Source organism: Hetaerina americana, unplaced genomic scaffold (genome assembly GCF_022747635.1).
Source record: "Hetaerina americana unplaced genomic scaffold, ioHetAmer1.1.p SCAF_11, whole genome shotgun sequence".
NCBI classification, from domain to species: Eukaryota; Metazoa; Arthropoda; class Insecta; order Odonata; family Calopterygidae; genus Hetaerina; species Hetaerina americana.
The window spans coordinates 3,470,790-3,614,968 of NW_027286181.1; the positions used below are offsets into that span (position 1 = coordinate 3,470,790).

At 41.5% G+C, this 144,179-nt stretch overlaps 4 protein-coding genes across 9 annotated transcripts; 2 read left to right on the top strand and 2 right to left on the bottom strand.

Moving 5' to 3' along the window:
- The first annotated feature begins 2,825 nt into the window (after window positions 1-2,825).
- On the top strand, window positions 2,826-23,109 carry LOC139700882 (circadian clock-controlled protein daywake-like). The gene is made up of 6 exons (XM_071599318.1): window positions 2,826-3,122; window positions 6,079-6,171; window positions 15,096-15,243; window positions 17,699-17,832; window positions 22,481-22,633; window positions 22,784-23,109. The coding sequence occupies exons 1-6, from the start codon at window positions 3,053-3,055 to the stop codon at window positions 22,933-22,935; spliced, it is 750 nt and encodes a 249-aa protein (XP_071455419.1). The 5' UTR covers window positions 2,826-3,052; the 3' UTR covers window positions 22,936-23,109.
- Window positions 23,110-36,426: 13,317 nt separating this feature from the next.
- Prp38 (pre-mRNA processing factor 38) lies at window positions 36,427-39,952 on the bottom strand. Its single transcript, XM_071599193.1, has 7 exons — window positions 39,655-39,952; window positions 38,939-39,098; window positions 38,550-38,671; window positions 38,373-38,458; window positions 37,597-38,033; window positions 37,337-37,446; window positions 36,427-37,130 (listed from the first exon to the last, which is right to left on the bottom strand). Exons 1-7 carry the CDS (start codon window positions 39,782-39,784, stop codon window positions 36,880-36,882), a joined length of 1,296 nt encoding a protein of 431 aa, XP_071455294.1. The 5' UTR covers window positions 39,785-39,952; the 3' UTR covers window positions 36,427-36,879.
- Window positions 39,953-41,930: 1,978 nt separating this feature from the next.
- LOC139700884 (transmembrane protein 256 homolog) lies at window positions 41,931-43,479 on the top strand. 2 transcript variants are annotated; one of them, XM_071599326.1, is made up of 4 exons: window positions 41,931-42,077; window positions 42,256-42,394; window positions 43,000-43,118; window positions 43,220-43,479. In XM_071599326.1, exons 2-4 carry the CDS (start codon window positions 42,268-42,270, stop codon window positions 43,361-43,363), a joined length of 390 nt encoding a protein of 129 aa, XP_071455427.1. In that variant the 5' UTR covers window positions 41,931-42,077; window positions 42,256-42,267; the 3' UTR covers window positions 43,364-43,479. The 2 variants fall into 2 exon arrangements, with proteins under 2 accessions (XP_071455427.1, XP_071455426.1); XM_071599325.1 differs by having other exon boundaries at window positions 41,932-42,176.
- Window positions 43,473-108,178, bottom strand: ttk (zinc finger and BTB domain-containing protein ttk). Of its 5 annotated transcripts, none has more exons than XM_071599321.1 (5): window positions 107,529-108,178; window positions 66,118-67,143; window positions 59,814-59,865; window positions 59,316-59,375; window positions 43,473-45,680 (listed from the first exon to the last, which is right to left on the bottom strand). In XM_071599321.1, exons 2-5 carry the CDS (start codon window positions 67,120-67,122, stop codon window positions 44,755-44,757), a joined length of 2,043 nt encoding a protein of 680 aa, XP_071455422.1. In that variant the 5' UTR covers window positions 67,123-67,143; window positions 107,529-108,178; the 3' UTR covers window positions 43,473-44,754. The 5 variants fall into 5 exon arrangements, with proteins under 5 accessions (XP_071455422.1, XP_071455420.1, XP_071455421.1 ...); XM_071599319.1 differs by lacking the exon at window positions 107,529-108,178 and adding an exon at window positions 70,135-70,220; XM_071599320.1 differs by lacking the exon at window positions 107,529-108,178 and adding an exon at window positions 69,668-69,744.
- Between the last annotated feature and the right edge of the window lie 36,001 nt (window positions 108,179-144,179).

Here is a 144,179-nt window from a genome sequence, read left to right on the forward strand (position 1 = left end):
AAACCCCCGCCACACGCCCTTGCGGAATATTGTGTAGAGGCATTCAAAATAGTTTGCAGATCGGGTTATTTAAATGTGCTTTTGGAGCAGCGCCACTGATTTCTCAAAAAAAATACCATAAGGTCCACGCTTCAAGTTGATGGATTTTGGTCTGAATCTAAATAGAGCACCTAAGCCTAACGAAGGTCTTTGAATTCCGTGCTCCTCACGCCAATATTTTTTGAGCTATCGCGCCTCCATAAAGCCTTTCACATGCGAGTACACATAGAACATAGGTCATTTCAAAAATTGAGTTAAGAGGATTTCAAAGCATGCCTTCTTTCCTTCACGGCAATTAACCCGAAGGTCGGAGGGATAGGTGAGGGTAAAGCTCACCAAGCACTAAGCCCAAAGGCGTGTGAAATTTAGACATCCGGGGTAGAGGGGTTACTTCCTTTCCTTGTCACTCCTATGGTTTCACAAAGAAGACCTCGTACCCAAACAATCAGACAACTTGGGTTAAGTCCAAATGTATACTTCCGTTTTCATCCCGAATTCGGTTTTTTCAAGAAAACAGTACTTTCCCCATATACGAAGTGCATTCAAAAAGTAATGGAATTTTTTTAATTTCACATAGTACGCGGTATAGTACACCATGAGTTCTTGAAATAATATCAAATGATCGATAAAGAGTAGTAATTACAAGTTCAACGCTGTTTGCGTTGAGCAAAACGAAAAAAGCGCCTGTATTTATGGCGAAACTACTCATGGCTTTTGCACCACCACGATAATGCACATGAACAGACTGCTCACTGTTTGTTTTTTTGAATTTTTCGCCAAAAACAGCACTGTAATGATGTCCAAGCCTCCATATTCGCCAGACATAGCCCCGTGTGATTTTTTTCTGTTCCCGAAAATAAAAACAGCCATAGAAGGCCGTTGTTTTACAATCGTAGGTGAGATTAAAAATGCATCGCTGAGAGAGCTAAAGCTATACCAAAGACCAAATTCCAGGAGTGTTTAAAAGATTTGAAAAAGTGCTGGAATACGTGTATAATAATAAAATGGGGACTACTTCAAAGGGGATAACAATGATTTAGACGGATGAATATTATTCTATCCAAATAACTCAAATTCCTTTTATTCATTGAACACACCTCGTATGGAGGAATTGAATGTTAAAAATGTTATACCTTATTTGCTTATCCTGTTCCAAACCTTCGTAAACCTGGAAGAACTCCTGCATCGATACATTGCACATCTGACTGTAATCGAAATTTTATTCGTGTAGAGATGTAATAACTTCAATCATGCACGTGTGCATACATGGCTGGTGACCTAAAACCCCCAACCACACACCCTAGCGGGGTAGTATGTAGATAAATGTAGATGTGGTAAAAAATGGATAATTTCTATACTTCGGGTGTTCTTTCATCATGGACCTACAAAACAAAGCAAAAATCTTCAAACCAAAGGTCGCTTAGATATAGTATGCGGCACAACCCCTTCTAGAGCCTGAAATTCACATACTCAGGGTAGGGGAGTAAGTTCCTCCCGTTGTGTCGTCTGTAGGTTCCCACGAAACCTTGACACCCAGAGAAACACATAATCTTGGGTTAGTTTGAAGCATCCGAAGGTGTCGTCCAGATTTGAATCCGGGACTCTACGGTTGGAAGCCGAGCACACCCCAATGGATTACAACGCTATCCATCAGGTACAATCGCCCGAGTACTGTCAAGTATCTTTGAATCGCTAGGAAATGTAGACAGATACTGAATATTTGTCACTTCAAGTTACGGAAGTATTCTCAGGACAATGTTCGATCGCATTGCTGACTGTATAATGGATTAACATACGGAGGAACACAGACATGAAGGAAATATTTTTAAAATAATAACACTGGATATTACTGTGTCTATTAAGCGACATTTACTGTTTATAAATACTACCGTTAAAAATGTCTAATATTTTCAGTGTTTTTAGCGACAAAAATTTTAAAAGTAAAAATCAAGTTCCTTTTTAAAGTCAAGGTAATTTTAATGTCCACTGTTCAACGGATAAGGGTTGGTATCCACATATGTCAAGAAAACTAATTATCACTACCTCGTACCAGTTCTTAGGATAAAACCCAAGGTTCTAATACCACGTTACCCGTAGACAATATATCAAAGGCATCTGTACCTAGGGCTAGGTAATTAATTCATCTATCACTGTTTATCGGCATCTGGGTTTCGGTACTACAGGACTCGTATCCAGGGGAAAACTAAAAGGTATTTCTTAGTATCCGTACCAATCCCTGATCCAAGGGTATATTTTTATTTAATTTCTATGGCTTTAACAAACCGTCGTGCAGGTCATCAATTAGCCAATTTTCATTTGCACACGCACTTATTAAACTTAAGTATGATTAAATACAATCGATTTCGCTCCGTCATTTTAATTAAAAAATAAATAATACATTTTTTTAGCATCGTAGGGGATGCGGATCAGTGAATTACACGTCTCTAAATCGAGGTCGTGATAACGTATGCAGGCCGTCCACTACCTGCTTCACAACACGCACGGGCAACAGACAACAAGACGGAAAAAAACCGCTTTGCAGAGACGGATATCTTGCACGGGGAGAACAGATATGCAAGTCGGAGGGGTTGCTTCCCCTGGAGGATGAATTGCGCGGCGGAGAGGACAGAGGGGGAGAGTGCTGCTGGTTCGCCCTGAGGAGTTCCTGCGCCTGACAGGGAAGGAACCCGCGACGGCGGCCTCCCCACCCTCCGGACCCCGCGCCGCCAAGACTCCGCGTATAAATACGGAGAGTGAGAGTTTCGGCCTCGTCAAACCACCGCGAGGATTCGTAGCGAGAGACCGCGCCCCGGGAGCACCAAGCGCGCACCTCATCCGTCCGCACGAGGGATTCGTATCACCCGACGCCCGTCGTCGTCACTGATCACCTCGAGGCCATCCGGGAAAAACCCTCCCGCCCAGCACCACCGCCGCAAGGCAGCCCCAAGTAAACCGATCCTCGCGTCACACGGCGTGGAAGTGATTTCAACGTGAGAATACCACGGCACCCACCATGAAGGCATGCTCGGCGTTGGTGCTCCTGGCGTTGGTGTCGCTATCAAGCGGTGCCACTAAGAAACTCCGTGAGTATCTCGAGATCTTCATGTCAAACAGGTGTGAGAAGAAAACATCACTTTTTCAGGAGAACTATGAAGTTTTCTCTTTGTCGTTTTTCGCACAAATAGTTAATGTGCTGAAAAGTCTTCAGTCCGTCAAACTATTATATATTTGAGGAGTTTTTTAGATTTCCCGATTAAACAGCTTTTCAGGGCATCGAAAGAACTGCTACGCCGGTGAATGGAATGAAACCCTCGATATCCTTTCTTTCGGGCAACATGCTATAACAATTATTCTGCACACGAGAGATGCCTCAGTCCCAAGAGAATTCCTGGTTAGAGCTAATACCGCATAACATATTCCTCAGTTTTCCCTGTCCATATATTAAGCTTTCGATTGGTAATATATTTCTAACACTTTTTTTTAGTAATTATCATTTATAAATCAGTAATTGCAATTTTTTAATATTCCGTTCAACCTTACCTCTTTGTTATTCATATAAAAAAACAATGAACACAGCTATCAAACCGAAGGTCGGTTTGGTAAGTGATGGTAAAGTTCGCCCAGGACTATGCCCAACGCCGCGTGAACTTTACTCATCAGGGTGGAGAGGCCAGATGTTTTCCCTGTGCCGCCTATGGTTTCCGAGGAAGTTATGGCAACCGAAAAATCTGGGAAAAACCTGGGATATCTCTGATCTGTGGCGGGACAACTTTATTGAGATCTTCAGCGTATCAACACTAAGTAATTCCTAATCGAAAATTCTGATTAAAACATGTAATATAAATGTATTAATATCCTTATAGACGTAGAACTGGAAAAGAACAGGGCACAAAGCGTGCAGAACTATAGAAACGTGTCGTTGCGAGTGTCATCTTCTGCCTCTTCGACGACATTGAGTTGACAACTATAGATACTAATTGAATGAATACATTTCAATTAATCGATTTGCACTCACTGATCCAATATTATCGAAAAAAACGTATGATACAGAGGAGATATACATATAACTTCTCTTTTTCCAAAATGAAGTTTGACTGACTGCCGAATTAGAATACGTGCAGAGTAGAGGAGTTAGATTTGTAAAACGTTGTTGAGAAAAAATGAGCAGCGTATCAAAATTATTAGAGGTCGAACTGAGTAGCTTCAGGCGTGATATGGTGGAAGGATCACCTCATGATGATGTAATACCTGTACATGGAAACCCGGTCGTAAAATATAAAAAAAAATGTATCGAGTGGAAAAGTGCTACGATCAGTTATTCATTATTCGAGGAGCTAGGTTGGGAATGGAGCAAAGATCAAATTACAAATTAAATCTCTAGCACGAATTGGAAGGATGTCATTTTAGGGATTTTGTCGAAAGTATTAATTAATTAGTATGGCAATAGAGTAGGAGAGATCATGCCAATAAAATCTGAGAGATTAAGTGTAGAACAGATAGTCATTAAGATGTCATTTTTCCCACTAACGATAGGGGTTCAAAATAACGTCCGACCGCGCTAGGGAGGGGGGGAAGTATTTAGGATGAAAAGTAGTCCGATCTGTAATCACCCTGGCCACGCACCCTAGTGGTGGCATTGCAAGCTTCTTTGTGATAACAGTATTAAAGCTGAAAAATTTGTGCCCAATTAAACTCTACCATTAACGTAAATTCTGGTGTTTTCTCTCGATTCCCACGATGAATTAGCTGAACATGACGCCCACTTAAGGAGATAACAGCGTGAACAAATATTGCATCTTTCACCATTATACTTTTACACGGCGGGCTTGAGTGAACTTTGACCGACGAATGACCAACTACTTTGTTCTGAAACCTCCCAGTTCTCCAACTGGTTGTTTACACGGGAAGGGATTGCAGCGGGTGAGGACTTCTTTCCTCTTATTTCTACTGCATCGGCTTTCTCCGAAACCATTGCCACAGCGAAACAGTGGTGCGTTTTTTTCATTCCGCTCACTTTCTGTGGTGCTGGTACAAAAATTACCCGCACGCCGTCTCAGGCAACGAAAAGAGCTGCCTCGGACCGACTCAGGGGCGCGAGAAAGCTGTGCTCTCGACTGGACGGCGTTTAATGACCCCCGAGGTTTTGCCCCAGCAATGCTTTCCCGCCTCCCCACACCCCAACACCCGATTGCATTCACGAGATACGTATGCACTAACCTTTTCTGTAGGGAAAAAAACGTGAAAATTACCATTTGAAGCACCATTCATCCATTGCAGTCAGATATACTGTATAAGCATACAAAATTCGTCCGAAAATAGGAACACCCTTGTATGTTCGGACGGAGGTAGAAAAATCTCTGACACTTCATGACAACTTTTCGGCGTTGAAATTTGACGTCAAATTAATTATACAAGAGGCTCCAACTTACTAGGTAGATCAGGACCGCGGAAAGCGAAAGTCGCTTCACGGCGATTGAAGAACAGCCTCCTCCAAGGTGGACGACTCAACACGACTGGTGCCTGCCGCATTATTGTGTCACATTAAATGAAAATGAATACATTTGTATTTCTCATTGCCGTATTCCATCAAAATACTATAATTTGTAAACTATTCTGTGATGTATTTCATATTTAAACAAAATATTGATTTTATTTCTATCTAAGAACCGGATTTGTGTTAAAATTAACATCGAAATCTCCCATGGCTTAAATTAAAAACTACTTCCAAGATTCATAATTGCACGTAGTGAATTCAAAAAAGGAAACGGCGAATCTTTGCCTAAGCCCCAAGTTTTCACTAACTACATTTTATTGGGGCTTACGGCATGAAGGTATTTTTCCTGCAGCACTGGGCTGCAGTTAAATTGTCGATTAAGTCTCAGTAAATTCTTTGTTAAAATATAAATACTATTAATTGTACAAGAAGATCCAAGGTTATTGAAAGTTATCGCTATTTGAATTAATTTATGATTATTTAAATTGCCATGAACATATCTTTAAAAAGTAAAATACTGTATCCATATATTTCTTCATTCACAGCGTCGTACCTGCAATTCTGCAAGCGGAGCGACCCGAACTTCGACTCTTGCTCCATGAGGTTAATCGAATCCATCCGGCCACAGCTAGCTAAAGGTAAGTGAAAAGTCACCCATTTCGAGCTAACTCAACATTATTCATTTGCATAACCGTGATTGTTATCACTTCAGCAAGAATCACTATTTTAATTTTTTTTACGTATAACAGCAAAACTAATGACGAGCATTTAACGACTCCTGGCTCAGACCACGTTTATATAAGCTGTTTTAAAAAAATAAACCTCATTTCCATTCGTTGAGAATAAGATTTATGCCTATAAGCAAAAGAGGGTCAATCTAGGTTGGGTCGAAAGGTAACGTATTGGGGGACAACCTTACCTGTCGCGGTTGGTTGGGCGCATCGGCTGGGTAATTTAACAAGGACCACGAACGAGGAAAACCCCGGGAGGGCAGCCGAGACCGAGAGAGAAAGGTCAACTCGTGACCTACATTGGAAGGGCGAATGGGCCGACCCAACCCTCCCGCCCCACCCGACAGATTTCTCACGTGATGTCAACAAATTTCCCGCGGCAACAATTGAGGGTTGAAGATCTCCTCCCTCGGAAGCAATCATCGCGAGAAACGAGCCTCGACGCTCTAGTGAGAAACGTGTGAACTAACTCTTCCGCGTCGCTGCCTCACTTTCGCTGAACGATCACCCCGGAAGGCCGACCCCGCCGCTGCCCCCCCCCCCCGGGGTGCAACCCTCGAGGAGTCGTACACCCGCTTCTGCGAGAAAGTACTGCCGCACAAATCATAAAGTAACGACACTGTTTTGATTAACTTCAAGCGTTCACTGCCTGGCAATGGTGGTACTATCCAGGGAAGCATCAGTGCTTTAAAAAGAATGTACGAGGGTCATTCAATAAGTAAAGAGACAAATACTCTCATTTTAAAACTATTCCATGAATCTTTACCATTTTTTCAGGGGCACTAGTTGGCTACCTCAGGATGAGCTTTGATTTACATTTTTGATTATTTTTTGCCAACATAACCTCAAAATCTTCAATTCACTTTGTCAAGTCCACTAGAATATTGCACCTATGAAGAGCAGCGCTCTGTCATTAGATTTTTAGTCGAAGAAGGTGTAAAACCAATTGAAATAATTTCTAAGATATTGATACAATACGGGAAAAGTTATATGAATCGAGAGAATGTTGACAAGTTGGTTTATTGGTTCAAAAGTGGCCGAGCAAGTGTGCGTGATGAATACCGAAGTGGACGTCCAGTCGAAGTTTCTGGTCTCCCGTTGGAATCGAGTGTTGATGGATTTATTCAAGATAACAGAAGAATTGATGTTAAAACGTTGTTCATGATAATGATAATTGTTGATGATAAATGTTCATAATATCATTAATTACCATTTAAAGTACATTGAAACGTGTGAGAGATGAGTTTCCAGCCAGCTTACAGATGCTCCTAAAGAATAGTGACTTTCCATTGGTCAAGACTGAAAGCCACGGACAACACATAGTGATCGAAACGCGAATTTTGAAATATTAAAAAAAAATCTCCTAGATTTTAACAAAGAATGGCTTCATATCAATGTTCCGGTCCTCCACATCGAGGACCCGTGTTCAATAGCTTTTTATTTTCTATGGCATTTTTTGCGTGCATTTCCTGTTCATGGTGTCGTCATCAAGCGAAGCATCTAATATGAGGGCAGGTCATTAAATAAGTCGCAAACGTCAGCAAGATGAATTCGGAAGATGTTACGAACACTTCATTGGGAAGGTTTAGAACCCCCAGAGATTTTCACCGGTTCAGGCCCCTAAAAAGTCATTTGGGTGGCCGACGTTGTGGAAAAGATGATGCCATAGTAGGCCCTTAAGGTTACTCGTTAACTGCGACAGCAATCAAAAGACTTCTTCGCTGCAGGAAATCGAGGACTTGTATTGAGATGGGGTGAGTGTCTGAATGTACAGGGTGAACATCTAGAAAAGCGATATAAATATCAGGACTCTACTTTGATTATTATTGCCTCTGTTCCGTTTTGCGAGTTATTTATTGACTTACCCTCGTATACTATATTCCGTGACATTGGGTTATGTGAGCCTCCACCGATTGCAACATTAAGCGATTACCGAGGTACTTCTCACTCCCTCTTTATCCCTCCTACTCCCCACGCCGCGCCATGATCACCCTTACCTTGAGATCGCCGTAAAAGCCTCAGAAAGCCTCCAACAAGATACGCAGGCGATTATAGTAAACACCCATTAAAACCTTCCCCGCAATTTGTCACTCCGTATTGTTGCTTAAGCAACAGGAAAAATAAGGTAAACCAAATAATGTCCAAATTTACCCTAGGTGATATTATGAAATATTCTGCAAATAATATCAGTAATCAAACCTATGTTATTAAATATTTATGCCATAAAGCATAGAAACAATTTATTACATATATAAGATTCATTTCAATCATACGGGGTAAACTTTACTCTTATTTTGGATATTTTTACCCTTTGGATAATGTTGGTATCATCGAAAAGTAAAAAAATGCGAATTAAGGAGAACTTCTGATTGATCTTCATATTCTCATAAATGAGTTTTTTGGGGATTGATATGAAAAGTTTGCTTAAATCGTGTAGGGCCTTTGTGACGCACGCACACACACAAACACACACACACACACACACACACACATACATATATATATATATATATATATATATATATATATATATATATATATATATATATATATATATACATACATATATAACATGGTTTTTATATACTATACATATATATAATACAAACCAATCCTCAAAAAACTTGTTTCTCAGAATGTAAGAAACGACGTGACCCACCCTCCGCGACTGCATCTTTTTGCTATAGTTTACGTGCTTAAGTGGTGCAACGGTTTATTTATTATTTAACCGCGAATTAAACTCTAGCTAATGCATACCTTGAGAATTGAATCATTTTCTTTCCATCTAAAAGTAAAAATTATTAGTTTATATTGAGAAATCTTTATTTCAGTAGGGGAATCAGGTTGGTGGCGGTGGCTAATTTACTGCCTTCCCACCCCGAGGGACTAAGTTCGAATCTCAGTATGGTGGCAGGATATTTCAGTGATATCCTGATCCCTACTTGGGCTGCTTTGTGAAGAGCACTTTACAAGTGGAGAACGCTGCCCGCCGGGTGGGAAGTTGAACTGTGGGACCCATTGGAGCCTGTCGTAAAGCGTCGACATGCCGACGCCAGGTTTCTCTCCACATTTACTCCAACAAATCCCTGAAAATCTAACCACTACCAAATTATTTAACAAACGCTAGTGGTGCAAATGACCTCAGCAGTCGGTCGCCTCCCCTAAATCACTGCTACTGCTAGTGCAGTAGACTACCGGCTTAAATATTATAATATTTACAATATTATCAGTATTTTCATATAATAAAAATAATTTGCTGCTTGACAGCATCAAAAAAGTAATTATAAAGCGTGATCAGACAACATCAATGCAATAATATATGCTAAGGTCTATGCTAGATAGTTTCTCAAATTTCCTTCCTTCCTTCTCCCTTCACTGTCTTGGGGCTATGATTGGTTGAGGTGCCCACTCGCGCGCATTTTCGACACACGATCGAGAAGAAATGTTTGGTCCTTGACATAGAAATAAGGAACTGATTTCATGACAAAAGGTGCTTGGTTTCGGGAAAAGGCATGCAATTGAAAGAAACGAGAAAAAAACGAAATGCTGATTTTAAATACCGAAAGTAACTCTCGAACTTTCAATTTATTTTTTCATTTTGTAGGAATATAACTTCACTTTTGCTCATTTTAAACCGTAAACTTTTCGTTCGCCATTGTAAAAAAAATCTAAGGACTTAATGTATACACTGATTCAACAGACATCTAGACATCGTATTTGGAAGCGGGATGTTTGGAAATAGGGTCTTCTCAATTAAAAACATATATTTCTAACACTCCGTTAAACTGATATTTTTTTAATTCATCAACAGAGCATAATTAAAGTAGTTATTTTTAAAATTATAAAATAATTCCCACAAAAATCAATTTCAAATTTCCTGTTTCGGAAAAGCAAAATAAAATTTTTCCAAAGATCACCAAACATATTTAAATGTCGTACTGCTTTCCACACGAAAGCCGTAATCCATTTTATACATATATTTCGAGCGAAACATAAGTTTACCAATGAAACATGAGTTTCTTCGAGCATTTGGTTTAATTCAGATCCTTATCAGGGTCTCGAATTCCCAGTAAATGTTCAAGACGAGAGGTAACTAGCGTGAAACCGCACCGCCACTTTAACTTTTTCATGCGAATATTTCCCGAACGTACGTTCCATGAAGACAAGTTTCATGAATGCAGTTCGGCACATTTCGAATGTGACTTCGCCATTTTGCGGCCCCAATGTTTCTTCCATGCGACTCCCTAGTATTGCACTAAGGTGCTATGCATGCATCTCCCTCCCTCAGCCTATAAGTGAATCCCAACCCTGCGAAAATATAACCTCGGTTGACGCAGCAAATTTTATCATTTTTTAACTGCTAATCCAATAAATGCCAATTCGGCCAGCATACTTGCTTAGTACTTTTAAGCAATAAATGACAAGGTGTACAATGACAAAAAGCCAAACCCTAAGCGTAAGAAAATCCACCCAGGCGGGAATAGCACCCGGTAACTTTGGATCAGCAAACGAGGACGTCACTTTCACACTAGCACTTTCACATAAAAATCCTAGATTACGTGGGAATATAATGCCAATCAACAACTCTTAACACGTCAAAATTCTAACGTTCTCCTATCATACTCCTCTATTATATCTCTGTTCATCTAAATCCCTCAAAGGGGATATTTCGAGACAAAATAACCGTTTGGGACAACACACGGAATAGTCATGTCATCCCTGAAAAGCTGTTGGTTGCCACTGGATAGGACGTTCTAAGGAAAGATATTCAGATTGGTAATTCGCATGCCGTAAACTCCAACACCTTTGTCTTGTCATAGTGAACGATTTTCTGTTGTATACTAGACCATTAAGAGCGGGAAGTTATTAAGAATAAAATCTTAAAATCTTCCCCACGTATGTTACGACATACGTGGGAAACGACATACGAAAACGACGGGTTTGAATACCAGATTAAGTTTCTAACGAATAAGCCAACAATGCGTCAAAAATATTGGGAAAAAAACAAATTCTCAACCCGTGAAACACTCTAGGCAAGGTTATGCACATTATAAAAGAAAGCATAACGGTAAATATTTCTCACACATAACGATTCGCTTACGCATTTTCGAGTCAATTTTAGCAGAGAACTGACAGAATAGAGAGAGAATTCAACGGTGGAAGGCAAAGAATGCACCCAGCAATTGGTAGCATGTAGATATGACATTTCAAATTAATAAATGGAGCAAGGAAGAAATGGCGACCTGCATTAAATATGCAAATAAGAACAAAAACATCAAAAGGAGAAACTGTTGTGACTGTTTCTCAATGACTGCCTTCCAAAAAGTGAAACCAAAAAGAACCTGCTATATCGCCCCGAGATTTGACCCCGAATCATTGTTTTGACCCAATTTTTATTTTTTTCACTGGCTGGCAATTTGTCAATATTTTTTTCCATTTTGAATTGCACAAAATTTAAAAAGCCGTGAGAAAAAGAACAAATTGACCTTTAAAAAGAAAGATCCAAGTCTCCCTTGCATATCAACTCTGAGAAATGTCGAAGGATCAGTTATGAAATAAGTAATACAGGTATTACATATATAAAGACAACGATACATTTGAAACAACCTAAAAAACGATTCTTCCACTCTCTTATGTAGAAATAGCAAAAAAAGAAGACAGGATAGGATCTCAAATGTTAACAATAGCACCTGGAATGTTAGAATGAAGCTGAGGGGAAGTTTGAAAAGATTTGTAACTTCGCTAGTGCTGTTCGAAGAGAGATGGTAATATATGGGGGATTAATACAGCGATGGCTGAAGAGTAAAACAGAGGGGCAAAGAAGAAGGCTAGCGAGGGATGATATCAGTATTAATCAACAAAAATGTACTAGGAAGTCAAGTGGAAACAAACAAAGGAAGAAGGGTGGTGCGTATACATAAAACGACGAATATGATTCTTAGTTAGGTTTAGATATAGGCAATTATATGGAGGTTGGAGTAGACAGTGTATAAGATGAGTAACAGTTTATGATTTCGGATACGACTGAAAGGAAACACTTGATCGTAGTAATAGGGAACTGGTGTGTAGTGACGGGGGAATAAGGGATTGAGCGAGGCAGGAGAGTATCGTTTATCAACAAGGAATGACCGCGGGAGAAAAAAATTAATATTTTTGATAAAGGAATGACTTAATCAAGACTCACCCATGGATTAAAAATCACAATATCAGGAGGAATATGCGAAAAATCCCCGAAGATTAAAGAAAATATCAGCTAGATCATATTTTTGTTAGGGATATTTTGGGTATCATTAACCCAAACAATTTCCAGAGAATGGCTAGGAGTTGAAACCATAGTTTAGTGCACATAAAGTGTAAAGTCAACGAAAATATGTTTTAAATGGAAGAATAGGAAGGAAATTAAATTTAAAAGATTGAGACGGGGCGAAAACGAAAGAGTGCTAGGAAGCAGTCGACAATAAAAATTCTGAGCGAAGTTAGAGGAATGGGCAAAGTACACGACAGGTGGGAATATCTCAAAGATGGACCACGATAGCCGCAAATGAAACAATGCGAACAGTAAATAGAAAAATGATTAAGAAACCACGGATTGCAGAAGAGATGATTAGGAAGATGGGTGAGAGAGGAAGATTGAAGATCGTAAACAGAGAAGAAGAAAAAAAGAGTTGGTATATAAATAATAAATAAGGATAAAAGTTATTGTGGCGAAAGAAAAGTCAACAGAAAGGCAGTGTGAGGATACATGGAGGGGATGAAATGTATGCTCCACCATTAGGTGAAGAAACTGCCAAGATATAGGGAGGGAAATCCGTGTACACTCTCAGATACGCAACAAGAGTCTTATTGATCGAACCAGAAAAAAATCAAGCTAGATGGAAATCATACAAAGAAGTACTGTATGGTGAATATATTAGACTAACAGATTTTGAAATAGAGATTATGACGTCCATGAGGATAGCCTAGGTCTGAAATTACTCTGTTGCGAGATATAAAAGGTGTTAAAGGATGAAATTGAACAAGGATGTGGGCACATATAACATCCCTGCAGAACTAGTATTTAGATAAACGCAGGAATAAGAGTTGTATATGAGAACCACATCACTAACAGCTGTACAAGAGAACATCATCAACAGCCCTTTTTAAGTCTAGGGTCCAACTTTCTCCCTCCCCGTCGCAAACCTTAGTCGAAAAAAATTCTCCAGTTATTCTGAATTATATATTTACTTAAATGAAGAACAACTTATTCGCCACCTCGTAAATTTCTTCAGTTCACGGGCTTAACTAAGGTTCCCCATTGTATATTAATTATATTAACATCATTGATTTTTAATTATTCAAAATTCACATCGACCACAATCTAAACCACCGAGCTTCTGGTTCTTTTCGAACTTAGATATGTCCACATACTCGTATTTACAATTTTCGCTTGCTATTCTCACTCCTGCAGGATTAATCTGGGCCCCGATGGTAAAAGTAGCGTTTGTCCAATGGCGAAGTCATTACCCCATACTATTCTGAGTATTGGGGCGCCAACCTAAAGGCCATTGAGTCAAATGTCAGTTTCAGGCGTACGCATGAGAACTATTTTCAGCTCAGTTCAACAAAATTACTTTCTCAGTCATTGTCAATAGAATTGCGTGACAATTCGTATGAATCGCGTAAATAAAAGACGATCAGACAACACGGGAGAGGAAGGAATGCAATTCGTACTTAAAATTACCAGCGGAGTAAAACAAATGAAAATGGAAGGAATCGTCTAATACTTGTACATATATCGAAAATGGATTAAGCTCTTTCGCGTTTCCAGCCGGGTAGAGTTGATACGTATTCAAACCAGACACTCGAAGCTCTAAGGATGATGGCAGAGTTAGCCGTCGAAAAAATCGTAGGTCGCTAATTACCTGACCTGGTTGGAAACCCGAGAGAACTTGAACCATACCATTTGTCGGGAAACACAATATCCTTTATATCGATAATGTTATAGCAACGATGTTTTCGTTTAATTACAAATTATAAATTATAAAGATGAAGCGATATGACAGGTTTTTTAATGTCTCACTGGTGTTTGCGGTTATCGATTCATTTTTATGTTTTCCATGGATATCAAATGGAACCCGTCATAATTAATTTTTATTTTTCATTCTAGACGTTTAGAGTATCCATAAAGAGTGAAGCGTAAAAAACCAAGGTCTCTTTCATTTCGTTCACTAAGGGCAAAGTACACATAAATATCTTCCAAGTGCATGCATATTTATATCGAGGCTAAATTCAAACGTATCTTTTCCTAAGTTATATGTGTCGCTTACATGAATATTTCAACATATTGATTCTTTGAAGTTATGAAGATTGCCTAATACTATTCTTTATTTGATAACTTACGTACTTTGGAATAAGATCCAAAATACTAAATTTCTTTGAAGGCGTAGCTTCAAGGGACAGATGGCGATGAAACTCTAAATCTTCATCAAAAGAGCTTATTCGCTTCTCAAGGATTTTGAGTGTCTCTCAACAAATTTCACTCCAAAGTGAGTCTCTCCTTATCACTAAGACGTAGAATAAGGACTCATTGTATTATTCTCCTCGGCTCTCGTGCCATCGTTGTCTTTCCTAAGACCTGAATTTTGACCGCCCTCCTTGCCGGTCGAATGTTCTACGGCCTTCGGGCCAAACGCCGTATGGCCCAAAGTTAAGTCAAACACACTCTGACTCGCTGGGGACCAAGTAGGTCCAATTACTCCTAACCATATGAGTTTCGGAGCGGTCCTGATGGACTCTCCGCATTAATTGTCTCCAACATCTCACCTCTTCTTCTTCCCTCCTCCACCCGACAGGCATCCCACAGATCCACGCGCCGCCCCTGGAACCTTTCTCGATCCCCGCCCTGCAGATCGACCGTGACACGGATAACTTGCAAATCTCGGCAACCCTGAAGAACCTCAAAGTGAACGGGCCGTCACAGTTCCAACTCACCAAGTTCAGGTAAGGTCACCCCACCCATCTGCCACCCACCCGCTTGACCTGCACCGCAGGCGTGGGGCTTCAAAGTGTTTACCAACACGAGAGCAAAATAGTAAACATAATGTTGGACATGGAACTGATCTGTAACGTTGAAAGAAAACTGTTTCCACTTGCGTCAACAGAAAACCAAACATATTATCCCGAGTTAATTGATCGAATCAGGAAACAATACACAGTGTGATCGTTTTTTTGTCTCGTTTGTAATTATCAAGTCTTAAAGTTATTCATTTCAACAGCAACGGCTCATAAAACTCAATTTCATTAGCACTTTAGCGTAAGTCCACAATGTTGACAGATTTTACCACCAGTATGCTAGATTTTCTTCGTCCGACCATCAAAATAAGTAAATAACATTGTCTCATTTCGAGCATGAACTCATTGACGCCTGGAAGTCTTATTTTCTCTGTGCTCATCCATTAATGCCTAACAACAAAAGACCTTTTACGTGATTCTTGATGCGTTATTTTGCAAAATTTCTTGGTGAAATGAAATTAAAATATACATCGTCGAGCAACTGAGAGTGGCACTTTGTGAAAATAGTTAATGTTCATCTTGCAATAATAAAACACATTGATTAATTTTCACACAATTTTATTCTGCATGATCCGTGGTTTCAATTCACTATGTCATTTTCAAGGTGACTACTACACAGTGTACCGATTCCTATACGCCCAAAGTATGTTCTCCATTCCCTCTTACAATATTCTCCCCACTCCCTCTTCATTTCCATTCCTTAACGTATGCATTAGATCTGACACGTGGGGCAATACTCAACTTGGAAAATACAATGTGCCGAAACCGTGGTCGGTATAATAAATTTGTGCATAAATTTAAATAAGCGAAGAGGTGTTTCATTTATTACTAAATTAAATTATTTAACTAATTTCACAATTTGGTTTGCCTACGATTTTTTTGTTATTTTATTGGCTCGTAAAATCATGCAGTAATTCTAAAATCTAAAGTATTCCGTCGTGCGCCTTTGGTAACTTGTAGTTTGATTTTTTCTCCCAAGATATGAGATTTGACAAGAAGGCACTTGTTAATTATAATATAACGCCGCGCTTATCTCCCCACCCACTCGCCACCAAATGTGTATTTTCCAACGGGAACGGACAAGGCTTCACTTCCACCCGCGACACGCCGATTGCGAAGGCTTCATTACGTGCGTTTCTCGGGCACATGGCGATCGGTGCTGGCGACAGCCTCGCCAGCATTCCGGCAAGCTTTTTCAGTTCGAAATGTCGATGCGTTGATCGATGTCGGTCGTCCTTATAGAGGCAGCTTGATAGCGATCAACAGGGAGCAGCATCGCCATAAAGCAGCCTATACGTAAAAGGACGGCCAGCATCAATCTGAAAAGGCTAGCTGGAACGCCGGTGAAATTGTTGTCAGCACAGAAACTACGGACGCTGAGAAAATCGAGATAATAGTGCAGACTTTGCAATAGGCTTATAGGTTTCTCAGTAGGTTCCAATGGCGCCATATTGGAGAAAGTCCCTGTGTGGTGAGTAACAACCCTCTTCGCCCTTCTTGGGTCTTACCCCACTTTCCAATAGTTCACATAGCTATGACTCCGACAGGTGTTCATTATATGTATTATTACATGTTATGCATAAAATACAAGTTGGCGCAACGTTACTACGGCCGTGAAATCAACGATAGGGATGATTTCCCTATCGTTGGGAAGATGGGGATGGGGGCTAAACAGGATCCCTTTTTCCCTTCATCACACTCCTGCACCCCCCACCCTAAAGATTACGGCCGGGGATAATCATTCCAATTGCCTAGTTACTACATTTTTATGTTAAAAATATCACTATGGATTAAAATACAATTCCTCCCAACCTTACGTGTATGCAGTCCACTTGCATACTCTTCTTGCCTTAGCATTGCAATCTCGGATATGTCTTTCGTAGTAGTAGTAGTTTTGAGGGGAGGCGACCGACAGCTGAGGTCATTTGCGCCATAGGGGATGGATAGGAAAGGATGAAGGGTGGAGAGAAACCCGGCGTCGGCATAAGCCTACTCTACGAAAGGCGCCACGGGGTCCGCAGCTTAACGTCCCATCCGACGGACGACGTACTCACTCAAAGTGCCCTCCACCAAGCACCTCAAGTAAGGATCGAGATACCTCTGAAAAATATTCAACACCGCCAGGATTCGAACCCGGGCCCTCTGTGTGGGAAGCCAGTACGTTAGCTCCCGCACCATCTCGATTCCCGTATGTCTTTCGTATGACAGACGTGGTAAGAGAGGAAGATACGCGGTATGCAATAATAGATTTGCAGATCATACTTCCTGCAATAATCATCGAAGAAGTGTCCAATGAAATATAGATTATCGGCAAAGTGAGTGGACCCTTTTCACTTGAATATCTACGCTGTTTGTCTAAAGTGATTTTTCCCTTAAATTTTAGGACTGACCTGAAGAACAACCTCATCGAATTGGGCGTTCTGCTGCCGCATTTGCAGGTCACCACGAATTACGACATCAAGGGTCGACTCCTAGTCGTTCCATTGAATGGAAAGGGCCTTTTCAAGGGCAACATCAGTAAGTATGAAACGAAAGAGAAAACCCAAACCAGAAAACCATTTGTACCTAACCAACGAGTGTACGATACTAATTTTCCAACATGACCCACAATGTAAAGAGCTACCTGGGAAGGGACGCATTGTCGACGTAGCGATAATTACCGATCTGGTGCATCGAGCAATAACAACTGATGTTAACTGTTTTAACCCTTAAATTAAGTAATATCGCTGAGAGTCAAACTGGAGTCGTGTTGTTGATACCATTACTAGACATTAGGTTCTAAAAGTTAAGTTTTATGTGGCTGCAATAATTCCAATTAGTACCTCAATTGGGCCATTATTACAAGGTAATCTACCGGTTAAGGTAGGTTTTTGGATGGACACAGCTACTAAATAAATAAATAAATATTTTGTGACTCCTAAAAAAACACAAAATCCAGCATCCTACTCTACATCAGGTCCCTCTTCAGCTCTGAGCACTTCCTTCCTCCCGTCCAACATTCCTATCCTGTTCCTTCCCTTTCCTCGTTTGCCAAACATTCTCCCCTCAATTACAGTCTTCAACATTCCACTGTCGGTCAACACCCCCTTCATCCACTTTTCCTGCCTCCATAGGATTTCACCCAACAAACCCCTCTCTTCGCCCACCATACCAAATACATCCTCATTTTTTTTAAATTGGGCTATATAAAATATAAAATCTACTCGAAAAAATATTCCTATAAAATAATACGATGGCATGAAATACAGATAACAATATGTATCTCCACACGGTCGCGTGATGAAAAAGAAAATAAGAACCATAAAATGAGTAGCCTACTTACTCTTGGTAATAGTAGAGTACACACGCTAACAGTGGGATAAGAAAATGTTATTTTCTCATGTTAGCCATTTTCCCAAGGGAAAATTGCTCGGGAAAGACTACAATATAAGGTACTTCAATTATGAGAGCAAATTTTACTTATGTCATATAAAGGTAGGTTGACATTGAAAATTAAGTTTTTTGAGTTGTTTTATTAGCCATGTCACTTTTAAATCAGATAGGTTTGCGGATGATCAAGCTTTAATTTGTCAGTCAGGCAATGGATTGCGAACTCTGCTGAGTGTATTGGAAGCCAGTAAGATAGGTATGGGATGAGAATAAATGTAAAATACAAAACAAAGGTTATGCTGTTTTTGAGAAAGAGAAAGCCTATGTTAAACGTTAAAATACGAGGTTAAAGACGCGAGCAGGTGAACGTATCTCCAAAGCGTTTTGGACCAAAACGACCAGAGTAGAAGGGACATAAAGAGAAGAATTGCGTTAGGCAAAGAAGATTTCTGAAGGCGGACGAAATTGGTGACTAAAACGTTGATTAAGTATGTTAAGAAAGAGCTCGTCGAAATGTTGATGTGAAGCGTAGTTTTGTGCGGCGCGGAAACATGGTCATTAAAGCAGGATGATAAGCGTAGATTGCAGGCTTTTGAAATGTGGATGTGGAGAAGGTTGGATAAGTGGACAGAGAGGAAAACAGATGAGGAAGTGCTAGGCTAGGGTGAGGAAGTAGAGGGGAAGTCTTTTGACTCAAAACCTGGGCCAAATAAACGCAGATAACGTATTCGAATTTCAAGGCATAAAATTTCCACGCTACAGTCAAGTCCGAGGCTAATTGATTTGAAAAAGAAAATTTCAAAGGTTGACAAACTTTTACCGCCTATCTCGGTTTCCTTGATCAAACGCTCGAGGTAGAAATTATTGGCTATCACTCGAGTGACCGACGGGCAATCACAAGATACCGCATTTCCAAATTCAGAAGATTTACGTATTGGGCACAGAGTGTCCGATTGCCGGCCCTCTCACTTCATTATGGATCTAGAGCGGCGCGCGCCCAAGGGGAAACGGTCCACTGCCGTCCGACCATTTATTCTTTGAAAATTTAAGGAGCGGAGTAAAAAAGCGAAAGTTTTCGAACAGTCGACAAGTTGGCGGGGAGAATCGATGGGAAATAAAATGTTTCGCCCTCTACAGGGTGAAATAGGACACTACCTCAAGACAGTACCGTCCCGTCTAAGAGAAAATAAAAAACCTAGCATACAAAAAATACGGCGTCAAACAATAGCTTGTGTCCGGCGCTATTTTTCCCCGACTTTCAAAACAAGTCTCGAAGGAAAAGCTAAGTGATACAAATGGAAAGGAATGCCTTGTGTTTCAGTTTCCATCATCCAAATCGGTCCGAAAAAATTCAGAATCAATGCGGTGCACACCAAGTCTTCAAGGTAGTAATGATGAACATTAACGCTCGAGTGCCTGGCAAAACAATCAAGAATTTTTATGAAATCTGGGTCGATTCACGAGAAAGCTAATGGGATGACGAGATAAAACGCATCTCATCTTCTGCGTACCAGCCCTCCTTATGCCCAACTCACCCTCCACAGAAGGTTATTGCATTCTAAGCTATGGTGTAGAATTTCATGGTTCTAGACTGCAATAAATGAGTATCATCAATGAGTGACATGAATTAGCTACATGAGCGGTACATGAGATATGAATGGAGTATGGGAAGGGGTCTCCTCCATTTCCACACCCATAACAATCCCCCATCCAACTCATTAAGTAACTCATTAAGTAGCTACTTCCACTAGATAATTGCAGTCTAACAATGTTTATAGGTCATGTATGGTCATTCCTTCTTAATAATTATCATATTGCAAGTTTTCATCGTTCAAAAAGGAAAAAAAATTGTTGAAATGTATCAAAAAAAATTTTTATATCTCTTGAAAAAATCCCAGACTTCCTACAAAAGTTCTTCAATTTGCACGAAATTCCCTGAATTTTCCTAGTATTCTTTGGGTCACTGGCAAACAATAAAGTAAAGGCATTTCCTCAAATAGCCTTGGGGTAAATCCAGAATGTCAGCTCATACTAACCACTTGATAAAATCAATCACACCAGACTTTCAGGAAATTGATACCATATATGCTATGTTTTCAGGCTTAACTGTGTAGAAATCCATTATCACTGAAGTATAACACACAATTTATCTTTCCACCAATTTTATTAGGCACGACTAGTTGAAACTAGGTGTACCTAATAAACTTGGTTGGAAGATAAATGATGTCTTTTAACTCAGTGAACTGATACTATGTATGTAAACATCACGTCCCACATCCAGGCATCTCAAAACTCCTATTAGATAAAACTGCAAATGATGAAAATTATAATGGTAAATTGTTCAATAGGCGGTTAATAATTACTTTGTGATCTAAATTAAAGCTAATTGTGAGCAATGTGTTTACTTGTCCTACAAAAATAATTCCTTTTACAATATTATTAAAGTTGATAAATGATAATAATCTGATAAATTCCTTGAAATTTCCTATTTAATGCATAAACAATAGGCACATTTATCATGTGCTTCAAAGCAGGCTTATTATAACATTTTAAAGGTTATTTTAATGGCAAATCTCAGTAGGCACTATACTATGAGCAAAATTGAAAATTATGAGAGCACTTTCTTCAGATTTGAAAAAAATATGGAAACTGGTTGACAATTCTCCCATATTCATGGCGAAAAAAAAAAATTATGACTACCCTAGGATCAATAGATAAATTGAATTTTAACAGTTGTAAATTAATGCAAAAAATTACTGTAATCTAATTTTTATAACATGCAAAGGCTGCCTTGCTTTCTTTTTTCAATGCTATACCCATTAAAAGCATTTTAATTAAATTCAATGCATAGAACAATGGGTCAATAAAAATCATCTTCAAGAAAATGAATACGAAAACCAAAAAAAAGCTTTTCGAGACCATTGTGTTCTTATAATGGCATTGAAAAAATTGATAAAAAGTAAATGAGGTTTCCTTAGCAACATAGTTGACCTCCGATGTGCCAATGCAATTTAAAATGGCATGAATATGGATTCTTCATGGGTATGTGTGAATGTCTATAAATAAAGTATGTAAGGCATTAAATGAAGTATATAAGGTACTAAGATGAGGAAACTGATTTTAAATAAAGACATGTTGCAATGGCATATTAGACAAGATTGGTGTTGTGGGTTATCTAATTGTCTGCCATATCAAAAACCAAGTTTGATACCTTGGAGAGACAGGTTTCTCTGTAATATTCCCTCACCCCTGTGCAGAGGATACTCGGTGAATTGAAACTTAGAAACTACTTTATTCTAGCCCCTATTTCCTACCACAAAATACATGCTTGGAAATATTCATGCTATCTTTACTTCAAGTCTGATACCAACAAATGATTAGGCATGAAATACAATGTTGTACTCACTGTAAAGGCTGACAGTCCCATCACCAGAGGTCGTAGACTGAGCAAATTCCTGCCAACTGCCACCTACACCCGTACACGATGAAGTTTCTAGGCCTAACCTTCATCACGTTATGGTCTTCATTTTATTTAAGTAAAGCACCTGGATTAGAGAATTGAAGAAATAAATGATATTTTACTAGTGGAAGTGAAACCAACCAGATGTACCCGTACCTTCTTATACTATGCACATAAAACAATGAAAATTCACCTTCAAAAATATTGAAATTTTCCCATGTAAAGTGCTATTTTTATTAAACAGGCATTAGATATCTTAACAAAATACCCCCACAGCAACCTTCTCATAACTTACAGTGATTTAAATTAATTAAAAAATCTGTTGTTTTTTCCCAGCTGATGTACGTGCTGACCTCAAAATGAATGGAAAATTGGTAGACAAACGTGGAAAGAAGTACTTTGAAGTAGCCGATGTTGTTTCCAAGATCAAAGTTGGTGACACAAAAGTTGACTTGTCAGGTGGAAATAATCAAAGAAATGATCTCATTGGTAAGTACTCATGATATGCGACTAATGCACAATTTGCCAAATTATGATTTTAATGCTATCATAGTCATTGGTACCTACAGTTCTAATATTTCCATTACCTTTCTCCAAGTTATTATTACTACTACTTAAATTGGTTGATTATCCTTTTAGCTTCAACAACAGCAGACTTTGTGGAGAATAACAGGAGGCAAGTGCTGGATGTCGTCAACCCCGTAGTTGAGGAGACCGCGAATGCAATTGTTCAGCAGATTGCCAACAGAATTCTGTCCTCACTGCCCTATGATACAATTCTCCCTCCATGAAGAATTCGCAAATGAACAAAATGTTTGACCCTAATGACCCTGTTACTCATTAATCTCATCTAAAATCGGTTCACTTTCCATCAAGGAATGAGAGCCTTCATCGCAATTTTTCACAATCATGCTTCCATGATATGAATACCATTTTGATGTTCCTTTATGTAAATTTTTATAAATAAATTTTTATAATAAATTAAATTATCATTTTTATGTGGAAGGAGCTTGATGTTTCTACCAAATCCCTGTTCTTAAGAGTGATACTAAATTTTATCAAAAACAAAATGGGAAGGAAAAGTCTAAAAAGCTCAATCATGTGTATTAGGCGTGAATGAAATGAACTTCTTTGTCCTTCGCAGATGTTTCCTGTCAATTAGTTTACAATTTCAATTACTTTTGATAAATATTCTGCATAGGTTTCCCATACATTGATCAAGAAAATTACAATATTTAAATGGAAAAATAAAAAAAGGCTACCTTTTCCTGTGATGATTCAACACACCTTGAATTAGAAGGCACATTTGAAAAGCAAGGGCGGTTTGGTCATTAAAAAAATACATATTTGTTAGAAAATGTTTTATTGATGGTATTAATTTCCTATGAACCTAATACACTTTTCTCTATAATCTTTGTTCCCCTCTTATCTTTTTTCACTATGCTGCACCTGCTTCTTTAATCCCCTAGCATTGTATACAGCCACAGTGTATCTATCCGGGTTCACCCTCAAGAACCTATTCGGTACTTCTTCATATGCTTCACGTTAAAAACTCGTGATGGTTATGACTGAATATGAAAATATTATGTCAAAAATGGCATGTGGAATGAATACTTTTAGTGAAAAAGGATATAAATTAATTTTACGCAATACATACTATTTCTGCAGAGTGGCAGCCAAGTCTGACGTTCTTATTCAGTACAAAATGGTTTTACAGACATTTATTTATGCAAACATGTGTATCAGTTGGAAATTTAGAAAACTTATGAAACATTGGTGGAATTCATTATGCTTAACACTGAGGAAATTTGAAATGTGAACAACATGGGACTACTGAGGAAACAAGAAAGAAAAACCTAAATTTCCAACTTGAAAGAAATGACAACCATATAAAAATTAAGAGTAAGTATATGAATACATATGCAATGATCTATCAAAGGAAATCAATTCCTAATTTTTCTTGCATATCACAGTATTTACTCTTCCCTGGTCCTTCTCCTTAACCTGGTGTGTGCTTCAGTTTGGTGTATTATTTATTCCAAGTGCTTATGTTTACTCCCACCATTGTGAATTAATGATGACTTTTAACCAACATGAACTAGCATAACACACATGACACACTAAACCTGCCTTAACTAAGCAGGGATTTAAACAATGAGTTTAACCTCTGCCAGAAGGTCACCACAGAGAGTGGAGCACAGTTAACACTAGGCTAAATATTCCCAAACATTAAACACAAAATTAAAGGTATACAAAGCCTTCAGATTCAATTTTATTTAAAAAGGCCTTTTCTACATCTTAACCACCTACTTCTGTGTTTTACCTAAAAAGTAAATAGAAGAGGTTTATACTGCATAGCTATTATTAACTTTGGTTAAGTATATCTTAAGCCCATATGTACAAGGAGACACAAATACTGAAATGCACCAAGTTCCCCTCTTTCACAGCCTTGAACATCTCATTGCCAATCAAAATGTTCTGCATCCCTCTTTCCTGCCTTCTTTGGATTTCCCCAACAACCTCCTCTCCTCCCCCACCATACCTTGCACTTCCTTGCTTCCTTTCCTTTCTGCCCATTTAATCTTTTTCATCCTTCTCCATAGCCACATTTCAAAAACCCCTAATCTTAGCCCAAAATCTTTCTTCATTGGCCATGTTTCTGTGCCTTACAAAACACTGCTTCACATCAAAGTTTTGACTACCCATTTCTTAATATCCTTGTCCAATTTCCTGTCATTAAATCCCTCCTCCTAGTGACAGCTTCTTTGCTTAGTGTAGTTCTTCTCCTTATGTCCATAACACTTCAACCATTTTGGTGCAAAACACTTCCAAGATACGTAAACTTTTCCGCTACTCTAGTTTTTGCCCTCCTATTTTAACATTAAACTTAGCCTTTCTCATCCTGGAATACTGCATAATCTTTGTTTTATTTGCATTAATTCTCATCCCATATCTAACGCATTGAATTTCCAATTCACTAAGCAATGCTTACAACTCCTTGACTGACTGACAAAGAAAAGCTTGGTCATCATCAAAGCTAACTGATTTAATGAATTGTCCACCAACTTTTATTTCTGTCTCCTGTTCTTCCAATGCTTCTTTAGCTATTTCCTCCACATACATATATGTTGAACAGTACAAGTGAAAATGGACACCCCTGTCTTCCTCCTCTCCCCAACACTGCCCATTCGGACTCTTCATCAGACACTCACACCTGAGAAATCTGAGTCATGTACAAGGTTAGGATAAGGCTCCTATTCCTCCAACCTACTCCTATACTCCACAATAATTTCATTAATTCTTCCCAATTCACTCTATGAAATGCCTTTTTGAAATCTACAAAACAGAAAAATGCATCCTGATTGTATTCTATGTTCCTCTGCATTAGTGACCCAATTGATTCTATAGCATCATGTGCCTCTCCCCTTCCTGAACCCAAACTGATAAGTAACTCCTAAGTAATCATTTGCCCTCCTCTCCATCCTCTTATTGATGATCCTGAGAACCACTTCAGCTAAGATAAATAGTATCCTTACAGCCTGAAACATCAACATCTGCAAAATGAATTGAGAGGTAAAAAAATTACATTTCTCATGCATTATCTCTAGTTTATTCTCATACCAATAGAATGTATACCATCTATGTAAATGGTAACTATAAAGGAGTTGAAGAAGGTATGTAACTGGCAATTCACTGATGCAAATAAAATAGCCTGAAACTGAACAATGAAAAATCCCAAGCAATATATTTTTATCTCGACCCATCCAAACCCAGTCCCTCAGAAACAGTGAATAGCCAAAATATAGAATTTATGACAACCACAAAATTTCTTGGCATTCATTTGGACTCAAACTTCACATGGGAGACATATATAAACTGCCTTTCAGGAAAATTAAGTTCAGCATGTTTTCTCCTTTGAGAACTTTGAAAAAACAGTGAGCAAAGATATGCTCCTAATGCTTTACTATTGACTTACCTATTCGTATATTACATATGGTATCATTCTTTGGGGCTCATGTCCTTTCTCCCTGGTCATATTTAAATGGCAAAAGAAGGCTATTCGTATCATTGCCTTCAAGCCTCCAATTTCATCTTCCAGTCTAATCCTTCAAGATGTTGGGCCACCTAAATGCATATGCAAAATCCTGTCCAATGCATCAATTTCCATCCACATACATTCTTTTCCTAGTAACATATATTAAATAACAATTGTCAGACTTCCATGCAAATTCTCATTACCAGAGTCACCATTACCAGAGCCCAGTCAAATCCGCATATTATATACAATCGAACCAAAGCTGCAAGCCTAGGACCAAAGTCAATGGGACGAAATCTATATTATAAATTATCACAGATATACAAAGACATAACTCAGTTTAAAAGGCAAATAAAAAAATTCCTAACTGGGAAAATTATCACAGCATGTCTGAATTTATTAATGATAAAATATCACATGCATGTTCAAAATATAACCAATTTAGATGGCTGACATGTATATGATAAAAATGTATTTTTTCCTTGGCTTCTTTGAATTCCTATTTTTTTATTACGTGTCACATATGCTGCTGTACACCAATCCTTGGGCAAATAAAATTATTATTATTATTATTACTTTACACATTGTAAAGACATTTTAAAGGCAGCTTGAAAGCCATATACGGTATCGAAGTGTCAAGATCTCTTAAGTATACAACAATAATTTCATTTATCTCTCAAGACATAATTCACACATCCCACGCCAAAACTAAGTATCCAAGGAGAAATCCAACATTGTTCCGACATCAGAACAATTTCAACAAATAGCAGCATGAATTTCAATGTAGGGCCTTCATCAGAATGTAACATGCGTCATTATCTACTGAGGTTTATGACCTACATATGCTAAATTCCTGTTTTTATCAATTTCATAATGGCCATCACTAGGATCATCATTTTGATTAACAGGATGTCTTTGTTAAGGAAGTTAATTTATAAAGAGCTAGGAATGAATAATAAGTACCCAGTGAAATAAAACTTTGAATCAGTAAATTATACTCACAGTCAACTTTTATTTATTTCATACATACTGGAAATTATTTGAAAAATATCACATTGCGATTAGGTTGAGGAACATATCCATTACTTAATTCACCAAAATTAATGAAATAGTTTTGAAAATGAATGGTCATCATTCATAAATAACTGGACTGGAATTCTTCTAGCAAAAACCAATTGCAGAGTTTCAGGAGAGATATGGCAGTATTTCAAACATTATAATGAACAAATGATAACACTCTTCCACTAGATATTGATTTATTACATGACCAGTTTCGATGTACTACATAATCTTTAGGTAAAACATGAAGTCAATGGCTATCTAATACACATTTGTTATTGGGGAGGAAGAGGAGGGAAATGTGTGGTAGGAAGGGGGAGGGAGAGGGAGAATATAGTCTGAATGGAAAAAAGAGAAATAGGAGAAAGGTTAGCAGAGGACAGCAAAATACAACATTTAAAAAAATTAACACAAAATAGGTAGTCTGGACACCACTATGGTGACTTAGCAGTCATATCAGGGCACCATATCGGCAGCAGGAAACGGCAAGGGTTGTTGATAGTCACCGATCTCAGGGTATCAAGATACCATGGAGTGCACTTGACTGCAGGTTGTACCTGAAGATGATGTACTTTGAAACCGGTTGTGTAATAAATCAATATCTAGAGGTAAAATGTTAACATTTGTTCATTATTTTGCTAAAGCAATTTCTCTGACAGAAAATATTTAACTCTTTAATCTTAAAATAGAAGTATATCTATGTTGAATGAATTGCATACTAAATACATCCACTAACTCAGAAAATACAAAATGATATTACAAATTGTGTTCATTAGTGCCTTTGGAAGTGAACTTCCCAGATCAAAGGAAGACTGAGGAATGCTGATCTTAAACTGAAGGAGAAAGATAAGGAATACTAATTTTCACCGTAAAAGCTTCACCTAAAACAAACTTTAGTCTTAAATCTGGAGTTTTTTAAGTAAATAAGGAAAACACGCCAAAAATAATTAGATAAATTCCAATTTCTCTGGCTGGATTAAATACCTAAGACTAAGAACTAAATACCTAATACTAAAAATTATCTTATTAAAACGATTTCTTTTGCCAGAAATATTCTAGTAGATATGATAACACCAACTGAACGAAAAGATATATCCATTATTGCTTAATATAGTAAGAAGGCAGGTGAGACAAGCCTACTGATTGGCCTACCTTTGGTTAAACATAACGAAATCCAACTATTTACAATGGCAACAATTTTCTTCCATGCACAGGAAATCCAACATGATAATGCAACTAAAGTGTAAATTGAAAATAGGAGGGATTGCACAACGACGGTGAAATAATGACAATAGTATATGTACTCACTTAAACCATGTTGTTTGCGGGGATGCAATTATTACTGACTTCAAAGGTCGATATTATCCAAGCATGACTTGGAGCATCTTCACTACGAGATTATCCATTAAGTCAAATGTCCATTTCCTTAGGGCTTTCGAATCGTGGCTGAAATATGATAATTCATGAAACGTAAGAATTATGAACTACAACATTTAAGAAAGTATCCGAGTCATTTCCTAAAGACCCCTTCCGCAGAACATTATTACATTCACATAGTTTATAAAAATTCGGAACAATTAAAATCTTGCCTGGTAATTGTTAATTTCAAAAGCAAATGTCAATGACGTTTGTCTGTCTCAGCAGATTAACAACAAACATTTCTTCAAAACTGGTTTAATTCCGCAATTGAAAAGTCAACTTCGTCCTTTTTCACATATAAAAACACGATAAACACAGATTTCAGAAACACCTCCATGAGCACAACCAAAATAGCACGATAAACAAAAACTTTCGAACTCAGCTCTTGCTCTATCAGTTGGCATCCCGTTGGTCGATTCGGACTTGCCCATGATTGGTCGTGTAGAAGAGAGGGTCTTTAATTTAGCAATTAAAGTTATCAATAAATATTGCACAATATAGTTGACCAAATTAATTCAAAATCTTTCACTTTCGTTAACTATGACAGATAAAATTTCGTGTATCGAAAAAATATCCAGTCCCCATCCGATTCTTTCAGCGTCCCCATAGGCACACTGGATGGTTAGACAATAGTCCACCGATGCAGGAAGAAGCGACTAGTCCCACCCTCCACCAAAGAGAGTGAAAACTGTATCGGCACGAGCATTGCATTTTGGACCATTGAAAAGTACAGCTATTACTTTAGCTACCTAGTGATATATTTTGAAGCCATAGTACGATTGCAATTATATATATTTGCACATAAATCGAAGCAATATTTTTGTATGTTCACAGAGTATTCCCTGAACGTTCTTTATGATTTATTGTCAAATGGAATTGGCATTTGAACCCTCCAGGAATGCTCCCAAGCTACCCGAGAACATGACTTATTATAAATCATTTAAAGTTTGTGGAATGCAACCATTGAACAGTAAGTTACAGCAACCGAGTTATACTGCAGAACGTTGAAAAAGTTGGGGTAAATCGTAGAGTAAGACTTACTCCTTGCTAGGTAGATTAAAACTAATGGGTGAAAAATATGTTTAATACAAACAACTTCACAATGTTGACATTTTTTCTATCTAAGTTAAGAAGGGATTTATTACAGATAATTCCCCAAATTTTCTGATACTTACACCTCATGGCTTCTTATATTTATCTACATTTTTGCTTCCCATCAGTATCATTTAGTTTTTGTGTTGATATTTTTTTTGATATTTCTATTATTTAGTTCCTTGCAGAGCTCTGTCTTTCGTGATCAAGCATTGAATATTACATGTAGCTAACATTAGTCTACTTGCAATCCAAAATCATTTATTTTTTCCTTACTTCGCTTGTTTGTTTGATCCATCTAACTTGTATTGACTATAATGAGTAATTGATCTATCCCCTTTGGAAAATACCACTCTTTAGCTGGATTTCATTAGTTGTGGCTGCTATCTTATGGCTTCTTGACCTACCAGTGATTTGTTGCTGAGTTTATCTCCCTTTTCCTTAAGTTGAGTTCTTCCTTTAGGTTTTGATGACCATTGATGATCATTGCATGCTCACAATGGCCTGCATTTAAATTGCAAATGGGTAAATTCAAAGGGACAAATCTGTTGGGCAGAACAATTATAAATGTACATAATATTTGTGCATGCAAGGGAAATGAAAAACAGTAATAACCTGTGACATAACCAGTACCTGTGTTCAAAATATGAAAAATATAGCTGGTTTCTCAAAAAATTGCTTTGAAAAGCTTCAACATCAAAACATTCAGTTCATAGGAAATAAAAATCGGGAAATTGAGTCCCTATTGAACAGAGAGTGATCAGATTTTCTTTGTATAATGGAGTATGGCCTAAAACACAAAGAAATAAAGTCTATAGCTAAGAGGTTATTTTCTTGTTACTCACTTCTGTGAGGTAAAAACAAGGGTGGCAGCATTGCATTTTTCACCAAGACTCATTCTAAATCAGTCACAATATCCTATGAAAATTTAAAAAATAGAATTGACAAAGACAAAAGGATTTGGAAAAACCTCATGCAAACGGTTCAAGACAGCTGAAACTTATATTTTCATTGGCCTGTATAGATCTCCAAGTGCACCAGCAGAGGATTTCCTCAAAAAAATGCATAAAATACTTGATAAGGTCATCAAGAAAAATAAAATTATATTTACTAGCAGACCTAAACATAGAGGTCACAAAAGATAACAGCTATAGTCAGGAGCTAAAAGAAATACTTCTCTGCTATTGCGTACAGCTAACCTTTTATACTCCAAGCAGAGAGCCATCTCACTCATAAACTGTTATTGACAAAATATTTACAAATCTAGCCAAACAAAACTTTATACCAGACCATCATGCTCAACTAATCATATTTAGCCCACACACTTTTGCATGAATAAATTAGGGTAATAGATACAGTCTACTCATGTATACTCACAGGAAAACATGGATTAATAAATAGATTAATTTAAAGGGAGTTAAAGTCTGTTGATTGGGCTACTGTTCTAAATGCAAATCTAATTACAAATAAGTTCAAAGAATTTCAATCAATGCTTGAGTACTACTGGGATATTTGTTTTCCATTGAAAAAGCTAACCAAATAAAATAAATCAGCAATTACAGGATAAAAATGGATAACGAATGAAGCCCTCATTGTTAAAAATAGGCTTAACTACTTAACTAAGGCCAGTAGAGTGGATGCTAGTCTGATACCCTTGGGAAATAAATCGAAGTTTGAGAGGAGAATGACGATCAGGAACACAAAAACAACCATACTAAACAAATTAGTTCAAATTCTACCAATCAAGCGAAAGTGTTGTGGTCTGTAGAAAATGATGAAAATACCAGCAAAATATCTGATCCTAGAAAAAAATAAATGCATCTCAGAAATCATTGATGAAAAAGAAATAGGCATTATTTTGATTTTTCTGGGTAGTGGCTTTAATGTGGTATGAAAATTTATTAGATTTGGCAGTTCCCATGCAACTGGCAGAATTCCCTCCCAATGGTTAAAAAAAAACAAAATATTAAAGAAATATGCCAGGCCTGCTATCACTATTCTAAACCAATTAGTATCCTTTCTAAACAGACTATCTTATTAGTCAACATACTTGTACTAACACACCAGAATGCCTTGCCAAAAAAAACTTTAAATGCCTGGGATTTAAATAGGCGTGTGTATATTGAAATAGGGTCTCAATTTGAGGTAATGTGAGCTGAGGCCACCTTGCATATTGAAAACTGGGAAAATTTAGAAGAATTAAGTGCCAAAAGGGTAGGGTCACCCATGCTAAATAGGTCGAAGGGTAGGAAGCTAATGAATATGCTGTCCTCTGAGGGCTTGTTCCTGCATGAGACAGCCGTGATAGCCATCAGGCCCCAGTGGCAGGGTCATTTGAATGATGGTGTCACGTTATAAACACTCAAACAAGTCAAATGGTAAGTACAAGACTTGGCCCATTGAGTAGTGTGTTGTGCCCGGCACTGAGAGAGGCATGGTTTCAATGTAAATAAATGAAAGGACTAACTTTGTAGTTCCACACGAAAACATTGGGACTTTAAGGAGGACTTTTAATCACCGATTCTGGCCGACATTTATATGAACCATTTCGAAAAGAACTTGTTAAATCCTCACGGTGGCCGATGACACCCCCCCTCCCCTTCATCTAACCCTCTCTAATCCCCTGACTCACGAGAGCTCTACAATGTAGACTTCTCCCTCCCGCTCCACATTCCATCAACATCGCGGAGGGGACGCCAAACTGCCCTCCCCTCCGGCACGCAAACCCATCCTGACTTTACCCCTCCCAAACCTTCCTGATTATCTCCACCCCACCCCTGCCCTGGCTGTATATATAAGAAGGGCTGCAAATGTAGAGAGCTCACCTGATGATGAAGTTTTACTTCGAAACCCGGGTCGTGTGAATAAATCGTTTTCGTGTGGAACTACAAAGTTAGTCCTTTCATTTATTTATAATGAATCGGTTCCATAAAGTTACGCCAGAAACCATTAATTATATGGTTTCAATGGCTGTCATAAACTGAAATCTTTGCAAAGAAGAATCAACAGCAGCAGCGCAAAAGACACAGAAGAGGAGCTATGTGAAGACTGCAGGACATTGCGCTTGATTTCACAGCAAAAGATAAGATCATCAATGAGAGGATGAAAATAATGGAAAATGATTACCTAGGGGATGATCAGTTTGGGTTCAGAAAAGGGAAAAGTACTCATGATGCCATAGAAGTGATGAGGACACTAATACGGAGGAAAATACAGCATAATCAGGATGTATTGGCTGATTTCATATATTTTGAGAAGGCATTCAATAAGAATAAATTTGGTAGAATTAATTAATTTATCGCAGAAAATAGGAGCAGATTGTAGAGATAGGCAACTCATCCACATGTTTCAGACTATTCAGATGCAAGTAGCAGATCGAGAGTCGGGATGGACTCTTAGGAGGAGGGTTAAGACAGAGATGTCAATATCACCTGTGCTTTTCAACATACATGTGGAAGAAATGGTTAAAGAGGCATGGGAAAAACTGGAGATAGGAATGAAAGTCGGAGATGATTCATTAAATCAGTAAGATTTATGGATGAACAAGCATTAGTTCAGCAGTCAGCCAAGGATTGGACAATCATTGTTGAGGCACATTAGAAAAATCAGTGTGATAGATATGAGATAAGAATCATAATAAATGTAAACAAAACAAAGATTATGAGGTTTTCAAGAAAGAGTTGAGGCTACATTAAACATTAAAATAGGAGTTTTAAACTAGAGCTGGCAGAACAGCTATCTATTTTAGAAATATTTTTGATCAAAATTTCAAAGTATTAGGGACATAAGAATAATTGTGTTATGCAAAAAAGCTTTCACAAGGAGGGAATTAATGAAAGTAACCTTTCAAAGGATGTTAAGAGAAGATTTTTTTTTTTAATGAAGTGAAAATTTTTACACGGATTATAGTTTTGTATGAGGCAAAAGTATGGTCGTTGAAGCAAGATAATTGGTACAGATTGGAGGCTTTCAAAATGTGGATGTGGAGAAAAATGGAAAAGGTGATATGGACTCACAGGGAAACAAAATAAGAAGTACTAGTTATGGTGACGGATGAGAGAGGGGATTGTTGGGATAAATCAAAAGGAGTCAAGAAAGATGGATACAGAGCATTCTGATTGGCAATGAGATGTAGAATATTGATTGACTGGGAGAATGTTAGGCAAACGAGGAAGGGGAATGTTAGGCAAGCAAGAATAGCCATGCTGGATGGAATAAAGGGAGGAAAAAAGCATGCAGAATGGAAGAAGGGTTTGGTGGAATGTCAGGCATCAGTTTGTGTTTTTTGAGGACAGGCAAAGAAATGTATCTCTATCCAGTCTGTGTCCATCCAAAACCTATGTTAAATGCTTGACTACCTAACAATAAAGTGCATATATAAGCAAATTGTACAGCATGCACATTTCTCCCTGATATGTTATTTCTCCAAACACCACTCTTTCCACAAAAATCCCTACATCCTATAGTTTCTACTATAAGATTACTTTAGGCATGTACTTTAGTTGATTATATACTACCCTATCCAATAAATACACGAACTGAGGCCACAAAAACTTATTTTGCAATTTTTAGTCTACATCAATTTTGTCCCCGTCAAAGTACGAGTCTCCATTTGTTGCAATGCACTTATTCCATCTTCTTTTCCACTGTTTAAAGCACCCTTGGAAGACCTCGGCAGTTAGGCTTTTTAGTTTTCTCGTCGTTTCTTGCTTTATTGTGTCCACATCTTCCCAGTGATGTCCCCTCATCACATTTTTGCATTTAGGGAATAGGAAAAAGTTGCAGGGGGCAAGATCTGGTGAATTAGGAGGATGATCAAGGATGGTGATTGAATTTTTTGCCAGGAACTGGCGAACAATCAATGCTGACTGTGCAGGTGCATTGTCATGGTGAAGGAACCATCCATCATGTTCGTTTAAAATAATGTGCACTGTTGATTTTCCTAACCTCACTTCATCAGCTATCATTCGGACGGTTTTTCGACGATCGGTAAGGACAAGGGACCGCACACGATCAATGTTGTCATCAACACAGGTGGTTGAAGGTCATCCCGGCATTGCATCATCCGTGGCATCTTGTTGGCCATCTTTAAAATGCTTAATCCACTTGAAAACGGGTGTTTTCTTCAGAGCATTATCACTGTAAACAACTGTCAACATTTCAGTAATTTCTTGATAACTGTTACCGCACTTCAACAAAAAAACTTGATGCTGGTTCATTGCTCTGTGATTTCGTCAATTTTCATTTTCGACAAACAGTAAAAATAAGGACAACCGAAACTAACATAACTGGCACCATACGCACAGCTCGACAATCCGCCAAACACAGACGGCTCATTGGGTCCCAGGCAACTAGCACCGCCAGTGGGTTGGGCTAGTTGCCCTACCCACTGGTGACACAGCATTTTATAGTCCGCGTCATGGCCGCCAGATTGCACCAGTTCGTGCATTTATTGCACGGACCACGTATACTTTTTCTCAAAAACTCACATTCCTCTATTTCCCTCTCTCTCTTCCTAACCATCTTGTAAGCTATGAATTCTTTAATTCTTTTTTTTTTTACTTACCATCCCATTGTTTCCCCCGAATATGTATTTCATTCTCATTTATTTAACCTCCAATTATTCCAACCTACTTATCCATGACGAGCAATTATTCTTACTATCCATTTATACCACTGTAAAAATATTCAAAAGGATCACAAAGTGCTTCTCTCTCACCAGTTTTTAACTCCTGTTCATTTAAGCCTCAACTCCTAATCAATTCATCAAACATAACCTAACTTCTAAAAGAAACCCACAAGGTGTTTAACACCATTGGAAGAACTGTTGGTGACACCAGAGGCATGGTCTGGTAGTGGCACACATTTACTACCAAAGATATAAATTTATTTGCAGATGTACTTGGTTCTAGAATAATGTGCTTTGATCCTTGTCAGGACAGTGATATAGTGAATAGATCAACCGAGTTGGGACAGAACATTTTTTACATTGGGTGCGTGATAACTAATGATTAAATTATAAATGGCCTGCTAGTTCATTTTTTCATTATTTCATTCATCGCCCTATATGTCATATTTTAAATTCAAACTGTAGCTATAGGCAGTGAAAATGACTTCAAAATATTAGTCAATATTTATGGTAATCAAAAGAATTTAAATCAAGATATCCCCATTAGAGACAGCACCGATTCAACCAGAAATGAATGTGAAGCAACACTGCTGTTTATTATGGAATAGTTCCACATATTTTGACTCCAACTCCCATGCTATGCAAGTTCTCATTGCTGTTGGATAGGACTGATTGGTGATTTAAAGTAAATAAACAGTATTAATAGCCGTTAAATTATTCTCTAGACCACAGAAGCCTCAGTTTAATGGAGTAAATTAAAGCGTTTATATCTGATGATAAGGCTTTCTTAAGAGCTGTACAAGAATTTTCCTTTAAAATTTTTACAACGTGCATCTCACCATCAATTTTAACTATAGTCCTACCATATATGTACTACCAGCTTGGCAAAAATGAATGCAATTGACCCAATTGTTGTGACCTCCCGGTGAGTTTTACACACTGGAGTAGTAAGAAAGCACACACGGGAGCAGGTGGAATAATATAAATAAGGACTGGTGAATGTTAAAAAAGGGATTAGGGACAATCAAAATTTCTTGGGAATTGATATCACTGACTTCTTTATTTGAATTATACTGAAACTTTTACGTCTTGATAAGTAAAAGAAGTTACAAAACTTGTCACTATTCCAGTATAAAACAAATTCATATGGTTGATGCAGAATTATGAAATGGTATCATGTTCAAAAAATGCATTAATGACAAGTGAAAAAATATACAATTAGGGATGAACTGGTCTCAAATTTTCTACAAAATTTTATGGACATGAATGATCCAAGGTTACCTGAAGAATCCCACACATTAATCTTGAGACTTTAACGCAGTGAAATCATTTACAGAATGCTTGCTTACAGTATAAGTTCTAGGTATGGTTCATACTCTGCATAAAGTGTGGGCTTCTGAGTTAATATGCTCATCAATCAAATGTTCTCCAGTCAACCGTTGACACGCACTCATGCAAATCCATTCACACAATCACACATCAAATTTGATGGTTGTCTCTTCAATGCCTCAACGGGGGCAGGCCCAGTTTAGCCCTCAACGCATTTGCTTCATTCACTTCATTGCTCGCATCACTCCTCCGGCCCGTCCTCGCATTCCGCTCACTCCTGTGCCGATTACTCCCACTTGTCCCATGCCGATCCCTTTCTCCACCCCCCCTTGTCGAATTCCAATCCTTACTCGTCCGGCTGTCACGAACATTGTGCTGAGTGCGACCATGGTCTTCATCACGATGCCTGTGTGCCCTCCCACCTGGAGAAATACACATTGAAATCGTTATCATTCATATGACATACTCGGATACCCTTCAATGATCCCGAAAATATTGGTTTTTTTGTCAAATTTAAACTTCATGACTAGTGAATCAGAGACCAATGTTCTTGTTCCCAGGAGTGCAAACTTATCAGATTACTCATTCAATATGGACCAAAGAAATAAATTCACGGCATTGGACCCACCTGCGGGTGATTTTGAGCGCATCCGATGATGCCTTCTGTCCCAGCTTTGATTGGCATCCCATTTTCTATCTCTTTTGTCGGAAGGCCTATCTCTTTCTCGACTCCTATGACTGTAAAAACAAATAAAATATGATTGACTCGTAAGAATAGCCAGATATAAAGATTTTTATTTTCAAAAGTACTCGTATAACATTTGTAAATGCAATTAGTCCACCAATTTATAAATACTTAATGTATAAGCTACTCCAAACAACACTAACCGTTTCTCACGCTCTTTCAAATCCCTTTCTCGAGAGCGTGACCTCCTTGGCCTGTTGGCAGGGGTGGGAGATGGTTTTCTGCCTTTGTCCTTTGTTGACTGCCTCAGGTTGCCGGCATTAGTGCCACCATGATGGTGATGGTGGTGGTGGCGATGGTTCCCAGAAGGCATGTTGGACGAGTCCCCCCCACCCTTCATGTTTCCTCCAGAATCCCTAGACTTGAGCAGGGACGGAACTGAATTCCCTGACGATAGAAAACCTGACCCTGGGCCCAAAGAACCATTTGCCATGGCACCACCTCCATCTTTCTTTAATGCATCACCAATTCCACCATCAAGCTCTGCATCCTCATCGGATTCCATGCCCTCATCCAAGTCATCATCCAGAGCCGATACCCTTGGCTCTATCTCATTATTCTCCTCCAGAACATGACGTTTCTGCGGTTGCAATGTTCAAAGAGTATTATTGGTATGACACTGATTTAAAATTTTTGAAAGTAATTTTCTACATCCTTCTGACCTCAAAGCTAATACACTAAGTACCTCCTAAATGGAGCAACAATTTTCCATGAAACGTTTTTGTAAGTGATAACATTTTGATGGGTAAGAAATCAATAACAAAAGAGGAAAATTATAATATATACATATAAATAATACAAAAATTATATAATTTTTTCCAATGAATTTATAGATAGATACAAATAACGGTAAATATACCATAATTCCACAATTCATTCATCTTTTTTGCCCTCATTGGGAAAGAAAAAAGAAATGTACCTGTAATCGTGGTAGTATGACATCACAAATTCTATCCTCTCTCAGAAGTTCATCAATAAATTCGTCAACGTGAACAAGCTCGAATTCTGAAACAGTCAAAGTAATAATAAATAACTACTTGCTGCAACCATCAAAGGTATTTTATAAAAAAACAAGCAGGAAAACAAAACTACTTACGACCAAGTCGATTTTGCCGTCTAAGTTTCCTGTAGTCATTAAGCAATGGTTCCAGGTATTTGTAACAGTCAAGAGATGTTCCAACAAGTCTCATGTAGAAGGCTCCAAGAACTCTGACATATCTGTTGAGTGAGGACATAAATTTAATAAGAAATTGGTGCTAGTATTAATGATTTAGCACATGATTTTTATCTTATGCATGTGTATATACATATATATATATATATATATATATATATATATATATATATATATATATATATATATATATATATATATATATATTTATATAGGTGCGTGGAGACACATATATACACACAAACATATACACATATTGACTTAAATGTTTAAGGCTAACATTTGCTATGGGCTTCAACAATGAAACTCACTTGAATTCTTCATTTTTTATGAATTCCACAATTATATCCTTCTCCGGCTGAATCTGCAGCATTTTGAGAATTAGGCATAAGAATGGAGAGGGCTTGATATTTCCGCCATAAACACCTCCAACATACCTCAACTCCATGGCTTTGTCCACCATCAATTCGGCTGAAATGTAGAATGATTGTTTTTACTGTGTGGGCCACAGATACTCAAATTTGAATATTTAGCATTCACAGCATCACACGACGTCACAAAGTCATAATTCAATAAATTCAGGAAAAAAATAACAGTACATCGAGTAGAGTGGTAGGGGAATCGATTTGTAAAAACTAATCACATATTGCCAAACCTAGGATTTCTAGAAATCTTGCAATCTGTAGGCACCCTCACAAACAGGCAAAATTACAAATGTTTCAGTTTTTTACCTTGTAGAACTTCACGAAATTAACTGAAATCACCTTACTACATAATTTTCTATGCATAAAATTAATACTGTTTAGGTAAAACATCTTTTCACTAGGTTTGGTTTGATAAATTTTGATTAAATCAATTGCAATATGAAAATGAATAAACAGCAAGTACAATGAACAAACATTTTCGTTTGCAAGGCAAAATACGTACCGAGGATGCATAAAATATAAGTGTGTATTCATAATTATGCTCACTCAACTTATTGATTGTGCAGTGTAGTTATAAACTAAACCTTATTCGTTTCACTAACCTGTCAATGCGAAACATTCTTCTTTCCAATATCTGCTGTCATATATGCGGGACCTTATTATCTTCTCAACCAAATATTGAGGATTTGTTCCACGAATGGACTTAGCATCTTTCACGGTTCTATTGGCCATGGCTTGTTAAGTTCTCTTGCGAAGGTAATCAAATTGTGGTCCCTCAAAAGAAAATTACTTTTATGGAATCACGTGTGTCATACCTCATTGTTTCCAGGATAACTTTCCGTTTTAATCCTATTTATCTTTCCAAAACGAAAACCACAATATGACATACAGTAAACACCCGTTAATATCATTCCGCAACTGTCTTTACAATTAAGTTATTCCATTTGTTACTAAAGGATGGCGTAGCGAGCGTAAATTCTTGTGATTCACTTTTTGGCGGGTTGAATTGTTTGTGATGATGGGATAAACGTTTTTGAAGTCTATTTCTTTTCGCGAACAAGTCATCCGAATAAGGTCTGCGGGTATTTTTTTTAAATCGTTTATACAATTTGGAAAATGTAAGTCATCGTAATGATTTCAATGGGAAATTTGGTTGTCGTAAGTTCTGAATTTTTAATGCACACTCCCTTGGGCTCTGACAGCTATTCCAGCTTGGATTGCGTATTTGCTACTCGGCCAGTATCATGAATGCTCATCTTCACATTTATACAACCTTGTACAATGTGAAATATTTTTATCATTTCGTGAAGTCGGCAGGAAAAAATGTTCGCTGGCTAGTCCTCTGGAATTTATGTAGTGTCATCCTTGTTATACCCATTGTTATCAAATCATTATCTACAGAAATCTCTGGATATTCTTAAAATTAGTTTTATGGGACTAGTCTTGAAGTCATGCAACAAAAGTGACATTGATGATCACCGCCCAAATGCAATCCAATCCTTGAAGTCACATCGAAACTAAAGCTCAGTGAAAGGGCATTATTTTCAGTGAATAGCGGATTTAGCAGTGACAGGTCAACCTCTCAATATACTCATTTAAAACACAAATACATAAAGATATGATTCGAAAGTATTTAACAAGTCCAACCGTGTGATTTTTCCATAAAAAATATCGTAAAGCAACTGACATTAATAGTTTGTTTACTGATTGAATATTTCAAATTCTATGTCGTTGGTTATACACTTACAGTTAAGATAGCTTTCAATATTTCAGGGTTTTAATGTGCATTCTCTGGTAAACCCCAGGATTCATATCTAGGCCCAGCATTGTTCTTACTTTTTATACATAACATTTGTCCATGTATATGACCTGCCTACCTCGAGGATGAATTATTTGTTAGGTGCATATATGCTGATGATTTTAAATGATTCTCTGATAATAAAAATCTGTGCATGGTTGAGTTGCATTAAACACAATTTTGAATAGAATTTATGATTTATGCTAATTTAGCTAAATAGCTTTAAATAGAAGTGCAATATGCTATTGCTTACACAAAAGAAGCATGTAATCCTACGTGAATGCCCTATCAATGAGACAACTCCTCAATCCAAAATTTTAAAAGATCTGGGAATTTATCTGGACACCAGTGTGACTGAAAACATTATCAGCAGATTCATAAAATCCTACTCTTTGTATGCTGGTATCATCAAAATATTCATGTTTTGGAATCTCATACTTTGCAAAATTAGGCCAATAATATACTTTCAATGATTATTGTGGAAGCCTTAACACAATTTATAAAATAATATTGATGGAGTGCAAAGTAAGTTTTTAGGCTATTTTGTTTTAAATCGAGGCTAATTGCAAAGAGCTGATATATGGCCATCGATGAGAATATTGACTCATCTTCATTTAAAAATCATCCTACTGTATTAGACTTAATACTTTTATGAAAGCTATGTAACAATAGTTGATTGTCACAAGTTACTGGAGATAAGATCCAATATCTCATACTAGAAACATGAAATTTTTAAAAATGAGTACACGTAGCATACACCTCTTTCATAATTTATAGGAAGTTTTAATGTCACTGCAGCAAAATCAGACATTTTTCACACATCCCTCAATTAATTTAAAATAAATGCAGCCTCACATGTAAATGTCAGCAAAAGAGATTCATTTTTGTCGAATACTAATCACAAAACTATACAAACGACACTGAAAGAGTCCTGAAGAAGCAACTTAGGTGCCTTTTGGTTTCACCCATCTTTTTACACGCGTTGGCAGGGCTTTTGCTTTCATCCTCGTGAAGGTAGGATCAATGTTCTTGTAGAAGAATCGTTCATTGTGAACGACTCATGCGTTGTGAACGATTCATTCATTCCGTCATTCTTAAACAAACGACAGCAGTCCATACCTCGTTCATGTAAAGTGCAAGGAAATCCTCGTATTAAGGAAGAAGTGAGAACAACGGAGAAATTGGGTGTTGTTTGGAATTAAGGTTGAATTATAAACATCGCATCAGGTATATTACACAATACCAACAATGGGGGTTTATGATATTTTAACTGGCATTTATGATAATCCTGTGACAAGAGGACTGGCCAATTCGGTTGTAAAAGCTGTAAGGATGAGTGTATGAGACTCCCATGATGTTTTTCCACTATAACTCTACCACTGAAAATTTCATTTTCATTTTTAAGGGATCGACAGTAATGGGAACTCCGCCAAAGAGACCTGAAGTAACGTTATGGAGACTGATGGAGAAACAGCATCAATACATTAGGTTAGCGGGTGTTTTTGGAGCGTCTGCGGTGATCCTTGGTGCATACGGAGCTCATAGTAAATAACTTTTATTGTTTATTTTATTGTCATTTAATCGGAAAGGATTGCCCTTAATGAAGTGCATGTTGTGGTGGCAATAGTGGTACTAATTTGGCAGATAATTGCAAAGAACCAATTTCTGTTTTCCAAAGGGAAATGCTGACTAGCTAAGTTTATTGGTTTCACATATCTTGCATGCAAGCTGTGTAAATAGATTCGAGAGACCAAATGCTCAGTGCTGAAACCTTGTGCAATGTCTTCCATGCATTGCGAATCAACACTATTCTTGAATTCTATGTTATACGTCAATTCTCAACTACGAGTTTGTACCTTTGTGATGTTGGCCATAACGATAATTTATTAACGTCTTAAATTGATTTTTTTCTTTTTCCCTACGTGAAAATTGTTATTTCTATAAATGATTAATATTATAATCCTTGTAGTTACAATAAATGAAAATGTTTGGCTGCTCTCCAGAAACTTCAATCAGTTATATTTAGCACTGTCCATTGAGAGCTGACTTCTCAGTTAATTTCTGCTCACATACCTTCATATTTAATCTCTTCTTTTTTATTTCCCAGCATTTCCATTATAAAATAATCATGATCTTGTTTCCTCAACAGCCTTCAACAAACAAGTTAAAAATGATGATTTAAAAGTGGCTTTTGAAACTGCAAATCGCTATCATTTCTTGCACACAATTCCTCTGTTAGCCTTGCCTCTGGTCAGGCGACCCAACTTGGTAGGTCATATCTCATTTCAATTTTTGTGATTAATTGATCCTTTTTTTGCACCATTTGTAGCACAACTATGCTAGCAAGTAATATGATACTCTTCTTTCAGGTGGGAACACTTATGATATCTGGAATGACAATATTCTGTGGTACATGCTATGCATATGCATTCACTGGAAATACGACTATTCGCCAGTTTACCCCATACGGTGGGACACTACTCATATTTGGTTGGCTGGCAATGCTTCTCTGATCCAGGAGTTTCTCAAACTTTTCTTTTTTTTCTGTTAATTCCTTGGGTGATAGTATGAAGCATTATTATTTTTACTGTAATTTCATTGTGAAATAAAAAATTATTTTATTGCTGAACCACTGTACATGAACAATTTATATTTAAGTTTGGATGGATTGTAAAAGTTGAACAATCAGTAAGGGAAAATTTGTGACTACTACATATCTATACGTTGAAAGCAATAAGTTAAATACTCAACCCTGTACAAGCAAAATGCATTCTTTTCTGAGGAGCACACACTTAAGATGTATGCACAGGCACTAAAAAAAATATCTTCAATTCCCTTGCTGAAATGGTTGGCACATTAGGGAATTTGAAAATAATTCCCATACAATACATTGGTGTTGATATGAATTTTCCAATGAAAATTTACGCTAAATACACAGGTATCACAAAGTAATCTTAGAAATAAGCAACCCAGTTAAAAACTCCCAAAAATATCCACATATAATCATTTATATTTTTAGAAAGGATTTAGGAATCATCTTGCTTTGGTATCCGTATTACACAAGACATCAACCATCAGTCCACTGTCCTCAAAAACTCATCAAAGTGAGACTTCAATAATTGAGCTTAAACTGATGCAATTGAGACAAGATAGATTACTCAAGATAGGAGCACGAAATACAAAATTGACAAGGCTACTAGGCAATGTTTTAACAATCACAGAGAATTCTTAATACTTTTCTGAGGATATTTTTTAAGCACACAGTTCTGCTCGAATGCAAAAGAACTCCCCTTGTAGCTCCCGACTAGTCTTGAAATGGCAAATTTATAATATTCGAGTAGAGTTCTCATTAATTTGACACAAATTAACAACAGACTATGATACTTCAAAACCAATTGACATCAATGAGTGAAATTTTCTAACACCAGAAGACATCAAAATCTCATGGAAGGTTCAGGAATTTAAATACACATGGATACATGTAATCGTTCACCGTAAAGTACATCACACCTCACCTGAATAATTTTAAGTACAAGTATTACTAAGTAGTTTTCCTAAATATAGCCCTTTAAGAGAGAGGAAAACAATGAGCGCAGATTATTCAAGAATCTTTGGGAAAAGCAAATCACATGGGAACATTTAAAAAAATAATACTGATCAGCCTGAATTTCAGTGAAGTATTTAAAGAACAATGCGATTCCATTAGTAAATTCTAAGAAGTGATCTGGAAAGAGAGATGTTTTTTAAGTTTAAAAATAAACATTGAAGAACTGGGTGGAAGATTTGAACAAAATATTACATGCATTTGAAGCCAGTTAAGTCTTAACTCCCTCTTATTTAAACCGAGGACAGTAATGGACAAGACTCATCAAATTTCCTTAACATCAAGCACCATCTGACAAATTCAAGATGAGTTCATGACTGTGGACCTACGGGAGTAACCCCTTCGACTGACTGTGGCACCCTGAGCTTCACACTCCCTCCGCACCCTATCAATTATCTCGGCCACCAGCTTCTCCTCTCTCTGCCTCTGCTCAGCCCAATCAGCACTCTGAGCAGTGGAAACGTCCCTCCCTTTCCCGCGCCCATCTTTCCTCGCCCCACTGGAAGATGCACCCAAAGAGGTGCCTTTGCTTTTGCGAATGCTCGACCCTGCACCAGCCTCTCCCTCCTCGCCATCCTGTGTTTCCCCCTCTACTATGACACTTGCAGAGATTTCACCCACGCTGTTCCCGCCATGCCTATTCTCGAGGTGCCCCGCAAAGCCCTTCTTAGTCTTAAAGAACACATTGCAACGGTCGCAACGGAAGAGGTTGACGGCGTGCACTTTGTACTTATGTCTATACCAATGAGTGCGGCTGGGAAGCACCTCCCCACACCACTTACAGACAACACTGCCATCCCCCCTAAGCACATATTCCCAGAGTTCCTGACGTGCATTAGTGGCTGGGGATAATGCGATGGATGGCTCGGTGCTATGTCTCTGAATGACCCCATTCTCATCATAGAACAAAGCACCATCTTCACCTTCTTCCTCATCGACTTCTCCCAGTTCCACTCCCACCACCTCCTCGTCCTCCCCCTCCTCAACTTCTACCTCTTCTATCTTTGGCACAAGGAGACCACGGTCAGCAGCAAAGTGGAGAATGGACGGACGGTCGGGAAGGATGCAGGTCTCAAAGCCTAGGTCCACTTGGTGGCCATGGCTGAGGAAATGGATGCCAGCTGGTATTTCGCCCTTCTGTGGATGATGGCGCACTCGATCCTCAGGGGAAGGTTGTACTTGAAGTTGATAATTTTCAAAGGAAGAACCCGGCTGATATTCCGTTTCTGAAAAAGCATCAAGAGAGTTGAATCGGCAGACTCAGGGCACAAAGATTTTCTTGAGATTTGAACAATATGCAGCTTTGGAAAAAAATACTCAACTGCAGCAAAATGTCAGAACCCTTTAACAAACAACAAATACAAGGATGTTGAACTTCGCAATTATCATTTGACTTGATCAAAACACTTTGGGAAAATTCTAAATGTTACCAAGGTTTATCAAGCAAAATCAAAGCTAAAATCTTTTGAATGTACAATTTCCAAATTCATATGAAACTAAATAATCTAAAATGTTTCTATTTTTTCCACCTAAAAATTATGTGAGGGATAGCTTAATGAGTACTGTGTTAGTCAATATCGTCATTGCTCTTACCTATTTTTTATTTACCAGCATAAAGGTTGCGACTTCAGCATTTACCTTCCATATCCTGGTCCTCCCTTACAGGGTAACAATCAAGACCTGTTCAGCGTGGTATAATTTGCTTCTCTGTTAACTGAAACCAATTCTTATGCCACATGTGCTGCCCTATGATAATGGGAGTATGTGTGTTTGAACAGCTGAAATTAAATCATGAAAAGCATAAAATGGTTTATAAAAATGTACTGTGTAAAATTTTTTGAGGAATTTCGACTAATTTATGTAGCTATTTAATGTTTTCCCACCAAATTATTCTGATGAGGAAAATGCAAATGCAGGAGTGAAGTTACACAATAACACCGACGTCTACATTTGATTCCTATTCTTGGAGGTAGATTTATTTAATGAAAAATTACATGAAGGATTCAGTTACAATATCAATGCCAACCGAGACTTCTCGTGCATAAAGAATCACTCAGAACATTTCACTGTACATCCTTAGCTTGTAAAAATAGGCATTTTCTCACCAACAGGAATACATTTGTGTATATAAATCAAATATTAACATTCACTTTGTTACATTCTCATACGCTCATAACAAAAACTCTTTTAACAGTTAAAACAATAGAATAGAGATTTTGTTACTTATCTCCAAAAAGAAAAATCAATAAAGGCTCTTTTGCCATAAGTTTCATTTAGACACCAATTCTTTAAATTGGTTAGAATTTCCCAACAATTTTAACTACAAAATTAAAGATGAAATCATTGTTAACACTACTATACACCACAGGTGATAAAATATTTTAATAATTAGTAAGCAAAATAATTTTTTAAACATCACTGATAAAATACATGTATTATATCTGGGAACTCCAGTGTACATAAGCTTTAGAAAATTTAATACTTGAAACAAAAAAAACATTATTTTAGCAGCAGAGCTGTTACTAAAATAAAAACTAAATCAACAATTCTTAAAACTCTTTCCAATTTTTAATTTTAAAGCCATCACATGCGGTGATTGTGTCATTCCAGAGGCAGTTCCTGGATTTAATGAGAAATACTCATTCCATAGATCGTGAACATATTCAAAATATTTGAGCATCAATCAGCACTTACATTCCCAAATGTTTAAAAAATGTTTTGATTAGTTACAGGGACAATGGGTACATTCAGAAATATTTGAAATAGTGAAAAGTACAATAAAAATAATTGTAAATTAATAAATTTGTTGTTACACCACTTCCTATGCTAACTTCCACCTTTAACCAAGGCCATTAAAACAATTCATATTCTTTACACATTCCACTCATTCATTCATTGCTTCGCAGAATACCAAACACTATGTGTAACTCCAAACACTAGGACTTTCTTAATTAACTTTTACAAGTTGTTAGACAACTATGTATTTCTCACAGCTTTTTGCAACCCACTCCAGCATAACTCTGTACCATGTACTATACCTTAGGATTCAAAAATATAATTTTCTCAAGATATATACGTTAATTATCCAAAGGCTTACAAATTTCAATGCCATCTCATAGTAAAAACCTAACAAATCACTTTCTCAATGCTATGATTGGGATATAACATGCCAACCATACAACAATTCCAATCTTTTATAACAACACACAATAGAATGATGAGTGCCAGCTATGTCAAACATGCCTGCGCATCATTCTTGGATCACAAAGCCAACAATTAACTTCAGACAACAGGTGCAGGATAATCCAGCTATTACGATAATTTTACTATTATGTAATTCTTTCAGGTAACAATGTTGGTCTTTGACCACAGTGGTGAGCCAACTTAATGAAGTTGAGCATTGAAGTTGATTATTGAAGTTATTTTTCTTCTTCATGGGTCAATCGAAATCAAGTACATATCATATAATATAAGATACAAATAAAAAAATACCGGTAACAATAGTCAACCTCTACCCAAAAAATGAACATTTAGCTATAGATTACTTAATCTCCCTCTTTGGCTATTTAAATATTGTGATAGAATGGTAACTGATTAGACTATTGCATATTAAAGATGTCCAGCCTTTAAAACAGGAGACTTATATATTTATAGTTGATAAGCTCGCTCTTGAAACAACTTCAAACTATTTATAAATCTTCCTTTCTGCCTCTTCCAACACCATTAAAAAGATTGCATTGTACACTTGCTTACATTTACACAAACGAGTTTGTATTGCTAAAGTGAAAAAGTGATGCATGTCAACGAATGCACCTTGGCATGCAACAAGGAAGATGGTATATGACAACCCGAAACTCCGATTTGTTTTAAACGAATCCCTACATCAAGAAGAAATGCCCAGTAACTGATACATCTGCTTCTCATACAAAAGCACCACGAAAAACAAACCATGTGTATACACTGTTATATGTAACTAAATGCATGAACATCATTCCTTTACTCTTTTTATACTTCAGAATTAATGTAAAAGACGATAACTGTGTGATAGGCCAGCATGTTTTCGTTGATGTACTCAAAGTAAAACCTTATCAAATTTACCAACACTTCTATAAGAAACTAGTACAGAAAATGACATTCACAATGAAATTAGATGAACCTTCCTATACCTTCAATTACCACCACTCCTTTAGTATATAATATATAGCAGAATTAAAGCTCAGGAAAATGTTAAGAAAACACTTCAGGATCAATGAGTTAAACATAATAAATGATTTAAAATTCATAATGGGTACCACTGGGTAGGTTATTGGGCCCTTAACTTTGACAAATAAATATCAACTCCTCAAAATCTACGTCTTCGATGACTCAATGTGTTAATAGTACATTTTGAAGAGAAGTAACATCACTACCAGTGAAATAAACACTATTTAGATAGAAAACATGAAAAGTTAAAGAATTAAGAGAAAATAACATTAGGTGGGTGACTTTGGTGCAATCAGAATGTAATCCCAAAGCTTTGGAGGAAACCCGTTACAGACCAATGGGTAGAGTAATCTGTACAATCATAATTAAATTAGATGAAATATATTCTTATAAGGAATGTGTTTCAGGTTTATTTATGATAATGACTAGTTGGACCTACGGCAATGAACCGCTTACTGTTTACTGAAGTAAAATTATAAATGTCGGGCATAGATAGTCATCCCATGATATCTCAGGTTATACTTCCTTCTGTCCGATAAAAATGATACATAGATGAGATCTAATAATGTTAACTAATGAATGTTCTGTGAAAATATGCTAAAAGTAACGTACATCAGCAGTGATAGCAACCACTGGTTTTCATTAATTACTTGAAGAGGTAGACCACTTTCTGTACAAATATTGAGAACTAGCTGTGTATATTTTAAAAACCACAATTGACAACAAAAATATTAGGATTAATTTGTTGATAACACAATTGATTTTTTTAATCTGCAAAATTTGTATGTACATAGAGAATAAGAGAAACCAACACCAACTATTTTGCTTCTTGACCTGGGATGAGCCAATGTGCATGTGAGCTGTGATGTCCCAATGAGGAAACCTTGTGGGACACTTAACAAATTCACAACACTACAAACGTGAGCAGTTTTTTCCCTCCCATATAAAACCTCATTTAAACCTACATAACCTCTCTTGTTAAATCCCAAATTTAAATCTAGAATATCAACAAACAGTATGAAAAACTGTAAAAATTTTAAATGTATATAGATATAGAAGAGTAGAGGATATAACCAAAGAACTCTAAATCTTTGGCTGGTATTTTCCCACTCACCCTATTCCTTGCAACACTCGTGAATTATTAACTATTGTCCAAAAAGGACACAAATATGGAAGTATAATGAGGACAAATTGTAATGCACCTGAATCGAAAAATCCTTAATTCACAAACTTTAACCATCTTTAAGACACCATATCTCATTAAGAAGAAGATATTGCTGTCACCTAAACTCACTTTGTATGAAAAAAATATTTATAGCTTTAATAATATTATTTCAAACGATCTGTTAAAGCATCTCAAATACAACCTACCATTCCTGAAGTTTTAAGATGGAGTAGACAAAAATTGACTTAAAAATTATTTTACTCCATTAAGTAGAGGTGCAACATTAAAAATGTAATGTGTTCTTATACATGAATAAATGGTATGTATGTGTATGTATGCGTATGGGAAATGCAAGTGGAGTGGCAGCCACTGAAAAATTGAGGCTATCAGCTACCAACCTCTTGATACACGCAGTGTGCAGACCAATCATCCAATATATAATTATGATACATATGAAGTTTTATATATATTTTTACCCATATTTGGCAATTTGATTAGAAATTTTTATATCAAGAGTAGTTAAGGATTCAAAAACTGTACTACTAATGAGCATCAAATATCAATCCGCATTTTTGTCTTCAATTTTCAATTACTTTTCATTTACGACGTCCACTGACGTGTGAACAATAGGCAGTGGTAGGCAAAGCACCAAGAGGTGGGACAGAAAAATGTGGCATCCCAAAAGTAGAAATTTGTGTGACACATGCATTCATCTTTGACAGCCATGCTGTACTGAAAATTCAACTTACATGGTGAGCAAAGGCTCCCCATGTAATAAAACAAAGCATCCATTCACTTGAAGACACATTCACCACAAATAGATAAAAAACTAGTCAAAGTTGTTAAAGCCAACACACTCATTGGAGCCCCTTCCCTCGCCCACACTACATTCTCTCCCAGATATAAATCATGTTCCCTGAAATTATGAGGACAAGTGAGAGATTCAGTAAGAAAACACTGTAATCATCAAGGAGGACACAGTAAAACAACACAGCATCAGAGGAACAGTGAGTGGAATGAACAGGGAAAATGTTTTGGTGCAAGACAAGCACAAAATGCATGTTAAAAACAGTTGATTTTTTTAGTCTCTCTTAAAGCTATGGTCTAAGGTACACACAGTGTTGATATTCCTACATCCACTTAAGAAGTTGTGAAGGAAAAGTAATTATTGCGATTATAAACTATGTATATCAAAAAACAGTAAACCTCTATTTAAAATGAGGTAAACTTTTAAAGAGAAAAAATTTATTTACCTAGCTTCTTTGACACAAACAGGTGCCAGTTTTAATCCACCTAAAAGAAACCATGTTATTAATTCCTCCTCCATTTATTTGCGTGGGAGTCGAGGCCTTGACATATACAAGAACCTCAGCCACACCACACTTTTGATTGTGCCAACCACATCTCCTCTTTCCCAGCCTCCAATCAAGGCTGCCCTCGCTCCCCTTCTCTGAATGGGCCCTCACCGATGGGCCCTCGGGGGAGCGAAGGTAGCGGCCACGTTCAGACCAATGGCTCAAGGGGGTAAGAAGAATCCTAGTGGAAACACGCAGTCCTTGGGCATGAAACAGTCATGGACCGTTTTCATGTGGTTCTTCATCTTGTCAGGGCGTGAGAATTCTTTCCCACAGACGGGGCAGGGAAAAACCTTGCGATGGAGCCCTTCGTGGTAAAGGAATGCGTGGCGCTGGAAGCTGTATTTGTTCTTGAATGTCTTCGTCACCTCCACCTTCTCGCACTCCATGCACTTGTAAACGCCCTCGGATGAGACCGACGCATAGCGGAACAGGTTCAGTCCCCTCACGCTCATTTCAGTCAGCTGCTCCGCTGGGTCCAGGGTCGGGTCCACCCCCAGGCTGCTGGTTGCCGTTCCCCCTCCCTCCCCTGGCCCCGCGCTTGTGGCCCGCCTTCGGGTTCGTCGTCTCGTGGCCTTGGGGCGGCCGGGCCCCGAGGAAGAGGGAGGCGTACTGCCAGGCAAGGGAGGCTCTGAGGAGGCTGGAGGCGGTCGTGCAGGGGTCTTCATAGATTCCCCCCCATCGAGGGGGGTGGGCATAGGGGAGGGGGGGAGAAAACCCTTGCGCGACCCACCCCCCTCCCCTTCCCCACCCCCCCACTGCCCAGCATCTGCTCTCAGGTTCAGCAAAGCAACTGCAACGAAATGAACGGCCACCATTTCCTTTTCCATTTCTTTTTTCACTGTACATACTTTTTACGGGAGTTAGGGTTCTGGATTGGAAGAGAGGAGGGATAAAACACACCAGAGGGAGTATTGGGGCGGGGGAGGTAGAGGGAACAGGGGGGTCGAAGGAGCGAATGATTTTCATCATCTCTCCTTGGCACCCCAACACCCAAAAAATGAGAGCATGCAAAGAGACGCAACACAAAATAACAAGAACAGATTGAGGGGAGAAAAATGGAAATAGCTCATGTGACCAAGGGTATCTCTATTATCTATGACGTCAGATGAGTCCTCACCTCAATGGCATCTCTCCAGATCTCTAGAAATGCTCACTGTTGCATGCCAAAAAATTATGCTTGAAACAAATATAGAACACAGACACGGAAAACCAGATCATGCAGATATTGACTCGTCCAGCAACAATAATCGTGCATTTCTGCGCCACCTCCGGAAACAATGGCTGAAGCTTCAGTTTTAGACTGCACGACACATATGATGGCCAGAACATTTCCAGAGAATCTGAATGTCATGTTGTTTTTTTTTTACTTAATCATTTTTATCACATTCTGGTTGAACTGGCGTGCACATAAATTCTTATTCTAACTAGAAAGCAATTAATGAAATTTACTACTAACTAACAATACTTAGGAGCTATGGTTGTTCCAAATGAACCCTCTCAGTGAAAGGGCTTCACGCATGGCAGCGTGTCTAAATAACGAACAATGCTACATGTACGCAATGCTTTATTAAAATAACTCTTGGCTACATCATCCAAAATTTTCCATTAGTTGCTTTCCGCAATTCTAGGAGCTACCAGGCCTTGAGCAACAGCAAGCTAGAATAACAAATTAGCTCTCACAAATAATATGCATCTTCAATCAAAAGGAGGATATTGTGGAGAGCCAGAATTTATGTAAGCCATTCTCATTTTCAAGAAGACTATTTCATCCAACAAAATTTTATGGTTTTATTTATAAATTATTAAGGATTACTCACTCCAATTTTTTTTACTGGGAGTTAATGAACAATCAATTCTGGCTGGATCCATTGCATATCCCTTTGCTTTTGAAGTTTGGCAGAATAAAGCACTACTTTAATTACATTGGCACTGATTTTGAGAAACAATGGTATGTCAAGAAGAATTACCTTTTCCAAGATACAGGAGCCATTCTATGATCTTCAACACCATAAATCTCAACTCGTCCTATAAAACTTTTGCGGCAAAGAATAGGACAGGCAGGGGGAGGAAATAGATGTGGGTATGTTCATCGTTGCTTTTGCCCATTACACAGTTATTAAGTTCGTCAACAATTTTGCAGTGTCACAAGATTTGGAAGACCACAATGCCTGTGATCAAAATTCAAAGCTGAGCAAAAGCCTGGAGTAGGATTTATTGATCGAGATGAAGTGAGGAAGAATACAGATCCAGGAGGTCACAGTTTATTGTAATTCGCAAAACTCAATATTTTCCTTAGTTATCATACATGCATTGCACGTGGCTTAAGAGGTTTTCAGGAGTCCTTCCTATTTATTAATTGCATTATGCAAACTTAAGAAGAGTATACAATCTCCTGTCTGTATAATGTTAATAGGAACCTTTAAATTATTTACTGATTAAAAACATATGCCCTATGAAGCTATCAGCTCCACAGCTTACATAAGCCATTAGATTTTCACCTAATTATAGATAATACTGGAACAATTTACACACATAACCAGAGTAACCAGTAATAATAACTCAATAATACAGACTGAGAAATGACAAAATTAAATATTACCCCGTGGAAGGCCAGTGGTATGGTACCACAACTGCCCATACTTCAACTTATACTTAATCCTGAGCTTACAACATAAACTTAAACGTGGACTCAATATTACAAAATGGGAAATATTTTCCACTTCACTTCGGCACCACTTTCTTTGAAACATTCCCTTCACTTGACAAATTAATCCTCCATAAAGTTTTACTATTCAAAACAATTAGTACAAGAATGATTTGGACTTAGCCTATTGTTTTCGATTTAAGTGAGTCGCTCTTTCAAAAAGAAAAAATCCTAAGGTCATATGCAATTTGGAGGTTACCAACTAGAATGAAGAAACTGATATTCATTGAGCTCATGCATATTTTTATGTGAGTGCTAGAGAGCAATGTTTTCACCAAAGTGAACCGCAGGCAAGGGAAATTTGATTTTTGAGTACTCAAACATCCTACTATACAAATTTCAAACATTCAAGGGAGAAAGACTCCTGCTGCTCTTATTCTAATTCCTCTGCCAACACCGACCACAACAAAGACAAGTTTCCGTAACTGTACAGCTATAGAGAAAATCAAAAAGACTCCCGATGACTGAGTTTTTTGTGGCGACGAAGGTTATCCGGTCGACAAAGGTCCGCACCACAGATGTCACACACGCATTTCCTGTCTTTGTGTGCACCGTGCACGTATTTGATGTGGCGCTTGTAGGTTGAGGCGTGAGTGAAGTGCCTGCCACACTGCTCACAGCTTCGGCCGAAGACAACTTCTCCCACATCACGACTGCCGTCCGAGCTGATGGAAAGGCTGATGCTGGCTGGGGCAGGACCCGTCCCATGCTCCGAGCCGACGGGGAGGTACCAGAGTGAGGTTGTGGGTCCAGGAGATGGGGGAGGGAGGGAGGTCATGAGGGAGGGCAACGGGGATTGGTCAGGGACTGAAAGAGCAAGAGCGACATTCTCCGATATCACCCTATCTGATGTCCGTTTCAACTCAAAACCTATTCACGGAGTTTGACACATATACACACATACACACACAAACACACACACACACAGTCAACAAACACATTTTAGATAATATTTTACTTACAAACTATGATGCAGTCAACTATCAACACTGCAATTTTATTTTCTCATTCATAATTATTCGAAATTTTTTTTAAATTCGAAACACATTCATCCATTTAAGTTTCATAATAAATTATCTGCATTCTTAACCACCAGGTCAATCATTTTCTTGTTTGAAAATGCAATTTGGAACTTCTGCAGTATTCTAATTAACGTATAAGCATTTCTCTTAAACGAATGCGCATTTAAAGACTACATTTTCGACTGAACGCCAAATCGTCTGCTGCCATAAAATTAAATAATTCACCACATACCTCACGTGAGCAACAACACAATAATTTCATCAACACTCCAATAAAAAAATATTTATTAAAAGGCAAAAACTTCCAAACTTAAAATAAGACTTAGGTCTCAAGAGCTATTTTAGCCAGTCCTATCACAAACAATCAACAATCTTCAGCCGAATCTCATTTCCCTGGTCCTTTTAAATAATGAAGCCAAAAACCTCCTTCATGTGCTAAGTACAAACAACCAGCAAGGTATGTCAAATTGATGTCTCCCACCTACATTATAGGGCCACTATTCACTCAACATGGGCATGCAGAGAACTTACTGAGGATTCAGGCTACAAAGAGAGATGGAATAATTTTTTACCAGAACAATTTATTAAAAATGTATTGCATACAACTTCACAAATATAAACCCAGCCCTGTCTTGGACCAACAACAAAGAGGCATAATCTTCATTTCAACTAAAACCACTTTAAAAGTGAGTAACCATTCTCACAATAACCAACAACACCCGTAACCCCAACCAAGTAAATCACCAAGCCCCAAATGGGAGAGTCTAGTCATGTGTGCGTGGCCACCACGCTGTCCAACAGCACAATTAGTAGGGACACAAGTGGGGGGGAGGGAATAAAAGCATGGGCCAGGGTGGGCTAAGGACGGGATATAGGGGGCAAGATAAGAGATCCACCCATTCTTTAAAATAGTGGCCCACGCCATCAATCAACAAAAGAGGCACACTGTGATTAACAAGCACAGAGCTCCCCCCGACCACAACATGGAAAACACAGCTTTAAGGCCGCCCAGCGGCACGGCATCCCACCCAGGGGGGGACACCATTTGCCAACCTCACTTGTGCACACCACGCACGTGGGCCATCATGTTGTCCTTCCGGAGGAATGACCGAGAGCAGAAAGGACACTGGTGGAAATTACTCATCTGGTGGCAGGTCGTGAAGTGACGACTGCAATTGGACCTGTGCCTGTACGTCACCCCACACACCAAACACTGATAAAGATTCTGACCCAGGGCCGTTCTGAACGTGCGGATATTCTCTCCCGTTGACGTGCGGGCTTGCACCTGCTGGGGCTGAGGTGGCGACACATCTACCTCCCCCGCCTCACCCCTGCCATCCTGCTGGTTGTGGTTTGGCCGGCTGATGCCTTCCTCAGGTGACGTGCGCCGTGGCTGGCCCCCCCTCAGGGGTGGTGGGAGGGGCACGTCACTGCGGGATGCTGGCCTCCGCCGCCTGCGTGCCGGCCGTTGGATGGGGTACAGGTGGATGGGCGGCGGGGGCAAAGGGAGCAGGGGGGGCGGTGCAGGCAGTGTCGGGCCACCTCTGGCCGATGGGACCATGGTTGCCGGGCTGGCCTCCCTCACGCGGTCCTCCCAAGGTACCTGCTGGCCCCAGTTCCCGCCCACGTCGCATCCCTTCCAACTTTTCCATTCCTCCTCGACGTCGTCGTCCGGCAGAATAGAGCCTCCGTGCCCGTGAGAGTCGTTAGCCAATTGGTTCTTCACGTCGTCCTCTTCCAAAACGCCTTCCTCCTCCTCTCCTTCCTCCTCCTCTCCTTCCTCCTCCTCTCCTTCCTCCTCCTCATCCTCCTCCTCCCCTTCCGCCTCAACTGAAAAGAACAGCGTGAACTTTCCTGTAGTGCCCTGCCACCGTGGTGATACAAGTCTCTGGGTTCCTCCCCCTCCTGAGTGGAGGGGGATGGTACACCATTAAGACAAAGAAAAAAAATCAGAAAAAAATGAAAAGCAGGAAATGGATAAGGCGGCCAATTTCTTTTGCCGCAGACTTAAATAAAGACACCACAGGAGAAGTAAAAAGGCAGGGACTTCAGGAAGGAACACACTGCTCTCGCCAGCATGGACCTTTCTACTATGTACACAAGACCCTTATCTGCCCAACCCAGGGGGAAGCTTTGGCTAAGAGGATTCAAACCCATCTCACACAATGGAACTTGCCTTGGGTGTGGCGTTATTAGCCACACCACGCTCTACTCCCTTGTGCTGCAAACTTTTCCATCCTCTGGCTCGGCGACTTACGTCCATCCTCTGCTGAGGTCATCCCTGTCAATAATTCCACGTTACTTGTACTTCATGTGGATCATTATGTGTCGATTCAAGGTGTCCTTCCTCCTGAATACCTTTCCGCACACATTGCACTGATATACAGAGATCATGTGCTTGTATTTTATGTGCCGTGTGAGATTAGTTTTCAGAGTAAACATCTGGTTGCACACGTGGCATGACAATCTCTCTCCCTCTGCACTTGTGGCATCCTGGGAGTTCGCACCCACCGACGGGAAGTGGGGATTTATGCCATCCAAGACCCAACTCTCTCCTTCGCAGTTTGCATTAATGTTTCTTTCATCACTTCCTTCAAAGTAACCCTCTTCCATCTCGCTGTTAATAATATCCGTAAAATTTGATTGTTCACTCTTGATGAGTTCATGGCCCTTGTGGAGAACTTCCTCAGGTGTGATACCAAGGTCTGAAACAAACAGAGGGGAAAAAGCATCTGAAAATCTATGGAGCTTATTAAAACGTAGGATATTGTTTATGCAAAGAATTAAAAACTGCAAGGTTCATGTTCATAATATAGCAAGACAATTCAATCAGGTGTTAACTCTACTGAACTCACCTTGAAAAGTGTTGGCATTTTGTGTCTTGGACAAGCAGCAGTCCGGGAAAATACATCTTCATGAGGCCATCATCAGCCCCTCATGAGCTGATTCAAATATTTCGTGCATTACCAGAGCAGATAAACATATTTGCATACTCAAAATATGTGACCTTGCATTCCTTCCTCAGGCATTCCACATTCAGGCAACTAGAGTTATTTAGGTCCTTTACATATGCATAAGATTTCTACCTGCTTCCATCTTCTCACTCATTCATACTAATATACACAAGATTACAAGAATCCATACGAAGGCAATTTTCAAAGTAAAAATTTAAATTGCATTGACACTATGATATAACCCATATTCTAAACATATTTTAAATTAATACATAAGACTCTTAAAAATTAATAAAGAGTACAACCCAAGTCATGACCAAACAATTTCCTGAAAACTAACAGTCAGTCATATAAAGATTACATACTGCACCAAACATTTTCTTCCAAATCAATCACATTATTTCATCCCAAATCTTTTTACTGTGTCCTCCAGCAATGAACATTCAAAATTATCATACAGATTTTTAAAAATATAAATATATATAAGAAAAAACAATTCATTACAGTTTAGCAATACAGAAAATTTTGTACATACTCATCTTTCAAAGAGTAGTAAGACATTTTTCTTCAGTGCAGTCATTATGACACCTTACTTATTAACCCATACCAGTTCTATGAGGATACAAACAATAACATCACACTACTGGCCCAATTACACATTCAAAAACTAAGGAAAGATCATATGAAGAGCAACTCTAATTATGCAATACTCTTTAAAATTAAATTTCATTTTGAAATGCAACAGTATACAGCATACACGATAAAAAGAGGAAGTAGAAAGAGATTCTTCTGACAATATCTGCCAGAATCAGAATAGAAATGCACACTAAGTTCTTACTCTAGTAAAAAAATCTCATGAATAACATTCTGAAATACAATAATACCCCATAATGAATCAGTTAATCAAGAAGTTGGCAAGCTGCTCAAGAGGGTTAGTTCATACTGAGTAGATGGAAGAAGTGAGGGAATAAACAGTAGTCTAAAATGTTCTAAGCAATTCTGTTCTGAAATGTGGGATCCTACCTGAGTCCTCATAGTTCCAACTCGCTGCCACTAGTTCCGATTAGTGGGAATGGGAGCATAGCCCCTTATGTCAAGAGTATAAGCAAAAACTATTCACTATTAATTAAGTAAGATGAACAATTTTGTCCACTTCCCTTGAAAAAGGTGAAGTAATTCAAAGAGTATCTAAGAGAAGTTTTGTGTGAACTATGCTTCACTACTTGACAGAAAAGCAACAATATATCATATCATTTAAAAGAGCAAAATATTGCTTTAACAGCAATTAAGTTTACATATACAAACAAAATTTCAAATAAAAAAGCAAGAGAGATGACAAATGATAGCAAAGACTTCATGAGAAGTGTCCAGGCATAATCCTGAAATTTGAGATGGGAAGTGAACAAATGTTCCATAGTTTGAAATAATGTGTAAAGCATGTTTTTGTTCACCTACCTGAGGCATATGCTTCAGCATCTGGTGTTACAGCCGAGGAACCATACCCTTGCGCCACATCTAAGGGGTCAGCGTTAGCACCCCCAGAGAAGAAAAAAGTCAATTAGTTAAGCCTCACGCAACCATTACCACTAATTATCTCTAGATTGTTAATTAAAGCAATTACTGACGTTCAAGTTTCATTTCAATGAAATAATTCAATAAAGAGACACTCGAGAATGTTTCATATTGAAAAAATTGCATACATCCATTAGAAATGAATAAATGATAAGTATAAAATTATATATAATAACTTTTAATTAATGTAATGAGAAAATTAAAATATAAAACTTGAATAAGGATCAAATCAAAAGGCAAAGAAAAATAATAAAATTAATCTTAAATTTGAATCTATGAAGTAAATTAAAAATATTATAATTATAATGTTGGCACAAGTGCAAAATTAAGATTAGACAACCAAAAACAAATATATTTTAAATCAACTTTAATTAATAGTACCTTGCGTTGAGGTACCAGGAGTTGGCTCAGGATCTTCTTTAACTCGGCTATCCTGGAAAAGAATACCTACTCTTTAGTCAATCCACAAGGATAAGACACATTGAATATTCTTTGACAAACACTCATTCACATGGACATAGATGGAAGGAAAACACTGATATATTGCAAGTAATCATATACAAGACAAGCCTCGCGAAAAGTTCCGTTTAGAAACTTACTCCAATAAATGCAACACAAATTCATTGGACATTCAATTGCATCAAAAAAATTACATATAATAACCTCTTTACAACAAGTTGGTAAGTAACTACACTTATATCTCAAACTCTTGGGACAATCACATATTACACGCAGTGAAATTGCAACTGACCCTTGAGGAAAATACCATCCCCTTTCCTCAGCAAAATGCACCACACTCAATTAATTTTACCTTTAAAATACATTACCTACTGGTAAAAAAAATCCCATCAATTACTGTCCCTATGCCCTAAGCCTACTTGTCTTCCCCTCACCATTCCACTGACTGTGACATCCTTGATTCATCAATTATAAGGATTTAAAAATAATCACTTCACAATCATCTAAATATTCTGGCTTTTCAAGTGGCATAGAAACTGTTTAGGAACTACAAATGCCATACCATCTACCAATAGTAATTAATGAACGAACACTCTGGAGAGTACACAACAAATGCCATAAACATATTTTATTACAACAATGTATAAACTTCCATTACATCTTATTTAAGACTATAAATGAGAATCCCAGAAATGTAACAGAATTGGTCCAACTCCTTTAACTGCAGCTTGCTCTTGGCTGTGCATTAAATGCCAGTGTTCTCCCAGTAGGATGCACACTATCAAAAATAATACCACATTGGCAGCATCATTGTACATAAAATCATTTGGGTTTTGAAGCCATTAATTCCAAAAAAGCACTTTGGCTGCAAATGGTATTTGAAGTACATAGGAAGATTGTAATGGAGATTTCGATGTATTATATACTATTTTATAGGGTCCCAATGCTGTGCTGTAGCTTATCACTAATAGAATATCACCTTTCAAGCTGATCAGTGAATTGATAATACCAGCAGTGGCTCACTTGAGTTACAGCATATAAATTCTGGTATCACACTACATCTCGTTTGCATGAATATGGCTTTCTGTTCTAATCGTGTCAGGATTAAGTTGAATGCATGTTCATATAAAATGAGTACTTGCACATCACACAGAGGTCATGCAAGCAAATGTGCACCATGTAAATGTTTTAAATTACTTTCAATAGAAACTGCGGAAGCATTAGTTCGAAAAGAGTACATTCTTTGATGCGACAACTTTGGTACAATTAACTGGAAGTGTGCCACGTATGAGTAAAGTAAATTTGCCACCTATGAGTATTTATCAAATGTTTATAAAACAATGATTCAACCTTACGACACACATTTGATCAGCAATATGAAACTGTTCAGTCATAGGTCTCACCCTGATGGATTAACGAAACACCTAGTGTAATTCTCACAACGTTTTTAGATTTTTGATGCATTATTAGCCATATTTTCAGCAAATCACATTTCCAAGTACTTGCCACTAATTGTGAAGATTCTTCATTTTGTTGAACCATTAAAAAGGTCCTTTTAACCTGATACCAAAATCAGTACAACAAATAATCGATATTGACCACATATTATTTATATCAACATTTTTATATCCAATTTAGCATCTGTCAATGAAATAAATTCTTTTTATTGATATGAGTGGTTGCTCAGAGCACATGTAGTTGAAGGGAAACAAACTTAAAGCTTTCTTTAATCACAGCAATATCAAACATGACACCATTAGAGGTAACAGAAAATGTTATAGAGGGAGCAAGGTGGTACATTAGAAAAAATATGCTCAAAACATAACCTGTATGCAATATATATATTATGGAATCACCATGATTTTAAACAGAGTCTAATTTAAAGTTGGGACTTTAAACAGCCATTCCAGAGCTCAAAGACATGAGTTTATGAAATAGCTGGATTATTTATCTTGAAATGCACACAAAAATAACCTCACTTTGATACAAATTGAAATTTGCAAGTTCATCACAAGTCACAGATGGAAGGGACATTGTGAAACAATGCGGTTGACTGCCAGATGTATGTAGGAACTTTAGAAAGGCTTGAAAAATAATCAAAAAAACCTACATTATTTGTCAAATCTAGAATATGAGAACCAAGAGAAATTAAATTAAACTTTTTAATTGTCTTAATGCATTATGGCACTGAAAACTGGTTCCTGGTATTCCATATATACCATAAATTCATTGGAAAAAATATACAAAGAGCAACTTCATAAATTACAACAACCTAATTCCTTAATTGGTCTGCTTCAATTCCTTGGCGGAGATAAAGATTCTATCACTCCAATGCTATTGCTTATGCAGAAATATAAAAGTGTAACAGTTGAAAGTAACATAAGAAGAATGAATAACAGTTTGTGGTGCCAACAGCTGAATAATCATCACCTTAGTCATGACCTTAACATAGAAGCAGAATTGCTGCTGGGGGTCAAAAAATGAGTGCCATTTCCTGAGGCAACAAGGTCTTTCATTGTGAAAGATAATGGGCTGAAAAGAATCCAGAGCCGGAATGCTCTCAAGTCCTTCAATTTTGTGCAAGTTATTGGCATTCTTTATTCAATTCATGAATATCTACAAATTTACATTACTTCAGCTCGTGCATGTAGCTATGCACATTATATGCCAGATTTTTCTGTTTCCCAAAGATCTGCAGTTTCCTACACCAAGAAAATTTCTGAACATGCTTCATATAACTGCGGACATTTCAAGCAATCACAATCAACTATCAGAGTTTGGTTGAAGATATTCAGCCGCATCACCTAGATTTAAACTCAGCATTTTCCAGTTTGCAACTGAATGATTCACCTCTGTAAGGCTACCATCACATGGCAAAGCCACGACAGCATTAAAGGTGATTTCATTAAAGACAGTCATAATTGCCCGCGTTGGCATGCAAGGAACATTTAATTGACCAATGTTATTGAAAGAAAAGAAAAATAATAATATTTATTGAAACCTAAAAAAATTACCAAAGCCCAAACAAGCAGAAGTAACAAAATTCTTCACTCCAACAACATATATAAAGCCAGATTACACAAATTTTCAATGTTATTTGTTTACAAGAATTTTACGAGACCATAACTGGCAACACATTACACATTATAATTAAATTAATAATTTATTTATTCAGCATTATTCCGAAAACAGTACATTTTGTCCTTTACATCAGACTATTATCAATGATAACAATGGTCACATTTACCAACACCTAAGCCCTAGGTGGAGGAAAACCCACCCAGGTGGGAATCACACCCGCGACCCTTGGAATGGCAGACAAGGACGTTACCTCACCCCCACCCAGGTCAGCGAATTTATTTCTTTTTCTTGGTTTCGCAACAAAAATTTTAACTGTAAATCAAGTTAACACTTTACTCATACTCCCTCTTTAGACTTTTCGCAACGTTTACTGAGGGATTGACTATTGGGAAAGCTTCATGGTACTAACCAGCCGAACCAGGGGTCACACACTGATTTATATGCCATTTAATTTATTGCTTTGAATGATGTTTCTAATTGGTGAAACTTTACGCAAAATGCCACCGTCAGCCATTTAGGCATGTAAACTTATGTCTATCCACTTCACATTCTACAGATATCATTAACCTGAAAGGTGCCACTCAGTTTTCTTTCACACCTAAAAGCAGATTTATACTTTAAAACATACATGACAATTAGTACAGTTCTCCCTTTTCAAAATGACCTTATTAAATCAAAGCTTAGATTAATATCAATGAATCCCATCCATAAAGAATCATTTGAATCAATCAGTCAAGTCAATCATTTAGACTATTCGAGATAAATCAATGGTTTCAAAATCATTTGGAGATGCTTTGGATGATTTTAATGATAGGGGCATGCTACTGGCAATTAATGAAATGCCAACTGGCAATAGGAGGGCAAAGGAATTGGACTAAATACAGTTTACAACCCACCACCCCTTTCTAAACCTGTCACTTCCCCGAAATGGGTTTATTTTCAACTCTGGTACAAGACGACTGGGGTAAAATATTTCACCGAACTTTAAAAAGGAAGCACAGTTGCTCTTGGAGTGTTGAGCATCCCTTCTATAGGCCATACCATCAAACTTAGTATTGCTACCATCATTTGGGAATGAAGTGACCTTTCTTTGGAAATTACACAACTGACACCCTTCGGGCTTCAGTGTTCGTAATTGTCTTTTGTTACATATATCATCGTAAAAAGTCTGATGCAAAGGCCAAGAAGTGCTGTTTATATTAATGCAAAAGTTTTAAAAATGACCAAAGGCAGCTTCTCAGTGATACTCTAATTCTAATGAATGAATATGTTATTAACTTCAGTCTTGGGAGTCAAATTTCCAATGTCAAGCCTTAATTCCTGGCCAACGCAACAATTAGAAAATTAACTACCTAACTATAAAATTATTTATGAAGCAAAAATTTCTAAAATATAGAGGCATATTCTTATGTTCTAATATGCCAGTAATTAGAATGGACACAATTGGAACTTTCATCCAAGGTGGATTGACATAAGCACACTTTTGGCTGGCTGACTATTTTTATGCTTTCGGATATGAGGCCCACTACTACAGAATATGATAAAACAAAGGAAAGAGGAGTCATCACAGCTTCTTCACCAGCTAGCATGGAGGAGATCATAAGCACCCAATTCTGAATCTTTTATTTGTCATTAGGGCAGCCAACCGAGAAGGCACCAATTGCCAAGACCAAAAAGCCTTCAACAAAAGGTACGTCAATTGACCTGTTGGCTAATGTTAATTTTTATTCTGGAAATTTAGCCCAATTTTTCAATTAGATTCACCTGACAGGCACCAAATGGGTCTCCCCGCAACTTTCGGTCCACACAGACAGTGATTCCGAAGCTTCACATTCACGTCAAGGTAACACTAGACAGTCTAAGGCAGACTATACAATATACAACAGCTATAAATGTTGACCAGTGAATTGATTAACATACCATGTGATTTATTTTCAGCCACATTTTTAAATTGGTTGCAGTATCTTGTACTTACAATAAAAACACATCTGTGAATTTGTAAACATTAATGCAAAATCCATTAACAAAGTGGCCACTGTTGTAATAATTACACATTTATGAAGAGATTACATAGAACATACAACATTTTTCACGATACGAGGGTATGATTAAACTAATTGGCTTCTGGGCAGCTCAGCAGTACTCGAGAAGTATTTTCCCATTTTGGCGGCATGATGCTTAAAAGTCAATCAGCTCACGAGTACCAGTCAACGATAGGGAAAATGCCATGGGATAGTAAATACGGGGACAAGGGAGTGGGAATAAGAAAATGAAACCCAGTCGGACACATTCCAAAACTCTAATTTCCATACAAAGCCAGCCCAAACATCAAAGAATCCAGAAAAGCACCACTGCCACGGCAGTCAAATGTTTCCCTTCAAAAATATGCATAACCATTTCCTTCTTATGAGCCCGTTCATATTTTAAAACATAATTTCATTTTTCTATGGTATGTGCAGAGAGAAGTTTGATATTAACATCGCCCTACACCATTCAGAATTAATTACACATTGAGGGCGGCTTTTTGGAAGTTCTCCAGTCGGTCCTCCTAGGATGCTTTCAGAGGGGGAGTCATCCAAAAGAATTCAATCTCGGGTGTTGTCGTATTTACTTTCTGAGGTGCTTTCTCATTCACTCTCTCCATCTACACATATTTGAATCTCATTCTATCACTGCAGAAACAAAAAAGGGAAAAGAAGACTACCAAAGATTACAGACACTGAAATCAAAATTAATCGAGCCACAAATGAAAATCAGGGTTACTATATAAACAAAAAAGTTCAGGGTGGATGGTATATGAACTGAATGGAGGTGATAGAAGGATTACTTGGCAAAGCTCTGGACCCCTTGACCCTGCCAAGGCCGAGGTTGGTACTTGGCGAACCAACTAAATGGACAATATATTTAATTGTATCTCTCTCTAAGCCCAATGCCACCTTACAGAAATAAAGCAAAATCATATCACCCCAACAAGTAAAATTATAGCAAGGATGAAATTTGATTGAAATGGAAAAATATCCAAGACTCATCCTTACGTGCTTTAACAAAAACAGATTGTCCATAATTACTATTATTAATTTAATTCTTTTAATGAGAAGCAGTATCTGAGAAGAGAACCGCCAACAATGGGAGAGATGCTACTTACGAGAGCTAGTGCAGTGTCTCTTGACCCCCCACCATCTCTGGTTTTGGATTCTCTCGTGCTCCGTCCCCCTTCAGCAGGCTTCCCATCCACCCGATCGGCTGATGGTGACGCAGCACCAAGCTTCTCCCGAGCGGGAGACGCCCCTGGTGTACCCTCCGAGGAGGCAGTCGAAGCCGGCTCCACTTTGGGCGTCACCTGCGGCCTCTTTGAGGAAGCCTGTTCACCTCCTGACAGCTTTCGGGGGCGCCCCCTCTTCCGTTTGGGTGGTGCTCCCGGCACAGGGCTGGGTGCAGAGCGCTTAGGGGGTATGGGGATGGCGGGGGGAGGTGGAGGCCTAGTGGGCCTCTCAAGCATGGGCGAGGATGAGGCAGGGGTGGGTGGGTGTGCCGCAGGTGGTGGCGGGGGAGGCGTGGAGGTGAGGGCAATGGGCGAGGCAGAGGGGGCAGGGGTCGAGGGCACGGCAGGGGGCGTGGCAACGGCAGAGGGTTGGGGTGGAGGCTGGGGTTGAGGCTGGAGAGGAGGGGGCGTGGCAGCCGCAGCAGAGGATGATGCCGCAGCTGCAGCCGCAGAGGAGAGGAGTGAGGAGGTGATGGTGGGAAGGTCACATCTCTCCTCATTTACCTCGGTGAGGCCCTTGATTCGGAGGGACTCTGCGACCCTGAGGAACGCAGTGAGCCTGTCCTGGTCCACAGAAACCTCGCCCCTGTACATGAAGTCGAGGAGCGAGCGCATGTCCGCATACGGAACATCCTTGAGAATGACAATAGGGTGCTTGTCCGGGTTGTGCACAAATAGGGTTTGGAAGTATGGACTGCATGCTGAGAGGACCATCTTGTGCGCCTTGAGGAAGAGGCCTTCCACGGCAAGGGTGACATCCACAAATGATTCATCGTGCAGTAATTGGTCGAACACAGAGAGTAAATTCGACTGGTGGTTATTCCACCGCAGACAAAATCTCTGCGATGAGCTCATGGCAGGCCTGGAGGCTGCGTTATCTTCTATCATGTACTCTTATTTGCCACAATCCTGAAAGTTAAAACACAACTAAGTTAACTATTCACGCAAACACCACAAGCATACACATTTGACTAACTCAATCAAAATAGACTTGACAATTAGAAAAGCTAATTAAAACTTCTAGTAACCCAATTATTTGGAATGCTTTTCAAACACATAATTAGCAACAATAATACTCAAGATGAAAACAAATAATAATGGGCATTATGAAAAATGATCTTCCAGTATTAAACAAAATGAAAGAAAAATATAAATATATGCAAAGTTTTAATAACAATTACTTCTCACAAAATATGAAATTAATTATGACATATACAGTAAAAAAATACATCATTTTAGAATGAGAAACTATAACTTAAGTGATTCTGCAGTATATTATCCAGATATAACCCTGGTTTACCACTCAGTCATCTTCAGGTCAAAACCCCGGGCGTACCTAAATAAAATACTGTGCACTCACATGTCATAGTTTTCCATTCTTAATAAACTAAAAATGACAAATGATGTCATGAACCATAGTAAATTCACAAATATTAAAGGAACACAGTCGCAATAAAAGTAATATCCCTCGTAAATATTTGTTAATACAAATGATCAAAAAATTAAAAATATTATTTTCCTAATTCATTTTGAGCGTACAACAGAAATCCTGTTGTAATCACAGTAAGAGCCTTAAAATATATTTTTTGTCATAATAACAAAAATGTTTTGTATTTTATTCCTTTCAAATATGCAACAGGAGGCCTGTTGTAATCCCGGGGATAGCCTTAAAATACGATTACGACAGCACTCACTTAAGTTTTTCAAAGAAGTGTTGCCATTTGAAGAAGCTAAGGCCATTCGCACATTCATGAAATGTAACTAGAAATTACCCTTTGTGAAACAGTTCATCATACTATAAAGTTTAAGATGAGCTTCGCAAAGTTCCTGACAGCTTTTCTTTCAAATAAACAACGAACGCTATGATCAATAAATGAAAACCAAATGGTAGCACGACGATACAAACTAATTGAAGTTACACGTTGAAATAATGGGTGTCTCTTTGTTTCTCAGGCAATACTTAGCACTTCAAACGTCATTGTCTAATCACCTTAATACTCCCGATGGAAATTATATTAAAACGGGGTTGAAATTGTTGTGGAAACTGAATAATAATTAGTGAAATCCACAAAGTTGAACAATGATGAAAATATTACCCGGCTGTTGTTCAAGTTTAACTAGAAAAGAAGGCGACCCATAAAATGAAGGTATCGACTATGTCAAATAAAACTCGGAAAAGATGTGTTACTACTATGTAAGTTGCTATGATACATATTTTTTATTTTATAAATTATCAATAACGGAAAATTGTACATACCTTATTAATTTTAAATTCATTTAAACACAGGAAGCCTTTGGTAATCGCAGCGATAGCCTTCAGATATATTTTTTAATCATAAATAAACTAAATAAGGAAATTGTTATGTACGTAATTCATTTAAAATATGCTACAGTAAGCTTGATGCAGTCGCGGTAATATCCTACAAATATGATCACAACAGTACTCACTTCAGTTTTCAAAGAAATGGTGTCATTTGAAGAAGCTAAGGCAATTTGCACACTCACGTAAAGTAACTATAAATAAGCTTTTGAGAAATAGTTCCTCATACTACAATTTTAGGATGAGCTTAGCAAAGTTTCAGACAACTTGTTTTCAAAGTCAACAACACTATGTTCAATAAATAAAAACCAAATGGTAATAAGACGATAAAAACTTATTGAAGTTACATGTTGAAATTATTGCCTTCTTGCTTTAAAGGCAATATTTAACACTTTAAAAGTCATGTCTAAATGTCCCTTATAGATCATCGATGGAAATACATTTACAGCACAATGTTCAAAGTCTTGTGAAAACTGAACAACCATTAATGTTATCCACAATAATGAAAAACAGTGATAAAAACCATTACCCTGTTTTTGCCCAATTTACTGACCAAGAGCATTAAGGGAAACCAGCGAAACACATTTCACGACACTAAAAATCTAAATTTACGCTAACTTTATAACTCACTTTTTATTCAATGCCATTGCACATTCACATATCTCATGAACGAGTTTGAGAAATAATATTTCAGCTGGTTTCAGAATAAAATGTCACAGTATCAGTTTAACTATTGATATCACTTTAAAATTACCACAACTGGGACAATATGTTCTTGTTTCCCTTAAAGTAGGCTACAAGACACAAAAAAACTCGAATAAAATATTAATGCAGCAATGACATCATGCGATGATTTTCAATAATCCTGATATAAGCCACTCACAAATCTCAATAAACACTACCCACTAACCAGTGTGTACATGACGGATCTTCATGCATCATATGTGAATCAGACGAAAACGCAGAAATTGAGAGGGCAATTGGTATTACATGATCAGTGATAATAAATTATGCACTTTTTTCACAAACAAGCTCGCACAGGTGTCACCGTGAAAAATCACACTCATTCCTTTCGATAGATCACTTCTCAGACATAATCAACATCATACTCACTTTAATCGATCACATCTCAATAACTGGGAGGAGGGTGTCCTGTAACCCCTTCCACCTAACAACCCAGCCCTTCCGCCATGTTGCTCTTATGACGAGCGCACCCACCCTCGCTCCGGACAAATTCCACGCAACCCCTTCATCCTCCGAGTTCGAATTCACGGAAAAATTGATTTCATGTTTCGATCGTCAAAATTCTTATCATTGTGGAAAACGACAAAATTCCAAACCTCCGTAATCACAAATTCATCCCCGGCAACGATGGGGAGTAACTAAATTTATTTTTCTCGATTTTCAGAATAATATTGATTTTCTTCGGGGTAAATGGAGTCGACGACCCGACACCCTATCCTATGCGCACTACCAGCACATCCACTTTTTCGTAAAAATCCAAGGATCGAAGGCACTAAGTCGAAATATAACAATATCCTCGCTGCAGAATAACAGTATCAGTATTAATCTACTCTTACCTGAACATCCTGGCTGCCCAGGCATCGGAAGAGGCTGGAAGCCGTAAGGATCGAATTTAAGACAGACCTTCAAGCGGCCATGTCAGCACCTACCCGCCGCTGCGTCTAAAACGTGAACCAGTGCTGAGTCGGAGAACGGAAAAGCTAACGAGGTGCGGTCTTCCTCCCATCCCTAAAAACTTTCGTCATTACATTTCCGGGCCCAACTACGTAGAATGGATTTCTAGACGCCCGAAAGGCTCTGAGGTATTATTTTTCTCACCCCGTCTTAGTTAAATATGTTTATTTGACTAAGTATTGCCCAATTACATGCAATCGATCCCGATTTTCACATCACTTGCAATGCTGATACACTTCAACATTATTAGGTAAAAAAATTAAATCTGAAAACTTCTAGATGAAATCAAGCCTCATTGGATCGCAGGCAGTAGCATCAACACAGGGATATTAAATTTAAGAACTCACATTCCGAAAAACGTATTCCAGGGGTTCATGGCTATGGGATCACAAACGCATGCCACCGTATGCGCATGTAAATAGCGCGATCCACTTAATTAAGGCAATAGTTTTAAAAGGGTCGTCTTTGTGGGGATTAAATTTCGGTTGACCACTTGTTGATCAAGTACATGGTGGGAATTTTTTCTTTTTTTTCGTTAGGGGAAAGCTTCATTGATTACGTGGACAGGAGAGAAAGAGAGAGATAAAGGGGAAGAGATATGAGGGAAACGCAAACGTCGCAGGGAGGTAGGGGGTAACGGGCATTAGAGAGAAAGAGAGAAGGAAGTGGGGAGGAAAAATTGTCGATTTTTAACCCTTTTAAGAGGCACCTTTCTCTCTTGCTTTGCTGACGAGGGGTTCAACCACAGCTAACCCGAAAGCTCGAAGGAGTCCGGGCAACACGAATATTCGACCTTGTGGGAATGGTGGAGGGAGTCGGAGGGGGGGGGAGAGGGGGAGGGTTTGGGGGGGGGGGTTGGGAAGGGGTGAAGGAAGGGAGTCAAAACGGGAGGGGGCGAATGGAGTGTAAAAAAAGTAATGAGAGGAAGGCACAAGGGAGGGTGGCCGGGAGGGGGAGGAGGAGAGGAAGGGATGTGGGTTCGTCGGGGGCGGGGATCGTTCGTGTGGGAGGGGGTTGGAGGTTGGAGGGGTGGGAGCGGGAGAATGGAGCGGAGGGGCGGGAGGAGAGGGGAAGAAGGAATGGGGGTAAAGGGGGAGTGAAAAAAATCGTCCACGTGGCCCCCCACATATACACCCTCTTCTTCCTCCCACCCTCCCTCCCTCTCTCTCTCTTCCTACTCCGCGCCTCTCTCCCTCCCTCCCGCCTTCTCCTCTTTTTCTCCTCCGCTTCCTTCGAAACCCCGAGCCATCTATGCAACCCCCTTACACACACACGCACACAACCTCACGCACAAACGCACGCACTGGCACCAACACACACACACGAGGCGGGAGCCAAAGGTGGATGACCGGGCGGAAGAAGAAAAACCCCTTCCATGCGACCAACAACCACTAAAAAGTCCCTTCGTGTGTGTATGCGTGAGAGAGCGCGAGTGAGGGGGCTGGATTCAGTCGTCGCCACCCTTACTGGAGAAATCGTGTGTGCGTCGCGAGAGGGCGGGCGGCGTAGGCATTTGGTGGAATCCACGCCGCTGCCACTTCTTCCTTTCTTTTCCTTCCTGATCTACTGAGTGCAGTTGATGAAAACCGGCGTACATGGTGGGATACATAGTGGAATTGCACGGGGGAGGATAGAGTGCGCCTCGTCGGTTCCGTTCCCATCTCAAAAAGGGATGCAACAGGCACGTAGCCAGGATTTCATTTAGGATCCTGAAAGAGGTGGAAGGGGTGTGCGCGAGGGAAAAGGGTGGGTGAGGGTGGCCGACGGGAGGGCAACCTAGAAAAAGGGTTGGATCATTTACGAGAATACCAGAGGAACTTACCCGAAAGGGGGAAAGTAACAACATTATCCAAAAATGCATCCCCTGGTTAGGTCGACGGAGAACGACAGGCATATCAACATTTCCAACCAAGTTTTCATAAGCATTTGAGGATCATTTTAAAACCAAAAAAAATATTGAATTTTCCACGAAAAACATCTCTACTTCCGGTAAATAATGAATTAAAATGAAGTTCCAACAACTCAAGATTCTTCAGGGAATCTCTCTGGACTAATAACGAGGAGCAGTACTAAGTTTTCGAGGGTATATGACCTCAACAAAGACGCCCTACGTTTCGAGGGCCCTGGTGATCAGCGTTTGTTTCTGTAAAAAAAAATAACCATCAGAGGTCAGGCATTCCCCCAATTATTAAGATGCACAAATCTCCGAAAATCTAGGATTATTAAATTCAAGATCACGAGAAGCCAGAGAGCTGGCAATCACGAGAAGCCTGAGTTACGGAGATGAAAATGTAAAATATTCCAAGTTATTCGAGCAGATAAGAAAATTTCTTTGTAGCATAGATGGCAAGCGTAAGTATGTGTAAGCGTCGTCATCATAAGTATTACTTAATGTTACTCAGCATAAAATGTACTAAAAACTAGAGATTTGTAAAGTTTAAAAAGTTTCATCAGCATCCTTTATGAGTGTGAGTTCCCTAATAACCCCAAATCAAAGGCTCTTAAAATGTATTTTCAGTAAATTAATTATTACCATCCTTGGTATGGTTAAAAGCGCCGAGATATGTATTCCTTGAGGCTTTCACTTTAACTACACCGATTTACATATACCCGTATTTCTCATGTCTGTCTCACAGTTCGTTTAAGAAAACGAATTATCATGAAAATCTAAAACTATGCGCTGTAGTCACAGCAATCTCGGGCATTAAAAATATTTTCCTCTTCTATCTGTCTCATGGTTTAATTTCACGAAAACACATTGCAAATACGAAATTGTAAATACGTACACCATGAAGTTTTCTCGGGACTTCCACCGGGTCAGGGGTTCCATATTGGCTGACGTTTCGATGCACGACTCTAGCATCGAAATGTCGGCCCACAAGAACCCCTGACCTGGTGGAAGACCCGAGAAAACTTCATCAAGCAAATACGCCGGGAAAGCACCAGATCTTACTTTATGTACACCATCACAACGACGTACCCTTTTTTTAATTATCTAATTTTTTTAGTTTTTTAATTGATGCCACGTGAGACAATTGTTAAAGAAATTTTCTCCTGACGACTTATATTTTGCAAACTAATTGCAGATGCATATTACCTTCGACGTAACAGCAAATTGTTTGGAGTAATCCATGTTGTTGGGGAAACCGCGAATTCACATTTCCTCATTTTTTCCACTCATTATTTGCCGCTCACAATATTCGGCTTTTCTTCCTCCTAATCGCACACGATTGACTCGTTTCAAGAGTTCGATGTTACGGATGTGGGGTCCGTTTCCATGGAGACGGGCCGGGAAAGATATGGGGCATCCTAAGGGATTATTGGACAAGAAGGAAACAAAAAAGAGGCGCTTCCCGCAACTGAAGGGGGAAATCTGTTATTTCTATGGAGAGTAAAGATCACGAAGGGATACTTGGCATCTAAATCATAAACGATTGTTGAAAATAAATCGGAAAGGCACAAAATCACTATAGAATCAATATTTCACTGAGTTTTTATAGCTATGATAATGAACAATGACAGGAAGTTATAAAGTATCTCCCATTCAGGCATGAAGTATCCGTGAAACGAATTGTGGCACGTATTATTGGAATTTTGTTAAGAACGTTGAGTGCAGTTCATTTCTCCGAAACGATTTCGGTTTATCTGCCTACACCCATGATGATAAATGGTAATCCCCTCTGTAATAATGGGGCTCTTTGAATTGAGAACTGCATACGACTGCAACTCGCATATGAGCTAACTCTCTGGACTCGACACGAACTCTTTTCTACTTTCCGGTCCATCACAAGGTTCACGTTAACGAGACTCACTTTGCAGGAACAGGAAGAAACGAACCAGCTTCGGTCGGATGTCCGATAAAAGATGACGGTCGCGAGGATGTGATAGGCAGGCCATCAGATTCGACCGCCTTTCGGAATCCCCGACAGATTTTGCACACTTTCCATTGGATTCGAAACATCGGCCCGTCGCGAGTTGTCTTACAATCGCGATGTGTGTTTATTTTAGTTAGTGGGTCGTTTCTAAGCACGCGGACCCTTTCCTACCCCATGCGAACGTCTTGACGCCTGTTTACTTTCACCCTACGCACCGCGTTGGAGGGAGGGGATTGGAGAGGGGGCAGGAGGGGAGGGGGACATTTGCCCGCGCGTGCACATTTCTGCCGGCAGTCTCTCGTGACACCCCCGCGGCCGAAATCCTGTGCACGCAGCAACGCAGGCGCCGCGTGTGCATACGTAGGGGAGGGAGTGCAGCAGGTTTGGGGGGAAGGGGGGGAGGGAGAGGATGGTGGGCTCCATTCCAAATATCGCGGCGAAGGGAGGTGTGGCCGGGGGGTGGGAGGGAGGAAAGGGCGCGGTGCGTGGAAGCGGAGAGTGTCGCGGGGGAAGAGGACCGATGCCACGCCGCCATACCCCACGGGTATTTGTATCCTCAGACGAAGAATCCCTGCTTAAGGATCCGCATCCATGGAAAAATTTTCAAGAGCTAATGAATTGCCTTTTTAAAGAGTTTCTCTCAAGGATCGAAGTAAATCACTTCAATCTGTTCTCATAAACCCAAACAAAATACTTTTTCCAGCACACAATATCATTAATCATTGTACAAACCTTTAGTAAAACCATGCAAAGAAATAAATTACGACCTAGTTTGAAGCTAAAGCTTTGAAACTTGAGCTCTTGACATATTTATACGATTGCTTTTTCGTAAAAATTGGCAACAAATAAAAAAATTGTATAGAAAATATGCCACAGTAAATTTAAATCGCTATTTCATATGGAAATATGTTTAACTTCGTATGCTTTTTCTGCCCGCTCAAATTTAAAGAGCGTATTCAGTATCCCTCCAGGTAATTAACGACGACAGCCAAGCTTTACGCCACAATATACCCCCCAGAGTATCCTGCGAAATAAAAAGTTCATTGGAAAATTAAGTCCCGGATAACCCTATGCTGTCACTTAACGTACCCCACGTTCAGGAAACACGCTGAAGAAGTGGATTAGGATGATAAGAGGTACGCTCCAAATCAGAGAAGGGATAATTTAGCTCAGAAGGGTTATTGTAGATCTTTTTTACAGTTCCGATTCTCAAAAGATTTCTTCTGAATTATTTAATAAATAATAACAGTTCCATAGAATTATTCCGACGCGGATGGCATACATTGGCCTCACTACATTTTTGATAAGGGCTGCTCCTTTTCTCGCCCATTCAGTCAACGCTTTCGAGGGTGGTTTCCGCCGACCCGTCGTCACCCCCCAGCGACTCAATTCTGTAGAGAGGGGAGGGAGGGAGGGGGAGGGTGATGCACCTGGGGACCCCATTGACGTGCGGTCGCAGGGAGGTGCACCCGACGGATCGAGGCGCGCACAATTCACTGCCTTAACTTCCCGAGCACCGCTGCCGGGGTCCGGGGGAGTGCGGGCGAGCGAGCGACGTTCGTCGAGAGTACGCTGGTTGTTTCGAGTGTGTGGCGAGGGCGGGATTTGAACCACTCCTACCCATAATCCCCTCCTCCTCCCCCTGGGGACCAGAGAGAGTCATCTCAACTCACTACTTCTCCTCCCACTCCCTTTTGCCCCGGTAACAATGCAAGTACATACACACTCACTTTCCACCACCAACACACCGCCCCACCAGTGCCATTCACCAGTGCCGGAGATGGACGGCATGCATTCGACACGAACACGCATCGATGCTTCTTCTCATCTGATACCCATTTGTTCGCATCGAATGTTTCCCTAATTTTCACATCCTCGTTTTGGGTCCGATTCGGAGGGACTGTTACCCAATTATGAATATTTTAATCGTTCCTCTAAAAAAAAAAAAATATATATATATATATATATATATATATATATATATATATATATATATATATATATATATATATATATCCCACTAGTTTCGATGTCCTTTGCGTTTTGGTTGTAACAAGACACAAATAATTGAGAACATATATTTATTTTTGATGAATTCGACATTCCCAAGATAAAATATTAGGAACCTTTCCAACGCTTCAGCTAATCTCTCGTTTCAAAGTATTATCGTGCCCACTGCCGCAAGCACTAGGCCCAGTTTTTGTCAACCCCTCTTATCTGGGAAAATCAGGCGACCTAATGACTCATCAAATACGTCAACATTCAAACAAGGACGGTGGGCCAGAACATGGTTCTCCTCGGACTGGTACTTCCATGAATTTCAATTCTCCTTTGGCATTACATTACTCTAACTACAAGCATTACCCGTATTAAATTTCTGCCTCGCAGTAATATAAAGTACTGAATTCATTCGTCTTCATTCACTGATCCTACTGTTCGTTTCACGAACATTGAACTACCGTTCCAAGGACGGGGCCAGTGTACTTGTTTGGGCGTTCAATCAGGTTTCCCATTGTGACTTAAAGGTTAGGCGAAAAAAAGGGAAAAACCGGAAAGGATACCAATTTTAAAGTCCCAAAAATCTCGGGATTCCTTCAGCTGACGTGTGAGATGCGAAGCAAGGTCACGGGAATAAACGTCGGCATTCTTCAATCGATTCGATACGTTGATGTGCCTTTAATTTCCAGTCAACACATCCGAATCGTGGGAGTCGATGCATCGATACGAGCGCATCAATTGTAGCTTTGATTCCGTCGCCCATGCCCGCAGTTCGTGTACACTGTTCCATAGCAGATGGGATTCCGCGGGTGGGATATATATTTTCTATATAGCAGACGCCCATCCGCCCTGCCCCACCCTCCCCTACACCCCCCTCTTCCCTCTCCCACCCTCCCCCGAACCACCATTCGCGGTGGTTGTTAAAAAGGGGGAGGAAGGAAGTGGCCAGGAGGGGTGGTGGCGGAAGAGGGCGGCGGGGGGAGGGGTTAAGTGGGAGGGGTCGCACGAAAGGGTGGTGCTGGCGGCCGGGGGAGGGGAGGAAGGGGTGAGGGAGGAAGGGGGGGGGACGGGCGGAGGTAGAGGGAGGTTTTCAAGAGGGAGGAGTGCACAGCTCCGGCTTTACAAGCCAAATGGAGTCACGTTCCCGGCAATAAACTCAGGTGACGCCTCCGAGCATCTGATGCGAATGAAGGGTACACAAAACGACAATGGTGTGCACGGATGGAGGGCACCGGGGCGGGAGGGGGGGCAGGACAGGGGGGCAGGGGGGTGACGGAGTTGATATCTCTCTCTCTTTCTCTCTCTCCCACATCCCCTTTCTTTGGCGCACTAGATCCACCTACACTCCACTTCCCATCCGTATCCCAGGGCCGTCAGTGGACATTCGGGTGGAGGGGGTGGCCGTGGGTGGTGGTGTTCCACCCCTCCCCGAGGGGCGTGCAAGGGACAGGGGCGGGGTCTCCGGTGGTTGAAATTTTCAGATGAAAAGGGGGGAGGGGATAGGGGGAAATGTTTGGAAAATATTTCCGCGATGAGATCACCCTCGACAGCAACGGAATCGACCGCCTTTCCGTTCCTATCCCGCAACACACATAGTACGCGTCCAACCCTGCTGTTTTCCCTCCCCACTCTGTCCCCCCGGGGATTGATCACTCGATTCCGCAACATTCGATTCCCTCCTCTCCCTCCTCAATTTTTGCCGAGCGGCGTTCCCAACGATTCCTGCGCGCAATACTTGCGGCATTTCATTTCGGGGGGGGGGGTTGGTTGGCTGGATGGTTGGGAGGGGGGGGGTGAGAGAGAGGGGTGCGTGCGAAGAATTCGACCCCTCCCGAAGAAACATTTTGACGAAGAGGGAACCCGCTCGCACTTGAACGAGTCCGGGCATTACTTCACACGACGGGGGATATTAGAACATGCGCTCAGGTGGCGGAGATGTGACCTGAAAAAAAAATAAAAACAAAACAAACACGACGAGGGGTGACCTTCTCTTTCGGTCGCTTCGGAACGACCAATTATGCATGAAGCCCTGCCCCTAATGTTCAATTTTCTGCACGAAACCCCCTTTCGTCAAATGTAATTCGCTCAAGCAAGCGCGCCTTGCGAGAATGCACGGCTCCCATTCTCCCCGCTGTAAATAGATATGTAGGAACGGCATGTGCAGTGCTGGTGCACAAAGCGCACCACGCGCCTCCACACATTGTACCCGCGCACTTCGTATCCATACTAGGCCTCCGCACCAACTGGATTACCTACCTTCTCCTCCGTCGGCCTTCCATAATGCATGCACTACACTTTTCTCTCCTCCCCCCTTCCCCTCTCCCCGGCGACTCCGTGCATATGCAGTGGGCGTAGGAGACGCGACGGAGGAGAAATGTGAGGAAATAAATGCACTCCCTCCCCAAGCCTCCTCCTCCCCTTCCCTCTCCCTACCTCCCTTTCCCCAAGGGTAATGAAAGGGAACTTTTTCCACCTATCTGTGGGAAAAACGACTTTGCCCAGTGCTTCAGGAGCGGGGAGGAGGTGGTGCTCGCGCAGGGGGAGGGCCGGTGCTGCCCGCGGACAGGGGAAGGAGGGAGGGGACCGCCTCCCCTCGCAGTCCCCCACGCCGCTGACGATGTCGTCAACGGAAACACCAGTGATGACACAATCCAACCCTTTTTGCTTTTATACGCATTCATGTGTGCATGTGCATACATCAACACATGCATGGCCACGCATAAATATATATATATATATATATATATATATATATATATATATATATATATATATATATATATATAATATATATATACACTCAGCTAAGGACTGGTTCACAAGCATTAGCAATGGGGCTAGGATAAGGTCTCCACAGTCTTTTAGTAATTTGTTTGATACGCCATCAATGTCAGCAGAATTTCTTTTCCCAATATTATCAAGATAATAGCATTATTCTCTCTCATTTCAGGGTTGTGTTAGGTACGTTTATGTATACGTCAGTCTATTAGATGGTATGGGTCCATGAAGCGCAGGTTGTGGGGAAAATACACATTGCTAATTGCATTTGCGTTTTTCAGTGACTTGGGTGCACCTGAAGTTTTATTTCTTAATTTGACGATCATTGTGGTTACCTTTTTAAAATCAGAGGTGGCTCTCAATCATTAGCGATGTAATTCACTGCAGATATATATATATATATATATGAGTCATTACTTCTATTTCTTCCGATGAAGACGGAATTAAATTCCACCGAAATGATCATGAAATAACGTGTGAGTGATCTTTTTATGTGTTCTTATATTGTTTGTTGCTGTCAAAGTTCGTTATTCAACACTTCCGTGTTACTTCGACGAAATCATCTATATATATATATATATATATATATATATATATATATATATATATATATATATATATATATATATATATATACATACATATATGTACATATACATATATATATATATATATACATATTCTTTTTCACAAAGAGTATTTACATACACACACGTTTGCATATTGCAGATTAATATGAAAATATTTTCGCATATATTTCTGTACAAATGCATTCTATTATTACACTTAGTCAACCGATCACGGTAGGTAACAGATGGGCCCGAGGACTAAGCTCAGCTATACTTCTGAGTCCCGCATAAAACGACACTAAATGCATTAAAAACCATGCAAAACAAAAAATCAATCTTTTTTCGTTCACATTCTCTCATCCCCTCTCTTTATTTTGCGTCCAATGTGCCCGATCCCTTTGCCTCCCTTTACTTCACTTACCCAGCGTTCTCCTCTCTATTACCCTCTTCGAGTACCATTGACCCTCACAATCTCCCGAATTCATTTTTCCTGCCTTCATTGAATTTTTTTCGTCTAACTCTCTACCCGTCCTCATATGTCTACAGCTTTTTTGTTTTCCCCTCCTCTCACACCTACACATAATCGTGTGCGTACAAATAAGTCCACATACGTATATGTCCACACACATAATCTAAGGTATGCGCCATGCACACACGCACATCTAAACATGATCACAAATTGTGCTCACACACACGAGAGGATTGATCCGCGCGCGAGTTACGGACAATCGCCCAAGAGCGCGCTCTCAATCGCGTGTTCAGGGGCGAGTCGGAACTCACGCCACCCCGGGCAACAGGTCCTTTCGGATAAAACGATGTCCCATCCGAACCCTCGGCGTTATCTCTATTGTGCACCCATACAATCGCAGACCTCACGAAACTCCACGACTACCATCAATATTGGACTCGCCATTGGACGCCAAGGGTGCACACAATTTATTTTATTTTTATTTTAATAATATATACCAAGCAAGCCAAGGCCAGGGTGTGTATGGCAGGGGGTGAATACACACCAGAGTAATTTTAGCCAAACATGACCCTACCGCGGTCGAACAATGTTATTATTAGCGTCGATTTTTCGTGGAAAAAATGACACCTTAACTCTATCTGTTTTACACTTAATCGCTCTAATTTTACTGGCATGATCTCTCCTACCGTAGTACGAAGGGGGTAATTATACATTTTCAACATCACTGCTAAAGAGACTCCCTTCCAATTTATGCAAGAGCTTCAATCTGTAATTTAACCTTCGCTCCGTGAGTGATTCCCAATCTAGCTGCTCTAATATATTGGATACGCTACTAAGTTTATCATAACAGCGTTTTACAAATCTAGCTCCTCTACGCTGCACGCGATCCAATTCGGGAATCAATCCAACTTCGAACTAGATTTTGGGTTCGATCCGGCACGAATTTGCCCTCATTTGGGCAAGGCCAAACATTGTTGACATTGTTTTGGGCTAATATGGGAAGTCCAGAAGAGGAAGACACAGCAAAGAGCGTGTTACACATGCTGTTGATGACAGGTTCTGAAGGTGAGCACGGTGTCGGATATTTCCGGGGGACCTTGCTACGCGACCAACATGCTCATTTAAACGCCTTTGAAGAGCATCACTCGGGTCTCTCAAAACTATATACCTTCGTGATTTCGATTTGCACTTTTATTCATGAAAAATTGAAAATTTCACGTAACGTAATCGCAGTTAGTACGGGCAACCCTCAGTTGAATGCCAACAATCTTAATTACTAATAAAATGAATGTCAATTCTCTCCCGCTAATTTGTCCTCTGATGGCGCTGATATTTTGAAGTCGTCACAGTTTGCATTAAAACTCTCACCCATTCGGAATTTTATCGAGCCATTATCACGCAAACTTCGGATAGAGGACGATAAGATGGTGAGTGTGGTACTCTAATATACGACGCGTAAGGCATAAGTTTGTTCAATGACCAGTGCCAAACACGTCATATTCTTTTTTGTTGTCTCAGGCGTAACTTTGTGGAATTTGCATAACATATTGAAATGTAATGAAATAATTGACTTTGTAATTCCACATACTTTATTTAAATAAAGTGTGTGGAATTACAAAGTCAATTATTTCATTACATTTCAATACGTCATATTCTGCAGAAAGCCCTGACGTCCCATTTGTTAAGATGCTCATAAAATACGGACGGTGATAATTCTATAAGTGTCTTTGTATTTCAAAGTAAATACCCACCGCAAAAGGTTTTTATATTCAATAAAGAACAAATAGTAACAATGTTCCACTATATAAGACCCGTACTTCCATGCTAGCGTTATGAACAAATTGAGTAGTTTCATGCGTGATTTTGGGTAATTCGAACATATTAAAGAATAGATAGTAACAATTATCCACCAGATACGTCTTTCTTATCTAGTGGAAAATTGTAACAATCTGTTCTTTTCTGTTCGTATGTTCGAATTCCACCAAACATCGCGCCTGTAACTGCTCAATTTGTTTTCATACTCGTTGGTTGCCATCTGAAATTCCTCTTCCAAGCGAGAAACCACAACATATTTAACGTTATAGATTCTACCGAAGGGGGGGGGGGGTGGAGAATATTTGAAGAAATTCTCCTTTTGTGTCCCTAATCCAGGAAAAACTTGGAAATCATCTCATCAAATTCAATAAAATGTTTGAAAGAGCAACCTTCTGATCAAAAAACGCGCCTATCACGTCGCCTTCCAAATCTTTATTCAGAAATCTTCAAACGGAGTGCCTATTTTACCATCAGTAGAAACTACTAGATAATGCTTTCCATTATTAAAACGTAAAATCACCTAATAAAATATATTTAGCCTACTCACTCGATAAAACTTATCACAGGAAATAGGATATATTAAAGATTTGCCAAGCATTTTTTCCCCATGAACAGAGAGTCCTAATCTCGTCCGATTGAGCCAAAATTAATGCTTTTGTTTGTAATGATAAAAGCGTTTTTCTGCCAACAGCATTACCACAAATGTTATCTTCTGCGGGAAGGATTACCCTGGTTGACAGGGTGAAATTCAGCAAGATTTAAGTTTTTCGTTTGGTATTGCACCAAGAAAATTGGTGCGCTATTATCGCGCGATACTTCGAGGCGATATTGGGTCCGACAGATGTGATTCCTAGGAAATCACAAGATATTAGGAGAAATTGGCAGCCATCAAAGTGGATAGAGATTATTTTAGAACTCAGCCTCTTTTCCACGAACTAAGCCTCTTTTCCGTCAATCCGGTGGAAGTGAATCCATGACTGTGTCGCGAAAATTTGGCAAGCACACCAAAGTAAAAATTCAAAAGAGAAACATATGTACCACGACGAACAACGAATCCCAAAATGAATATCTGGGTGATTCGCAATAGTTTCCCATTAGCAAAATTTACCCAGTTTTCATAAAAACCCAGATCTCATAAAAATATGCATTTGGAGGGATGGTTAAGAGGACATTAACACAGAAATATCAATGTTGGCATTGAAACCAAAAATAGCTATCAACCCGAAGGTTGGTTTGATAGGCGAGGATAGAGCTCACACAGTAGTACTAGGTCCAACGGCTGGTGAAATCCATGCATCAAGGTAGGGGGGAAGATCCTTTCCCTGTGTCGTCTATGATTTCCCCTGAAGTTCTGGCACCCGAACAATCACACAACTTGGTTGAAGCCCAAGAATCGAACCCGGGCCCTCAGGTAAGTAGAACGACGCTCTATCACTGGACTACCACGTCCACAATTTTTGTATTTATTAATATATATCCTGCAAGCCACCGCAAGGGTGTGTGGCAGGGGGTGAATAATACACACCAGAATAATTTTACCCGAACATGACACTACCGCGTTCGGACGATGTTGTTATGATCCCCTATCGTTCGTGGAGGAAATGACATCTTAAATATATCTGTTCTACACTTAATCTCTCTAATTTTATTAACGTGATCCCTCCTACCGTAGTAGGATAGGGGTAATAATACATTTTCAACATCACTGCTAAAGAGACTTCCTTCCAATTTATGCAAGAGCTTCAATCTGTAATTTAACCTTCGCTACGTGAGAGATTCCCAATCTAGCTGCTCGTATATTTTGGATACGCTACTAAATGATTACCAGCCTAGCTGCTCTTATATTTTGGATACGCTATTAAATTTATCATAACAACGTTTCACGAATGCAGCTCCTCTACGCTTCACGCGATCCAATTCGGCAATTAATTCAACTTCGTGAGGATACCAGCTTATACTAGTAGCATATTCTAAATGAGGCCTAACCAATGATGGCATTGACGCATAACTAATGTTGGCATTGATGCAATGAAATTTACGACAGGATGTTCAGTCTCTTGTTTAGGTATCTATGACCAAATGACTTCATCCGCCGTAAACGGCACTTAAATACTACAGTAAAACCAAGTTGTTCCACGGATCAGGAAAGAAAACAATTTTTATTTTAGTACCCCGTTTAGTACCCTGCAAGCCACCGTTAGTGAGTGTGACGGGCAGGGTACTAAAAAACACACAAGAATACAAAATAGAAGCGTCATACGCGAATCTACCCTGCCAGCCGAGGATACGAAGTTACCAGTTTGTGAGGAATGAGAAGATAATTCACTAAACCGAGAAAAACGATGAAGTATCCGAATTCCCTGCTCGTAAATTTAAATATTTTCATTATTTATCATTAGGTATGTAAATAATTAGAGGTGTACTGGCGGATGAGAACAAATCTCAGAGAGAGTAAATATTATTCAATGAAGATCATAAAATAATTACACTCTCTAAACGCAATTCTATATTCCTGACTTATTAGTTTCGTACATAGTATGCGACCTTCCTTTGACCGGTTTTAATATCTTTTCATTCTTCGGTCAATTTAATCCAAATGAATAATAACTAAAACAGATTCACGATGAAATTCGAACGGAAGATCTTTCCATCAGGTTCGCCTATGAGAAAGAATATGTACAACAGTTTGCTCAATTACAAATGTCACATGAGATATTAGAGGTAAACCTTGGGAAACAAAATTTTCAACGGTATGAATTGTATGGAATATGCCCGCTTATATATGAATATTCACTAATTTCTCCAAACTGAGACCGTATACGGCATTCACTCGATATCCCTGGGTAAGGGGAATGACTTCCCGATGGCCTCAATTAACGGTGGGGAATCGGATCCAGGTTAGCGGTCTTTCGAAAGGTGGGAAAGAGGAAACATACCGTCGAAAATCTGCAGACGTCATACCGAAAACTCCCTTGAGCTACGTGGTAACCTTGAAAACCAAAGTGTAAGCAAATACAAATACCCCAGGACAGGAACCATGAACTGGTCGTCGCGTCGAGGCGAGTTTGAGCGAGGACTAAGAGAATCGCCACCAAAGCGGGTCTTCTCCTTTGGGAGAATGACAGTGGCAACCAGCCTAATGACCACAAAAGGATACTTAGGAACCGTTAGGAACAGCAGTGCAAGGCAACGACCTCATCCGTGTGAGCCTCCTGATTCAATTGATGGGATGGGAAGGGAGGGTGCTGATGGGAGGTACGACAAAAAGCATTGAAATTCAGCCGCAAAGCCACAAACGACCAAATTTGCACTGCCCCGCAGGGGAAATCCACTGGAATAGAAGTCCCTCGGGGGGGCAATCTGCTCAGAGAGGCAACCAGGGAAATTCGGAAGTTCTCCCCAAGTGAACGGATAGCAACGCGACCTCAGCAGTTCCGAATGAGCCATCACTCAGCTACGGGAGATGCTGCTCTAACTCCGCCCGAGACAAAATATTTTCCCAATCGGCTTAGAAATTCCACTTCGACGCCGCTACTGCGCGTGCAAAGATTAATTTTCATACCAGGTATAAATCTTCCGTTTAAAATAATTCCGTTGAACCGTTAAAAACCACGCTTGATTTATTTTTAACCCGGTAAAAAGAGAACGTTATTCGAGCGGTAACGTTTATTTTTGCCTCCCCGATATGCTCGGTTATTGCTACGAAATAATTACACGGTGAACCGATGCGGGTCGTTATCCAACTCAATCAGTTCCCGTTTTATGCTGGTCTATGGACGTCATTTAACCTTTTAGACCTTCAAAATGAGAAGAGGGAATTTTGATATAACTATATTTTGTTAAGGCCGACATCTAACTCACGCGGTTCCCATCCTTTTAGAACACTTCAGTCATTAACCTCAGTAACAAATTCCATACTTTTACGTTACTTCCGTTTTAAAAGTGAGTGCCAGGAGGCATTTGGGCGAGTTTTTAGTAGAGTGCCATTTAGAATTCAGGTCGAGCTATATTACACCAATAAAATGAGCACACAAGAATTCATTTCTGATGAATGAACGACTCCGCTTTGAATTCCCATTTTTTTCCACCACTTTTGGGCATAAAATATTATTTCTTTGACCATGTTGCTTTCATACGCCTAAGGTAAGCCTTTCTAATTTTTCCTACTGCCAGTCCATACCTGATGATTCACTCGGCGCTATGTAATTAGGTAGTTTTGCACAGCAATATACTTATCATTTCCCAAGAAAAACTGCCCCACCAATCAAAGCCCCCCCCATCTGTTTCTCCTAATATTACTACCCCTATGCATTAAAGCTTCCATTACCTATGCTTACACAGCATATGATGTGCCCTTCCCCATTTTTGTCAGCGATTTTTTTCCGAATCGAACTATTAAATAATGAACCACACATGGTCCAAATCATGCATGGGTTATTATTAATAACATCCTGATACGTTAAAATAAGCTTTTCGCACCAGAAAAACCTTAAGCGAGTGTAAATAAGACGACTAATAGTCCTTCGGACATAGCAAAAATTGGACTTCAGCAAAAATGAAAGTAGTATATCTACCCCGTGGATTTCATGGAAAGTGATTTATAAGCGTTGAGGAAAGGGTGGATGGAAATTTCGCTCCGTCGGTGGTTTCACCTGCTCTCGCCAAAAGGTGCCATGGAATTCCACATCAAGTGAACTGCAGCGGCTGACCCCAAAGTTAATGATTCCCGGCACGTAGGAAGGATTTTAGGGGTCCCCTCGACTCGGCATCCAAATGAAAATGGAATGGCCAAAGGATAAATTAAGCCCCAATGTGGAAATCGGAATGGAAGGTCAGAGGAACGGATGGAAGGACGACCCGATATTCTTTCTCATGACTGATTTCAAATTATTAGGAATATTCCAATTGTAAAGGAATTCCTATGCCCGACACGCAAACATGGCACCCATTTATGATCCATGAATTTCGGAGAACAAGCAGGATCGTTGAAAAATTCATTCGGGACTCCTCATTGAAATGGGAAAATGGGAAAACTAAAATTAAAAAACGGGAAAATGGGAAAACAACATTAATTGAAGTGATACCACGAACAACATACGTAGCCATTAAATGCCTATTTCTCACAGATACGAGCCTTAAAAAATCATCACTATCCTCAGAATAGGAGGTAAATATTAATATTTTCCAACACATACTCAGGTCCATACATTCGATAAATGGCATTTATTAAGCATAGGGCTTATTTAATTTCATAATTCAAGCACGTGATGAATTTATATCAAGTCGATGAAATGCATCACTGGATGGAGACATTGGAATGCATTGGATTTTGACACGCCGAGGATGAAACGTGCTTGCAAGGCTAAGGCAAAGGTGATAAAAAAGTTTTACCAAGATCTTGGTTAAGTCACGAATTGTCCATTAATTTGAGCCATAAGAAATTAAATTGCACTGAAATGCGAATTGATATGCAGTGTAATAAATAGTGGCTAGAAGGCGTCTGTTACGGAATGTGAGCAGCCGTCTTTCTCTTCCAAGAAACCGACGATTAATCGAACAGCGAGACTGCGTCTGCGGGAATGATGGTATTGTATCCTGGGAATGAATCCCGTATCGAGTACGAGTGTATTGTGTCGTGGCTTTGTTTTTGGAATTATGACAGCAAGGAAGCACAACATCGGCCGTAAAACCTACTGCCTATTTAAAGAAATAGTATATACATATGTGTACATACACATACATACATGTGTGTGTTTGTGTAAATGTGTGTTTGTGTGTGTGTGTGTATATATATATATATATATATATATATATGTATATATGTATATATATATATATATACAGACACACATCGATGTGTCGATCACATATATATATATATATATATATATACACACACACACACATCGATGATCTAGAAGCACTCACGAGAGCAATATAACATTTGGACGACACAACAGAACACAAAATAAAATAGATAACAAGTTCCAGGACACTAACATTGTGGTGTCCTTTACGTGTTATCTATTTTATTTTGTATTCTATAGTGCCGTCCAAATTATGCTATATACATGCATATATATATATATATATATATATATATATATATATATATATATATATATATATATATATATATATATATATATGTATATGTATGTATGTATATATATACATATACATACATACATATATGTGTATATATATACACATATATATATATATATATTAATGTATACATATATATATATATATTATTAGGTAATCTACCGGTTAAGGTAGGTTTTTGGATGGACATAATTGCTAATTAAATAATTTGTGACCCCTAGCCAAACACAACATCCCACTCTACATCAGGACCCTCTTCAGCTCTGAGTACATTCTTCCTCCCTTCATCCCGTCCAACCTCCCTATCCTGTCCCTTCCCTTTCCTCGTTTGCCTAACATTCTCCCCTCAATTACAGTCTTCAACATCCCGCTGCCGGTCAATACCCCCTTCATCCACTTTTCCTGCCTCCGTAGGATTTCTCCCAACAAACACCTCTCTTCACCCACCATACCAAGTACTTCCTCGTTTGTTTTCTTCTCTGTCCATTTCACCTTCTCCATTCTTCTCCACACCCACATTTCAAAAGCCTCCAATCTACGTCTATCCTCCTGCTTCAATGACCACGTTTCCGCGCCGTACCTAGCTACGCTCCATATCACAGTTTTTACGAGTCTTTTCTTAATATCTTTACTCAACGTTCCCGTCATCAACTCCCTCCTCCTTGTGAAAGCCTCTTTGCCTAGCGCAATTCTTCTCCTTACGTCCCTACTTCTTTGACCGTGTTGGTCCAAAACACTACCGAGATACGTAAACTGTTCTACCTGCTCTAGTTTTTGCCCTCCTATTATAATGTCTAGCTCAGCCTTTTTCTTTCTAGAAAATCGTATAACCTTAGTTTTATTAATATTGATTCTCATCCCATACCTGTCGCACTGAATTTCCAATTCACTAAGCAATGGTTGCAACCCCTTATATACCAACATGAAAAATAAAGTTAAAATTAATTGAAAAAATCGTTTCTATTCGCTTAATAGGGAAACTTAGGCTTCGCCCATATTAATGTCAAATAATTTCATATTTACCGTTCAGGATAAGTTAAATACTACCTTGATCAAAAATTTCCCGGAATTTATTCAGAAAATTAAAAATACAAGTTTATTCATCTAAATCTATATTGTCCCCTTCAAAGTAATCCCCATCGACTGCAACACACTTATGCCAGCGCTTGATCCAATCCTCGAAACATTTTTTATATTCGGTTTTCGGTATGTCCATCAGTGCTTCCTGCGATTTTTCCATTACTTCCTCTCGGCTGCTAAAACGCGTTCCCCGTAATGGTTTTTTAACTCGATTGAACAGAAAGAAGTCACAGGGAGCCAAATCAGGTGAATTCGGTGGCTGTTGGATGGTATTTGTTGCATTTTTCGTCAAAAAATTACGAATAATGATAGCACTGTGCGACGGTGCGTTATCATGGTGCAAAATCCACGAGTTTTCTGCCCACATTTCTGGTCTCTTTCGGCGAATTGCTTCACGCAAACGTCTCATAACGCCCAAATAATACTCTTTGTTTACTGTCTGGCCTTCTGGCAAAAATTCATGATGCACTACACCGTTGTAATCCATGAAAACCGTCAGCATTGCCTTCTTTTTTGACTGGAAACGACGTGGTTTTTTTGGTCTCGGCTCATTTGGTGAACGCCATTCACTTGCCTGATGTCTGGATTGCGTGTCGTACTCATAAACCCACGTCTCGTCTCCAGTAATGATCCTTTTGATGAATGTGGGATCGGATTCAGCCTCGCAAATCATGTCTTTTGCGACGTCAACACGGTCTCTTTTTTGCATGAAATTGAGGTCTTTTGGCACCAACTTTGCTGCTACACGACGGAAACCCAAATCATTAACCACAATGTCTTGGGCGGATCCATAGGCAATGTTCAAGTCCTCCGCTATTTCTCTGATGGTTAATATGCGGTTATTGACCAACATTTCTTTTACTTTATCAATTTTTTCACCGACTTTCGATGTCGATGGTCTGCCACTGAGTTCATCATCTTCGATTGACTCACGACCACTTCTGAACCGCTCGTGCCACTGGTAAACGACCGTTTTTTTTAGAGAATCGTTGCCGAAACACTTTTCCAACATTTCCAACGTCCGTGCGCCACTAAATCCGTTTTTTACGCAAAATTTAATACAAGTTCGTTGTTGCAAATTTAAATCCATTTCTGCAATTGTAAAAAATCGCCAACACACACAGAGATAGATGTACTCTTGGCTACGTAACTTTTGCAAATATCAAGTTATGACACTAAGATTTAAAGGGAATATCAACAACAGATGTACCAATTTAACAAAAAAAAACAGAACTCAAATCGGAACGATGGGAGCGCCACACGGTGGTTATTCCGGGAACTTTTTGATCAAGGTAGTATATTCCCTCCCTCCTTCATTGCAAGTCTTAAGAACTCAATATTTAGAAATAACAACCCACGTTATGTCTTCTCGGAAAGTTACAATGGATCGCCACATCAACTCGTAGATTAAAACATTTCATTGTGCTTCCCTGCCACCGAGAAGCGCGCGTGAGCCTTAGTCTTGCTCCTGTTTTAGTTGGCAGACGCTAAACAAAAAGGAATCTCGTTTCCAAAAGAGAAAACCATGAGTTTGCGACCAATGATTAGGAGATTGAGGCAAAAGAAAGGGTGCCGCTGTAATTAATGCTAGAAATTCTTCATCAGCTCCACTGACAATTCAACTACTCGTATTTTAAGGACCGAAGGACGAATTAAAACTTGGCAACTAATAGCCACTACATTAACAAAGGTAGTGCAAATTCTCGTATCTTATTATAAGCGGTCTGTGTGTTACCTTGAAATGGATGAGAACGGAGTAGTGAGTGAAATTGTTACCAGTGGCTAGCACAGATAGCCCTAGGAACTTATGCACACTCGCGTGGTTCGACTCATCAACTGAGACGAAGGAAACTCATCAGAAAAGAAAACTTAAGCCTTAATAGGGTAGAATATTGAGGATACTGAGGAAAAAAATCCACTAACTGGAACATAGAAAGAAAGGTTAATCTTAATTCAAAAAGTCGTCAACGAGGATTAAGGGCGTGATTAACTGGCTTATCAAGCGATTATATCGGAGAGTAGAAGTTCTCAATGGTGACGAACGTCGAGCATTGAGTTGACAGTGATCTGAACGAAATGAGGACATGAGGAATGCGACGATGGTGACTTGGAAGTTTTCTTCTTGCAAGTGATGCACTCTTGGGAAGCGATCACCCTTGCAGCAAATGTACGCCAATCAAGGCACTTGGGTTGCATTTCTGCTTTCAGTCCTAGGCGATCCAAATAAAATCGATTGACCAACGAAAGATAAACTTGGGACAATTAATAAATTTTCCAACTTATAGGTGCATTTTCGTTTCTCATTCACGCATACATTCAAAAGAAAGTTTTTCGCATGACATCACTGCCAAGCTGCAGCGCGGCGTTCTAGGTTCCAATCAAAAACCAAGATGAGAACCAATTACAACGTCCTGAGACAAGGTTTTTTTTAATTTCAACGCGAAATTCGCGAGAGAAAGCTCGTGAGACGGCTCGAGAAGGAAAGGAGCGGGATCATCGCCAAGCGGAGCCATATCCTGGAAGTCTTTGGACTGAGAGTCGATGACACATTGCCTAATCCGTCACTCTTGACAAGATTACCGCCGGCGCGACATTATCGTCACAAATCCATTAACCGTTAAACGAACGTCCACGCGAGACACCCACCCGGTCCTCCGTCGGATAATTTCCGAGGAAGATATTTAAGGGAAAGAAAGAGGAAGGAGGCTCCCCTTCTTCGCTCGCTTCCCTCGTGCCTCCACCGCCGCACCGCCTTTCCCTCACTCCCCCCGCCTTCCCCACCCACACCGCCATCACCCGCGGCACATTATCTTGCCGACTAACTAGGTAAGCCCCGCAGGATCTCAGCCGAGCGACTCGGCCGAAACTCAAACAAACAAGGGGGTTGACGATGATATTGGAGGCAAACATTTGCGCAACGCTGAGCGTATTTCAACGCAACCATCCTCCACACACACACACACACACGTGCAGCCACGTTAAAGATAAAAGGGGTTTGGGGGGGGGCGAGATTCGAAAAAATGAGATTTCACGGACGAAATAACTCTTTTTCCCCCCTCCTATCCCTCAAGACCCGTCTCTCATTGCATATATAAAAATATCTTTTTTTGGCCATTCAACTCCACTCCACTGAGGGAGGCGATCCGCGAAGAGCGGAGGGGAGATGGCAGAGGGAGGCACGCGAGCGGTGGCGGCGACGGGTGCCTCGGACGGAAGAGCTCTCGGTACGGGCGAGGGCGTGGGGTCATTAAAAGGTGATGATGGGGAGGAGGAGGGAGGAAAGGTCAGGAGAGCGGGGGGAGGGAGGGTGGGAATCCCTCGAGTTATCGCCCCGTCACTCTCTTTTACACATTTCGGAAATGAGCGGGTGAAATATTCGCCCTCCCACGCCCGCTCAGCAGTCCCCCCGCCCGACCACCCTTCTCCCTCCCTCCCTCCTCCCCCACCACCCTCCTCTCTGTCGCTCGCGGTACACCGCCCCCACTTCCACCCTCACCCACGCCCCACTAACGTAAAACCACTTGTTGACTGTAGAGGCGTTTTCATGCAAAGAGATAGACGACTTCATTCGTTAGGGGGAGGATGGGGGTGGGGGAAGGGGAAGGGGACAGGTGGGGGGGGGGGGCTAAGAGGATGGTGGAGGGGTGGGATCGGAGTGAGAGACGAAAACGCGTTTTATTTCCTCCAAATAAATGAAAAACGCTGCCTTCCTCCTCGACCGTCCCCTACTCCCCCCATTAACCCTCCCTCTCCCCTCCTCCCCCTTCCCCGGACACCACTCGTTAATCCCCACTGCCACCGTTTGCCAGGGGCGCTCGCCGTCCCATGCGGGGACTTCGGTGGGAAGGAACCGAGCGGGGGATGATAGGGTTGGTGACGTCAGGTTCCCAACCATGAAGTCTCTAGGGGCACTCGCAACCAAAGCCGACCGAGATTTGTGATTTTCTGGGTATCGTGGTTTCTAGGAAGCCTAACGCACCATACAAGGAAAGGAACTAGCGACCCTTGATGTGTGAATCACACGTCGTGGGTCGAAATGCAACGTTTGCCTTCGCGTTGGAAGATGACGGTTGGGTTGTGGAGCGTGGTTTATCGGACGAATGTGCTTTCTCAGACATTCATTCATAATCTTTTTAAGTAAAAGTTTTCATTCCCTTACTCTTTTAGAGTTTTCCACTTATCTTCCAAGTGTCGCTTTATTTTACAAAATAACACACAACCCGGGAAATCATAAAGATGGACGGGCACAATGCAGGAAAATCATTTCTCAGAAATATTTTACATCGCCAAAAAGAAATAAATGACGTCAAAATCAGCAAAGGGTCTCAGGAATTGGAATTTGATGATGCCAAACTGGATTTTGTTTGTTCTAGTTTTTTCGTTTTCGATATTTTTTTTGCTGTTTAATTTCCTCACCGATTCCCCCGGGAATCTCGACACACGGTTTACTCAAAGGAATAATTCAATTTTTCCCGGGGGACCTTTTTGAAAAATTTCCACCCTTTAACAAATTAAGAATACCAAAAAATCGAGTTCAATGGTCTGGGTTCCCAAAGTGCTTCTCAAACAGGTATTATTAATACGAAGTACGGGGCCACAATGAAAAACTTCAAGGGAATAAAGGAGTGATTTTCCGCAGCGATAAGAAGGTTTTCGGGACGACGTAATTAATGTAGAAGGAAAGGAAACCTACCACCTAGAAGGGTTATACATACTACCTGATAGTTAAAACGCTCGTGCGTCCATTTGGGAATCGAACGAAGGTTGGCCAAAGAAGAGACTACTAAAGAGTAAGCAAATCCGGGGACGTGCGAACATGAGACGCTGACGAGGCCGACGGAGACCACCGCGATCTTTTAACACTTTGGCTTCCTCGGGACTAGCGATCATAAAACTACTCCGACCACGTCCCTGCGAATTCTTTCGGATGCGGAGAGCTGAAAGCTGGGATGCACGCGGAGATGTGCCTGGAGTGGTTTTTTTATGATTCCTTGGTAGCGGTTCACAGGTGTGAACAAAGCCGAGTGCATACGTTGGACACACGAAGGCAAAAGGGCGGATAGGAAATAGACACTCACGTAAATTCTAAAAGGAGCCATAAATATGATCCTAATAAGCCGCTGCCACGTGACCATCAATCGGTTTGAGTTCCGAGAAGAGGGGGAGGAAAGAATAATTATCTCTTGAGGAATTAACAATTACTCTTTTTCGCGTAGATTCCTCGGCACGTATCAGACTGCGCCATAGTTCCAAAAACAATGAATCTATGGAAAATAATATTACAAACCCCATTGGATTCGCATGATTGCTGTTCGAAATAAGGACATTAGTTTCGATATAGAGAGATATCAATCGCATGGAAGAGTCAGGGCAAGTAAAACAAAGTGTTCCAATCAAAGAGAAAAGTTTCGTTTTCGAAATAATATGAGGGATTTCAATTTCGACTCATTTTTCCATTAAATACGATGAACGATTCATGCGATGCATGTGAACTCAATACTGATTAGCGTTATCTTTTTTACAATTTCGATCGTTCAAAGACTAAATGGCATCATATAAAATGTTGAAATATTGACCTAGAATCCGAAAATCCTGATCAGTCGTTTACTTTTAGTGTGAATTTTAAAAATGTTTGCTTGCGGTGATCATGTTCTTTCAAGACAAAAGAAAATTCTCTTCCGGATGACCTAAAATGAACTTGAAACCAATCAATGATTTTTCAAAATACGGATTCGTGGGCCAAAAACTGGGTTTATATTTTTAAAAATTCAAATAGCATATAACAGGATGAATAATAAATTGAAAGAGCAACACATAAATTTAATCGACGAGAACTAATCTCTATTTCATAAAGAAACAGTTAAAACGGTGGAGGTAGTGATATGCCTCATTTGGGACTAAATTAGATAGACCCGCTGAGTGCCAAGAAATTTCCCTCAAGCAGACCACGGTCGAGTAATACGTATAAGAGCCAAGCTTCCCCATTCGCCTCGCAAACGCGTACGTGTACACACATTTTGCGCAATTACGAGAGCTGATCAACTTATTTTGCGAGGTAAAAACGAGCATGAAATTTCGGATCTCCGAAAAGTGAATTCTCTAAAATCTATGGCTAATATATTAATTACACAATTTCGTACAACAACTAATGTCAGACGAGAACTATCTGCCTAATGTTTTAACAACCAAGGCTCTGCATAGGACAAAAAATGTTTACTTATGTAGAGGGGATTACAAATAGTCCCTCTATTTCAAATCCGAGTTGGGTCGTTTACGGCTCAAGCCCCATTACTATAACAAGTCAACTCTTTTCTAAGACCGTCGAAAGAAAATCGACTTCAACAAGACGAAAATTAACGCACACTAAAAATATTGTATAACAAGTAAATAAATACAGACATATTCCAATAATGTTCCCCCGACCATCGTTTTCGGAAACCGTTCCCATAATCGCACCCACCTCGTGAGAATACTGAATGCGGATAAACCATAAAAAACCAACAAAAATAGCCTCGGCTGGTTGAACGAAATCTTACGAATTACATCTCGGTCTCCTCTTCACCTTCGCCCCGTGAGGACGGACGATGGAGGCAGGTCCACGGGGCCAACGGCTAAACTTCCCTTGATAAGACTCAAGTGGGAAAGGGAGACGAATCGGAAAACAGGAAAAAAAGCGATCGAGTGGGGGCGAGGGGGACTGAAGGGACACGCGGATGCGCGAGAGGGAGGAAGGCGTCGCCGGAGAGCGCCGCCGCTGCCGCCCCTTCAAAAAGTATCCCAACCTGAATAAAATCATCTGCCCCAACCTAAACATCTCCCCCGACTCTTGATGAGAGTACACGGTCTCGAGGAGAACAATCTGGGCGGGGACGTGGAGAAAGTTGAGCACTCGACGGCAATTACTGCGACAGTTGAACCAATTGAACTTCGCGACGACAAGAAGACTCTCCTCACGAAAATTTCCGCATCCACCACAGAGAAATATGCTCCAGGATTCCACGGGTGCAGGGCAAAACTTCAATTTGTCTCACGAGGGTCCGGCAGATATGCTCGCGATCGACCTACCACCCGCTCCACTTTTTTAAACATCTTCACTTCACATGGAGAAAGGAAATAAACGCGGAAGGCGATGCAAAAGGGAGATGAAGAGATGAAGACCGGGGGGGGGGGCGCTCGACGGGGAACGGGAGATAGGAAAATACGTACAATAATATCCGTCCCAACAAAGGAGTGCGAACGATGAGAGCGGAAGAGTCAGAAGAGAGAAATAAAGCGACGATCGCAACTCTTAAGGGTAACAAAGGTGGACGAGAGAATTCAATATGAGAAAGCAAGGGCTTCGTTGGGGTTAAAAAAAGAGACTATTCGCAGGGAACATTGTCAAAAATTTAGCAAATATCGATCAAGTAAAGGGACAAAACCAAGGAGTGGGTGTGGGTCACCTTCCTGGATTATTTTCAAGCCCAACAGATGGGCTAGACAATTGCGTCGCTACACCGCTAACTTCCGAGATGAGCATTACAGTGACAATTTGTTTCAAAAATAACGAATGCATTGCAGGGTTGACATTAAAACCATCTCCACCCATGTGGAGAAATGGCTCTTAGCCGTCCGCCTTCCTCTTGGAAACCTACATCCCGTCCCTGGCTGAGTTAGTATGTCGCAACTCATTGTAATTCAAAAGGGCACTAGCAGCTCTAGCAATAGGATAGCGAGGCAAAAGGCCATGCTGCATTTGTGATATCATCCCATTTGACAAAGAAAAGGAACATGATATCGTGTGATATACTATATTCGCAAAATAAACGCCACATTTAGTTGAGGAATGCAATCGATGGGACAACTGAAATATTTCAAAGGCTATCGAGACGCTATTTAATAAACATGGTTAAATAGATATGTGAAAGTGCATGGCAGCGTGCTTATAATTACAATGTGTCGTGTGTCTATATCGTATAAATTTTTTTAAATGGAAAATATTTTTGAAACCATCGCTGAAAATGTTTCAAATTGGTTATCTCCGCAGCCCCGAGTGGCTTATCACCCGAGGGCGAAGATACCGTTGCGAGGGAAGCTACCGGGACTCTCTCCCAGCCCCGATGGCAGGACCGGCCGCGGAGAGACACGTCCGGGGCAGAGAGGGCGGGTGGGACCAGGGCTCCGAGCGAGGGCGCTCGCGGGAGGGGTGGGATTTTTGGGCAACACTGGCAGGACCCGCCCCCAAACCCCACGACAATGAGCCAGCACGACGAAAGCTTTATCTCCTTCGATTCCTTCCCTCCGCCCCCAATGGCCACTTCCCTCACAGATCACTCCTCTGCTCGCGATAAAAAAAACTTGTACTTTGTACGAGAGGGGAGTGGGCACTGAGGAGGAGATAAAGGGAAGGCTTCCGAGGAAGGGAACAGGCGCTTGGCCCAGTCAGTGGATCACTTTCAACAGGGGTATTTGATGCACCCGTTGCTCCTCAACAGTGGCGCAAGCATTTTAAGTTAAATAATATCGGGGATAATAAGTCGATATTACTGATTTATGGATGCTGCGAATTAAGTATTGTAACTGCCCACTTTATTTTCATTCACACCGTTTGTGCCGCATTAGGGATGCAACTGCGCAAATATTGTTAACACCAACCATTGCATTTTGTTTCGAATTCCTACCCTTAATACTTGGGAGGCGTGACTGGACGGAACGCAGAGAGAATTAGGATGGGAATCATTCGTAGACCAAAATTAAAATTGGGCAAATAATCCCTGATGATGTTGTCTTTTTAAGGATGATGTCTTTTTAAAATCATAATACAAATTCTATTAAACAATTTGCATCATACTTACAAATAAAAATCAGAGAGAGAGAGATTGTGGGACGGGTAGGGTGAAATCTCATTTTTTCCAGGATAATCGAAGTTGCAGAAAACAACTCCAGTTGCATGGACCAACTGCAGTCACCCTCATCCTTTGAATTATTTCAAAAATCCACTTTATTCTCAAGTTTTATTAATGAGTACTGATTGTGCATGCAAGATAAGTAATCACCCCGAGCACGCATCATTATGATAGTGGTTCTTTACAGATTTATGAAAATGAAACCTTCCCACCTTCCACACCTTTGAGCCGCAAATCTTAATTAATTATTCCTCACATATCGAACGTCCTGTAAGTTCTGCGAAGTGTTATTTCAAAACACAACACCTCTACGCAATGGAATTGGACGAAGGCCGATATGCATGACAGTGCACTTTCCTAAGATGCTCGCATATAATTTTATTGGTAACATAATCGATGTTCCTTCAACACGAGGCAATCGGCGTTTAAACCTTTCCCTCGGGATAATCGACGTCCACGTTTGATTCCGCGCCAATGTCGGCGGTCGCCGGGGACGACGCCGGAGACAAACGACGACAAGGACGCGCTGGAGGGGCGAGGAGAGACGCGAGCGAGCGGGCGGTCGAATCGGACGCACGCACGTCGGCGTCCGAGACGCAAGGAGAGGGTACAAGGGGCACACGGGAAAGACAGGGGCCGGGGGGAGGGTGGGTTGGGGAGGGGGAGAGAGAGCCCGATGCAGCGGGTGAGAGGGGGTGGAAGAAAGGGGGCGAGCAGTGGGGGATATAAGATCGACTCCGCTGCGTCCGAAGTGAGCGTGACCCAAATCTACCCGTTCAAGTGATTTTTATGATTATTGCCCTTTTTCCTTCGCCACAACCCCCCCCCCTTCCCCCCCACCATCCTCCCCACCTCGCTCCTTACTCTTTCCCTCCAACGTTACCCAACACAAGGATAACCAACTTTACACTTATGATACGAGGCGCATTCGCAGGAAAGAGTAGGAAGGGGCGGTGGGGAGAAGAGGGTTATCCATCCATCCGCCGACGCGGAGACGATGGATGGGCTACTGCGGGCCGCCCTTCGCCAATGCGACCGACCAACTCAGCGAATGGATGAGAGAATGAACGAGTTGAAGCGACATCAAAATTTTTAACTCCGTTGACACTTTTTTGCTTGCCGTCTGAGGAATTCCTGCCGACCATTACTGCGATGCAAGGAGAAAATCAAAAAACGACGTCTCAAGAGAGCTCGAGGGTAATTCAGCATTATTACAAGAAAACTTGTCTTGTCTTTCCTTTTCGCACGGTTGGCGCAACAGGCGGTCGACAAAACTTCACATACAATCTTTCGTTGTCAGTCAGTCAGTCGTTTCGGCAAGGGTTCCGAGTCTAATGATGACTGCGTTCACCTTATCACAGTAGATTAAGGTTTGGTGAAATATTGAGGAACAATAGGACGCCCAAAGGATTGACTTTAAGCATACATCTCAATGAGAAATCATTCCTTCCTGCCGGTATTCCCTCTAGCCTATTTCATAAATGTCATCCCTCTTTCCATCAAAATGATTTCACGCACTAGTGCTTCGAATGGCGACCGAGTAGTCTCTGCATTTTGATAAAATTCAAGGGCCTTCAATGGGAAAAGGATACTCCGGAGCTTCACCGTGAGATTCCTACGCTGGATGGATTCCAAAAATTTCGGATATCCTTATCTCGCTTCTCTTAAAGATGTCTCCCTTATCTCAACTTTCATTAATCCAGAGATAACCAGTATCTCTCCCGCACCTTCAAACCAACACACTTCCGACGATGTTATGAGTCGTGTCGTCGGCTGTCACGAACGAGAGATAGGGGGAGTGAGTCTCAGACCTGGAGAGACACACACTCGTCTCAGGGCCGATTCAGTGGAGTGGTCGCTTCGAGGAAAGACCCCGCGCGCCGCCGAGTGCGCCCATGTACGCACGCACTTCACCACTGCGCGTCTTAAGCGACACACTCAAAAACGATCCTTCGGTTTCTCTCGCCGCCCCTTTCGGCTTAATTACTTTTCCGCGGCGCCCCTTGGAATGGGAGTAGGAGGTTGTGTGTGAGAAGAACTCACAATCCACCACGGGAATGAACCGGCACCTCCCAGATAGAGGAGCGAGGATGGGTGCACAAAGGGGGGCTCGGATCCCCCCCCATACCCCGATTGAAAAACGACGCTCTATCCGGGGGAGAGAGAGAGAGGAGAGAGATATATAGCAGCTACTCGGGGCTGGGGCCCCGCGGCTCACAACCCTCATAGTTCCTGCGACTCCCCCCCCCTCACACGCCCCCTTTCCCCCCGCGCGCGCACACACACACTCCTGTTTCCCATTACAAGCGAGCGGCGCTCCCTCTTGCCCCCACCCTCTCCCGCCCCCCCTCCTCCCCCATCCCCTTCCGTCGGAGTTCTAGTCCTTCCACGTGTACAGGGTGCCACCTACCGCCCTCCCACCCGACGCACTCTCTCTCTCCCTCCGTCCCCTTTTACCCCTGGTAACCCCATTCCAAGCCGAACCCCTTCACTCTCCCCTCTCACGGCCCCTCCCTCCCTCGCTCGCAACTCCCTCCTCACATATTTAAACAAGCTTTATCTACGACCCAGCAAGAGGGGCGGAGTGAAAGAGCAGATATGGTGGCCGGGGAGGGGTGGAGGGGCAACGAAGGGAATGCAGAGGGGGGAGGGAGGGGAGGGGCGGTGTATAAGGGAAGAAATATGTATTAGGGCGTGGGCGGACGCGCAAGGGTTGGGTGAGGAGGGGGAGGTCTTAAAAAAATACATAAGAGGGTGTGATGTAGGGAAGAGGATGGATGGAGTATAGAGAGAGAGAGAGAGAGAGAGAGAGAGCCCTGCTGGTATCAATTGAGCTTTCCCCCGCGGTTCTTTCTCCGCCTCTCTCTACGTCCACGAGATCGGTCCTCACGCAGGTATCGAGGCGCTGGTAACACACGGTCGCGCTCGTTTAAATGCGCTGCCACTCACTCTTTCGATGCATTCCTACCGCCGTCGCCGTCCTGCTTGCAGAGCGTCAAATGTGGCCCTTAAAGGAATCTCTAGACTTGTCTTGTAAAGACGCAGGCTCATCGTAGAAATTCGATTGCACGTACAATTCTACGTGAAAGACGATGAAGTGCTCTCGCAATGCTTAAAAAGAATGTACGCTCCGAAAACGAACAAGGGTTTCCAACCGTCACTTTTATATTCCAACCATAACTGTGATGCCTTTTATTTTTGGTCACTTGGTCTAATACATGAGGAAAATAGCGTACAGCGAGTTGAATATATCGAGGACGTTAAAAAGGGTTTATGACCAAATGTTTTTTTGTAGACATTTTGAGGTAGTTTTTAAAACCGTACGACATTGTAGACTTTTTATTTTTGAAGTGCACAAAAGTTGCCACTAGATAAGGGTATCGAGCGAACACATTTAAGCTGGAACTAAGAGCCGATTTGGTACATTCGGAATAATCAGAAACCTTGGGAGATCACGTTAGTGTCATCAGAAGCCAAGAGGAAGGGACACGGGGAAACTCACACGAGTTCAGAGTTGCAGCGTTCCAGAGGGGCGGGAGAGAGGGGGGAGCGTAGAGGGGTGAGGGGCGATGACGGAAGCACTTGTTGCATTAATAACCACCGCGGAGCAAAGTGAACGTGTAAGGAGGGAATGAGAAAGCATTTTCCATGGGTTGCTGCCCGGGGGAGGGGGTGTGAGGGTTAGGGATAAGGCGATAGAAAGCCTCCCCCTGTCCTCTTCGAGTCGGCGCCGGTGGTGGTTGCTTACTGGTGTCTTTCCATAGGGGCTCGAGTAGAAGGGGGGGATAAGAAGGGGAAGCGACCCACTCCGTTTCGCGCGGTTTGCCCTGCCCCGTCCGTCTATATCTCGCGGCCCCGAGCGTCGTCGCTCGCTGCGTCGCGTCGGGGCGAATATCTCCCCCATTCGCGCCCGCTTCCAACGGCGTAGGTGTGGCGGCGGCTGAGGGGTGGAAGGAGGCGGCAATGGGGTGGGAGGCAATTGCAGGAGGGTGAGTCTCGCCCCTTTTGAGAGCCCCCCCTCCCCAACCCTCCCCCGAATCCCATAGCGGGATCGGGATGGAAGTTATAACAGGGTCTTGCCCCCACCACCAGCGCCCAAGCCGTCCGAGCCGACCCACCCTCCCTCCCTGCCCACTCTCCAGGGGAACGTACGTACTCCACGACCGACTACGGTGGTGGCGGTGGTGCTGGTGGCTTCGTGGCAGGTGGTGATGGCTTTCACGGGATGGAAGAAGCGAGAGAAGCGGAGAGAGAGGCGGCGGGCGGGCTTACAGGATTCGGGGTCAATAACCCCCTCTTTCTCTCCTTCACCACGAGAGGGAGGAGAGTGAGAGAGAGACCCCGTATAAACGAAAGCTCCCTCACTCGCTCTCTCGCTCGCTCGCTCTCATACAAAAGCCTTAGCTTTTAGCTGCTGCATCGAGAGGAGTCGCCACGATATCCAACGGTTGCGTGGCGGGGGGTGAGGGGGTCGTCGTGAGGGGAAGGGTGGGGGTTGGTACACCCGGCGCTCACACCGACAGATAGAGATAGTGTGTGGGGGGGGTCTCTTCCCACATTACCACCCCTCCCTTTTCTAGAGGGGTTGTCGCCGGCGCGGCAAGTGGCACCGCAACCCCACCACTGATCGCGGCAGTAATAAAAGAAACAAAAATTATGGGGGTCGTGGGGAGAAGGGCGGGGAGGGATAGGATGGGAGTTGGAGAATCTCAAAAGAACCGCTACGCCGAAAAAAGGACGAGGGTTAGGGGGATGGGAGTGAAGGGCGGATGATGCTGGGCATTCACGTGATCTGAGGCGAGGGCTTCCTTCGTTCAACCCTTCCTTCCCTCTCTCTCTCTCGGAGGAAATAAAAAAAAAGGTGCGACTTACAGCTCTTTCTTTTTTTCTCGGAGGGGAAAGATGACTGTGCGCTTATCCCATACTGGAAATTCATCGCCAGATGGGGTGGTTAAGGGGAGGGATATGGAGAGAGGGAGGAGAGGTTTGCGAAAATCGATCCCCGGAGATGTTGATGAGTCTACTACGACCACTACTTCCTGGCCGGTTTTAATGAGTGACCATGATTTTGGAGACCTTGACACAGCTTCCTCGAGCACCGCCTCCTCAATTCCCCTTCCCTCACTCCCCTCCCACCATCCCCCACACCGCCGTCGCATTCCAGAGGTATTTCGTAATTGCTTCCTCCTCGGCTCCGACACCCTTCACAAACACACACACACGCACGCACGTAAACTCGCACACATGTACTCAATCGTTGGCGCGCAACTCGATTCGGTCCCTCGAACCGTTCCTCACATCGGCGCCGGCGTACCTAGCGTGAGAATTGGGCTACCGCCCGAATCGCAGGGGGATATTTCCGTGCGGAACCCTTCCCCCCACCCCCCAACCCCCGTTTCCGCGAGGGAACGCGGACGGCGCTTATTCCCCGAGCGCCATTGAAAGCGAGCAAATAGCACACACCCTTTTCGGTGTTCCCACGCGGCGTCCGTCTGTCGCATTCCTCCGCTCACCTGCCGTTTGTTTCAACCACTCACTCGCCAAGATGGTCCCGAGGACGAAGAAAATGCACTGGCGTGAATGGGGAGGAAGGTGCGTTGCCCATCGGGGATGGATGCGTTCCCATGAGTGACGGGAATGATTTTAAAGACCACCCACTCTCATCAGCTAGGGAATGCCTTCTCCGCTGACCTAAATATTTTGTCTAAATCTTCGTCATTTCCTATTTTTTTGCATTATTAACCCTGCAGATTTTTATTTTCGTCGTGTTAACTTTCAGATCGAGCAGAAATAGTAGCTCCTGTAGGTCTGTTCGTAAATCTAAATCACTTGAACCGAAAATTGCCCGAGAAACACAGAAAAATCATTTGTCCGCCTCTCCCATCCATCCCTTGAATTATGAGTTTCCGCCACCTGAGGAAACAATTGAAAGGCGTTGTCGCCGCAACCGCGTGTCGCGCGGGTTCTCCCCCCCCCCCCTCCCACTGAGAAGACCAAAACGCTAGAAAAGCAAGAGACGAAATGATACTCTTTCGGCTCCATCTTCCTCTCACCATCTTCCCATCCCCCGCGCCCACTAGTGGCGAGGCATTTCCCAGATTGCGGCAACCTCGAAAAAAAAGAATAAAAGAGGAGAATAGCAGGGGGGAGCGGGGTAAAGGAAACCTTCGAAATGATCTTTTCATGCGGGGTGTGGGGGCAGGGGCCTCTTCTCTCAGAGGAGAAGTGGGACTGAGCAGGAGAGGAGGGCGGCGGGAGAAGGGGGTCGAGGGGTAGCAGCGGTCAAAATGAATGGGCCGACACGTGGTCAACCCCGAAAAAACCGGGCGGTCCCGAGCGCGGAATTTTCGCATCCGCGTGATGTTTGTGAGGTGGACCCTCCGAGCGAACCACCAGGGAGGGAGGGGGGGACAGCCGTTGCGAAAATAAAGTATCCATTCTTCCTCCATCCCTTCCTTGAAATATTTCTGCGCCCTCCCCCCCCCCCTGCGAAACATCGTCCTTTTTCTTTTTATTATGCTTTCACTTGTTTTATGTTTCCCTCCTTCCGTCAGCGCCGAGGGACCTTCAGTTCCGGGGAAAAACATCGTCATCAACTTGTCCTGAACGAACCACTGGCCGATTGTTGCGACTTTTTGAAATCACAAGGAACCAAGTGAAACGGAATGGGAGGGAAAAGGGTTTGACCAAGGGAGCGGGGTGGGGGCGGGTGGGTCGGCGGGGAATGAGGAGGAGGAGAAGAGGGGTGCTTGGGGGGGTGAGAGGGTTGGAGGAAGGGCGATAAGACCTGAGGGGGAGAGGGGGGGAAAGTAGAAAAAGACGAGAAAAAACCGAAAAACTTTTTTCTGGGCGGGAAGACCACGGCATTTATTTTATTTTTGTAACCCCGCACTTGAGGAATCTACGAAACGTCACGACGAATAAAACAAAAGGGGCCCTTGAACCTTCCCAAAAACATCCAACCACCCCGTGAAAGGATCATTCCGACCCCTCGATTTTCCCCCACGCCCTCTCCCCACCCCCTGACATCCCCACCACCACCACCTCCGCCTCCCTCCCCGCTCTCAAGGCTTCAACCATTCTCCACCCATTCCCAAGCACCACACCCCCTTCCCCACCATACTCTCTCAACCCTTGGCCGCCCACCGACCAACCCACCCACCACCTCCGCCCTATACAGCCTTGCGTAACAGAGCTGCACGCTTTCACTATTGCGCAACCGAGCAGACCGAAAGGGAGGAAAGGGGGGTAGGGGAGGGGAGGAGAGGCGAAAGGGTTGCCCGCCCGCTTGTGTGCGCGAGGGGGAGGGCGCCGGGGGGGAGTGGGTGGCGGAGTTTATGAGGGGCCTGCGAGAGAGGAAGGTGGGTGGAGGGAAGCAGAGAGAGAGGGAAGGGAATAAAGGGAGAGGCCGTGGGGGCTGAAGCGGCGGCGATAGAATGGGCGTGCGTGTGTGTTGTTGTTGGGTGTCGAGTCGAAGGGTTACGAGGGAGGGAGCGAAGAGGCCAGGGCTCAGCGTCAAGGGTGGGCAGGGAGAGAGAGAGAGAGAAGAGGGCGGGTTGAGCTGAGTCGAGGGCGGGCTGGGTGGCATTCGGCATACCGAGAGAGTGAGAGAGATGATACGGGGAGGGAGAGAGTTCGGTGCTGAATGGATCTGGACAAGCTGGAGGGGGTTGACGGGCGAGCGAGTCGGTGGGTGGGTTTGGTTTCGGCGTGCTTTTCAAGGGGTTGGAGAGGATTCGGGTGGATGGTTGAGAGAGGAGGGGGGAGGGTGCGAGGGAAAGGGGTGGGAAACAACCGCAGCAGACGCAATTCCGAGCCGCCACTGCCGCTGTGGCCGACGTCGACGGGCGAACGAAACGGAAATTCCTGAGCGTACGGGGGCCCACGCAAGCAAGCAAGCATGCCGCCCGCGGAGAGAGAGAGAGGGAGATCCACACAAAAGGATTTGACGCGAGGGAGGAGGGACCGCGATCCGAGGGAGGAGGGAAGGAGGAGGTACCGGAGGGAGGGGAAGGGTTGCGTGGAGGAGGGGAGATTTCACCCAAGTGCGCACACGAGGACACACGAGCGCATCGTTCGCACATATGTGCATCATCAGAAGTGCGTGGCAAAAAAAAACGGTGTCCGCCGCGCATTTCCCGCTAAACACGTGGCGGGAGGCACCCCGCTCGCGATTGGTCGAAATAAATCTCGGTAGGAATCGCCTGCCACCCACCCGCCTTCCTTCCACCCGCAGGACCACCTCCTCCCGCCCTCCAGATCACCGCGCCTCGGCCGAAAGTGCAGGACGCCGTGGTGCCCCCCCCCCCCGCCCCATCAGGGGTGTCCGACGCGAATGAAATTCCCCCGTCTCCCCCAACGCCATTGGTGCACATTTCCCTCTCCACGAATTTGGACAACGCCCCCCACTCCGCGCCCGTACGCTCGTGCCATCCATGAATGGGGCTACGACGTCACGGCAGTAACTTCAGCGGAAGATACGTTTCTTCGTTTCTACACAAGCTCGCATTTGTACCCATCTATCACCGTAATTCAATTGGGAACGGGGGGAAAAAGGGCAGTGCAGAGAGATGGAGGGCCACAACCTCGAGCCTTTAGCGCCCGCATCCTTTCTTTCGGCCGGGCGGGCGATAAGGGCCGGATGAGGGAGGCCAAAGGGGGGGGTGATAAAGAAGAAGTCGAAGCGGAACAGGCCCGCGTGTGTGCGCGCTTCGCTTATTTCGACACACACACACACAGACATATTAATATATATATGTGTATATATATATATATATATATATATATATATATATATATATATATATATAATATATATAAAATTTCATAGCGTCGAGTTCGGACAACCCCTTTTCTGAAAACTCTCATTTTCCCGCCCATTATGGAAATCCGTTACATTCATCCTCGCGACCCCTCCCGCCCCCACCCCACCACCCCCTAGCCACGACATCCCCCGCCTCCCGGAGCAAAACAAAATACGATAACCATCTGGAAATGTGGGTTCCCGACCGACAACACCCCATCCGTCTAAAACCGCGCGTGCAACACCAGTTGAATCGACTCATACGCGCTCCGAGGGGAGCAGGTGCGTTTAAAGGCCCGCCCGACCTCTCCGCCGTGTCGTGGAAGGGACACCTTGGGGCGAGCGAAGAAGGAGAGACGATAATGAGTACGTAGTGCCTTGCCGCACCCTCGCCTCCTCGCCCAAGAGGAGCGACCCCTCCCCTTGCTTAAAGGAGAGAAATGGTGGAAGGTGTGGAATGGGGCGGAGGGTGGATACTAGATGGGGGTGGGGGGGCGAGGAGCGGGATAGGGACGAGGTGGTGGAGAAGGAAGACCCCGTTCTCGCCCGCGAGACGAGAGGGAGAGAAATGCTGAGGCAACGCCAATGCGCGGTGCGTGGACAGATGGAAAGGTATACGTGGACGATCGCTCGAATAAAGGACTCAGCAGACCCAAAACCTCAATTTTTTCGGGAATGGAACCTCAAAAAGATAGGAAGGGAGAAAAAAACCGAATTATTTCCTCCCTCTGAGTGGGCGGGGCGAGTGGCGGAAGGGTTTGAGGGTGGGGCGGGGAAGGTGGCAGGGACGGGGCGAGGTTTTAGGGGAGTGTGTAGGGTGTATCTTTCTTTTTTTTTCGTTTCGGTAGGGAAGGGCGGCCGGGAGCGGGAGAGAGAAGGGGCGGGAGTTCACTAACCTCTTTTAAACCCGCATCCCAGAGGCATCAACGGCAACACCACCTCACAAAGGGCACCGGACTCACCGAGGGTTGACTCTTCAGGGGGCGATCCGCCGCGGCACGCATCCAAATGATCGCCCTTATCCCAAAAAAAACCGGAGGCGCAGCAACAATAAAGGAGGTCACCAACAATCAACACCACGACAGCCGTCCTTGCAGGGTGCCCCACTCGATTTTGAAATAAAGTATCACCTCTCGGCGGTCACTCTTCCCGTTGCTTCTCTCGGGAGGGCCGGCAATCAAAATCCACTCCTACTTTTTTTCTCTTCCGAACAAAAAAACGAAGCACCCTCCGAACTTATCGGCACCGCAAAATCCTGCGGGAATTTAAGTCTCCGGTCGCCGATCGCTTCCCGCGACCCCACTCTTCCTCCCTGCCGCCTCGTACTCGCCGTCCCCACCACTCGAGCACGTCTTCAACCCCGGGACACACGATTTAAAGGACCCCCTGAGGGAGAGCAACAGCGATAAAGACGCAAGAGGAAGAAAGAAAAAATAAAAAGAGAGGGGAATTCCTTCTGAGTCGGGATGTCCTTCCACCCTCTCTCTCTCTCCCCAACAGTTTAGTCCGGTCGCCGAGCAGAAAATGGCCTCCTTTCACACTCCCTTGTTCCCTCTTTCCTGTCCCTCCCCCCTATCTCCCCTCCCGCCCTCTCTCCGCCGCCCCCTGGATGAATCCTCACCCCCTGCCTCCCCTCCTCAACCCCCTTCACTCCCTCTTCCCCCTCCAGGCACGCCGGAACCCCTACACCGCCGAAACCGACAAACACCACCTTTTATATATATTTATATGTACAAACGCGTATACCTTCCGTCGAGTTGTGCTCAACTTCCTCCCCGCAAGAGCGGCGATGACTCCCCGGTGAAGCGGGAAAAAAAGGAAAAGGAGGCGATTCCTTCCTTTGGAGATCTCACCACGTGAAACTCCTCTCCAACTTCTCTCGCCAGTCCACGACCGCTCGCCTCGCTCTCAGCCGAGTTTTTTCCTCTCTTCCCTTCGCTCTCCGCCTAGCGGATTTCCTGTGGCTCCGTCACCACCGCTCTTCGTGGTAGCAGCGCTGCCTGCATCGGTGCGTGCGTCTGTGTGTGCATGTGTGTGTGTGCGGGGAGGAGGATGATTGCGCGGAGTCGTCCGGTGGAGGAACCGAAGGGGGGGGAGGCCGCCGCTGCGGGTTGGAATACCCCCGGAAAACCCCGCGGGCCCACTCTTGGGGCCGCGGCGGAGAGGGAGGAGGAGTGCCGGGAGCGCGCCCTCACCGCCGTCGACGATTTGCTTTCGGGGTAGAAAGAAGGGAGGCGGAGCTGAGGATTGGGAACTCGAATGTCTTTGATTCCTCTCCCTCCTTCTCGCCGCTGCACACGCACCACGAGCAGAGAAGCCGCACCCTTCACACAGCCCTCTCTCTCCTTCCTCCCTTCTCGTCGTTTCGTCCCTTCCTCACGGCAAACAACCCCTTCTCGGACGAAAAAATAAAGTTTTCGGATGGAGGGTCGTTCCTTCTCGGATCTTCCTGCGTTCTCCCTTTCTCTCTCTCTCTTCTACGAGAGTGGTTGGTTGGTTCCGTGGTTGGTTGGTTTGGTTCGTCGGCTGGCTGGCTTCCCTGGCTATCGCGGCTAGCACTCAAACGGGCGAACCTTGAGAGCTCGCTTGAGACAATCCCACGTGACACATAGCGCCGAGGGGGAACGAGGCGGCGGTGGAGGAAAGAGTGGAGGAGCGAAGGGTTGTTGGGGGGGAAGGAGGGATGAGGAGGGGATGCGTATGAGTGCGGGAGGGGTTGGTAGGGGGTGTGGTGGAGGGGGAAGCAGGGTGGTGCGTGTTGGTGAGTGTGCGCGCGTGTGTGTGTGACCTCACCAGAACGCAGCCGAGGGAGGGATAAGGGGGAGGGGAGGGTGAACATATACGGGGTGCAGCGGGGTTGGGGGGAAGGGAGGAAGAGGAGATAGCGGCGGCGGCGTCGGGAAAGGGGGTGGGCGAGGAAACTCTCAGGGGTCACTGAATCCTTTCGGGGGAAGGGAATTGGGGATGAGAGGCGGAGGGGGTGCGAGGGTTCGGGGCCGGCTTGGGGGGGGGGGGTCGAGGGTGATGAGGAGGGGTAGAGCGTATGAGGGAGGAAAATGTTATCGCTCAACAACCGTGACAATCTCCTCCACCTCCTTCCTCTAACCTCGTTCGAATATATATATATATATATATATATATATATATATATATATATATATATATATATATATATATATATATATATATATATATATATATCTACATGTGTGTGTGTGTGTGTATGGATGTATGTGTGTACGTAAAAGCACCCTCACGCTATAGAAGGGGAGAAACTTTTAATTTGAACCCCTCTCCCTCTCCTCCTCCTCACTTCCTTCTTTCTTCCTTTATTGGGAGGAAGGGAAAGAGGGTCGTCGTCGAAAAAAATATATCCGGAGGAGATTCGAACGAACCCCTCGCTCTTCTACGAGCACCGCTTTCGGTTGGCGTGGTGGTTCGCGGGACCCTATGTGGAACTAGACGTCCGCGCACCGCGTCGCTACACCAGCATGAATGGAGGGTGACTCGGAAGCACAAAAAAATCGAACTCCAGCGAATTCAAAACAAAAGAGTTCTCCCGACCGGGAGGCGTAATTTCGGGTATTGCGTGACGTGGGGGAGAAAGTGGGTGGCTCATAATATGGTTCAGGGTTCTGAATATTCTCGAGCTCTGTGGGTCCGGTCTTCTTTCTTACCCCACGAGAAAACCGCGGGGGAGGGGCGGATTAAAGATGGGGAGGGCGCATGAGGACCGCCTCCCCTCCCTCCCAAGTCGCGTCGGGGTCCCACCATCCGCGAGCCGTGGGACAAAGGCGTCTTCGCGACGCATTCATTCGACCAAAGGATCGCGCTCACACCGCCGAGGTGACGTGCAGGTTCCACGCACACACGCGGGCGGCGGAAATGTGGGGGGGGGTCACCGATGCAAGCGTTTCAACGGGGAGGGAACAGTGGGGGGGGGTGACTCGGAGCAGGGCCCGGGAGGGGGTGATGTGCGGGGAGAGCGGACGAGCGAAAGCGGAGCGGGCAGTGAGGACTGCGCAACCCCCACCGCCAAATATAACAACCCTCTCCCTTGGTACCTTTTCCTGGAGGGAGAGGAAGGAAAGGGAGGAGGGCCTCAGGACGCCTCGGCGGAACCTCCTTATCCAGGGCTCCCTCCCCTCTCAAGCACCACCAAAAACTTCCAAGCCACCACCCACGCTCTCGGATTCCAACCTGCTGCCATCACCTCCCTGCCCCTCCGCCACCCCGGTTCCAACTTCCCCCTCCACTCCTCTCCCATCCCGTGCACCTTTTTATCTTATCCGCGCCAACTCTCGGACGCCAACACCCCTTTTCATTCGATGTGTGCGGGGGTGACGTGGGAACGGGATTGTTGGGGGGGGGGGATCCCCGATAAGGAGACGAGAAACTGAAGTATTCCAAACAAAACGTCTTTTCTCCTTATTCCTCCCCCTCTCACACTTGCTTCCCTCGCCGAGGGTGTGGGCGCCTCGATTCGACCGATCCCAATCACGTGAGGCGCTCGCAATTCCCGCTCGACGACGAGATAATGGAGAATTGTGATGACGATTTGGCTTCAGCGTCGGTCGAAAGAGAGATATGGAGGCTCGCGGATAGATCGTCACGGAATCTCCGCTGCACAAGTCTGCTCAGTGCGAGCAGATGAGTAATGAGATCTCGGGTCAATAGAACAATATCAGAGTGTAAAAATCATTCGCCTTGACCGAGATTCGAACCCGGATCCCTCGATTTCCGGCCGAGCGCATTAGCCAGTTAAGCTATCGAGACATCCTATTAAACTCAGAAATTTTGGGGGCTTTAAAGGAACAAGATGTTTTGACGAAATACCGTACATACAATGTCACAGGCGTTCGTCGACGCGCCACAGTCAACGAGGTTAAAGCCAACTTTAAACACTTATGCTGTAAAAAGCACTCGGCCGGACATCGAGGGATCCGGGTTCGAATCCCGGTCAAGGCGAATGTTTTTTTACACTCTGAAACCGTTGCATTGAAATGCATACCAGCGGATGACTCCGTTGAACGTTACTGTTGATGTATATCCCGGAGTTTCTTCGAGACGTTGGGTATTTGGTCCCATAAGGCGCATGCGCTGTGCGATCCTTTTTCGGCTGAAATGATAAGTGTGATCGAAGAAAGCACGTGCGTTTTGAGTAAGGCGATACTAAAATTTTATTACATTTAAGAGATTCATGGACCATCACAGCCGTCTGTCGAATATGCATGTGCCTATTTGGACCATAGGTGCAAGATAAGAATTGAGGAAAGCGACCATTGAACGCCTACTTTCATTGGGTCCCTCTAGGATCGCCAGGGTCTTAAGAAACTGCGAGAGGTTTTACCTTAGGGGATTTAAGGGATGGAGGCTCAATCCTTGAGGTGAGCCTCGATTCGTCCAGAACGGCGAAATTCAGGGCACTTAAACGCTATTCGTGAATACAAAACTCATTTCTCTCCTCTCTCCACACTCTTCACCGAGTCTCTCGCGACCGAGTCCACGGGCTGATGTCTTGCCAATAGCGCCAAGGGCTCTGGCGGTGCACAGATTCTTCGGCGCCGACAGAGGAAAATCTTATGAGCGCCACTAGCAACAATCGACTTACTTATCCGCGCGCGGATAGAAGACATAACATGTTTATGGGGGTTTCGGATTCCTGGGAAAAAACTGACGCTATGACATATGGAAATTATGCACTTAAATGGACCATGATTCGTCTCTCTAGCTCTTTAATTACTATATAAAAGTACAGCACGAAATATTTCACGTATTACATAGAGAAAGGGTTAATTACTTCCGTTTTGCAGCCTAATATTGCACGTAGCATCACAGATTGATACATTTTGCTGATATTTTGAAGCTCAGGTCAAACATAATTCAACATAAATCCTTGGAACGGCGGTATACAATTCAACCATATTGTGCAAAACCTCTGCCGTGTATTTTCATGGGAAAGATGGCAATCCTTTGTCATTTTCCTCGCAATCAAAGAAGGAACAATGACAGATAAAAATTTATCATTCGAGGATACCGCACTTTGCAATCTAAACAATTTAATCAGCAGTCGTACGCAATATCACTAAAGACACTCAATCACTCCGAAAAGTGCGTCCTCACTTGCAAAAAGTTAATTTCTCTAAGTATGAACGTAGATAGAATCTTCATAAAAAAACAGACGCAGCAGAAAATGTAGCCCGTCGACTTTTTTGGCTCGGGACTTCCTTTAGGTGTCGGCTAGTAACTCACATTTGCACAATTTATTCGGGAAAATTCATGCGAAACATGAAATAAAATAGACACTTCTCCGAATGTATACTGGTTTCAAGATTCACTATAGGGGTGGTGCACTTAAGGCTCGTAAACCGAAGTTGCAAATGGTTTCCCGCAAATGGTTTCATTCCGCTCCGCTATATGTTGGGCGACGTCCGCTTGGATCAACTAATACAAAACAAAGCTGCTTTGTAACCTAATATCGGTCAAGTAAGAAGGCCAGTTGCTGGAATACAGGGTCGCACCCAAAAGTGGTAGGACTGATTTTCTCTGGCGCGAACGGAGCGGTGGAGGAGGGTCTGCCTGGCAGGGTAAGGTGGAGGGGGCTCTTAGCAACAGACTGACACAAACCTCAGTCGCCTGCGGGCTGTCGTTGAGTGAGGACACCGTTTTTAGTGAAGCAAGTTTTTTGTCCGCGTCGAAAAACAAAATGAATCTGAATTTAGAGCAACGTTATTCCGTGAAGTTTTGTGCGAAACTCGGGAAGACGGCAACTGAGACCCTCGATATGATCAAGCAGGCTTATGGGGACACTGTCTTAAGCCGTTCCACAGTATTTGAGTGGCACAAGTTGTTTAAAGAGGGTAGGGAGCTCGTTGAAGACGACCATCGCTCCGGACGGCCGTCGACGGCAAGAACCGACACGAATGTGGACAGAGTGAGGACACTGCTGAACACAGACCGACGCTTAACCAGTGAAGAAATTGCAGACCAGTTGGGTCTGTCTGCATCCAACGTCCAACGCGTTATTTCACAGGATTTGGCCATGCGCAAGGTGTGCGCCAAGATGGTGCCGAAAATTCTGCCATGGCGCGCTCGTCGTCAGACAGCTCCTGGCCAAATACGGCGTTGCCACGTTGCCGCACCCGCCCTATTCTCCCTATCTGGCACCACCGGACTTCTTCTTCTTCCCCCTGATGAAAAGACAGCTCAACGGACGACGTTTTGACTCGATAAAGGCCGTTCAAGAGGCTTGGACGAGGGTAATCAACGGCATCCCCAAAGAAAATTTCCAGCGGGCCTACGGGGAATGGGAGCAACGCTATACTAAGTGTGTAGCAGCTCAAGGAGCATACTTTGAAGATTATTAAGTCGATGTAAGTATATCGTCAATAAAATTCTTGTAAAAAAATCAGTCCTACCACTTTTGGGTGCGACCCTGTATGTTGCTCTAGGTAAGAATTTGTCCAAAAAACTCCTTAGTAAAGAAGGTAACCGATCGCGCAGAAGCAGCGTCTTTTCGACTTTTCATTTTTTTATCCAGTGTAATGATATGTCACGTGTCCGAGTGTCCTAATAACTTCATTAAGTTCTTAGATAGCACATTGTTTTTGATTTATTCCAAGATTTACGTCTAGTCCTAGCCTGCTTTATATTTTGTCCAATTGCATTTGAAAGAACACTTTATTTGTCGGTGAAATGTGAAGCCCAACTGACGATTAATTACACGAATTAGACAATTCAATAATCCAGAAGTTGACCGCATAAAATCAATACGAGACACACACACGAGGATAATTCAAAAAGCTATTGAACTCTTGGGAACATAACATTTAGATGGGCATTATGTGTATAATACGTAGAACTATATGAGACACGCTCAAACAGAAACCTTGTTTTGCACAAAAGAATTACATTTCATTGATATCAGCGGCTATTTTCATAAAAACTGTGCCGTCAAATCCGTTTGGTTTAAATCACTGACAGACTTGCAGGAAACCCACGGTGGGATTCGAATTTGAGACCTTTTCTGATCGCACGGGAAACACCTTCTCCGTCGGGATAACTCGCTCGCTTTATATCTTTCGGTAAGAACGTTAAGAATCTCTCAGTTCTCCCTCACACAGAACCGTAATTTATATCCCCGACTAACAAGTTCTTTGATTTCAATCTAAAACGAAAATCCCCATCATACTCCCCTCAAAGTACACGGGGAGTTCAATTTCACCCCATCACTGAAATTATGCCCCGGAGAGGCGCAATTGATACGGAGACTTTCTAAATGCGTCGTTATTTTTGTCTCGACACGATGATGATTCATTGAAGCAGACCCTTTCCCCTAATAGCACGCTAGTTTGTGGGAGAGGGAGAGCACGCCAAATCGTCCGCCATTGATAGGGCCCACGACATCCCGTGAGTTATTTCATCCCTGGGGAAGGGAAACGAAACTATCCCACGCCTTAAGACCGGCTCGCCCATGGCCCACAAGGGTTTGGCGGCGGTGCATCTTGTTCATGCGCGGTCCCGCCTTTCCTTGTTATTATATTTTCTGTGCATGATGCGGAGGTTATGCTCCGCGATAGCGTCCGTGAGTGATGAACCCCGGGCGAATGAATGTTCGTTTTCCGTGCGGGAAGGGACTCTCGTGCCTGCGAGGTGGGTCCACCGAGACGAGAGGGTGGAGGGGGGAGGAAATTTAACATGACGCCCCACCGCTGTTTTTGCAACGCTACAACCCTCGAGTGTAACAACCCTTTATTCATACATTGTTACGTGAAGATTGCGTAATTACGACGGAAAATAACCAGCGTCGGGATTGAGGACGGGAAGCATGCGAGAAATAATGAGGCCGTTCCTGGAGGGTTACTCATTTCTCCCCCCCCCCCTCCCTCCTCCCCAACCCACCCACCTCCTCCTCCCCCAGCCACCCTCCAGAAATGAATCTTTTATTTGCTCGCGCCTTGATAATGGAAAACACCCGAGCAGGGAACAAAGCATCCTGTTTCCACTCCCTCGCTTTCAAACAGTCACACGTGTGTTTGAATGTGTCCCTCGCTGGGTGTGGACTGAATGAAATGCCGCAGCTCCCTGCAGGTTGGAAATGCGTTCGCTCACCGCAGTCAAACGTCGAGGGCCGGGAAAACAGTTTAAAAAACCATGGCTAGCGTGAAACAACGAGTCTTCTGCTGTCACTAACTTTCCTTAAAACTTCTGGGAACCCTTTAGAAACTTAGGCGAATGGCAAAATTTTTCCCTGCACATCTTGGCACCAGGACAAATTCGTTCATCGGTGGAGACCGCAAGTTGACCGGTATTCGAATTTGGAGCACCATGGTTCTATCCGTAACGAGAATGGACGATGATCCCTTGAAACGCCAATCTCGCTGAATATATGTATATAGAAAATGTCGCTCCTGAAACACGCCATCTTGTTCATTTGGAGCCATATATTTGTTGACATTGTTGCCATGGATACGACTGGGAGTAATAAAAACCAAGTGAAAGAAATGTTTTATCAACTAAGAAACACCTCCTATTCCATAAACGAAAGAGGGAAACCGAATTTTTGGGAAGTTTCACTAAGTTTAATGTCACATCCATCGAGAATTTAAGCATGTACGCATAGAAAATGCCTTTTATGAAACGCTATTACGCCATCTTGTTCACTGAAATTCTATTATACATAGTGACTTTTTTTGCCGTCAAATGAGAATTGTCTCTCAAATGCTTTGATGCAGCTTGTCTATCATACGTGAGGGATGAACCGATGCAAATATTTTTTTTTAAATCTTTCAGTATGTGCAAATTTGATCCAGCCTCCATTCAAATCAGTACTCCCAGTATTGTCTGCAAAGCAGCTCGTTCCATTGCGTCGTCACTTGAGAATTATTTCGACTAAACGGACAATTAATCGGGACAGAAATGAAATCGGATTGGGCGTGACTAAATGACTGCTAAAATAACGACAAATGAAACTGAAGAATGACGAATTACTAATAGACCGATCGAAGACAGCTCTGTGGGAACCTTCCGACTCGCAGATGATAGCAACGCATATTTTTTTATCTCATTTCACGCCGCTGCCGACTGTCTGGACGCAAATTTAATTCTCATTCGTCATCCCATTTTTTGCGTGTTTTTTGCTATATGTAAAATAAAAACCGGCATACCTTAGTCGTCTTCTGGTCGCTGCAGGTATTTTTTTTCGAATAATTAAGAAAAGTGAGAACTGTCTGCCGAATTCGAACCGGTTATAGATGCAGGAAAGACCGCTACGCAAGCCCCGGGGAGCAATCAGTGGAGAATCGCCCGTGGTCATAGCACTCTAAATGTCTTCTCTTGAAGTGAAAACAGAATTATATATGTATAACTATTAAAAGATAGAGCCAAATCATATCAACATTACGATTCACACAATAACAAAATTTTAATAAGGCTAAATAAATTAATTACGAAAGAAACATGTTTCTGACATATTATTATTGAATATTTACGCATTTAAATGAGTGTTATGGAGTTGATGGACATCTCTGTTGAATTAGCGCTAGTGAATTGAATCAACGAGAACGATTAGGAAATTAAGAACTCTCATATGCGGCTGCTCGTCAGATCTCAAGACTGCCACATGTTGAAGAGTATTTTCATTTCTTTCGGGGACATGAAGCTTGAGTAACCTTGACAGTCGACTCGAGCATGAGAAGGCCGATGGCGATCTCAAAGCACTCGCAATTTCTCTTCTTAATCTGCCATGTGCGCGAAAAACAACAACCATGAAGGAATTCCATTGAAGTGTGACTCAATAAGCGTTTTAGATTGTTTACAGACCTCAGGGAGTTGGCCAGTTCCTAACTATCCTTCCTTAAGACGATGTTAAGTGTAGTACTGTAGTATATGAACGGGTAATGGAATGGGCTCTGGTTGTTTGATGAGGACCGCGCGTTAAAAATGCATGGTCACATCCAGAAAATAGTCAAAATATTTTAGTGTTGTTTTTTGTACTTATGAGCACCTGTGTGAAGCTTTCGAATCAATGTAAATATCCTCCTAAACCCACAGATATCACTCACATGGCTTATGACTCACTCTATGTCACCACGAAGCAATAAAGATAATATAAGATACTTAAGAACCCCAAAATGCACTTGCACTCGTTGAAATTCACAAAGAGTAACAAAATTCAGCAAAGACTCACATTCTGGCATAAAAACCAGTCCATTTGCCGTTTCACAAGAATGGCTGAGAATGTTTTTGCCCTTGCGGTAGAAGTCATTTTTCACTATACATCTTATGGCAGCAAAACTCACGCTATAGGGTTGATATACATGTACTGTCAGTGCAATTATAACACGTATTCTTATCGTTTCTGATCGGCTGAACGCATTTAATAGTTGATGCGACAGGAGAGTTTACACGGATGTGTTGTTTTCGATCAGACACGCTGCACAAACGAATGCCTAATCTTTCATTCGATCGCAATATGATGACTCATAACTTTGATGGCATTAAAATTGCATACGTATCATGTATTGAATCGATAATATTGATCCTTCAGAAGGCCTGGACACGATCCAGCGATCTCCTGGTCAGCCCGAGAATTCCCGTCCCTTATGTCGGTTTGATTTATTCGTTTTGGCCAGACTAAAGCGAAAGTTACGAAGGGACGGACGAGAAAGAAAATAGATTCGACATCTATGTTTGGTTATTATCCTATGACCATTAATTTGGTAATGCACACATTAGTCCACTGAATTTTCTTATGCTTGTAAAACATTTTGTCTCAAATCAAGCATCGCGTAGCGTCTAGACGCAATGCGATTGCTTGACCTGAGATTACTTGACCTGAGTAGACAAATTGGAGAACTCTTTGGATTTTAGGACGAGTTCATTATTAGTCCTTTTTTAATGTATTGATAGAAATGAGCTCTTACGGCTAGTAATATATAATAAATTTGAAACTCCAATAGCCGTAAACTGTTTACGGCTATTGGAGTTTCAAACTTTTTTAATGTGTCATTTCTAAAAATGGTGAATTATTCTTATTCAGTTGCAGGATTAATGGATCGAGTAATAGCAAAAATGAAGGGACCCTGCAGAATGAAGGTGTTTTCAGAATATTTTAAAATACTCGTGCCGTGATAATATTTAAATATAAAAAAAATGATTCTGTTCTCATCAAGGAATCGTACAAAAATAAGCCGAAAAATTATCCCTCTTGTCAAAAAAAACTATAAAATTATGCTTTTCTCTAGGTGATTGAATTTTTTTATTAAAGAGTCGACAATAACGCAATAGATAAGACTATTTCATGATTTAAAGTCTCTTTAACTAGGAGTGAACCCTCATCAACTAATATTGTGAAATTATACGAATAGCAAATATTAATACACTGTCAATAAAATTTGTTTCAACCTAGGTTTTGACGTTACGTTCTTCGTTTCAATATTCAAACCTGAAGATGATGAGGTAACGTCGAAACATGAGTCGAAATTTATTTAAGCAACAGTGGAGTAGTGCATTATTATTTGCCACGAATCTCTCCTCAATTACTTCTATGAACTAACTGATTTCATTTTATTGTGATTGGGTATTTCTAGTAACAAATTTTAATGTCACTCCCGTCAATTCATTATTTATCGGATGTCGATTCTCCAAAAAATATAGATACATAAATTATCACCAGGTTGTTCACTGCAGCGATGAGACTTCATTTGGATTGACCCTTCATTTAATTGTCGATATGGAAATGAACGAATTAATGACTCGGCCATGATATTGATTGGCTTATAATCATGCGATGTTTTCGGTCATTAAAGCGGCAGGGAAAGACTTCCGCTTTCGAATTTCGCGGAGATGAACACAAAGCCTGGTAGGCCGAACGGAGTACGACGAATTTGACGTGCAGCCGTATTCCAGACGTCAAGATAAGCTAATGCATTTATTTCCAGAAACAATCAGCGGGCTTTATCTTCATCTTTGACATGAGTCAAAACAATCAACACTCCTTCCTTGGCACAGTAATATTTTTCGACGAAGTTTACCCATAAAGCCTTCATTTCAGAACAAAACTGAATTCTTACACGCAATCAGTCCTTTCGAAGAAACCTCCCATAAGAAGAATTGGAAGTGCGATTGTTTTCTTGAACAATGACCACAATAGACAATATATTTGTTCATAAACCTCAGCAGTTGTTGCTATATCTATATCCTACAACTTATCAACTGACCTAAAATTGACCTTGCTAACAAAAATCACACCACTTAAAGAGTTCGTCGGATTTATACTTCCGGAATGGAATTAATAAACATCTGATGATAATGTGGTTAGAGTTAGCAGAACAATACCTGCTTTGGGTAATAATTTCCAGTCTAGTCCCCGTAAGACAATAGAGAGAAAATGGCCCTCGACTTAGCACCACCCGTGAATACAGTCATCTAAAAGTATTGTCCCCTATATGCCATCGAAGCTGATCCCTGTTTGACTGGGGATCGAATCCCATAACTACAATATGACGAGATGGAAAATAATAAGCGAAAGTTTAAAAACTTAAAAATTGTGGCCTGATGTCAATCTTTGACCATTGTGGCATGACCTTCTTATTATTATTACCACAGCAGCGTTGGGGTGTCCTGAGAATTTAATCTCAGGTCGTACTCAAAAATATTTATTGATTACTGAGGCGAATAAACGAAATTTCATTTTTCAGGACCGTCATCGAGGATATACTTGCCAATACGGTGACCGAGAGAGTTGTGATCAAATATGGGCAGACGGGTGAAGGGGCGGGATGGGGGGAGTGGGGGGGAGTAAAAGTACTTTGGGAAATGTAAAAAGTCAGATGAATAAGTACATTGAAACGTGCGCAAGGAGTTGATGGTTGGCGTGCCCTTTGACCCCAAGGCCAGGACAAAGGGCAGCACTCGCGGACCATAGCCAAGAGGCTATGCATGTAGCTATTGCGCAGGATGATGTACTTGAAAGTAAAAATATTACATGTGATCAATGCCGTAACCAGGGCGTAGAAATCTGGTCAGTTACGCAACGAAAGAGGGTGAGGACTATTCGTAACTGCGAGTCGTGAAAGGCTATATGGAAGAAGCGGCTGGAAGCGATTTACAGGTACGTACGCTGAACACCGAAACGTCTTAAAATTACAAATTTCAACCTATTTAAGATCCGATAGAAGTAAGGAGAGACTGGTAAAACGATCTAATTTTTCAATGGAACAAACCATAATGTTGATGTCTTGAGCATTGTAAAATACGCATGTGTATTCGATATAAATTAGTACCTGGCTATTATTCATCGATGCAGATACCAAGGGTACAGTACGTATCATTTCAATATTCAATGTGCAATTAAACTTTATTCATTTAATTCCCCCAAAGTCAAAATAGTTAAATACAAATTATACAAAATTTCTAATTATCAGGTCGCACATTTGAAATATCAAGGAGTTCCGATAATAACGGAGCAATGCATGACCTAAAAAAATTCCTACTAAATTATTTTGCGAAATGTTTATTCAATAATCATAGGTACACGTAAAGTAACGCAGTAAAAGTCCATTTTCAACCGGGATCCATATCAAATAGGTTCCATAAGTTCAAAACTGATTTGAATAAATTAACATTTCAACGTCGCTGAGTCACGCAGACTTTTGGAAGAATGAATCTTTAAAACTTAAAAATTTTTAATTCGACATTCTTGAATAATGCCTCATCATTGAATGTGATGTATTTCAAATTGATCAAGACAACTTAAACGTAACATTTCTAATTGGGAATGGTGCTCTGCATTACCGCATCGGACGTTTTGAAGCTGAAATGAAAGGTCTAACAAACGTCGTAGTTGATATTCAAATAAGAAGAGTGAGGCGGATGCCTTCAATCAATTCAGTACACACCAACATTTCTCGTTTGGCTATTACGTTTTTTCTCGAAACCTGTATCCTTCATAATGGTATTTGCATCTCGCTGAGATTTCCATTAAAAATAAAGAAAATTCCGTTAAAACAAAATGTTGTGTTTCTACGAAAACGCCCACCTTTTCCTCTTGCCGACAAGGATAACATCATAGAGATATCAAACCGAAGGATTACTTTATACGTACATGAAAGGAGAATTCGCCCCCTCAACTGTCTTACCACTCGAGGAGTTAGCCCTGGTTCTAAAACCATCGGTCCAGGATGGGAAAGGAAGAGTCCTTTGTCTGTTGCGCCAACGGTTTTTCGTACTTCTGTTGTCCAGTAAAATCACACATCTTGGGTGTTGCCATATTTTTCCAAGCATTATGCCTACATTGCCACCAGAATTGAATACAACATTTTGGTGCTCGGAATGGATACACAATTTTGTGGTTGTGTATCGAGCGATAAAAATCTTCCTATTACTTTTTTAATTCTAGCGTCCTGACCACGAATGTTAGTCGCTAACTTGCAAAGTGCAATTATTTCAAGATAAACGAAGTTGTTTTTGCCGAGTTTTCAGGTCTAACTCCAATTATGAAATGAGACGAACCTACCTGAGTTTTGAATTATTATTACAAATACTCAGATAATAAAACTGATATTTAAAATCATGTAACAGTTTGATTATCATTATAGTATTTTCCATGGCTCATTAACATGATTACTGTTTTGTAAAAAGCCTTCGTAAATGTTCACTGTTCTGATGCTTGTAAATAGCCTTTAATAAGAAATAATACTAAAAACGATCTATAAACAAAATTTATCAACTAAAACTGAGCTGATCTTCATAAAAATATTTTTTAAGTTTGGTTAAATAGTTTTTTTTTCACAATAGGGTGATGAACCCCAATATCATGCCCATTGTAAGAGGCGTTGGTCAACATTCGAGCGCCTTCCCTATTCATTAATCCACCAGGACCTCGAAGAAGGATAAAAAAGGACAAAGGGGCAGGGCAGCATATCGAGGCCGTGGGGTTATCGTCGCGTCGTCGTCCCCTGCAGCTGGAAGCCATCTTCTGTCCCTAACTCCCCGACTCGAGTGCGGGTCCACAATCTATCGCTTTGAAATATTTCGGGTTTGCCTTACACCACACACAAATGAGTATCAACTGCCATAGTTTTCCTCTTATTCGGCTGACTCCTGTGCACGTAGTTTCAACCTATCTGGCTTATGCCAGCGTCTTCTGCTTTTTTTCCGTGGAATCCAACCCCGTCGTGTCTGGGCAACTATTTGCTCAGACGATTAAATATATGGTTCTGGGGCGATAAGGGAGGCGCAATCGTCAGTGGAAATGATACGGAGGGGACAGGGATGAGGGCGAGGGATATATGTATACGTATATTCGAAAGTGCTGAGACACCGCTTCGTTTGCGATGTGGGCGGGGAATGTGGGTGAAGAAGGGTGTTAGGATTTGATTGGTCGCGTCTAGTGCGTAGGTCCCCGGGTGGGGAGGAAAGAATGAAGGGAGGGAGAGGGAAGAAAATAGTTAAACCCATTTACCTCATATACTATAATTTGTTTAAATATAATAGGTTTCATGACATCCCCAAAGTTAATAGCTACGCATCAAGACGTCACACAATATTATTCTAGGGATCTACTCATTACAGCGACGAGATTTTAAACAGTGTTTCCAAAGAAATTCTAACTCATTTTATGGGCTGACTGCCGTAGCAGGGCAGATGATATGCAATAGGAAAATGACCGGAAGTTGCATTCATTTTTCCATGATCATCGCGTTTCCTTGACCGAGATTTGTGATCACTTTCAACTTCACTTTTTATTATTATTAGGTAATCTACCGGTTAAGGTAGGTTTTTGGATGGACATAGCTACTAATTAAATAATTTGCGACTCCTAGCAAGACAAAATATCCTACTCTACATCAGGTCCCTCTTCATCTCTGAGTACTTCCATCCTCCCTTCATCCCGTCCAACATCCCTATCCTGTTCCTGCCCTTTTCTCGTTTTCCTAACATTCTCCCCTCTATCACAGTCTTCAACATCCCACTGCCGGTCAATACCCCCTTCTCCACTTTTCCTGCCTCCATAGGATTTCTCCCAACAAACCCCTCTCTTCGCCCACCACACCAAGTACTTCCTCGTTTGTTTTCTTCTCTGTCCATTTCACCTTCTCCATTTTTCTCCAAACCCACATTTCAAAAGCCTCCAGTCTACGTCTATCCTCCTGCTTCAATGACCACGTTTCTGCGCCGTACATAGCTACGCTCCATATCAACAACTTCACTTATGAATCTGTAAGAATATGACTATTTCTTTCAGATATATATGTATATTAACTTTCTGAGATACGTTGTGGCAACAAGGATTTTTAATTAAAAAATATTTAACACTTATTTTACATAATATTTAACATATTCTTTTAATGACAAAATTGGATTGATTGTAATTCATATTAAATAAATCAGTTAGAGTCAACCTACTTATCCCAGTGTATTCTGTGTTCGAATAGCAAAAATTAACCACCCGAAGATTGCTTTGATATGAGAGGGTAGAGCTCACCTAGTACTAAGCCTAATGCAACGTGTGTAATTCACATATCAGGGTGAGGCGGGCGGCAGTTTCTTCCCCTGCGCCACCTGTGGTTTCCCAGGAAGATCTGGTACCCATAGAGCTTGGTGGTACCCAGAGGCGCCATCCGGAATAGAACTCAGGACCTCCGGGCCAAAGCTCTACCCACTAAACTTCCACGTCCCATTCTGCATGTGCTGGCTTACTCCAAATTGTCGAGTTAAGCTTCCATCTTGGTAAAGAAAATCGTGCTGCGATTTAACGGTATTCACTGAAATGCGTTTAGATTGCGGAATGAACTCCGTCGTCACGGCATCTGAAATATACGTCCACATGCGGGAAATAAACCGGGGAAAAATCATTCGCCTAGACTGTCATTTGAAAGGAGATTCCCCGTTGTACGGATGAGTGCTTCAAGCGGATTTAATGTTCCGAGGCAATCTCTTTCTTTGGGCTGACCGCGTTCAAATTACTTTCCCGCAACGTTTCCCGTGGAGTCTTTCAGCTAAAATTGAATCACATTTAACAATTACGTGGAGACAAATCCTTAAAGACAAATCATTAAATACAAATCATTAAGAGGCAGACATTAAAGACAGGCAGCACTGAGCACCCATTATGAAACCTGGAAAGACACAGAAGCTTTTTAAAAACGGTCCTTTAACTACCTGTAGAAATTACAACTGATTTTATCTTGCCTTAACCTGGGTAAGAGAAATGAAGCGTACACTCTGAGGATTTTTCTGAAAACTACAAAACATCAGAGATAAAATACCTCTCGTTTTAATATTATATAAACCGTTTTCAAAAAATACAGCTCTTCGACAGAATCAAGACAAAACTATTTATGGGGAGTGAGGGGAAATCATAGGTGCCGTAACAAATCAGCTTTGAATCAAAATACAATATCTAAATCTTCACCGTAACTTGGCCTTTTAGCTCTCTTTTTCTGCCCAAAGTAACATGAGGAAATGTAGAGGCTTACACTTACAATGAGTTAAACCTCCCACCCTCATTAGCCCCACGCTGTTGAGAATGGCGAAAGAAGGAGGAGTTGGTCGCTGCGATAGAGGACATTAATTTAGAAGATATAAAGAGAATCTCTCACTCTCAGAGCCGTGGCATTCGAAGTGCTGATTCGAATGATGTCCGTCCAATGTGAACGGCTTTTTTCGGCTGTTTACACGGGTCCATCATCGATAATTATGTGAATGCGTGCGAATGACTAACAACTTCCTCTATATAGTCGAGGGGAGGCTAATTATGTGGAAAATCAAACGGGGAGAGATGGAAAACAAATTAAGGAGAGACGGGGGGAGGGGAGGGGGACGAATTCTTACGAGGAGCCTGGAGACATAGGATCACCTTTCCCACCAAATCCTATCTCCTCATCCCGCGGTGCTTCTACACTAATTGCCACACCATTCTAGGAACACCCTCAAGCGCGTTCCTCCCGTCGCCTTGCTGGCATCAGAAGTTACACCAGATAATCGCCGAAACGAACTCCCATTTTGGCAAATGTGATTCGGTGGATGATCGGTTTCCTCGGGATGAATTTTACGCTCGATCGGCCGCGTTTTTTTTTTATTCGCTTAGTCCGGTATCTAGATCCCCGCACGCACAGTCCAATTTTGTGCGGGGGTGAAAAGGGGGAGGGAACACATCACGATACCAGGAATTGCGTGGAATTTCGCCCGAGCCTTGATTGATTGATTTATTTATTTTTTGCCTTTCCACTTGTCTGTAAACTTTGGAGTTGATGATGCCATCCTGTGAGCTTGTGGACTTTGCCCCGACATCTCCGGAAGGTCCCTTAACTTATCAGTACCGCTCCCGCGAACCTCCTCTCTCCCTCCTCCCCCCCTAGAAAGCCCTCGCGATCCCACAGTAAGGGCATCCCGAGTCTGATTCGCGGAAAAGTGGAAAAACCTGTAAGTTTCAAGTGGCACATCTTCCGTCGATATGAGACTTCCACGTGTGGGGAAAAAATGGGAGTGGCTTCATGACGAGACATTTCAGGATACCCGAGCATTATTCCAAAAATTGTTTGTTTATTTTTGTCTTCCTCCTTTCGCACGTTCAGAGTCGAAGATGCGGAAAGTGTGCCAGAGCAAAATTAGGCAATTTACAGTTGAATGTAATTACAGCAGGCGCGTTGAAATCGCTCGACATTTGTATTGCAAACAACTAATGCGACGCACGGAAATGGGAATTAGTCGAAAATTATCAGAGATCAGATTCGAAGATAAAATTACTGTTAAATAGCCATCCAACGTGTTGTTTCGTCATATGATAGGCACCACTGGAACCAATCGGAAGGTTGGTTTTGATGGGCGAATGTAGAGCTCACCTCGTCCCTAGCCCAGAGGCGTTGGAATTTCACACATTAGGGTGAGGGGCTGGGGCGAGGGAGGGGGGGTGGGGGACGGATCCTTTCCCTATGCCGCCTGCGGTTCTCCAAATCAATCAAGTTATCCCACCTATATTAAAGATAGGTTTCGGACATCCCCTCGCGGCTATTTATTTCTAAGTATCGGAGGAACTTCCTATTTATTTCTTTATTCCTTCGTAACTTCCAGCCTGCCTTCAAGCTGTCTAAAATGCCCATTCACTCATTGCTTACTCTATCCCTCGTTCTCAACGCTCTCGCTTCTACAACATGAGCGTACCTTTCAATATTTCCTCCTCCCACTTTCTCCACCTTTTTCGTATTTTCCCCAGGAACTTCCTCTCCTCGCCCACCCTATTGGAAACCTCAGCGTTTGTCTTCCTCTCCACCTAACTTATATTTAAGATTTCTTATCTAAATCCCGCCTCTTTATAAACGGTTTTTTTTACCTGACGCAATGACTCTCATACCAATATCTCCTATTGATTCCCGATCACTCTGCCCACTAACATCTGGAACACTTCCAAAACATGTGAATTGTTTTAACTTTTCTAGTTTGGGTCCTCAACCTTTAATATTCATAATAGCCTTCTTATTTCTTGAGAATCCTACTACCTTCGTTTTCATACGATTAATGCCTATCCCATCCCTATCGTATTGGTTAAGTTAAGTGGCAAGAATTAATTGTAACCCTTTGGCTGAATGGCTAGTTAATGCTTGTTCATCTGCAAATCTAACTGATTTGAAGAGTTCCCCACTTACAAGTCTTGTATTGTATTGTATTTTTACTTCAGGTGCCAGACCTTCTCATAACTTTCTCACCATTTCCTCTGCAAATATGTAAATATAGTATACTAAAAAGGACTGGTGGTAATAGACATCGCAGGCTCATTCCCATGCCTAGCACTGCAGTCCATTCCTACTCTTCACTCGCAATCCGCACCTGTGTAGTCTTACACAGGTCCCTGGCAAGTCGTCTATCCTTTCAGTCTACTCATATTTCCCGAAAAATAATCATCAATTGTGACTATTTTTTCTGCCGAACGGCTTCTCAATATCCAAGAAGAATACAAATACAGTGAGATTGTACCCCATTTTCCTTTTTGATTGCGACTTCACTTTTGCTATCGCACACCCATCCTCTTTCTAAATCCAAACTGATCTTCTCTTATGGTAATAGTTTTTTTCCCTCTCCATTGTTTTGTTGATGATCCAAAGTATTACCTTTCCCACGTGTGAAATCAATCGTATAGCCCTATAGTAAGAGCAGTCCTCCATGTACACTGCTGCTTTTCACTTTGGTATCAATACCGATTTAACTAAGTCTCCCTCCCTCATAATTTCTACGAATGAGCCCATACACCTGTTTGCACGCATCAATAATGATTGCCCATCATAATATTTGCAATGGGAAATCATGAGTGATAACTTGCTGCAAGAATTTTGTTGATTTCCACTTGTTTAATTCCCTTGCTCTTCCCAGGTGATGAAATATCCTGTTTTAACAATTTACGTTCTATGCTTTGTTTTCTGAGGGAGTTCTCTTCCTGCCTCTTTTTCCTGAATTCTTGAGTAGCACTTCAGGGATCGTATCTCTTCCCACAGACTTTTCCTCTCTTTTATTTATTTTAACGCCTTTTTTCTATCCCTAAGTCAAGTATTCCGTAAAACAATTCCCCATTCTATATCCACACAACTTGGCATATTATCTTTACTTCATTGTTTCCTCTTTTCGTTATTTCCATCTTTTCTGAGCCTTTTCAGCTTCGATTAATATTTAATCGATTGTATTCTGTTAGGGTAAACCGAATTTCCTTTCTTAAATCCTGACAGTTTCTTCACCTTCCTGAATAGCGCGCCTTTTTCGCCCTGTCTCTATCTACACTCTCCATAGCTTCTGACTACTCTTTTGACCATGATTCCTTTGCCCAATTAGTTGCTCGCATCAGTTTGTCAGGAAGATCAGGTACCCGCAAAATCACAGATATTGGGAGAGGCTGAGTGACTAGAAATGTCACTTGGATTTTTGGTCACCCTTGAGTCAAAGTCTCCACTCGTTAGGGAAGCTAGACACTCTAGTATGAGAGATAATTTTGTTATAAAAATAACACTGACGATCTGCCAAATATGTTCCGATGACTCCATTAGTAATCGGGTTGGACTCCATTAGTAAACATCCATGAATCTGGCATGTTTTTTCTATGATAGAGCAACGCTGCGATGCGATGTACCTGTTCCCCTTCTGATTCAGGCATTCCTAAAGTGGAGTAGATCGCCATCATAAAACAACGCTTTATCCATCTGATGGTAACTAACCTTGCCAATACCTTTTTGAAGTTGAATAATTTCCAACGAAAAGATTAATATTAAATCTCTCACACCACAAGCTCAACAATGGCGCAAAGATACGGAGCTTCCATGAGGGTTAATCGAAAGCCCAGTCGTACAAAAACACTACGTTTGATTAATTTATCTGAAAACTGTGAATCCCTCCATTCCATAATTGTATCAAGGGTAGATTAAATAATTTAAACACAGAAAAGCACTAAATTCCTTAACTACATGATAAATAATGCAATTATTTAATGGCAGCACTGGCCAAATAGAGAGGGTTAAAATATTCAAATATTTAGGAGAAATAATGCAAGAAAATGGTTAAGAAAAATCTGCTTTTGAGAAAGGGATTCATTAAACGAGAGAGCATATGGTATAATTAAGGATATTAACAACAAACAGTGCATACCCATCTAAGAATACGAAAATAAAACACTGTAATGCAGTAGTCCCCCCGCCACACGCAGGGAGATGTATGTGGATGTAGATAAGCGGTATGTATATGTAGTCAACCAAGAATGAAGCATTATATGCACACGAGTGTCTATCACTGAGCTATAATCTAGGCAAGTTAGAAATACTAGGGGGACCGATTATTAGGAAAATACCAGGACCACTAAAAACTACAGAAGCGTGAAATTTAAGTATTAATGATGAAATGTGTTAAAATAAAGAAAATATAACGGGAACTGTAGAAAAAAGGTTGACATTTTTGGCCATTTACACAGAATGGACGACAATAGATGAACAGGGCGGATCTTCAGCTTTCTTAGGGAAAAGAGGGCTACAACAGGTGGGATCCAAGACGTAAATAAACACCTATAAAGAAGCGACATAGAAGAAGAAGAGGCCGCAGAAAGAAAGACTTTTGGGGATAAAGTGGTGAAATTGGAGGGATTCCAAGGTAGAAGAAAGAGGAAAGCAGGTCCAAAGTGGACCGAAGATAGAAAAAAGAGAAACGACGAAAGGATGAAAGAATATTATTGGAGAAAAAGTAAACAGCAGAAGAGAGGGTCCTGAAATTGGCACGTGGCCCCTGGCCCTGCCGATGGGAAAAAAGAGGAGGATATCTCGTTCCGTGGCGAGAGAGTTTTTGAGTATTCATTTCCGACTCAATCACCGACAGTTGAACTTGGTATGCCTCGTTTGTCGCGCACTTATCTTGTGTCATTGCTCACGAAATGAATTTGCACGGTACGACGTCAAATATTAGGTCAGGATTTCACGAATCATCAATGCGAATGGCAATGCTTGTTGCGAGAGAAGCCATTGTGTTTCCGCTGAATGTGAAAACAGATGGGTGATTCATGATTACCTCCAAGAAAGAAATATTATGAAGCGGTCATAAAGGGTTTTGATCAAACCATTGAAAATTGTTACCTCATCTGAATAGTTGATCAAACACGACACTACCCATAAATTTTGATAAATTTACACTTACATGTAAATGAAAAGGTATTTTTCATTGAGGCAAATGTCAAGGCATTCCAGATAATAGTTGTTGCTCCTCTTCTGCGTTGGACGACACAACCCTCCATAAGTTTTAATCTCTTTAGTAGTGAGCGCCCGCATTTTTCTGCCCTTTGCTACCCCCCCCCCTCTATTAGTAATATTCTTTCTTCATAAACCCTTTGTTGCATCGTCCTTCCACCTTTTCCTAGGCATGCTTCTGGATATATTTCCGTCTAGTATCCATTCATAAATTTTCTTTATCGATCTTGTCTCTGCCATGCGTGTCATCTGGTCTAAAACGCCAGATTCTCTGTGACTTTAATGGAGCGGAACTTGGGTTCTTCGTACATCAGCTCGATTCATTCTACATTTCTCCTCCAGTCCGCCAGTCACCTACTTCCTTCAACGTTGGTCCGAAAATTCTTCTAAGCATTTTTCATTCCTAATATTTCGAGTATTTTCCTGTGCTAACATCCAACTATCGCAGCCGCATGTCACAGCTGGTCTGTTTTCTTTTCCTCCATTAAAAAAAAATATATGTATATATATATATATATATACACGAGGGTCATCCGGAAAGTAGTACCCGTTCGTGCCGCATGAAGTGCTGACGACGCGAGTAGCCGCTGGACGAGGTCAGATAGCTTCAGTGGCTTGTCTGCCTTCTCTGAGCCAAGTTGCGTGACGCTAGCATTGCCTGTGTTGTTTCTGTGATTGTTTACAATGTTTAAAAAAATTGAGAACGCCGCCAGTTGTGAAGTGAGGGCAGTGATTAAATTCCTCAATGCAAGAAACGTTCGCCCATGTGATATTCATCCCCAATTAAAGGAGGTGTATGGAGACAATGTAATGGACGAGTCGTCTGTTCGGCGGTGGTGTCGCAACTTCAACATGGGGAGGGGGAACACACACGACGATGAGCGTTCGGAGAGACCGTCTGTCATTACAGACCAACTGGTGAGCTCAGTTGACGAATTCGTGAGGAACGATCGGCGCGTCACAATTGATGACATCTGTGAGCATTTTCCCAATGTTTCTCGAACAATTGTTCATGAAATTGTTAAACACCATCTGCATTATGCAAAAATTTGTGCAAGATGGGTCCCTCGCGTATCTCAATGAGCTGGCGGCGAAGGACTATGCAGCAGGAATACAGAAACTTGTCACACGTTATGACAAATGCCTTAATTTGCTTGGAGATTATGTTGAGAAGTAGTTTAAAGTAACCTCTTTCAAATAAAATTTTTTATGTTTGTTAATATTTACTTTTGTGTCTTTATTTCACGAACGGGTACTACTTTCCGGATGACCCTCGTATGTATGTATATATATATATATATATATATATATATATATATATATATATATATATATATATATATATATATATATATATATATATATATATATATATATATATATATATAATGTGGGTCGCGGTATTCCAGTGGGTAGAGCGTTGGACTGCTGACCGCAGGGTCCCGGGTTCGATTCCCGGGCAAGGCACTCTGGGTACCTGCAGCTCCACCCAAGCTATGTGATTTTTCGGGTACCAGATCTTCCTGGGAAACCATAACCGGTACAGGGAAAGGAACTGGCCCCCCTACACTGATGTGTGAATTTTTACACGCTGTATAGGGCTTAGTACTGGGTGATCTCTACCATCACCTACTAAACCGACCTTCGGGTTGATTACTGTGTTTATGGTTATGGTTTATATATATATTTTTTAAGTAATCTACCGGTTAAGGTATGTTTTTGGACTGACACAACTACCAAACAAATATTTTATTACTCCTAACAAAACTCAAAATCATTCATCCTACTCTATATCAGGTCCCTCTTCATCTCTAAGTACTTCCTTCCTCCCTTCATCCCGTCCAACAACCCTATCCTGTTCCTTCCCTTTCCTCTTTTGCCCAACATTCTACCCTCTATCACAGTCTTCAACATCCCACTGCCGGTCAACACCCCCTTCATCCACTTTTCCTGCCTCCATAGGATTGCTCCCAACAAACCCCTCTCTTCGCCCACCATACCAAGTACTTCCTCATTTGTTTTCTTCTCTGTCCATTTCACCTTCTCCATTCTTCTCCACACCCACATTTCAAAAGCCTCCAATCTACGTCTATCCTCCTGCTTCAATGACCACGTTTCCGCTCCGTACATAGCTACGCTCCATATCAAAGTTTTTACGAGTCTTTTCTTAACATCCTTACTCAAAGTCCCTGTCATCAACTCCCTCCTCCTTGTGAAAGCCTCTATGCCTAGCGCAATTCTTCTCCTTACGTCCCTACTACTTTGACCGTGTTGGTCCAAAACACTACCGAGATACGTAAACTGTTCTACCTGCTCTAGCTTTTGCCCTCCTATTTTAATGTTAAGCTTGGCCTTTTTCTTTCTAGAAAATCGCATAACCTTTGTTTTATTAATATTGATTCTCATCCCATACCTGTCGCACTGAATTTCCAATTCACTAAGCAATGCTTGCAGCCCCTTGGCTGACTGACAAACTAAAGCTTGGTCATCAGCAAACCTAACTGATTTTACGACTTCCCCGCCCACTTTCATTCCTACCTCGAGTTCTTCCCATGCCTCTTTGATCATTTCTTCTGCGTACAGGTTGAACAGCAACGGTGATAATGGGCAACCCTGCCTTACACCCCTTCCTAACACTGCCCATCCTGACTCCCCGTTTCCCACCCTCACCTGAGCAGTCTGAGACATGTACAGGTTGCGGATTAGCCTCCTTTCCCTCCAATCTATTCCTATTTTCTGCAATATACTCATTAGTTTTTCCCAATTTACTCTATCAAACGCTTTTTCGAAATCTACGAAACAGGCAAATACCTCCTGGTTGTGTTCTATATTCCTCTCGATTAATAATCTCATTACTGCAATGGCATCACGCGTACCTCTCCCCTTCCTAAACCCAAACTGATCATCCCCTAACTAATCATTTGCCCTACTCTCTATCCTTTTGTTTATGATCCTGAGAACAACCTTAGCTGCGTGGGATATCAAACTAATTGTCCTATAGTCCTCACATGACGTGGCCTTTACCTTTTTCGGAATAGGAACTAAAACTGATCTCACAAAGTCTTCCGGCCAGATTCCCTCCTCATAAATACTACGGATCAGCCCATATAGCCTCTTCCTCCCACATTTTCCCAAGCATTTCAAAAGTTCCACGGGAATGTTATCTACCCCCACGGCCTTATTTAGTTTCATCTCCCTTAATGCCCTTTCTATCTCATTGTCTAGTATGCCAGGACCTAAGCTATCTTCCTCTACGTCATGTTCCTTTTCCATGTCTAACTTTGTTGGTCTAAGCTCTTTACTATACAGGTCTTCTACATATTCCTTCCATCTCTCTTGGATCTTTCCTGCGTCAACTATTACCTTACCGGCCTTATCTCTAACTGCTATCGTTGATCTCCCTTTCTTACTTCCCGATAAAGATTTAACTATGCTGTAAAGCGCACCGATTTCCCCCTTCCTCTGCAGACTTTCCATATTCTCGCACTGCGTCTTCCACCATGCTTCCTTTGCTTTATTTGTTGCCCGCCTCAATTTATTGTTCAATTCTTTGTACTTCATTTTGCCTAATTCTGTATTTATATTCTTTAATTTTCGCCGCTCATCCATTTTTGTAATCATCTCATCCGTGATCCATGGTTTACGAGTCCTTTTAGCGTTAACGGTTCCAATAGTGTCTTTTGCCGCTTAAGGCAACCCTTTTTTGATACATTCCCATTTTTCTTCAATAGTACTTAGCTCTTTACCGTCCTCCATGATTTTCTCTACCGCCTGTTTGTATTCCTTTCTTTTCAACCCATTTAATGCTTCTACATTCCATTTTCTAACTCGCCGCCCCTGCCTTATCTTTTTAAAACGTACGCTACATTTCATAACAACTAAATTGTGGTCTGAGTCCGCATCCGCTCCCGGGAAGCTGTGGGAATTTATCACACTGTTCCTAAACCTGTGTCTAACCAGGATATAATCTAGCTGATATCTTCCCGAGTCACCTGGCATTTTCCATGTATACCTGCGTCTTTTGTGGTGTCTGAACCAAGTGTTGGTGATAACTAACCCCTGTCTCCTGCAGAACTCAACTGCTTTCTCCCCGCGGTCATTCCTCGTGCCTAAACCGTAGTCCCCCACCTCATCACCATCTCTTCCTTCGCCTACTGTCGCATTTCAATCCCCCATCACTATCAAATGTTTCCCTGCAGGAACACATGCAATCATGTCCTCTAACTGATCGTATATCCTATCGACCTCTTCTTCCTTATGGTTGCTCGGTGGCATGTATACCTGGATAATAACTAAGTTCGTCGGTTCTGCTTTTATCTCCACTAGTAGTATTCTATCCGTTACCTGCTCTATGTTGACTACGCTTCTTCCTACCTCTTCATTTAATACTATGGCGACCCCTCGTTGGCTCTCGTCCCCACCGCTGTATATTATTCTATACTTATCACTCCAGTAATCCCCGCTATCTTTCCATCTCACCTCGCATAGACCTAAAATATCTATATTTCCCCTTTCCATCTCTCGCTTAACATTCTCCAATTTCCCCGTCCTCATCATTGTCCTAACATTCCACGTTCCTATTCTAACTAATTTGGTCTTCTTCTCCTGCGTCTTCTGTCCTGCTGCTGCTGGTTTTCCCTTGCAAGGGTTTCGTGGGATGACGACCGCGGAAGCCTTGCCTCCCCCGCTGCCGGGCACGACACACGGCCGATTGGGCCGAGCCCCGTGGTTGCCAGGACTCAAAATATCTCTATTGTCCATCACATTGTTCTTGGGAATGATAATTGAGGTGGTTTCCCGTTGCCTTCCTCAATAGTGTTTTTAACGTGACACCATCACTTACTGGCCGCCCCACTGGGGTCAGACGCCATTGCAGCCGCCTCACTGAGGAACAGACGCTGCGTGGACTACCTTTCGTCTGGCTCCTAACCTTCGACCTATCTGGCATGGGTGACCCTACCAGGAGCAATTTTTATTACTCCCGCCAGTACAGCTCTAGGGGTCATCGGAACGCACAAGCCCTTCCACCACGTCAAGGTTGTAGTCCGGGGAGGGGATATATATATATATATATGACGTAGACTGGAGGCTTTTGAAATGTGGGTTTGGAGAAGAATGGAGAAGGTGAAATGGACAGAGAAGAAAACAAATGAGGAAGTACTTGGTATGGTGGGCGAAGAGAGGGGTTTGTTGGGAGAAATCCTATGGAGGCAGGAAAAGTGGATGAAGGGGGTATTAACCGGTAGTGGGATGTTGAAGACTGTGATAGAGGGGAGAATGTTCGGCAAAAGAGGAAAGGGAAGGGACAGGATAGGGATGTTGGACGGGATGAAGGGAGGAAGAAGGTACTCAGAGCTGAAGAGGGACCTGATGTAAAGTAGGATGTTGTGTTTTGCTAGGGGTCACAAATTATTTAATTAGTAATTATGTCCATCCAAAAACCTACCTTAACCGGTAGATTACCTAATAATAATATAATAGTAATATATATATATAATAGTAATATATATATATAATACATATTTGAACCTGCACAAGATCTATTTCGTCGATAATATGTGGTTCACATGATGTGGAATTTTCTTTATTTGCGTATCTCCAGTAACTCTAATTATAAAAAAAACATAAAAACTTCAAAACGCTGCCTTGCTGAAAGTCGTTCCCATTCCCATCTGTGAAAAAAATCGAATCGTTTTATAAATGGTTTCTGAAAAAAAAGAATGCCATTGTCTTTCTCACTCACGTTTTTTCACGATTTCCAATGTTATTCATTATCAATTTTACTTAGTCACGGTAAACTCCCAAAAAAGGAGACGCTAAGGAATTCCTATCGGTGACACACACCACGTTTCAAATAAAGTTCGATCGCAACGACAAACGCACCACCACCATCACCAAAGTTACCAAGCCGAATGTTGGTTTTGATAGTTGAGGGTAGATCTCACTTAATACCTCTACTAAGCAAGGCAGTGCGTCAGATTCACACATTAGCAGGGTTGGGATAACAGTTCCTTATTACCTGTGGCACCCGTTCTTCCCAAAGAATATTATTATTATTATAGGTAATGTGCCGGCTAAAGTGGGTTTGGATGGGCACAAACTACCAAGCGGCACAGCGAAAATTCCTGTCTCTCCAAACAAAACACAGCCAAATACCCTACTCTTCCTTCCTCTTTTCATTCCGTCCGACATCCCTATCCTATTCCTGCCCCTTCCTCATTTGCCTAACATTCTCCCCTCTAAGACAGTCTTCAACATCCCACTGCCAATCAATACCCCCTTCATCCATTTTTCCTGTCTCCATATGATTTCTCCCAACAATCTCCTCTCCTCTCCTCTCCCATCATACCAAGCACCTCCTCGTTTATTTTCCTCTCTGTCTACTTAGAAATGGAGCAAAAACAACTTCACTCTTCTCCACACCCACATTTCAAAAACGTTCAAGCTACGCCTGTATTCCTGCGTCAATGATCATGTTTCCATGCCGTAGGAAACCACGCTCCATATCAAGGTTTTAACGAAACTTTTCCTAACATCTTTACTCAACACCGTACTCGAAAAGCACATAGCCTGTGCCCGGAATCGAACCTAGGCCCTCCGTTCAGTAACACTGCATTCCACCAACTGTACTATGACGATCTTCGCGAAAAACGATAGAAGACGCAAAATCGAGGCGAGAAAAAGGAACAGGTAGGCTGGGGAGAGGAATAGGTTATCCATAACTAACCGAAGCGGAAAATTTCTCACACGGTCGCAAGCAGCGAGAACACATCATTATGGAAATATTAATGGGGAAAATGTTGATTGTGTGAAGTGAACCCAATCACTTTGAGGAGGAGAGAAAGAACCCAATTGGGATTAAGCGTGGGAAGTTTTCTGTGTACACGCATATACTACGTACGCCACAACTTACTTCACGAGCGTACCCACCTCACGACCTGTGTCTCAATTAGTAGAGGGATCGAGATGGTGCGGGGGCTAACGTGCTGGCTTCACACCCAGAGGGACCGGGTTCAAATCCCAGCAGGGTTGAATATTTTTCAGAGGTATCTCGATCCCTACTTGAGGTGCTTTGTGGAGGGCACTTTGAGTGAGTATGCCGTCCGTCCGATGGGACAGTTCCACTTGAGATGTTTTCTACTCTGATTCGAAATATTCGGCTAAAATAACTGGATTCAATTGTAAGGTGACTAGGACGGCAATCGCTCGATCCAAATATAGAAATCGGTCGCGATCAATGGAGAATTCGTATGATAAATTTTAAAGTCGCTTAGGGACTCAACCGGATTCACAAATCGAGTCAATTATCACGTGTAATGCCCGCTTAATAAGTGGCCAGGGTTCGAACCCCGGCCCGAGAGATTCGGCTTTAGTTCCCCATCCGTTGGGAGATCGTGCGAATGGGGTGAGGCGGGAAAGGTCGGCCTTTCGGGTGGGAGGCCTTCTTGGGGAGGGCGAGATGACGACGAATTGGATTAGCGGGCCAACGATAACAGCAGCCGAGGCTCCCCGCGCCTCTGCTGGACGCCATTTTGAGCCAGCCGCCTCGCCTCATCCCTCTTCTATTCGAGTTCCCTCCCCGCTTCCCTCCCTTTCCCCCCTTTCCCCTCTCTTCCCACACACCAGCAACGGCGCGGGAACGACACGAAGGCAACCCCCGAAAGTTCCAAGCCGCGATCAAGTAGCATTCTGAAACTCTTAGCGGCGAGAATGCGTGAGAGAATGGGGATGGAAATACGAATCCTAAAAAAAAAAACACAAGGTTCCCCCGAATGATGCTACTTAATTTTTTAATGAAGAAGAACATGTGAACTACTATTCCTGTCGCACATTTCTCAAGGATTCTGTGATATTTTCACAAGTGGGTGCAACCTAGGGATAAGCAAAAACAAAGTTAATGGCTTTCGGTCTACGGACGGAAACGGAGATGCCCTGGGCGTTTCGCTCGGTAACGGTCAGTGACTCTGCACTGACTTCACCCCGTCGTGATACCGTTTACATATCATTTTCTCATTTATGATGGTCGCCATTTCGGCCGAAATTTCGACATTCAAAACTTCCACGACACCCTTACTGGCTCGAGGGATACTCACGTTTCGGTAGACTGATTGGAGTTTACAAAAAATGGAGGCAAAATCACGGGAGACGCAAGGAAAGGACATAGTTTGAATAAGCCAGGGAGTTGTCCGAAGAGAAAATTATTCTCTTCATGAGACAAACATTGCGCTTGAATTTCTAACACATTTCATCAAGGAATATTTAAACCATAAACCACAAACACTGCAATCAACCCGAAGGTCGGTTTGGTAGGGGTGATGATAGAGTTCACCCAATACTAAACCCAACGGCGTGTGAAATTCACACATCAGGGTAGGGGGGCCAGTTCCTTTCCCTGTGCCGGTTATGGTTATGGTTTCCCAGGAAGATCTGGTACCCGAAAAATCACATTGCTTGGGTAGAGCTGCAGGTGCCCAGAGACTTGCCCGGGAATTGAACCCAGGACCCTCCGGTCAGTAGTCAAACACTCCACCCCCTGCACTACCGCGACCCACCAAGGCTTATTTAAAGAGCTTAATTACCTACGGGAGAGAGACATTTAAGGTATCGGCAATAGATAGAAGAAGACTAGAGTAAATGGATATACGGTATTCGAGGATAATCAGGAAAATCAAATGATAGGATAACTCGCCATTAATCTATCAATCGAAGGTGGGATTTTCATGGTTTCTGTCTACCATTATATATAATGTATCGCGTAAACTTATTACTAAGGGAAATGGTAGGCTAGAATAATTAATGGATAGATCCTGTAAGGATTGAAGGAAGAGAGGTAATTAATGATAGGAGGAATGATATACTTAATGGATACATTTTAAGATGCGATAATGATTCGGATTAGCAGTGAACTTCACAGAGCAAAATATTCAATGGATGTACATACTATATAATGGGCATTCACAATGCGTATACGTACACCACATATCTAGTCCATGAGCGCACATTCTATGGATATGCAATACATATAAATAGATTGAATATCATTAAATATAACACAAGGGAACGCGGTAGCCCAGTGGATCGAGTGTAGAACTACAGAACAGAGGACCCAGGTTCGATTCCCGGGCATGCCTCTGGGTACCCTCAGCCTCACCCAACCTGTGTGATTTTTCGGACACCAGACCTTCCTGGGCAATCTGAGAAACGTATGTATATAAATCAGGGAAAGGAACTGGCCTCCCTGCCCTGACGCGTTTGGATTTCTCACGCCGTTGGGCTTAGTATTAGGTGAACTCTACGCTCACCTATCAAACCAACCTTCCGGTTGATAACTGTGGTCTTGTTTGGTATCTATGGATGTCTAGAGTGTGTGTGTGTGTATGTATATATATATAAATATAAATATATAAATATATAAATATATAAATATATAAATATATAAATATATAAATATATAAATATATAAATATATAAATATATAAATATATAAATATATAAATATATAAATATATAAATATATAAATATATAAATATATAAATATATAAATATATAAATATATAAATATATAAATATATAAATATATAAATATATAAATATATAAATATATAAATATATAAATATATAAATATATAAATATATAAATATATAAATATATAAATATATAAATATATAAATATATAAATATATAAATATATAAATATATAAATATATAAATATATAAATATATAAATATATAAATATATAAATATATAAATATATAAATATATAAATATATAAATATATAAATATATAAATATATAAATATATAAATATATAAATATATAAATATATAAATATATAAATATATAAATATATATATATATATATATATATATATACTTTATGCATAAAGAGCTAGATAATTGGTAAAAAAACAACATTTGCAATCAACTTCAGCTTATAAAGACAATAATGAATGCCTTGTGGCATCTTCCTTTTCATCATACTTCCTTAGAGTTAGCATACAACTTCAAACCCATCTATTGCTCCCTGCTCATTTTGAAAAGCTTGTTTCGCTACAATAATTCTCCTTTTTAATCTCTGTCTAATAATTATTTTTGTTATTTTCAATTATCCCTGGGTAATAAATATTTTTAACCTGCTCTAAGATTTTGGTGTACATTTTTAATGTCAGTTTTACCATTTTCTTATACATTTCCTATTGCAATTATTTATTAACGGTCCGTGAAAAAGTGTTACTGTAAGACAGTACAGTGTCTACCCTAAAATTAAGTAGAAAATATTTGGGAAAACAATTGTTACAGATGAAAGTACAAATGACTAAAATGTTTCAAAATGGCACCCTTGTGTAACGACGCACCGATCCCAGCGCCTCTGCCAGTCGCAGTGCGTTTCCCGGAAGGCGTCTATGGGGATCCCGTTCAAGGCACCTCGACACGGCCTCTTTGGCGACGTTACCGATTGGTGACGGGTAGATTATGACATGGGAGTAGAAAATTGAACGGAAAGAATTACAAATGAAGAACTCAGATAAGTATTGTGAAGAAAATAAAGGTAGAATAAATTAATGAAGAGTTTAGCAGTTAGAGTTGAATGGAATCAAGTCAAACCACTCTCAGGATTGCTGACGATTGGTGATAACTCTGTGAATATGGCGGATGTTCTCAATATCTGTTAACTGTAGTTGATCGCTTTCAACGAGGAGCCATCACTTTTAAGTAAAAAACACGTAGGTAGCAATGAATTGCTGGGTAACGTGTTTCAGTATGTGTTCCCTGCTAGCCGAATGATGGCGATAATGTATCGTATGTAAGATCACATACGTAAAATCAGGGAGATAGAATGTAAAACGAATAGATATAAAAGTCGTTTTTGTTCTCGTACCATAAGAGATCTAAATAGATATCACTGCAAGCGCGAAGGAGATAATTAGCGTTGGTAGTGTATATATTTTTTCGAAATCCCGCATATTTTTTCGAAATAGACCAATCTTTTTAATCCTCATTCCGCATGATTTTAATATACGTATCCTATTGTTGAATATTTTTGCATGCAAATACTTGCTTTCTTGCGATCAACTTTCATCCAGTGCATGGTCACATCAACGTAAAGGTGTAATAATTAGGATTGTACACGTATTGGTGACCTAACACCCCCCGCCACACACCCATTGCGGCGGTTTGCGAGGTATTGTGCATTGTGTAGATATGGACTGCGACGCTACCAGCCTGCGCGCGACCACCCGCCATCGTCGTGACTGTTTAACGCTTGCTTTCGTCATAGGTATAGTTCGAAATATTTGGGATCTGATCTCGGGAAGGAATAAAATAAGGTTTTTCACATAATTATTCGGATTTGCACTCGAATTAATCGGGAGGGGATTCTTGTAGGCGGGAAACGGAGTCGATTTGTTTCTGGATTGCTTGCAAAACCTCTTAGAAATCACCGTCCGTCACAATTAGCAGAATCTTGACAAAAACTGAGAAGAAAAGGGATTTTTCTTTTCCATTCATTGAAAATTTAGTCTTGCCCACCCACAGAAACGATTTTGACGCCGATAAAACCACTGAAATTAATCTACTTGTTATAGAATATCCAAGTTTTTTTTCTACCCTCCCACCTATCAAACAACATGGCGTGAAAACTGAGATAATAGCAATAGAACTACTGGCAATTGCAATGACTGAAATTGAAAATTGAAGTGCATTATTGAAAGACATGCTAATAAAAAACTAATGGCTTTTAACTTAATAGGGAGACATGATATCCCGGGTTTTTTATGAGACACTTATCAGATGCCCGTTTTAAGTATGAGAAATTTTTTCTCCCAATGATGAATTATTGCATTAATGGCATTGATGACCGCTACACCGTTCGAAAAAGGTATCCTTACGGTCCTAAAAGCACGTAAAAATATGAAAGTTCAATTAAAACGAGTTGCGTGGAGAGGTGGGTGACATAACAGGGAGGTTCCCTGGAGGGAATTTCCACGATTTCAGGAGCTTTAACCTATTCCGTTTGAAGCTGGTCGTCTCTCACGTGATATCCCAATACATATTTCTTTAACACTTATCGCCGGGAAAACACAAAGTCTTAATGAATCAGATAAAAGCTCACCGACGTAAAAAAATCGTAGTTCCATTTTCCACTCATTCCCATTCTTCTGAACTATTCTTAATGCCTTAGAACCACTTGGGTATTATATGTGTGTGCGTATATGTGTGTGTGTATATATATATTATATATATATATATATATATATATATATATATATATATATATATATATATATATATGTGTATATATATGTTTGTGGGTGTATATATGATATATATGTATGTGTGGTATTATATATGTGTGTGTGTATATATATATATACACATACACAACACATATATAATACCACACATACATATATATCATATATACACCCATAAACATAGGGGTGTATGTAGGTACATGTGTTCCCCATATATGTTTCACCCAGGAAAGGTCGTGAGTGAGGGTGGTTCCGTTCATTCAGGTTTTTCCGGGTTGTTTTTCCGCGCTTTTGGTCCTCATCCTCAAGACAACGTTTCGGAGATATTGCTCTCGGATTCAGGGTCTTCTCCCTGAAGACAGAAGATGCTCTGCGTCCAAAACATCTCGCGAAACCCAGAATTTCCGATTTGCCTCGCTATAAATATAACATGGACACCCTCATTTGAGATGTTGAAGTTTCAGATATTTCAAATGTCTCCAATCAAATCATGATAATTTTTTTCAGTTTTTTGGTTTGCATGTTCCCCTATTTTTCGCTAGAACAACTAAACACTTTCTCTTGAGTAAAATGTCGTCCGGAAGCTTCTTTCACAAACTCGGGGGGAAACCTAATCTTCAGTTCGTGCAAAGCGATATTTTGTTTATGACCAGCAATACAAAATTAAAAAAAGCACCTTTATCAGGCAATGAGGGAACTCTGGAATGGTAGGTTTTATGTACAAAACATGACACCCAAAGTTGTTTAGTTTATCGAAAGACATGTCTTTCTTTCTATAAATTATATTGCTTTGAAGGAAAATTCTTTGTTTGATACTAAAATCAATACACGTCTCACGTATTGTTCGACCGATACTAACACTCCCCCCTTAGGATCCCAGTTAAACTTGAAAGTGCCCTCGCTTAAGTGTTCTAGGTATTCCACTCGTTATAATTGACCTTACGACTTGGATATCGACTCTCTTGATAATCGACTGCATCCACCACATCCCGGAGAACATTCGAGAAAGCTTTGTGATTGTGATAACAAATATAGCTTTGGTTACATACGGTGACATGAACGATACAGCATCTCTGTTTATTGCTTTACAATGGCACGGGTGAGCTAATTGTAATTACAGCTTTCGATAAGCGGTTACTTAGCAGTTCATAGAGGTGGGCGCCACACCTTCCCGCCGAAGTCCTGCAATCGTGCGCACGTGAGGAGATGGGAAAAGTGGGAGACGTGACGAATATCCGCTTACAGTCACCATTGCGGATTGGGGGGGGGCGCACCTAGCGCAGGGGGGGGAGGAGGGGGGTGGTTTGGTCGAGGAGCAGAAGACACAAACCCGTCCACTTTGGAGCGGACGCCATCAGGCGAGGGAAGAACTTATAAGGCGAGGAAGGATACCCTTTCATTTCGACTACTCGCATTGGAGTGCCATAAAGCTTAAGTCGTCCGAGGTGACACGAGGAGACGAGAGCCGATCGGACGCATTAAAATCGAATGTTATTGCCTTTCGCCTTTGCCTTTTGCATCGCCCAGGGTCTCGTTTTCATCCGAACTCGGAAATATAAAAATAAGACTACTGGCTCGG

What these genes read in the sequence shown, in the direction of transcription:
- ttk (XM_071599321.1), bottom strand. Translation starts at nt 67,122, where the DNA reads ATGATAGAAGATAACGCAGCCTCCAGGCCTGCCATGAGCTCATCGCAG. An exon ending in GAGACACTGCACTAGCTCTC is followed by an intron (nt 59,866 to 66,117) that starts GTAAGTAGCATC and finishes ATTCTTTTCCAG; the next exon opens with GATAGCCGAGTTAAAGAAGA. An exon ending in TCCTGGTACCTCAACGCAAG is followed by an intron (nt 59,376 to 59,813) that starts GTACTATTAATT and finishes CTGACCCCTTAG; the next exon opens with ATGTGGCGCAAGGGTATGGT.
- LOC139700884 (XM_071599325.1), top strand. Translation starts at nt 42,099, where the DNA reads ATGGGGGTTTATGATATTTTAACTGGCATTTATGATAATCCTGTGACA. An exon ending in CCAATTCGGTTGTAAAAGCT is followed by an intron (nt 42,177 to 42,255) that starts GTAAGGATGAGT and finishes TTCATTTTTAAG; the next exon opens with GGATCGACAGTAATGGGAAC. An exon ending in TGGTCAGGCGACCCAACTTG is followed by an intron (nt 43,119 to 43,219) that starts GTAGGTCATATC and finishes CTCTTCTTTCAG; the next exon opens with GTGGGAACACTTATGATATC.
- LOC139700882 (XM_071599318.1), top strand. Translation starts at nt 3,053, where the DNA reads ATGAAGGCATGCTCGGCGTTGGTGCTCCTGGCGTTGGTGTCGCTATCA. An exon ending in CGGTGCCACTAAGAAACTCC is followed by an intron (nt 3,123 to 6,078) that starts GTGAGTATCTCG and finishes CTTCATTCACAG; the next exon opens with CGTCGTACCTGCAATTCTGC. An exon ending in CCGGCCACAGCTAGCTAAAG is followed by an intron (nt 6,172 to 15,095) that starts GTAAGTGAAAAG and finishes TCCACCCGACAG; the next exon opens with GCATCCCACAGATCCACGCG.
- Prp38 (XM_071599193.1), bottom strand. Translation starts at nt 39,784, where the DNA reads ATGGCCAATAGAACCGTGAAAGATGCTAAGTCCATTCGTGGAACAAAT. An exon ending in TCATACTACCACGATTACAG is followed by an intron (nt 38,034 to 38,372) that starts GTACATTTCTTT and finishes TTGCAACCGCAG; the next exon opens with AAACGTCATGTTCTGGAGGA. An exon ending in TTGAAAGAGCGTGAGAAACG is followed by an intron (nt 37,447 to 37,596) that starts GTTAGTGTTGTT and finishes TTGTTTTTACAG; the next exon opens with TCATAGGAGTCGAGAAAGAG.